This window comes from Nuphar pumila, chromosome 13, assembly GCF_984573655.1.
Source record: "Nuphar pumila chromosome 13, dmNupPumi1.hap1.1, whole genome shotgun sequence".
Taxonomy (NCBI): domain Eukaryota; kingdom Viridiplantae; phylum Streptophyta; class Magnoliopsida; order Nymphaeales; family Nymphaeaceae; genus Nuphar; species Nuphar pumila.
This window is the reverse complement of record NC_143261.1, coordinates 1,515,401-1,657,319: the sequence shown is the minus strand read 5'-3', so window position 1 is coordinate 1,657,319 and position 141,919 is coordinate 1,515,401. Positions and strand designations below refer to the sequence as shown.

Below are 141,919 nucleotides of genomic sequence, written 5' to 3'. Positions count from 1 at the left end.
ACCTTTATAAATAAGTCGATCTCTTACCTGTTCTATTAGTCCTTTAAATATTGTTAGTTTGTTATTCTCTCTAACTCATATGAGAAATCCTATATGCAAAATCAATAATGCACAAAGTCATAGACAATCAAATTCATATACACAAATGTGATCACATAATGTATTGTCATACATCAGAATGAAAAAAAAAAAACACATCTCCTTTACATGTTGGGAATACAATCTCGGTGCTAGCTCTTTAGTATGAGAATCCACAATTATTTTCTTCATTCCAATTGTATCAATACATACTTGATGATTCTCAGTCCTTTATTTCAATAAAGTATTTTAACTCTATGTGTCGACACGAAGTTGAGCTCTTGTTGTTATTTGAAAAGGACACGACTGAAACGGTGAAAGACTGCTTTCTACTTCTCCATAAGACAACACCACCCACTAGTAGAAAAATGTATCCAGTAGTAGAATTTCTACTGTCAAAACACCCTCCTAAGTCCGCATCAGAGTATCCAACGACCTCTAAGTGGTCAACTTTCCTGTAGGTTAACATATAGTCTTTCGTTCCTTGTAAATAGTGCATGGCCTTCTTAGTTTCCTTTCAGTGCACAATACTTGGATTTGACTGATATCTACCAAGCATTTCCACAACAAACGTTATATCAGGCCGAGTGCAGATTTGCGCGTACTGCAAACTCCCAACTACCAAAGCATATAGGACAACTGTTATCTGAGCCTTCACAATATCATCCTGAGGACAGTCCTTTAGGCTCAATTTTTCAGCCTGCTTGTTCCCTCCAAAATCAAAATCTTCTCTTCCTTTCCATTGGTCTCCATTCCAAAAGATTTACCTATTATAACTGCAAAGCATTCAAATTCATGAAGCTAATGAATAAATCAATATTTAATTACATGGGTGACCAAATAAGTGGACAAAAAAATAGCATGTAGCGGCAGCCAGAGGGGAAAAAAAAACTTGCCTATGATAAAAAATAAAGATGCATACACCACTGGAGATTTACAGAAAAAATCATGAGATTTCTTCTTCAAGTTACCTGCACACACGCACACACACACACACACACACACACACACACACACACACACACACACACACACACACACACACACACACACACATTACAGTTTCTAGGTGCACGCTAAAAGGATTTTGACGAGCCTTTGCCAAACCATCCATCTTATGATCAATTCTGAGATAATAAAAAAACAACCATAGATAATGGCTATAAAATGCCCGTACCCACTCACACGCACACACAGAGTTCCAGCTTCTTCACCCTCCACTCCTGCTTCTAATCCTCCTCTTGGCTATTATAACATGAATGTATGCCCAGTCACAACGTAGGTGTTTTTAAGAAAGGATGCACCCTACCTTGGAGATAGCAAACCATAAGGTACAACTCATACATGAGCCTCCTCTACCCTTATGCTATTTGTGAAATGCAAGCCAAAATGAGAAAGCTCAAGAGAAGATGTATGCATTTCACCTCAAGTTGCATGCCTTCCCATACCATTCTATGAGGTCATGTCACCATGTGTTGGTCTTTGGCGAAGTGCACATGTATGCGCTTTTTCCTTTTCCAAATCCTCAGTTGAGGATAATGAGGAATAACTTTCCTTAGCAAAATTTGTTTTACATGGATGCAATCCAATCCCGCCTCCCATCCCACCCCACCCCATCAGTCCTTGATTTCTTTCTTTGAAATTGAAATAATATGTTCGATCCAGGTTAAATCATGAATAACAACCAAAAAAATCCCATGAAGAATGAGCTCCTAGAGTCTCTTAGATTGAAGACCCTACCATGCATTGGATGAATCATTGTGAAGTATATTTTTGCAAAAGTAATGCAATTTTTTCAATAAAACATTTTAAAACAAAATTTTCAATAAAAATATTTCTGCAAACCGTACATCAAATCATAAAAAATGGCTCGCGCTAGTGATGGAGTTCGGGTCAATCTAAGAGAACAAAAAATAGTTTATATTCAAGCATACAATTTAAACTACTCTTTATTGCCAAAAATAAAAATCAATTAATCAACTAAATAAACAAGAGAGTGATGCTCGAAGGCTTAAACAAATAATTAAATGGTTTTATTACAGACCTAATTATATAAAAGAAATAAAATTCTAATCTAAAAATAAAATTAAAAAGTCTTCAATGCTTGAGGCTTTTGTAGTCTTGAGACTTGATTTGCTTCTCTTTATCTTTCCCTCTTTGTACACTTTTGTATGGTTTGATAAATCAAGAGAAGAGTAATGTCTTGAGGAATTTTTTGAAGGCACTTTTGAGGGCATGAAGGGACTTCAAATGGCACTTTCAGGGTACGAAAAGGGGCTCACCGCACGTCCAAACGCTTCCCTGCAATAAACTAAAACAAAACAAAGTACTATGAATGGAACTAAACAAAAATCTACTAACTAATGAACAAAAACATCAACAAAAATCAAGATTCAACTAACTAAACACAAACTAATAACATGAACTAACTAAGAATCAACTAATAACAATCTAACACTAAAAGACAAAATAGTAAAACAACCTCACTAACTAAAATTTAACTAATGTAACAAACTAATACTCAATTTAACTAACTAATAAAGAAACTAACTTGCTAACAAACTATTGATAATCTAAACTAAATTATCATGCATGTTGTATGGTACTTCAAAATAAACTAACTTGACAAAAAAATCTAGAGCTAATGTTATCTAAGTAATAGACTAAAGAAATTAAAATCGACTGTTGTTATTTTAACAAAACTAACTATGCAAGACCAAATAAAAAAAATATAAACAAAGCTAATTAAATAACATGAAATAGTTTTAAACTAAATAAAGAAATTACATAGAAATCATCTACACCAAAGCATGCCTAAACTAAAGTAATATCAACTATTCTAAGAAACCGATAATTAAAAAAAAGGGAAACTCTGCTAAACTATTGCATTCTAAACTAAACAATTAAAATGCTAAACTAACAAATTAATTCTAATGACACTAAATTAAATTCAAGACTATTCTAGTCATTGTAAAGCAAGTCTTAATTGGATAAAAAAATATCTAATTAAAAATCAAAAATAACAATTACACTAAACTAATTCGGCTATTTGTTAAATCTAAAAAAATGATAATCACTAACTTCCACTATTTTCCAAACTAGGTACTAAAATTAAAATTTGGAAGTAAAGTTAACATTAACTAATCTACCCTAATATTGAAAACAACCCAGCAACTATTCAAATCTACTTGGCGTCAAAACCGATTTTCAAAAAAAAAAACAAAAAAAAAACTAATTGGCTAATGAAAAATAAATTCTAATTACTTGATCTAAAAACAATAACAAATAAAAACGTGTTGCAGACTTTCCTAAACTAATCTAATCCTACACTAATCTAAAACTAATCACAAATCAAGAAAACAAAATATAAAACCTATATTAAACTAATGGTTTACCTAAATCAAGATTTTTCAATGCTTAAATCCAGAAAACGGCTAAACTACTTAAAACGAAATTTATATTTTTTTTGTCAAATGCAAGAAAACTAAACTAACTAGATTAATATGCAAATGATGTGAGGATCTAACAAAACTACATGCGATGCTATGTTTTATGTGATGCAAAACCTAAAATTATGGTGAAACGGAGGAGACAGAAGCAAACCTGACCATCCACCTCTAACGGATTGGATGAGAAGAGAAGATGGTTAATCTCAGCTGAATGCACGCCTTCTCGATGAAAAGTAAGGTTATCGACGATGGATTAGATGAGAAGAGCAGAAGAAAAAAGAAGAAGAGAGAGGGAGAGAAATCAGCAAGGATAAAAGATAAAGGAGAGAGCGAGAGAGGAGAGAGAGATGGAGCAAAGGGCATTTTCTCAAGAGGGAAAAACATCCCCTCTTTCTGAAAAAATCCAATTTATAATGAATTAATTAGGTTAAAATCAACTTTTCAAAACGAGTCCAAAGATTTTCGATAATTTTTAAAAAAAATGTCTTATGAAAAAACATGTTTTGCTAAAAATCAAAACTTTCTAAAGTAATTAAAATTAACTAATTACAATCTAATCCAACTAAACTATAATTAAAAATATTCTAAAACAAATAAAAATACTAAAAATGCAGGGCAAGCTTTGAAATACACGATTTTCTAATAATTTCAATTCTAATGTGGTTTCTCGAAAGCAATGATAAAAATAGATTTTTAAAACGATTTTATCATGGATCATGCATAACTAAAGATGAATAAAATGCAAAATATTTGCAAGATAAAAAAACATTATGAGATCCGTGGTCAATTCTAAAGGTAAGGATCTTTTCCAAAAATAAGTTGAAATATATACCTTTTGATTGAGTTCAAGCACAAGTTGGACGCACTCAATTGCCAGAGGAAGACAAACTCTACCAACCCCAAGTGCAACTACAACCATTCAACACTGCAGTAAAACACGAAGAATAGCATTAATAATTGAAACTGTGTAAAATTAAACATGATATACAACCCACATATTTGAACTTTTCAAAGAGAAATATCAAAAGTTCAAAGAGATAAAGTGACTCAAAGGAAGTACCTAATATCAACTGTTAAGGCTTTGGCATTCATCTACCTTCCCTACAGCCTCAAGAATTGAGGAATAGGTAATCAGATCATACTTGAATCTTTTGGAGTTCATCTCCTTCATTAACCTAGCAGCTTCTTCAAACATACCAGTACGACTAAGAGAACCAAGAACTGTATTATAAGAAATTGCATCTGGTTTGGTACTAAAATCTTTCATTCTTGACAGCATATCCATTGCTTGACTTGGGCCACCGGTTCTCGCCAACCCATTCAGTATAATGTTATAAGAATTTAACATCTGGATCACATCCCTTTTCTTGCATCTCTCTAAGCAAGGAACAAGCTTCATCAAACATACCCACCCTCACCATTCTAGACATGAGAGCGTTGTAGGAGAAGACATCTGGAATACACTCAAGTTGCTTCATTTCCTCCAAAAGATTCATGGCATCTTCAATATGCCTAGATTTACCAAGGTGTTTGATCATCACTGCATAAACTCTTGAGCTAGAAGACCCACAGTTTTCTTTCAACTCTTGAAACAGTTCTTTTGCTGCATCAAAACGTTTTGCTTTTCCAAGAGCATCAATTATACTACATTAAGCAGCAGGGCAAGGGGGAAAGCCTTTCTCGTCCATCTCCTTGAGTAACAATAATGCTTTTTCTAGTCTATTGGTTTTTGAAAAGCCATCAATAAGAATTAAGTATAGGGACTTGGAGTGATCCCCCTTTCCTTCATTTTCTTAAACCAATAAGTGGCTTCAAAATACAGAGGATTTTGACCAAAAAACAGCCTTTATAACACTATTACATGACACCACATTTGGCATGCATCATAAGGATTCCATTTGTGAAAAGACACTATAAACATCATTGTAACGACCTACCTCACCTAGAATATTGATTAAGTTGTTCATGAGTACAAATACTGGCTTGCACTCTGCGGCCTGCATAATGTGAAAGAATCGGTACGCCTCTTCAACTCTTCATGCTCTGCCCAGCCCTTTAATCAATTCACTATATGTACACTTGGTGTATAATTCTTGGCCTTGATATCTTAAGTAGATCAAGTGCCTTGTCTACCTTTTTCGATTTGAAAAAAAACTCATCAGAGTGGTATATATATTTGCATTGGTTTGCAACCCGTTCTCTTTCATTTCTTCAAAGAGCTGAATTGTGGAATCTTCCCGACCAAGTTTACTGAAAGCGCCAACAAGCATGCTACATGTTATAGTATCAGGCATGCAATTGCTCTCATTGCACATTTCATTGTAGAGCTCATGGACCTTCTCATAATGATGCTCTTGCATCAACATAAGCATCAGTGTATTATAAACAGAAATGTTTGGTTTGCATCTTCGAGATTTTACCACCATCTTTGCCTTCCCAAGTATCTTAATTATCTTCGATAGGTCTGACGAAGTAATCAAACAACTACTTCTCACCATTTCTTGTATCTTCCACAATTCTCCAACCAATCTCGCTTCTAAACTACGGATCAGAGCCATATATGTTGTTGTATCATGCTCAAAATTCTTTCTTTTGACAGCCCACCTGAAGAATTGAATATTCACACCGATCTCTACATATGTATTCATCACCTCACGGATGAGTCTGTGGTTCACCTTCAACATCAAAACTTCCAATGCTCTCTCTGAATCAGGACCCCACTTGAATATTTTGAGAATCTGAACAAACCGCTCATCCAATGAACGAGCAGGATTCTCACCTCTTGTGGGTTTTCGATCCATAGGCACTTTTGGGGAACCAATTCCAAGGCTTGGCATTTGGAACATTTGAACAATGTCATTGTTTGTAAAAATTTCACATATTAGAGTTTTAATCAAAGTGGGGAAATAAGGCATCTGAATAATAGAATCTCCATTTACTATGAGAGGGTATCTGGATGCACCTGCTTATCCAAAAAAGTAGGATAAGTTGTGAACTTGCTTTATTAAAAGCAACACAACTTCATGACTTACCCTAATTTTGTAGATAGTTGTGGTGCATACAACTTCCAAATGAAACAAGGAGTTAAATATTAACAAAAAAAATACACATTTAGACTCATGATCAATGCATAAGTAAGAGCCAAGAAAGTAGTGAAATATTAAAAAAAACTGCAATTTGAAAACATATGGGGGTATCAAACTCAAAGAGAAGAAGAAATGAGGGAAAAACCACTTATTGCTAAATCACAATGGAACACTATCTGGAAGATAATGATGGAAACCCAAATTGTTATCATGAACATCTTCATTAAAAAATGGGGAAAAGAAACAATAGGATCCAAAAGATCATGAAAGAGAAAAGAATATGGAAACATGAGAACTAAGGCGGGACGTGGACCTGATTGTGGAGAGCGTCGATAAAGAGCAGGCAAAGAATTGATCATCCTCCGAAACTCCAGCAATCCCAACATCTTTTTTTAAACTTTTCACCTGGAGGCAAGAAAACCAGAAGTGCAATTCAGTAGAACAACTTTGGACAATCTAAATAGAACAGTTGAAGGAAGCAAGTAACAAGCCCAATGAAACAATGAAAAGAAACTAAATCTACCAAGAAATGCACAAAAACACTATGATGTTGGTGCCAACTCCAAATATTGAACTCAATCTAATTATCATAGCTATGTAGACATGAAGTCCAAATTCACTAAAACTTTTATCTTTTCCAGACATCATCTAATATCAAAAGCATACATCTCTATTTACTAATTTTTAAATAACTTATCTTCTTTTATCAACAAAGGGTTGGCATTTCACAAACCAATAAATTTTGTGTGTATGTGTGTGTGCCCAAGCGAGAGAAAGCGAGAGAGTGACCCGATGACACAAAAACATACACTAAAAAGAAGCATAAAGAAAAACCATAACCCTAGCAAAAACAAAATTAAAGCAAAACTCTATGGCCCCGTTTGGAAGGCCAATCATTACCCAAAGTTTATTCATGAGCTACATATTTACAGATAAGAATGCATACGTGGCCATTTATTATACTAATAGCAGAAGAAATATGCGTAAAATGTAAAGAAAACCAAAGGACCTCAACTTAAAAGACTCGACCTCAGAGTGGAGCAAAGATGCATAACCCATTCAACATTCACTAAAATCACGCAAAACAATGCTATTAAGAAAGAAAAATACAAAAATTACCTCTTCAACAAAAAGAAAAAGAAAACTGAAACAGAAAAGACAATGGGCCCTACTGCTTCATCAAGGCATATTTTGCACAAAAATATCCCATAACCATCACAGTAAAATTACTGAGATCAGGGTACTCAAAATCAAAGTGTGAATTGTGCACCCTACAGCGTTGGCAATCCTGCTTGATAAATTATCAAATACAGATTTCAGATTTGAATATAGTGTTACATGTAATTCCTAAAGTTCCATACCAGATGAAAGTGCATATAGAAGTAAAGCAACCTGATTTTTGAAATTTGTCATCTGTATGGTTGTAATTCATATCATGTCTTTCAGCACCTACCTTGTATTGGCACAAGTAAAAACTATGGCACCCAACAAGATGCAAAAGCACAAAATTGTACATCAAAGAAAACTTCTGAATGGATTAACTTGTTCAGCAAGTTCTGCAACAGTTTCCAACGGTCATATCAATACATACATGCATTTGATTTGCCATGGAAATCACAGTTAACGTGGTGGGTATGTGAAAGAAGGTGCATATCTAATAGGCGCTTTGGTTATTGACCTTTACTAAAGTATCAACTTAGTTGGATCACACCTGAAATAAAGTTTTTATTTTCAGATATGAAATCAATATTTTAGCCTAATATGATAAATGCTCGTATAATCGTCAAGTGACGATTGTTGGCGTATCTTCATAATCAAACACAAAAAGCATATATGAAGACGCCATGGTGTGCGAGTGCGGGTGCTCAGCGTTCTCCTCAGCCGATCGATGCCCACGATGAGCCCAAGCCTTAGGTCGACGATGACCAAGACCTTATACCACGTAAACCTTATGTGAAATTTAGGGTAGGCTAATCATCATTTTCATGGCAGCCTACCTCTTTATATAATGGGGGAAGAGGCAGTTACGTGAATGTGGCGTAACTCCCACCCACTAACTCCCCATTATGTGGCCTACTAATGGTGTCAAACCGGGTCACGCAATGGGTTGGACTCAGATCTGTTATGTCCAATATTCTCTCACTTGAACCATTGATACCAAAAGTGCACTAAATCGAGGTTTATATTGTTATCTAGATGTAATTCTTCATGTGGGTTCACATGCTACCCTTTATCACAAGAATGAATCATGAGTCATGAAGATGAACATTTCTTTATGAAATGTCATATTTTTATGTGCTACACTATAATTCGCCTTCAGTGTTTTAGCATGTTGAAATTACCTTTATAAATAGGTTGATCTCTTACCTGTTTTATTGGTCTTTTAAATATTGTTAGTTTGTTATTCTCTCTAACCCATATGATAGATCATGTATGCAAAATCAATAATACACAAAGCCATAGACAATCAAATTCATATACACAAATGTGATCATATAATATATTGTCATACATCAGAATAAAAAAAAACACCCATCCCCTTTACATGTTGGGAATACAATCTCAATGCTAGCTCTTTAGTCAGGGAATCCGCAATCATTTTCTTCGCTCTAATTGTATCAATACATACTAGATGATTCTCAGTCATTTCTTTAACAATAAAGTATTTTAACTATATGTGTCGACACGTGGTTGAGCTCTTGTTGTTACTTGAAAAAGACATGATTGCTTCATTATCACAAAAGATCTTTAGTGGTCTCTCAATAGAGTCCACAATACCAAGACCTATAATGAAGTTTTTATCCAAATGGCTTATGTCGAAGTCTTGTATAGAGCAATAAATTATGCCTTCATAGTATGAGAAGCGGTGGTAGACTGTTTTCTACTTCTCCATGAGACAACAACACCCACTAGTAGAAAAATGTATCTAGTAGTTGATTTTCTACTGTCAATACTCCCTCCTAAGTCTGCATCAGAGTATTCAACAACCTCTAAGTGGTAAGTTTTCTTGTAGGTTAACATATAGTCTTTCGTTCCTTGTAAATAGTACATGACCTTCTTCGTTGCCTTCTAGTGCACAATGCTTGGATTTGACTGATATCTACCAAGCATTCCCATAGCAAACGCTATATCAGGCCGAGTGCAGGTTTGCGCATACTGCAAACTCCCAACTGCTGAAACATATGGGACAACTGTTATCTGCGCCTTCGCAATATTATCCTGAGGACAGTCCTTTAGGTTCAATTTATCCTCTTTCACTATGGGTGCCGAACTAGAAGAATAATTTTCTATCTCATATCTTTTAAGAACCTTAAGGCTATAGGATTTATGAGAGAGGCCAAGGACACCCTTAGTTCTATTACGGAGGATCTCGATTCTAAGGACATATATGGCCTTACCCATGTCTTTAATATCAAAATGAGATGAAAGAAAATCTTTTGTTTCATGTAATAGACTCAAGTCATTAATTGCAAGAAGAATATCATCAACATATAAAATCAAAATTATGAACTTACTCCCATTAGTCTTTATATAAATGGACTGATCAATAATGTTTTCAGTGAATCCAAAGTTCATAATTACCTTATTAAACATTTTATACCACTGGCGGGAGGCCTGTTTAAGTAAATAAATTGACTTCTTCAATTTGCAAACTAAATTATTCGAGTCGTTTATACTGAAATCAGGAGGTTGTTGCATGTATACCTCCTTGTTCAGGAAGGCAGTTTTCACATTAATCTGATATAGCTATAAATCAAAATGCGCTACAAGCGACATGATTATTCTCAATGATTTCTTAGTTGAGACAGAAGAAAAAGTCTCATTATAATCAATGCCCTCATCTGTGTGAAACCTTTTGCAGCTAGCCTAGCCTTGTACCTCTTCACATGACCTTTAGAATCTGTTTTGGTCTTATAGACTCATTTATAACCAATAGGTTGACTCCATCAAGTCGAGGTACAAGATCCCATACTTGGTTTTTTATCATAGATTCAAGCTCTTCTTTCATGACATTAATCCAATGTGTTGATCTTTCACTTTCAATGGCTTCTGCAAATGTGAAGAGATCTTGATTAATGTCTATAAAATCATTAGACTCTTGCAAATACACCACATAGTTTGGATGGATAGCATATTTCCTAATTCTCGTGGACCTCCATACAGGTGCTACAAGTGGTTCAAAATGAGCTTTTGTATTTTGTTGTTGTATATCATCAACAACTGAATCCATTTAGGATTAATGTTCATTGACCAAACTTTCTCTTACATTATATAAAGGAACAATGATAGAAAAAGTCAGGTCTTTATCCTTAGCAGGTGTGAAACATGAATCCTGCATTTCCTCAAAATCAATATTTTGAGATATATCTATCCCAACAAAACCACTTTCCAAAAATCTCGCTTTATCTTTTTCCATTATCTGTGGTGTATGAGATGGACAATAAAACCTATAGCCCTTTGAGCTTTATGGATAACCAATGAAAAATCAACTAGTCATCCTAGGGTCAAAAACTTTTATGTGGGTTATATAATTTAGCTTCAGTTGGACATCCTCATATGCGCATATATGACAAAGAAGGCTTTCTACCTGTGCATAACTCGTAAGGAGTCTTCTTAACAGTCTTCGTAGAAACCTTTTTCAAAATATACACTGCAATTCTAAGAGCTTCACTCATAAGGTCAAGAAAATGTTTGAGTGATTCAACATCGCTCGAACCATTTCTTTAAGCGTATGATTTATTCTTTCAATTACACCATTTTCGTAAGCACTACCAGGCATGGTATAGTGAGTTATAGTGACTTTCTCTTTTAGAAATTGCGCTAATGGCCCCTCCTTTTATCCTATCTCAGTGAAACGACTATAGTATTCACCATCTCTGTCAGACCTAACAACCTTAATAACTTCATCGGTTTGTTTCTTTACTTCTTTCTTGAAGTCCTTAAAAACCTGAAAGACTTCTGATTTTTTAAATAATAAGTAGAGATACATATACCATGAGTAATCGTTTATAAATGTGATAAAATACTTTCCACCTGTATAACATGGTGAAAAATGGCCTCACACATCCGTATGCACTATCTCTAACTTTTCATTGCTACGTTTGGCATCTTTCTTATATGTATTAGATTGTTTAGCCATTATGCAGTCAACACATGACTCTATATTCGTGAAATCAAGGGATCCAAGGATTCTCTCTTTCATGAATTTTTATACTCTCTCTTGTGAGATATGTCCTAACCTCTGATGTCAAAGCAGATAAGATTGATCGTCTTTTAGGTCACGTTTGTTGGCAATCGTTATGTTCTCAATGGAGTGAGATTCTCAAATTTGGAATTTGGTTCTTAATCGATACAAACCATCACACATGTAGGCAAAACCTATATTCATTGAATTTTTCATAATAATAAGCTTGGAATTTTTAAATTTAAATATAAAGTCAAACTTATCAAGTTTTAAAATTGAAATCAGGTTCCGACTATAAGTTAGAACACAGAATGTATCAACCAAATCCAATATAAATCTCGACTCTAACATAATTCGGTAGGTTCCAATGTTCTTGACATGTGAATGCATCCTATTTCTTGAGAAAATGCTTCTTTCATGCTCTATTGGTTCCCTCTTATTCAGAAATGCCTGCAAAGAGTGTATCGTGGAACCAAAATCAATCCACCAACTATGCAGTTGAACATAAATTAAATTGCACTCATGAGAAACAAATGACTCATTACCTTTATTTTTGAGTCGCTTCTTATACTTCAAACAATTCACCTTCTTATGCCCCTTCTTCTTGCTGAAGAAACACTTTATAGAAGAGCCTCTTGACCGGGATTTAGCTTTTACCTGAGAGTTTAAACTCTCCTAGTGGCTTTCTTCTGATTCTTTCTCTTAAAGGAGTTTTTCTTTGGCCCTGACCTCTGTTTATTCTTATGAGAGACCATATGTGTACTTGACACCCTCTCACCCTTCAATCTATCTTCTTTTTCAACACATTTGGCCAAGAGGTCATTAAAAGATCATTCATCATAATGTGTGTTTGTAGGAGATTTTAAAGGGTCCATACTCAGTAGGTAACAAGGTTAAGATCAGATGGACCAAGAAGGAGTCAGAAATGGCGAACTTCATATCATTCAGTTGAGTCACAATATTTCTTATTTCTAAAATGTGTTGTCGGATGTGTTTGTTGTCAATATATTTCATAGACACTAATTTGAACATGAGCGTACTGGATCTTGCCTTATTAGAAGTGACAAATTGAGCCTCAATACAAACAACAACAACAACTATGCCTTCATCCCAAAATAATTGGGGTCGGCGATATGAACCAACAAAGAAAATCATTCTGGGTCTTCCACATGAATCCTTCTCCTCCATTCATTTCTATCTAATGTCATGTCCTCGGTGAGGTTCAAAGCATTCATATCCTTTTTTATCACCTCCATCCATGTCTTCCTAGGCCTACCCCGACCTCTTTTAACTAATATATTTTCCCATTTCTCCATCCTTCTAACTGGAGCATCATTAGGCCTTTGCCGAATATGTTCAAACCACCATAAATGAATTGAGCCTCAATGACTCCCAAAAATTCCTTAATTGTCTTGCAGTGAAGAATAATGCCTCAAATATTCTTAGTCACTCTTGATTGCAGAAGCATCATGCTAAGTCTATTTAAATGCTCCCACTTCTTAGAGGCAACTTTCTTATCAATTATGCTCTGCTCTGTAAGAGCGAGAGGTTCATCAATTCTAAGGGTCAGATCTAGATCCATATAGCCCAAAGTGAATAACATAATTTCTTTCCAATAAAAAAAAATTGATTCGTCTAGAAGAGGGATATTACTAGAACCGTTGATAAGGAAGGAACCTGATACAATAAAGAACGAAAACACAAAGACATTATTATTATTGCTCAAACGAGACTCGTGATAAAAAGGTAAAAGTGAGACCCTTTATTTTTATATTTTCTGAGACACGCATAGTTGAGTCATTATTGTTCCACTTTAGTAGAAATGACAATATTCATAGTTGCTTTGTCTCTTCAATTCTCAATAAATTGACTTCAGTTGGTGAAACTAGCACATCATGTAACCAGAGGCAATTCAACACTGTACTTTTGAGTACAAACATGCTTACAAACATGCTTCATGGACTGAAATACACATCTACTATAATACCCTATGTGAATTTGGAACACAACAACCTACCTTTGGGTAGAATCATTGTTTCATAAACTCACACATAATCATAATAACGAATCTTAATATGGTCTAAAGAATTCACAATCAACACAACTCAGATCACTTTGGTGATTACATAAATTGGCCAATCAAGATCTTTTACCGAAAACATATTTGTATTATGGAGCATGCCCATGAACACATTTTAATGCATGTATATTCATGACAAAATATACTTTATATCGTCAAAATACAAGTTTATGCTTCAACTTATATGCATAAACTAATTTTGTTGATAAAATGTCATGATTTTTTTCATAATTCATGTTTAAAACATCATGCATAACTTAACCAACATGAAATACATAAATTAATATGCATAAGTCATGCTTTATTAATAATGAACACTTATAAAGCATGAAAAATAATAAAAGCAAGCTCAAATGGATAAAACCCGGGGTCCTCAAGTTGGAACTGGTCAAAAAATACACCAAACCGATCTGAAACAGCCCAGAAACGATCATCTAAGGGTATGAACCAGTTTTGAACCTAATGAACCGATGCAGAAACATGAACAAATGCTCATAAAACCCTATAACCGAATGAGAAAATCCCAGTATTTTCATAAATTCATGAAAATATGGTCTCTAAATCTCGAAACCGGTGAAAACCTGAAAGAAACTGATCAAAAATGGCTCTCAACCGGTTCCAAAAAGGACTATTTCAGTTCTTGATCTGGTTTAAGTGTAAACAGTATATTGACCTTATTACGAATCCAAATAGGATCTGAATCTAACCTGATCCAAAAACGATTATATTCCACACTAAGGACGCAAGGTGATAATATGCTCTTACGTTCAGGCCTACAAAAATAATATATTAGTAAGACTATAACCTTCAACAATCTTAGTCTACAACTACTAAATATGTAATAAACAATTACCTAAACAAATGACCAAAACCCTCTAACAGTTTTTGTACCCTTACTCACACGATAAAGTTGATTATATACATGTACGAGCATAGCAGCACCCCATGCATAGTTGTCGACTTCATCTATGTCTTTCAATAACTACAGCCACAGGTAACTTAACTTAGAACCAGACAAATCCAAAAAAATAAAGAAGGAAGTTGCGTAACTCTTGGTCAGCTATTTCAGATACACATATAGCGGATCGACCTTCCCATTTATTACAGAAAGAAGAAACATTCATCGATGTAGAATTACTTTCACCAGAAATACATTGACCCCAGTCCTCCATCGACATTCCTTGAAGGGTCGTGCACTTGTCCCTTACGTTATAGTTTAAATCCTGTGCTAGGACAATACTTTCATGGCACTTAAGACCCATAATCCGCACCACATCTTCTAGGGTCATGGTGATCTCAAAGCCATCAAACTGAAATGTGTTCGTCTTATGATTTCACTTATTGACCAGGTGGGTCATAGTGTTTCAATACATTTCAAAATAATGTTGGTCTAGAAGACCATCGAAGTGCATATTTCGTAATCGATCCTTCTGATATTCACTCAATTATCCATACAATGATAGAACTACAGGCCACTGACAGTGCCCTTTGAGCTTTTCACTTGGTGCTCTACTTCGCTTTTGACCACCATGTAACACAAAATAACATATTATTCATATCAAATCACAATTAGTCTTATGTGTACTTCTACACATTGTTGTATATATTAATTGTTATATATAATAATCATTATACACTCGCTATCACTATAATCGTATACACAATAATCAATATCAAAGTAATCACTATACGTATTAATTGTTATTACGACAATCACTATATATAATAATCGCCATCACAGTAATCACTATACATAGTAATCACTATCACAATAATTGCTATACATAGTAATAGTTATCACAATAATCGCTATATATAATAACACCTATCACAATAAATAGTTACGTAATTGTTATAAGTACTAATTGTTATTATGGTAATCGCTATACATAGGTCACAGTAATTGTTATAAATAGTAATCGCTATCACAATAATCGCTATACATAGTAATTACTATCATAGTAATCGCTATCACAATAATCGTTATACAAAATAATACCTATCATAGTAAATTATGATAGACAAGAGCAATTTATGTACCTTGGTTATACTTTTCTTCTCTTCATCCCCTCCCTCCCTCCTTTGTGTTTCTTGTATCACCATCATTCGCTCTTCTTCCTCTGCCTTTCTTGTTCCCCATTCATTCTGTCCTCCTCTTCTACCTTTCTTGTTGCTCCTTCGCTCCACTGCCTCTCTCCTCTGCTTTTCTACTTCTTGCTTCGCTTCTTCGTCTTTCTCTTCTATTTTTCTACTTCTTCCATCTTTTTCCTTTCCTTCTCTTCCTCCTACTTTTTTCTTTCCCTTTCTTTCTCTTCCTCCTACCTTTTCCTTTTCCTTTTCTTCTCTTCCTCCTCGTGCTTCTTCCTTTCCCTTTCCTTCTCTTCCTCGTCATCTTTATTCTTTCTTTACCTTTCATCATCTTCCTCATCCTCTTTCTCCTTTTTTTTGTCTTTCTTTCTCTTCCTTGTCCTCCTTCTCCTTCCTTTTGTTCCTTTGCTTTTTCATCTCTTCCTCGTCCTCCTTCTCCTTCATTTTCCTTTCCTTCTCTTCCTCGTCCTCCTTCTCCTTCATTTGCCTTTCCTTCTCTTCCTCGTCCTGATTCTTATTTTTTTGCCTTTCCTTTTTTTTCATCATTTGCCTTTCCTTCTCTTCCTCCTTTTCCTTCTTCTTCTTCAATTGCTTTTCCTTCTCTTCTTCCCTCTCATTATTCTTCCTTTGTCTTTCCCTCTCCTCTTTCTTCATTTGCCTTTTCTTCCTTTGCTTTTCATTCACTTTCTCCTTCTTCCTTTGCTTTTCATTCTTTTCATCATCCTTCTTATTCTTCTTTATCTTTAGTTCTTCCTCATCCTTATTTCTTTGTGTTTCATCTTCACTATCTGATGAATCAGGCTCATCATTATAAAATTCCAACGCTTTGTCCTTGTCTTTATCATTCTCAATCTTTATTATATTTTGGTACAATTCATAATGCTCATATATATCGGACTGGCGGATCACTTCTTCAGTAGTCATCCCCTCAAACGATGAGAGCTTTCTTGTCTTACAAATTTTAGTCATTGCTAACTTGAATAACACATAAATTTAACTGCATCATTATATGTTATAACTACCTCCCCCAAGTATATATTATTGCAAATTATCACATTCGCTACATAATCACCAACGTTACAAATCATCACAATATTTGGCCTCATAAGTAGACATCGTTGTAAGATTTAGCAAACTTAAGTACAAATCGAGGTAACTTCATAAATACACATCACTACTGCATCAAACGTATAAATCGTTGTTGCTTCAAATGTATAAATCGTTCACGCTTCAAATGTATAAATCATTGTAGAAATCACACCCTTTATAAGTACATATTGTTGTAACATTTGAGCTTCATAAGTAAACATTATTGTACGATTTAGCAAACTTAAGTACAAATCATGGTAACTTCATAAATCATAAATACACATCACTACTGCTTCAAACGTATAAATTGTTGTTGCATCGAACATACAAATTGTTACTGCATTCAAACATATAAATCATTGTAGAAATTTAGCCTTTATTAGTACACATCGTTATAATGTTTGGCATTCATAAGAACAATTCGTGCTAACTATTTTTCGATGCCCAGAAGGTGGATAATACAAACCAATTTATTTAAGTATGAAAATATGTGTTATTTATCATGAATAGTACAACCAGTTATAAGATTTAGCATTCATATTTACAAATCGAGTTGTTTACATAACAAAACCTTACACGAAACTCACCGGAATGATAGGAGTTTTGGTAATCCGACAGTGGAGGAGAAACGCCAGAAGATAGATGCAGCTAATGGTGGCAACTGTGCTTCCACTGCATAGACGATGACAAAGGGTACTCTAGCGAAAGCATACAACGACAAAGGTTGCTTCGATGGTAGCAGACGATGAAAAATGGTGCTCTAACGGTAGCAGACGACAACAAAAGGTGCTTCGGTAGTAGCAAATGATGGCAAAGGGTGTGTCGTTAAAGGGAGCTCCAGTTACAATAGATGGTTCATCGTCAAAGGGTGATCCAACGACATCATAGGAGTTTACTGCTTAGGGCAAAAATGGAACGTTTGGACTTTGAAGAGTTAAGATCATCCTCCCTTTTCTGGATAAAGAACATCTTTGTTATTTTCTCGAACTGTCGTTTCATGGCGAAAATGGCAGGAAAGGGTAGTTAAGTCTTTACAACCGCACCAGACTCTGATGCTAAGTGATGCTGACACACACAAAGATATGAGCCCCACATGCTTATATATGTGGCACTCATTCAGACCCAATACAGTATTTGGTCCAAAGCACACCTAACTTTTCTAGCAATAACCAAAAACCCACCTTCGTTTTTATAAATTTTAAAAAACACACGTAAACTTTCTCATGCTTGAGTTATCTTTCGTCTAAGTTGTAAAGGATTGCTTAGACTGGAACGTGTTTAATCAAATGCATGAAACACACACAATCACGGTGAAGAGAAACAAAGAAAAAAAGACAAGACTGAAAGGTTTTTACGTGGTTGGGCTAAGCCTACATCTGTAGTCTCCTTCTCTCACCAATACACACAAAAAGGAGTTCTTGTATAGATCAACCTATGTCTTCAACTATTAGTCCTTGATTTTATGGAGTGGAGGTTACAAGGGATAATATCAATATCTTCAAAACATGATCTTGTCAACTTTATCTTTTTATCAAACGTTGGATAATGTTGGATCATTTTTGAGTAGCCACTGGACCATTTGACGTACCATTTAGATATGCATTTGGATCTTGAGATGGATACGGATCATGCTGACGTTGTACCAAACTTAAAACGATTATTGGACCCAATTCTTTAACATGCCCCTCCAAGTTAATTTCCTTGAGATTCAGCTTGTCTCTTAAATAACTAAACCTTTGTCCGCTTAATGGCCTTGTAAGAATATCAACTAATTGTTCTTGAGATGGAATGAATTATCCACTTCTATGAATTTGGTTTTGGCATGAAAAACCTGATTGTCGGACAAGTAGGTTGACTAAGCCTTTATGATAGAATTGACAACAATTTGCTGCTTGGAGGACTTGAAGGACTTGCAGGATAATAGGTTTGAACCAAGGTAAGTTAAGTATCCATTTGTAGATCTTCGATCACCTGGGCATCTGGCCTAGTCATCAGTATATGTTGATAGCACCCAACTATTGGATATGGATATTTGAAGGCTTAGATTGATAGTACCCTTAAGATACCTTAGGATATATTTCACGAGTGACCAATGGGTATTTGTTGGATCAAGCATGAATTGGCATCCCATATTGACCGCATATGAAATGTTTGGTTTAGGAAAACTCATATATTGCAGAGCTCCTACTATACTTTTCACCTTCATATATGACTATTTGGACGTTGATTGCTATAGGTGTCAAAAGGGGCTTGCACTTTTTCTTACCTGTTCTGACAAGGAGTTCATAAATATATTTTCTTTGTGTAAGCAAAATTTATGAATTATTTTTTACAGCTTTTACACCTAAGAAAAAGTGTAAAGCTCCTAGGTCTTTTATGGAGAATTTTGTGCCAAACTCCCATATGAGTTTATGAATCACACCATGTGAGCTACCTGTAATTATTATATCATCAACATAAGCAAGTAGATATAAGGTTAGTTAATGCAAAATTTTTAAAAAAAATAACGTGTCAGCCTTAGAGTCAGTGAAGCCCAATTTTTTTACATGGTTCATCTAAGCCTACATCCACATTCTCTTTCTCTCACCAATACACAATACAGGGAGTTTCCTTTATAGATCAACCTTTTACAATATTAGGACGTCTCCAACTATCAGTCTTTAATTTTAGGTAGTGGAGGTTATAAGGGATAATGTCAATATTTCAAAAAAGTGATATTGACAACTTTATCTTCTTATCCAACGTTAAATCATTTTGATTAGTCGTTGAACCATTTGACGTTGGATCATTTTGAGTAGGCGTTGAACCATTTGATGTACCATTTGGACCTTATGATGGATACAGATCATGCTGATGTTATACCAAACCCGAAATGATTCTTGGATCTAGTTCTTTAACATAAGCTACCATCAACTATATATTAAAAATACATTTTTTGCTCTCTTTCTATCTCAATTCTTCTCCCTTTCCTTGTTACACCCACCCTGTTCTCAATTCTTTCTCTCTTGCAACTAACACCACCACTTTTTTTTTCTCTTCTTTCACAACCACCACCATCATCACCACCTCTTCTCCCTTATTTGGTAACCACCACCACTTATCTCTCTTCTTTGGCAACTACCACCAATATCATTATTCTTTTTGCCCTTCTTTGACCACTACTCCCTTCATTATTAGCCAACTTTTGTGTCCCTCAGCCACCACAACAATTGATTTTTAGGAGTGTCAGCAGGTCGGGTTTACCCAAACCAAATCCTATAGGGTCCAGGTATGATGACAAATAAGAAAACCCAATTAAGACTTGGGTTTGGACCCAAAGGTCCGATTAATACATAGACTTGGGTATAGTTTATGAAATTTTATACCAGACCCGGGCTCGACACGAGTTTCGATTAAGACCCATAAATTTTCAATATAAAAATGATAAAAAATATTATTTTACAGAGTCTGGTTCATGTAGTTCTTATCGGGTTTGGGTATGGTTTCTATTATAGTAGATCTGATACCATACCCAAAAATCTGGTCCAAGTCTAATTTCACCTAGATACAAGAAAAACTCTCATAAGAAAGAAAAATGTTGCCTATAATTCTTTTTGATATGACAATTTTCTAAAATGAAAACTTTTCACTTGTTTGGATAGCATGAGAAAAATAAAATGGAAAATCTTAAAAAAAAAATGAGAGAGAGAGAGAGAAAAGAGGGGGGGGGGGAGCTTCTTTGAAGCGTTTTTTAAGGAGGTGGGTGGTGGTGGAGCTTCTTTGAAGCGGTTTTTAAGAAAGTGGATGGTGGTGGCGGTGAAAGATTATCGTGAAGTTGGGGGGGGGGGGGGGGAGGGGTTGGAGCTTCTTTGTTGTCGTTTTTTGAGAGGTGGATGATGGTGGGTGATGGTGGTGAAGATCAATGTTAGTGATACATGACACAAGGCTTCTACACCAAATCTGATTTTTAAAATACACAATCTATACTTACATCGAAATTCCACATTTGTGTAGGAACATCATTTACTCATGCATATCTTAAGATTTCTAAATTAACATGAACATATATAAATTTCAAATAAACACATATGCTTTTTCAGATTTCTTCATTTATCAAAAATGCATATACATATATGTATTTATGAAATTCCAAATAAACACATGCATTTTCAAATTTCTAAAATTTTCAAGAATGCATGTATATGATCATATTTCAAAAATTATACATGCATCTCCCAATTTATATATACATGATCATATCTTTAAAATTACACTTACATTCACGTGCATTTTTAAATATAAAAAATTAACAAAAATGCATGTACATATTCATATTTTTAAAATTACATGTGCATTCACATGCATTTTCATATTTTTAAATCAATAAAAATGCATGAACATGATTATATTTCTAAAATTACCCATGCATTCACCTGCATTTTTAGATTTATAAAACCAACAAGAATGCATATACATGATCATATTTATAAATTACACATGCATTTCAAGATTTATAAAATTAACAAGAATGCATGAGCATGATCATATTTCTAAAATTACACATGCATTTTCCAAATTTATAAAACCAACAAGAATGCATGTAGATAATCATATTTCTAAAATTATACATGCATTCATTAGATTTATAAAATCAATAAGAATGCATGTACATGTTCATATTTCTAAAATTACATTGCATGCATATGCATAATAAAAAATAAATATGAGCATTAAATCATATTGCCTATATTTTAGAATCTCATAATTCTGATGAGAACAATATACATTCCCTACATGCATATATACATCAGGTTAGGCAAATCCCTAATCCTAAAGCATGTAAAGATTTTTATTTACATAATTTAACATTCCTATATACATATATACATCAAATTAGGTAAATCCTTAATTATAGAGCATGTAGAGATTTCAATTAACATAAATCAATATTCCTACAAGTATATATACATCAAATTAGGCAAATTCCTAATTCTAATGCATGTAGAGATACAAATTTTCATAAATGGATGGTGGTGGTGGTAATGATGAGATGGATGGTGGTGGTGAAAATGGATGGATAGAGAGGAACACAAAATTTTCTAGGAAACATTTATCTACCTCTTTTTTCGATTAATGTTTCCTATAGAAAAATGTATTTTTTAGAAAAACTCTTTCAAACACAGTTTTTCTCTCATTTGGAAGAGTTGAACAAATCATACAATGTTTTCACTTTTCCTACATCTTTTCTACATACAAAGAATAATGGGTTTAGAGAGACAGACAGCAAAACAATAAAATTAAGGTATTAACCCAACTTGAGTTAAATATAGCTTAAGTTATTTTGATGAAAACTTGTTTTGATTAACAGATAAAACTTAGTTGTATTTTTAACATTTTCAAAAGCTTAAGTGTGTTTTTTTTTATTTTAATTATTGCTAATAAGTTAGGTGTCTTGATGAAATTTTCTCTATTTCTTTGGCCAGGTCAAGTGAAAACCTTGGCAAAGTCATTCCTACCCACCAACCAAGGAATACACTCAACTTTGGCTTTTTATGGCAAGAGATAATGGTGTTAGATCCTAGTATCAGATCCAATGTGGTCATAGGGTCTAAAAAAAACTGAAACCCAAGAGCCATTGTATGGTAGGCTAATTAAGAATTATAATGAAGCTATTAAGTGAGATTAATATAAATATTAATTATAGTTTAATGACAGCATGCATAACCTACCTGATTGGTCATCAAGAAGGTTATTGACTTAATAGGATATTTTATTTTTAAGTTAGTGGTGAAATTTATCCAATTATCCATGAATCTTTATATAAGATCATAAGCATGGCAAGGAAGAGAAACAAAGTCATATGCGAGATCTTTTGTAGGATTGTGAAGGATCGTACACTTAAGAGATATCTTAGAATAATTCAATTAGATAGAGCACGCATCTGCACATAAAGGCTTAAGTTCTTTCAAACACATACCCCAATTTAATTCAGCAACCCCGTCCATACCGGATTTTTCAAAACAAATCATCGCAGGTTTAGAGAGAGAAGCTTGCCAAAGAGATGAGTATAGATATTCAGACTCATAATGAGATCTTTTTGTTTAAGGTTATCTGAAAATTGTCCCCCCCTTTTTTTTAACCAATTTGCAAAATAGTCTGTTTTTTGCCATTTGACAAACCAATCCTTGGCATTTTTCACTATTATTACAAATAGTCCTTTTGTCAACAGCTGTTGGTCAAACACTGACCATGGTTAGTTAGTTACCAAAATGCCTTTCATTAATTATGACTTTTTGCAAATTAGTTTTTATCTTATTAATATTGTGCAAATTGGTTTTACTTTAAGGGCAAAAGTGTTAATTTGTCTGCCCTTTAACAATTACCGTTAGGAAAGCTAACAGCTGTTAACCTTAATGACTGACTTGAAAGGGTTAATAGGGGTCCAAGTCTACATTCATATTTGATCTGATATATGGATGAATTGGTTAACCAATGTGGGACTACCAATTCCGTTACACTTAGTATGGAATAAATTCTATATTACTTTTTCAATTTGGGTCAAAGAAAATCTAGACAGTTGCACTTTTTTAGCTCTTTATAAATCTGACTACCCCTACGGTGGTTGCGTTCCATTCCATGTAGACCGATGTGGGAATCTGAACCATGCAACACATACAATTGAGAATGATAAAAGCACAAGCAGCACCCACCTGTAATATGTAGTGGACCCACTGGCTACATTTGTATAAAAAAGAATGACATCAGATGATTCGTACTTAGGGTTGCAAACGAAATCGGATATGGTCAAATATTAGATCTAGTCTGAGATGCTATTTCTGGATATGAATCCATTAAGTAAAACCTGAATGTGCAGTGGAATTGAATTCAAATATGTTCAATACAGATTACATTCGGATTCAGATCAGAGTTTTAAATCGGATCTGAAATTGATCTGAATTGATTGCACTTTTTACATATAAATAGCTTGTTTTTGTTAGATTTATCCTGGGTTCAGTATTACCACATGCATTTCGGATTAGGATTGAGTCTTACCTCTTTGGATATGATTCGGATCTATTGCTTACATTTTTTTTTTGGATCCGTTTCTGAAAAGATCCAGTCCGAGTTCGACCCGTTTTCACTCCTAATCGTAGGAGATTTGTGAAACGCAGTTTTACTAATATCTGTGGCGGCCTTGCTAGTTTGCTATCATTCAGGGGCTTTTCGAAAATTATTCAGTTTCGTGCAGCCGTTGAAATTTCCTGCGAAAGCGTGGTATTGGAAATTTGGAAGATTTTAGGGTGTTTTAGAAATATAAGCGAAAACAAGGGCTATTCGTGAATTTCGTTGGCGCGCACACACACACACATCTTCTCTCTCTCCCCATATATATATATATATATATATATATATATATATATATATATATATATACATATATATATATATACATATTTACGCCAAGGAGGATCCCCTGGCCCGGCCGCGTTTGGTTGAGGCGTCTGCTTGTGAGGAATCTTTCACGGTAACTCCGGAGCGATCATCTCTTTCCGCCATCTTCGATTCCCGTCTGGGAAGCGTCCTTCAACTACGATGATTTCTTTCCCTAATTTCTGATTTAATCGTTTTGGGATCGGAATAATATATATATATATATATGATTTGCCGACTCTTGAATGATTGAATCCGTGATCAATCCCTTAGCTCGATCTCCCGTTTATTCGCTCCCTCTGAGAATTTGGCACAAAAAACACTCGAAAATCTCGTTTTCCTAGCGTTTTCTCCTTCTTTTATAGGCTTGTTTGTTTTAATCGTTGCACATTCTTCATCGATTTGGTTTTTCTTGACTATTCTAGGGTTTCCTTTTCCTTTTTTCCACAGAACGGGCATGGCTTTCTCTCCGTCTGTGTAAGCCGTCTCGCGGTGAGTTGTTTATTTTCTACTGATTGATTTCAGTGGTAATGGAATCGGTTTCACTTAATTTTCGTTGAATTTCGTTCTTTTTTCTTGTTGGGCTTCAGAACCTGAAGATAGAATAAACAAATTAGGTCCACGATTTGGATGATTTGGATTCTATATTTTAGCGTGTAAGCATTAAGAATAAGCTCTGGTGAGGAAGCGACTTGAAATCATACAGTGACAGCGAAGTTGCAATTGCGCTGGGCTGGTGGAAGTAGGTTGCGCAATTGGCTTCTTCCTAGTCATTGTTGTGAGTAGTCGCAACTCACAACTCAAAAGGGTGTTGTCAAGGGACAATGACAACAGCAATTACGCTCAACGGCCCGAATCCAAACTCTGGCCTTTCATCCTGTGTTTGGTCTCCTTAGAGTTATAGAGTTACTCAGCGATTGGGGGTTTTGGTACTTCTTGGAGTCCGTTGAAAATCTCTGTTTGTCAAAGTGCTTGAGCAAGGCGCAAGATTCGGCTTACTGTAATTGCTACTTGGAAGGTCTGTTCCTTGCTTGCTTTTCTTCATCTGAAGGCTTCCTCTTGAATGGGTGCGTGCTTGCATGTTTGTGGTCGCAATCCCGTTTCAGCTTTTCTTTCAAGAAACTGAATGTAGTGCAATGTTTGAACTTTGATGGGCTGTCTGTTTCTTTTTGCTATTATAGTAAAAAAATCATGGCACATTATTTTGATGGATGCAGGTTTTTGGTTGTGCGGCTTCTTGCTGAATCCAATTCTTTCGAAGATTTCGTGTACGTGCAATCTCTTTTGAGATTCGGAACATTAGAAGATTGGGCTTATCTTGGTAATGGTCTGAGCTGAAGAGGGGGAGCGAACGTGGCTATTTTAGTTCCTAAATTTTAGATGCAGAATTTGCACCACGGATGTTGGTGGTAGGATTGTGAGTAGAAAATGTCAAAGGTAACACGATCAGGTCGAAAATTAAATGACGAGGAACCAGCCTCGAGGAGGAGGAGCAGTGGTGGCGGGAAGGAGGCAGATGCTATTTCAAAGGGATCAAGTGCATCTGTGGCCGTGACTGGTTCTCCTGGTTTAAGGCGGTCTGCCAGGGGGACATCAAGCAAGAAATTGAGTGCCGCTAGTCCTTCTAGCTTGGGAAAGTCTAAGAAAGGTGATAATGCGAAGCCTCAAGTAACTTCAGCTGTTGGTGTGAAGCGGAAATTGAGAGATGAAAAGCAAGACACTTCGCTTCCTCCAAACAAGCGCAGATCTGGGATGAATGAGAAACAAACATCACAAAACTCCCCAGCAACAAGAAGTGGTGATAGACGGGAGAAAAATGCCAAGAAACTGAAAGCACATCTTCATTCCGGTTCCAAAAAGTTCAAAAAACCCAAGAAGAAACATAAATCTGGATTAGTTAGTCCATTGGACACAAGTAAACCTGAGGGAGGTAGGACAAGTAGAGGATCGAGTGGTAAGGATATCAGAAGAGGTGAGAAACAGGAGGGCAAAATTGTTGGTGAAACTCCAAGGGCATCTGAGAAATACAAGGGTGGTGAAACTCCAAGGGCATCTGAGAAATGTGAAGGCAAGGTTGTTGGTGAAACTCCAAGGGCATCTCAGAAACGTGAAGGTAAAGTCGTTGGTGAAACTCCAAGGGCATCTGACCACAAACTACGTACCACATCAAAGAGGTTGGATGCACGGCGTTACAGAGACCTGTTCACCTCAAAGCCTAACGAACGGAAGAATGAAGAGTCAGGTAGCTCATGGTTCTTCATTATTTCTCTTTGTGCTGGTATGTGTTCTTTCTAGCTGAATGTGATTTGATTTATCCTTTCTTTTGTTGTCATTGCTCTAAATAGGAATCATGGATCATGGTGACAAACACGGAAAATGGGATAATAGCTCATCCCAAAGTGAAGGTATTTGTCAATGCACTGGTGTGAATAAGGATGATTTTAGTAGCACTATTGCTAGCCAAGGTGTTGTAAACGAAACTGATGTTGGCCTTGAGGAAAACATGGATATTGGAGATGGTTACATTAAGGTGGTTGAGCAAAGTGCAGACAAGTGCTCTCAGGAAAGAGAAAATAACCAGGGAGAAGATGTTGCACTCCCAGAAACAGAAGCTGGCATTCACAAAATTGATGTTGGCCGTGAGGAAAACATGGAGACTGAAGTTTGTTATGTTGAGGCAGTAGAGCAAAGTGGAGATGTGTGCAATGATAAAATTGCAGACCAATTCTTTCAGGAGAGAGAAAATAATATGGGAGAAGATGTTGAAGTCACAGAAGTGGAAGCTGACTTTTGTGGTGCTCAGGATGATTCACATAGAAGAGAAAGCGAGAAGAGAAGTGTGTTGGCAAAGCACCATAAAAATGCTGTATATAATTCTGAGGAAGTTCATGCATCCACCCAGAGCTTGTCTACTTCTGGAGACAAAGATTCTCGAAGTGGAAGCCTTGTTTCTGGTAATTAGATTCTGCACTGTTACTATTAGATGGTCAATTTCCCTTTCTGCTAAAATTTGTTTGTAAACATGGAAATATTGCATGTTGTTCAGACCACCAGCCACCACAAATTGATGTAAAACTCGGGGAAACAGGTAATACTGATAGTGAAAAGGGCATTCCCTGTGAGAGTGGCAAAACACAAAGCATGGATGTCATGGGAAGTCCTGATAGGGATTCAGTAGATGAGGATGTGCAGTTAGGCCAGGGTAAATATCTTGCAATAAGATATATTTTGGCTACTTTGAAATTTAGTTACTGTCTCTGATGTCTTTACTGTTGCAGTCTTCTCAAATACTTCTAGTGCAAAGAACAATGTTTCAGAAACTAATTGTTCTGGAGGGATATCCCACACTGTTGCTGCTGATCTGGGTAGTTCTCAGCTAAACCGGAACATGACAAATTCTTGCAATTCAAAAGCAAGCCAGATAATTGCTGATTGCAATAATGATACTTCTGTTGACATAAGGAAGGACTCCTGCATTTTGAAGGTTTCTAAAGACGATAAGGTGACCATTCCTCCATCTGAGAGCAAGAGAGATAGAGGCAACAGGAGATTGGAGAGCCATGACGGTGATAGCGACATTCATAGCGTTGAGAGCTCAAAGAGGTCAAGGTATTTATTACCTATTGCAATGATTGGGCACTTATTATTTATTTAATTTTTTGTTTTGTATTCTGGCTGCTAAACCTGCACTCTGTCTGAAAATATATGCATTGCTGGAAGACACTGGACTGCTAGAGTATCTGGTGTGTCTGTGCTTTTGCAGATGTCTGAACTGTGATTACAAGGTCATTCTCGCATGCTTCTGTCAATGGTTGTTGGGCTGCTTTGATGAGGTCATATATGATGTTCTTGACACATCACCTGGAATTTTATGCTCTTGAAAGTGCATGCCCTAGGAAACCTTCTTGTGAGTTGAGTTGTTTTCTGTAAGCATCATCTCTTTGACCGTCCTTGATGCATGGAGGTCGGAAATGGCTACTTGTCATCCTAGGCAAGGATGACCTTTTCCTGAATATGGTTAGCCTTATTGAGTTCTCTGTGGAAATGGAGATCTGCTTTCCTATGCCTATGTAGGAATTTCAAATAATTATCACAAAAATTTATTGGTTTATGCTTTTCCTCCAGTGAGCCCTTGTGGAAGCTGGTACTTATGGGTGCTGGTGCTGGGTGCATCTCGGTGCTGCCACACATAGATATAGTATAACACGTAGGAATATAGGATAGGTTGCATGTTTCTATATGTATCTTGTACATTCAAAAAGATATTTTATTCATTCTTCATTTTTCTTTATATTTTGCTAGTCTTATTTTGTAGTACATGTATATTATGTGGGTTGTTGTGCAATAGACGTGGCCCAGTCAGGCCCTCCGAGTCTTCTCTTGTAAAACAACTATCTCATATTTCATGCCAATTGTACTTGTGTCGTACCATGTACCAGCACCTATACCTATTCTAGGCCTGTGTTTGTTTGTCAGCTTCATCCAGATATTTGTGCCTCTAATTAGGCTGAAAACTTGGGACAAAGAAAATGGAGCACCCAACTTTTTGGGATGGCCTGAACACTTTACTTTGGTCCGGCGTGTTGTGTGGGAGCTAGATCACGGCTGTAATCTGAAGGAAAATGGAATAAAGATTCTGAAGGAAGTGTAAGATTACTCATGGCTTCCTTTGCCTTCTACAATATGTTGTGTAATTTGTCAAAGTAGTAATCAGTTAGTCACACTCAATCTTTTTAAGAATAGGAGTCTCTGAATGAGTTTCTATAGGTCAAATGGTTTATGATTCATTCATGATGCCACATGTTTCATTCATGTGAGTCCTTGCTGTAGTGCACAACTTTATGGGTTGAGAAAACACTATATTAAGCTAGCCAGGCTTTAGCAGGTTGTGAATAGGAGTTTTTGAATGGACTGCTCTATGTTAAAAAGGTTTCCAGCATGATGAAGACACCTTTTGGTTTCTTGCAAATTGCAAGTGTCCTTGCGGTAGTGCACCAACTTTGCAGTTTGCAGTAGTGCAGACAGTTCAGGAAGATGGAACCCTGATTTTTTTGGCTTGGTAAGCAATAAAAGCTGTGATCTAACTGACCATAGTATAGATTCAACAAATTCTGGTCATTAATTACTTTTTCAGATAGTTTTGTTTGTGATTCACATCTGTCAAATACAAATTGGACTACCGATGAACAACTCATAGTCATGATCTGCCCTCTAGGTTTTGAATGCATAAAAATCTGGTTGTGTGAAAAGTGGAAGAAAGATTTTGTCACCAGTCATCTGGAAATTACTCCGTCATTAGTACCATAGATTAATATTTCCTCAGTATTTATGGTAGCAAGAATATTGGAAGTTTGTTAGTCATTTGTTCCAAATAGGCAAAACTTTGGTTCATGAATGATTGACTCTGTAGAAAAGGTTATTACTACAGATGGCCTGAAAGTGAACAGTTTTAGAGCCATTGGTCTGCTTGCATGTGTATTATTTAGAAATTCATTTTTTTCCATTTTCATTCTTATTCAGCAAATTGCTCACATATTATAATGGTCTTTTTCCATTATCAGTTTATTTAGCAAGTCACGAAACTCATATCATATTTCAATATATTTATATTTGGAATCTAGAGTCAAAGATCTAATTAAATTGGATAAAAATGTAAGCTTGTATGAGTGTTATGTATCTAGATTAACTTCAAATAGCATGTGGTGTGTGGATTCATCAAATGGTGATGGATTTATCTATTTGTCTGAAAAATTAGATGTACTTTTGTACTTTGACCATTTAAATTTTAAGAACTTTGATGAAAATAAATAGTGCTCATTAATGTTTGTTGCCTATGTTTTTTGTTAGCAGGGTGGATGACAGTTCGGTTGTATCTGAGGTATTTTCTTGCATCATTAAAGTAATTGGTGGTTATTTACTTGCCTTTTTTGCCTTCTGTTTTCCTGGTTTCATTACTATACGTGTTTTTAGTTACATGTGTTTTATCTTAGTCTTGCAAACTTTATGTAATGGGCCTCTACTAATTTCATGATTCTACAACTTCAACTTGGTCTCCTCTGATATTTGTAGAAGTTTATCTTTGTGAGAAAAAAATAGTGCAGCACACATACTCAAGTTCTTACCTGTTGGCAGTTGCATGCATCCTTTAGGACTATAACATGATCATTATACAGTTTGCATGGTCATGCAAAAAATGTTATAATCAACAAAATAATTTTGTTATTCTGGAGAAATTCTTGTGTCAATGATTTTCTTCCTTGAGTGTTTATTAGAACTAGAAACCAAGGATATAGAATGTTATTTGATATGGACACTAGATGAGATCTACAATAATGTTGAAACTAAAATATATTCTTGATCAAATGAAAAATAATCTATGTTCAAGCAGGTAGATATCAAGAATTCATTCCTCAAAAAAAAAAAGATGTCAAGAATTCAAGTTGCATTGTCAAGCAAGGTTCAGGTTGCGATCGAAGAATCTGCGGTTATAGTAGAAAAGGGTTTTGTCATTTTGATCACAATACACGATCGTATTTAGGAAAAAAATTACAAACAGTGGAATCACAAAGAACAGAATGGGGAGTGTAAAAGGGATTACTCTGCTCTTACCCAATTTCCCTACTTTGCTTGTCTTCCTATCTACACCATTCATGGGCAGTCTTTCTTAGGCCACTGGGCTCATGGAGACAACTTGACCAATTGACAAAGCCTTTTTCTTCATTTGTACTTGTAAAGGTCGATCAATGAGTTTTCTCCTGCAAAGATGAATATGAAACAAGTTTATCTCTTTTGGATGCTTCAACAAATATTTGACACCTATTGTTTGTATCTCAATTTTAGTCTCTTTATACTTTTATATGCTCTAAATAGTGTTATTAAGCCCAAGTTTATGACTGCCGGAACTTCTCTTATCAGTTTTTGACAAATATGATTGTTGAAATTGTAACGACTCCAACTGATCCTCGTAAAAATAGTAGATTTTTTTAAAACAATTACGGAAACTCACCCAAGGATCCGGAGCATCACAAATTTAATATACCAAACCAGAAACCATACCGTGCATTGAATCAACTGAAGAAATAAATCAAACTTTATTTATTTATCAAATGTCAAATATTAAGACAAAAAAATCGTCTATATCTATCGAGTCATTCTGTCAGAAATCAGTAACACAACTCGTAGTCTCCAGCCAGCTAGTCAGGACATCAGTGAGCATCCATGCCTGTAAAACAGTCTTAAGAAAATGGGTAAGAACTGAAGTCCTTTGTACGAATTCCTCTAAAAATTTGAACAATAAGGAAATAACATAAACAAATTCATGTATAAATTTAAGAGGAATTCACAACCAATAACTTACCACAAATACTTTACCATCCAAGCATTCAACCAAATATCATACAGAAACAAAAAAAATATTATGCAAAGCCAAATATGCATAAAGTATGAACTAATGCTGAACAGTAAAATATGCACGATTCAATGCACATTCTTGAATAACTTATTAAGTTATTTATCAGAGTTGCTTTTGCATACATGTTCTTGTTAAATGCACACAAATTTAATTTTTACTTTTTCTTAAACTTGTGGATGCTCAAAGCGGAAACAAATTACCGAAGTCTAAGTTAAGTTCTCAATTGTAGCTTAACACACAATTTGTATTTTATTACTGGGTTCCACACTTGTTCCTTGACCGATATTATGAATCAACACCATCTTTCAAAACATTAGAAATCAACATCTAATGCCGAGACATCAGGGAAATAAACATGTACTGGCGCTACTTTCTTGATATACCAATAACTACAACTGAGTCAACAACACCACCCACATGTAAAGTGGTTGAATCTCCCTAAAACTGTGGCCGAGAGGTGAACCACTATATCGGGTTCATGAGCACACTCGCACATGCACTTTTAGTATCTTCACGGTCTTCCAAGACCGTCATCCAAGATTTTCACACTGTGGAAAAAACATCAAGAAAAAGATTAATTATACAGTTTAGACTTTTTTACCTTTTAAATAATTTCAAGTTTTTCGCACAAGAATCGTTTTGCAAATCAACATGCAAAACCAATTTCGGGTTTTGACCCTCATAATTTAACAGTGCAATTAACTTTGAAAAATCAATAAATTTTCAGAAATAAATTTTGCAATGTATAAATAAAATCAACAACAATTGGAGCAACAGACGCTCCTGGCCTACACGGCTTTCAGTGGTTTACATTTGACCACCAACACATCTCAAAAGTGATTTATGCGCACTTGCAAAATTTCAGTTAACATGCAACTTATACATGATTTTCAGACATGTTCACAATGCACATTCAAAACACACAAAATAAATGCATATTAAGCGAAGCACATACACATGCAAATACAATGCTCGCAGAACACCATTCATGATAAATTCTATGCATAATCAACCAAACATGCATATGATCACAATCACACAAACATCAGATAAATTTCAGATTCATGCGTGTGATATGCATAATTGCAACTAGTCAAATCAGGATCAGGTTTATGTATCATCTCAATATACATGACCAATTTCATTTACTCAAGACAATTATTTCGAAAATTTTAGCTTAGTTGGTCCGATTTACATGCTAATAGCTGGGGTTGATCCATGTACATGGGTCGGCTAAGCTGTAAAACACATATTTTCAGCCTGCTGGCTGATTCATGTACATGATCAAAACCATGTATATGGGTCTGCCAGATCACAATCCAACATATACCAGCTCTGCTGGAACATGGACATGGGTCAGGCAGACCTGTACAAACGTTTACATTATGCTGACTGATCAATGTACATGATTAAAATCATGTGCATGAGTCAGCCAAACCCAAAACTATGATCATAACAGTCTGGACCATGTGCTGGTTGATCCATGTACATGATTAAGATCATACACATGGGTCGGCTTGACCAAAATTATGCATATATCAGCTTACAATACGACTATAAAATCAATAAAACCGAAACATATAATTATATGAAGATGCATGAGCATATAATCCGACTAATATAAATCAAAACGATACATTAAGATGAATGAGCATATAATTGGACATATCTGAAACAATAAAACATTTGCATGCATAAACATGTCACTTGCCAAATCTGAACCAAATCAGTATGTATATAAAATCTGCAGATCTGGACCAGATGTGCATATATTTATATATTCTGCAGATCTGAACCAGATTTGCGTATCCATATATATTTGGTAGCTTTGAATATATTCAGCAGATCTGAACCAGATCTGCATATATATATATATATATATATATATATATATATATATATATATATATATATATATATATATATATATATATATATATATATATATATATATATATATATATATATATATATATATATACTCGGCAGATCTGAACTAGATCTGCCTGAGCAAATACTCGGCAGATCTGATCAAAATCTGTATGCATGCAACCAGATAATCTCTGAATCAAGATAAAATATTTTGATGCATGTATATGTATTTCAACAAATTTGAATTAGGAAAATATTTTCAAATGCATGTATATGTGAATCAACAAATCTAAAACAACAAAACATATTTAGCTGTATGGGTACGAAACTCGACAACCTGAATCAAACTAAATATAATCAGGTTTGCGAATATATATATATATATATATATATATATATATATATATATATATATATATATATATATATATATATATATATATCGACAAATCTAATTCAAATAGGTATATTCAAATGCATGAGCATGAGACTCAATAGAATCTGAATATGAACATGCAACTCGATAAGTCTGAAACACACACATATATGTCCAGCTTTATAGAAATCAACCAACCTTAAATTTATCTATATATACATATATATTCAGCTTGCGTGAGCAAGAAAGCTCTACAAACCTATATATATATATATACACACTCAGTATGCATAAGCAGGGAAATTGTTAACCTGTTTTACATGTATATTCAGTTTCAAATCAAGAAACTCAACATATATGAAATCAAATTCATGCGTATTTTCAGGATTTGATACACAAGGGAAATCGACAAACACAAAGAAATAAACATATATATATATATATTTGAATCAAATTTCCCTTTTCCCTCTAATACTTATACATAAATCGATGTATACGTATTCATGGCCTCTCAGAACTTAGAGAGAAACCCTTACCTTGATCGAAGATCGGAAATCGATGGATGTTTTGGAAAAACTATTTTTCTTTTTCTTCTTTTTTCTTTTTTCTTCTCTTTTCTCTCTTCCTTTCTTTTTTTTTCTTTCTCTCTCTACATGATTTTCCCCTCTTTGTTTTTCTCTATCTTACTCTCTCTCTAGAACACGAGTTCTAGAGAGAGGGAGGTACTAACCCTTTTTATATATATTTTTATTATATTATTTTAAGTTTTTTTAATCTAAAAGGAGGGTGATGTCTCCTAAATAATTACTTTAGAGAGTAGAGTTCTATTTTATTATTAATATCCAAAAGAATATTTCAGAGGGTGTCGCCCCCCTTTGGAAAGTTCTATGGGATATGGTTCTACCCCAGGGAGAACTCTACCTCATCCTATTTTAATTTAAAGTTGATTTTAAAGTTTTAAAATGGCTATAAATGGATATCAGATCCAAATCTGGATCCAATATCCAAATCCACATTGATCGTACTTGGACTAGATCTTAGTCAATATGGATGATGAACTGGGTCCAGATCATGGTTGCCAGTTGAGGAAGTGGGAGTGGGAAGCGATACGGGAAGCGGGAGCGGGAAGCGAGGCACTTTCAAAATTTTAGGAAGCGGGAAGCGTGAGACCACTTAGGAGCGAGTCGGGAATCCTCTCGGAAGCGACCTAGGAAGCGACCTAGGAAGCGAGGGGAAGCGAAAAAAATAAAAATAAAAAATACAAAAAAATTGAAAAAAATTGGGGAAGCGTGATGGGAAGCGCGCTTCCCATTTAAAAGTGGCGCTTCCCCGCACGCTTCGGAAGCACAATGTTTTGCGCTTCCGAAACGCTCTTCCCCTTTTACCTAGGCGCTTTCGGTAACTTTGGTTCAGATCCATATTAACTTGGATTAAACAGAGCGGATCTAGTCTGATCTAAACCAAAAAAATGTCAAAACAGAGGTCGGTCATTTTTAAAAAATGTATTTTTTGGGCCAATCGTAATTCTCGAAAAACATAGGTCGCCAACGTGATCAGTATTTTGGGGCGGATCTAATGGTGGTCATACCTGATTTTCATCTCTGATTTTTTCTTGAATTTAACCTAAATTTTGCTCGATTTTTGCTCTAATTTAAAGGTTCAAAATTGTTTTTTTTTGAAATCATAAATAACTCAAATAACTTATGTCAAAGGGCTCTGGGCCATGCCCAGACCCTGCTGACGTCACCTATATTTTAATATTTTCCCACTATTTTATCAATTAAAAAAACATATAATTTAAAAATTATATTTTTTGATTTTAAAAATCATGAAAAATACACAATATTAGAAACACGATGAGTATTCCGAGGCAGATCTAGATCTAATTATGGTCATACCTGATTTTCGCCTTCGAATTTCGCTTGAATTTAACCTGAATTTTGCTCAAATTTAAAGGTTAAAAACAAATTTTTTTGAAACAAAAAATAACTCAAATAGCTTATGTCTTAGGGCTATGGGCCATGCTCAGACCTTTCTGATGTCACCTATATTTTAATATATTTTCTCATGATTTTATCAATTTAAAAAATATATAATTTAAAAATTATATTTTTTGATTTTAAAAATCATGGAAAAATACAAGATATTACAGAAATTCCTATGGAAGTGCCAATTTCTATATTTTAATTAAACGATAGATTAATCTTCCGACACTTCTTTTGATCATCAATCAAATTAAACACTTGTCTTCTCCAATTTCTTCAGATCCATTATTCATATTCCCCAGTTTTTTTTCAACAACCACCATTCAAATCTCCCTTTTCTTTCTCCATTTCTTCTCATTTTGATCTCTATGCTCATTTATAATCTTTTGCTTGCCCTTCAAACAATCTCATACAGCTACAAATGTAATCACCTTTCTTGAATCTTTACAAGGGAGAGAGACTGCTAGGGTTTTATCTGAGAGCTCAAGAGAGGAGAGAGTAGAACTGAATAAAAAACGATCATAATTTGTGTTTGAGTAGGGTTGCATTCTTTGCTCTTCTCCACTTATAATTGTGCCTGCACATGTTTCCAGCGGAGTGAATCCAGGATTCTTGAAACTTCTTTGAAAAATGTGGATTTCTAACACACCCATTTTATTATGTAAATATAGGGGCTCTAGAAATCCTTTGATCTAAAGAACCCTAGGATTCATTGAACCCTGAAATCAGGTTTGCCATATTTGTCTTCTTGTTTGTTTTTTTTAAGAAATGTTTTTTCATCTGTTCTTTTTTGCTATCAACTGATAGCAGCTATTTGACAATTGACTATGTATTTATTGTTAAGGTAAATTTCATCATGGCATATAGATATCATTGTTTATCTAGTTCATCCTGCTTGATGCTACTTTGTTTCTCATTATCTAGAAGATTATGAACCATAAACTAAATTAACTGCAATTTCTTTCCTTAAGGTACTTTTAATTAAATTGTCTTGGTATGATGACTATCTTGAGTATGTTAGGTTAACTTATTCTTCTCTATGCTTTGAACTAGGATAGGAAGAGACTTCAGAGGATTAATGAAAGAGGTTTTGAAGCTTCCACCAGTTATTCTCCACTTCAAGACTCAAATTTGGAGCATGTGAAGAATATTGAACACAACACTTGTGAAATTTGTAAACTTGGAGGGAAGCTCTTGTAAGTAGCATCTGACAACCTTGAATTTTGTGACCTGGTTAAATTTAGTGTGTTTTACACATAGTCACAGATATTGACTATATTTTTAAAATATAGTGATATTATCACTGTCGCCGACCCAAATTGTTTTGGGATGAAGGCGTAGTTGTTGTTGTAGTGATATTATCACTGTATTTTCAGCAAACGATATTATAGGTAAAATATCACAATATTTTTAAAATATTGCCAATTTGATAATATCACGATATTCTCATGATATTATCGATTATTGTTACTGATTTTATTTATTTTCTACATCTTAAATGTGTTTTTCTTCTTTATTTTGCATTTTTTACTTATTTCTTTTATTATATATGTATTTTATTATCTAAACATGATATTTTATTACTTATTTTTGTTATATATATATATATTTTAAGCCCTAAGATTTGTCACCAAACCTATAATATCGCGAGAAATAGCCTCGCTGAGATATAGCCGATACCGATATTTGTGATTATGGTTTTACATTAGAATGACTTGCGAGTATTTTTTGGTTGGTAGTAGTTGGCCATACCTTGTTTGCAATGTTGAGGTACTAAATTGATAATTTGGATAGCATCCTCTTATGTGCTTTTGGATATAACCAATTTGTAACTAGCTACTCATAATTTTCATCCTTCTAAATACTATTTCATGCAATTATCCTTTACACACACACACACGTGTGTGTGTGTGTGTGGAGTTATTAATGCACCATGCACATTTATGTTTTGTTTGCAACTTTGCATGCATATGTGTATGGAAGGAAGTGAATACAACAAAAGTTTTAGCATCATTTCTAAACAATCTGAACTGTGAGATTGTGAGAGATAGAATGAAATGGATGGGATACCCTTCTTTCTCTGTATGTTTTTTGCCATCTATCACAGTTTTTCTGGTCTTCCAGAAATTATATGGTGATGCTCAGTTTGATTGATCTTAAGCCCCCACTATCATCCTTCATTTTCTTTGTTGAATGTTGCCACCAAACAATCACCCCACTTGTGTCTGGAAATGGATTTGTCAAGGAATTGTTGGAAACTGTCACCCAGACACTTCACTTAGCATGTGTGTCCTGTGTTGACATGTCATCACATCAGACTCAGTACTGGAGACTCCAGACACTTCATGGACACGACCGTCTCCATGTTCTTAACTTTATCTATTTCTTTTATATAACTTGATTGTTTATTTTACTTGTGTTTTTTTATTTTACTTAGATTTATTCTTTAAATCAAGGCTGTAAAAAGCATATTGTAACCCGTATCAACTGGGCTCCAAATACGATACGTATTGTATTATTGTATAGTAAAAAATCACAGAATACAAGAAAAAAAAATAAATTTAAGCAATAAGAGTAATTTAACATAGATATGTCATTAAACATCCAACTAAACATAGATGTCACAATCAACTAAATATAAATTTCGTTACACAAAAGTTGTGACAAAATATACAAAACAACATCATCAGTCATCTTCATTAATCTGCATCAAACGTGACATTTTGTTGTGGGCCTTGTAGCTCTTCATCATCTTTATCATTTGGTTGTGCAACTATTAGTCGGAAATATGCCATTGCTTCTAGCGCTTGCTTTCTTCTTCTATCATTCATTTTTCTAATTTCTTCTATATGAGCCCGTATCTCAGTTCATGCATCATCTATAGCCATTCAACATGGTGGCACTTCCTCACTTGGAAGTGCCACAATGTGTATCTTCATGCGGTGCAATCCCCCGTGAAGTACTACATGATAGAACCTATATCTCAGATTCAAATTCCCCATATGACCATCAATAACCTTGCTGTATTGCCTTTCTAGGTCATTAGCATGTGGAGAATGTCGAGCCATCTAATCACCACAATTACAATCGATTAAAACAAAATATCACTGCATACAAAATAAAAAAGATTTCCATAACTCATTACAAAGGTTATAATTATAATTTTTAGTTACAATATGCTATGCTAGGAACAAGGGCATACAAACTAGAGTTCATATATATATATATACACACACACACACATCATTTTCAGTATTATGCTTCAACCCAATGATTTTCACCATTTAATGCAGCGCCAAGTAGCTGGAGATGGTGATGGGTTGTTTTCATTTAGTGAAAAGCAATGGTCTTAAGTGATGAACCATAGGATCCTACATAAAAATACTTGCTTTCTTGTTTTATGACCTCTGGATTATATTGGTTGGATTTTGGTATAATAACTGATTTCACCACTATAATGTAACTTTCTTCATGTCTATGAATCCTTTGTGAACACTTGTGAACTCAGCTGCAAACAGTTTGCTTACTTAGTTATGCTTTGATAAAAGGTCTTTCTGTTTAGTTGGTTACACTAGGGTTTCCTAGTTTTATAATTTACTGTTTTTCAGGTGCTGTGATGGAAAAGGTTGTACTCGAACTTATCATCTATCTTGCCTTGAACCTCCTTTACAAGATGTCCCACCTGGAGCCTGGCATTGTTTGTGGTGTGTGAAGAAAAAACTTGAATTTGGTCCTCATTTGGTTTCTGAAGGAGTTGAATCCATATGGGATGTTAGAGGCAATGAAATTTCAAGTGGCAAAGGTAAAGTTCTAAAATAGCATATTGTTTGGAATTTGCTAGTGTCTTTTTGTGTTTCATTGATGGATCTTTATTCACTTCACCCTGTGTATGCTGAGTATGATCATCTCTGGGTTGTTAATCAGGTCATATGTTGGCCAAAAATGAAATAGAAAAGGAGTACTTGGTTAAGTATAGAGGCTTGGCCCATGTCCACAACCGCTGGGTTCCGGAAAGTCAGCTTCTTGCTGAAGCTCCAAAGCTTGTTACAACATTCAATAGCAGATACCAGAAAAATAAGGTTTGTTTTCTCATATTATGTTTCAGAGGGTTTTTTGTGATTCACATAGATATAAATGGTTGTTGAAATCTTCCTCCATACAATGAGAATAATATTATAATTGCTTCTTGCAAGCTCATAATTCACTTATTCTTTCCCTGTGTCCTCTAGGTCTCGAAGTGGAAACCTGAGTGGACTGAACCACAGCGCCTGCTAAAGAGAAGAACATTGATGCCCCCAAAAATGGCAGAGGCATACTTCAGTAGTCATGGCAATAAGTTGCCATATTGTAACGGTGAGTGGTTTGTAAAGTGGAGAGGACTTGGATATGAATTTGTGACATGGGAGCTGGAGAATGCCTCATTTTTGACGTCTCCTGAAGCTTTGATCCTCATGAAAGATTATGAATTTCGCCGTGAGAAGGCAAAGAAAGCATCTGATCCTTCTAGACCAGATAGGGTATGTGTAGTTTATCTTCAAAATTTTTCAGGCATTCATGAGTGTTTGACGTTTGTTTTCCATACCATCGCAGGAAGTATCAGTTCCAATTTTGTTTCAGGCATTCATTGGCATTTGGCAAACATAAAACCATCATGATTTGTACAATTTCTGAGTAATTGATGTTTGAGTATATCTTATAAAACAACATAAAACAATTGCCATTTTTGTTGGACATTAGATGCATATCTGGGGAGTTACTTGAATTTACACCAATGTTGTGAAAAGCATTGAGGCGTAGCGTAGCACTCCACCAAAAACTAAACTAGGCGTAAAGCGTAAGCCTCAAATTTTTAACTAAAGAAAACATTTAAAAATATATACAAATACAAACAAACAAAAGAAATGCTTTATTAATGAAGAAACAGCCAATAAGAAGTAGAAAATCTCAAATAAAGACCAAAACATATGAGATTAACATGTAAAAGTAACATTCATGCAACACCTTTATCTATGTATCTAAGGAATAAAATATGAACATTCAATAAAAAAAAAGTAACAGAATCACTAACAATCAAATTTCTCAATGTCGTGTCATCATCAGAAAATGCATATTAGCATTAACAACCAAATGTTAGTGTATTTGTTCAAAATTCTCCAAAATGAGAATATTATAAGTTTAGAACATTCCCAAGTGCAAATAAAGGACCCAAAAAACATAATCCTATGATATAAATTAGGGTCTAGGATTTTGTGTCTTATCATCATCAATATCAAAGCCTTCAATATCATCATTTGAAAAATTCATATAAACAGGTTCTCCTTCAATCTGATTATCTGTCTCTTCATCATTCTTTGTTTTTCCACATCCTCAATCATTGATTTCTATTTCTTTTTCCTTCAATAAAAAATCATATATAAAATACTTATTGCATATAATTTTAAAAATACATTTACATTCATAGTAAGTAAAAGGAATATAGTTTTACCTAGAGCTCTTGGTGAATTGTCTTCCTTTAACTACTTGTGAATCATGATGACTTCTTCAATAGGCACATGCTCAATGGTGTTTACATTGATGTTTGGCTCAAACCATGAATCTTCCGACTAATTGGAATTGCTAGGCAATACTAGATCTTTTTGCTCAATGACCCACTCAACATCTAAGTCTATATGATCTAGACATATAAGGTCTTTGGTAGCCATCCTCTTCATATTCCTCTCCCTTAACTTCATAATATACATGATAAAAATCAGTGCAATCATCTTCTATTGTTCAAGTCTATTCTTTCGTTTTGAATACCCCTATAATTCAAAATCATTGATAATCAATTATAAAATATTTAAACCTATAAAAATGTATTTAAAAAACAAAATACAAAGTTACATAGCGACACATACCAATTAGAAGTTTCTCCAATTTCTCTCACAGCCCGATGCACTCTATGTTGTCAAAAGCGTTAGGCGGGGCTAGTCGGTGGACCTTCGAAAAGGCCTAGGCGGCCGACTAAGCGGAGCCTAGGCGGGCAAAAAAAATTAAGAACAATGTAGAAAAAGATAAACTATAAAATATTGAGATAAATAAAGCATGTATGAAGCATAACAATTAATATTAAATGGTCAAAACATAAGAGTGAATGACATTAAATATCGAACTGGAGTCGTGACAAAAGTCTTAAAAGTAAGACATGAAGTGCATGATATTACAATTTATGTTCTTAAGACAAAAATGCTTAAAGCCTTAAACTAATCAGAATAAGAGGGAATGAAAATTCATATGAAATCCTTCAATTCTTTGCTAAGTTCTTCATCTCAAACACAAAAACTTTGACTAATTGTTTCTTCTTGAACACGGGAACTTTTGCCGATTGTCTTCATTGATTTACGTGGTGGTAGTGGTACTGGTACATCATCATCATCATCTTCAGAATCAGGGACTATATAGCTTGATGTATCATCTTGCTTTTCAGTGTCTGGGATTATATAGTTCACTGCATCATCTTGCTCTTCAGTGTCAGGGACTATATAGTTTGGTGCATTAACTTGCTCTTCAGTGTAAGGGATTATATAGTTCGCTGCATCATCTTGCTCTTCAGGGACACTCTCTAATGAAGGTGAATTTAGCTTTTCAACTACAACCCTTGTCATTGTTAAATCTAATGACAAGGGTAACAAAAAATATGTTCAATATACACACAAACAATCAAAACAAAATAGTTAATAGTTAGTGGCAAATTCACACGTATAAACACATACACACAATTTACTATTCGAAAAAGTTGTAACATTACATTCAAAAAAGCTTGTCATTAACTAGTGATGAGATGAAGAAGATGATAAACTATCATCATCATCAGAATCGGGCAATTCAATGTCAAGATCTTCTTCATCAGTATATACGGTACAATTATAAACAATATATAAACTAACAGTGTGTGTGTATATATATATATATATACAGTTCAATATATATATATATATATATATATATATATATATATACTGAACAGTGTATGTATATACTGTTCAGTATACTAAACCGTATACATATATTGAACAGTATATGTATGTGCTGAACAATATATTTATATGCTGAACAGTATATACTGAACCATATACATATACTGAACAATATGTTAAAATATGTACATATAAATATATATCTATACATATACTTATATATATATACGTATTTTCTTTTTTTCTCTTTTCTGTACACCCAAAAACCCGATAGGGGTATTTTGGTAAAATCCATGTACTTTTTATTTTTAGGTTTTTCACTTTTCTTTCTTTTTTATTTTTCATAATGTAGGACCACAAGGGGCCCCACTCTTCTAGTCGTTGGGGCCCCAACAGTCATATTTATGACCGTTGGGGCTCCCAACGACTAGAATGGAGCCCCCTTGTGGTCCCTCTTGTTTTTGATCCTCTATAAATAGAGGGCTTTCCCTCTTGTAATGAAATGGGTTTTTCACCCACTTCTCTTGTTCTTCAATAATATTTGCTTTTGCTGTTTAGCCCTTTGACCCCTTAGTAGGGTTAAGTATGCACTTTAAGTGCTTGTGTTCTTGACTCCTCGTCTAAAGTGTGCTTTGCATTGGTGGGCTTCCGCTAGTTTCATTACATGGTATCAGAGCAAGGTTGGTGATCTTGTCTTTCTTCTAGTCATTGCTTTGGGAAGCGCGCCTCTCTATTCTTTGAAGATACCAAAGGTCTTTCTTGGCATCCGTGGAGCACGAATCAAAAGTAGAGCTTTCTTTTAAGCTCAATGGATCCAATTATCTTATGTGGGCCTCCGCTATGGAAAACCACCTAAGAGGTAAGAAACATTGGGGTTTTGTTATGGGAACTACTCCCGAACCTTCTCTTGTGCTCACTAAAATTGAAAGTGGGGTTGAAAAAGCTTTAGATGGCGATGAGCGCATCAAAGCTATCAGTGATCACCAATCCAAAGTAGAGGATTGGAAAAGTAACCATGCCAAAATCTTGGCATGGTTCATGAACAATGTTGACCTCAAGAATTGTGCCAACATTGCTAAGTTTAGAAAAGCCAATGAGGCATGGTTCTTTCTTAAGGGTATGTATACAAAAAACGACCTAGCTAGACAATTTTTTTGTCAAGAAAAAATTAGGTCTACTAGACAAGCGGATATGAGTGTCCGCGATTACTTTAGTACTTTAACCCATCTTTGGGATGAACTTGCTCTTCTTGAGCCCAAGTGGGTGGCTCCGGAAGATATTGAGCTAAGAAGAGAACAAATTGAAAAATAGCATGCTTCGGCCGGAATTTGAACAAGTTAGGGCATCTCTTTTTTATAGAAGTAAAACTTTACCTATTGAAGATGCCCTTGCCGAAGTATGCCAAGAGGAAACTCGTCTTGGCATAAGTATTAAGAGTGATGAAATTTTGGCCGTTATTATGCCCTGATAAAATATAAAAACATATAGACCTCCCCATTTCTTAAAAAATAATGGGTATAGAAAGGGACTGATTTGTCACTATTGCAATGAACCGGGGCATATTAAGCCAGTTTGTCCAAAGCTCAAAGGAAAGGTGGCCGTGGTTGGAGAAAATTCTCCAAAGAAGGAAGAAGAAAATGCCAATGGAGGAGATATCAAAGAAACCCTTGGTCATATTTCCGAAATTCTCCAACATCTTCTCAAGACATCTTCACCATCAACATCGGGAGCCGCCATAGCCTATTCTTCATCACCTCCATGTATGCGGATACTAGACTCCGGTGCTTTTTTTCGAATGACATCTCATAAAAACTCTCTTTCTAATGTTTTTTTCGAACCCATATCTTTCCTATGTGTCAACGACCGATGAGACATCTTTAAAAATTGAAAGTATTGGAACACTTGATTTAAAATCCTCTAAATTTTTTTTTGTTTCCAAAGAGTTGTTCAAAAAGTTAACCTAAACCTTTTTTTCGTTTCCCAAATTACCCATCATGGATGCCAAGTCTCTTTCTCACCTAAAGATTGCAACGTGCATGATCTTCAATGAGGGAAGCTGAGTGGGCAAGGCCATAGGAGTGGCAATCTTTACTTTATGGATTTTTTGACTCTTCCATCCAAGTCATTTTGTAATCTTGTAAATGACAAAAGTATTGAAGTTTGTCTTAAGAGACTTGGCTATCTGAATTTTTTAAAGATGTCTCTTTTTCCTTTTTTGGACAATACTAATACATGACTTGTAAAGATTGCATTTTTGGAAAATCTAAAGCTATTCCATTTCCTCAAAGAAATTATGTTCCCACTCGGCCGTTTGAGCTTGTTCATTCCGATGTATGGGGACCCTCCCCTGTTGTATCCAAAGGAGGTTTTTCATATTGCGTAGTTTTTGTTGATGACTTCACTCGATTTATGTGGATTTACTTTCTAAATCGCAAATATGAGGTTTTCCCTTTTTTCAAAGAATTTCATGCAATGGTTTAAAATCAATTTCTAGGAAACCTATCCATTCTTAGATCCGATTCAGGAGGCAAATATATGTCCAATGACTTTCAAAACTACTTAAAAGAAAACAGAATTTGTCATCAACGTTCTTGTCCAAACACTCCGTAACAAAATGGTCTTGCAGAAAGAAAGCATAAACACATAATAGAGACCACAAGAACTTTATTAATTTCAAAGAACATTCCAAAATCTTTTGGGGCTGAAGCGGTTCTAACCTCAACATATCTTATCAATAGAACCCCTTCATCCTCTTTGAAAAATCTTTCTTCGTTTGAAAAACTTTACAATATGCCCCCCGATTATAAAAGACTAAGAATTTTCGGATGTAAATGTTTTGTTCTAACTCACAAAAACGATAAACTCTCTTCAAGGGCAAGGGCAATTGAATGTATTTTCTTAGGATATGGCAAAAAACAAAAAGGCTACCGATGTTTTGACCTATTCAATAACAAACTTTATATCTCAAAAGATGTTACTTTCTTAGAAGAAGAAAATGTTTTTTCGCATAACCTAAATGAAAATATTGATTATTCCTTCTTGTTTGACTTGTTACCTCAAGAAAAAGTTATAGATGATCATGTTGAACCTAATGAAACTCTCATAGAGGATCATTTTGAACCTCCAGATGATAGACAACATGACCTACATGAAAACTTAGAAGAAAATATACCAATTCACACACAAGTTTATTTTAGAAGGAATGAAAGTAATCCTCCTTGTGCCCTTGAAAAATTCTCTCAAAACGAGTCAATAGAAGAATCCTCTCAAAGAAGATCAAATCATATCTCTAAAATACCAAATAGATTTGTATCTTATGATTTTTTTCCTCTAAATTTTTGAGCCTGCTTGTTAGCTCTTCACTCATTCCATGAACCATCTCATTATAACAATGCTAAACAATATGCTCATTGGAATAAAACAATGAAACTTGAACTTAATGCACTTAAAAAGGCACAAACTTGAGAAATTATTGATCCTCCTAACGACAAGAAACCCATTGGATGTAGATGGGTTTTCAAAGTAAAAACTAAGAGTGATGGATCTTTAGAAAGATATAAGGCTCGATTAGTAGCCAAAGGATATGCCCAAGAATATAGGGTGAATTATGATGAGACCTTTGCCCCGGTTGCGCGAATGACTAGTGTTCGAGCCCTTATTGTAATAACTTCTATTAAAAAATGACCTATTTTTCAACTTGACATTAATAATGCCTTTTTAAATGGAAATATGAGTGAAGAAGTTTATATGGAACCACCTCCTAGCATGAATTTAAATGGTAAAATTTTGAAATTAAAAAAAAGCTTTATATGGTCTTAAGTAAGCTCCTAAAGCTTGGTATGACAAGTTTAGTAATGTATTAATCAATTTGGGATTTATTTCTTATTATACTGACACTGTTTTTTTTTGTTAAGAAAACAGGCGACTCTATTGTTATTTTACTTCTGTATATTGATGATATGATCATCACTGGAAGTGACAAAAATGGAGTAAATAAGGTTAAGTCCATGTTAAAGAAAACTTTTGATATGTCTGTCCTTGGATTTTTGAGATATTTTTTAGGTATTGAAGTGACATATTCTCCGCGAGGATATATTCTATCTCAAATGAAATTAGCAGCAGACATCTGTACCAAGTCAAGAGTATCTGATAAAAAGAAAGTGGAAACTCTTGAAGTTATTAATGCAAAGTTGAGATTTGAGGATGGCGTTCTACTTAAGGATCCCACCCTCTATCGTCAATTGATTGGATCCCTTACTTACTTATTCATCACACGTCTTGATATAGCTCATGCGGTTCATGCTACAAGCCAGTTTCAGCATGTGCCTACTACAATTCACATGGCGGCCGTGATGCGAATTGTGCGATACATCAAGAATACCATCTCCAAAGGGCTTTTCTTATCTTCCTCTTCATCTCTTGAATTAACTGCTTTTACTTATGCTGACTGGAGATAAAATCCCAATGATTGAATCTCAACTACTGGTTTTGCATTTTTTTAGGTGAATCTCTCATTTCGTGGAGATGTAAAAAGCAGCAAAAGGTTTCACTATCATCCACTGAAGCTGAATATTGGGCCATGACAATGACAACTATGAAAATCATATGGCTTAGAAGTCTCCTCTGTGACATGGGCGTTCTCATTACATCTTCCACCAAGATGTGTTGCGATAACAAAAGCGCGATCTACATTGCAAGCAATCATACATTTCACGAGCGGACCAAGCATATTGAGATGGATTGCCATTATGTTCCAGACGAATATCTTAGATGAACTATCACATTACCATATGTTACTTCCGAATATCAGCTGATTGACTTCTTCACCAAAGCGCTTTCAACTCTGCGTTTTTTGTTTCTTCTTAGCAAACTTTCGATCTTCTCCCCGTAAAGTTTGAAGAGGCATGTTAAAATATGTACATGTAAATATATATCTATACATATACTTATATATATACACACATATGTATATATATATATATATATATAAGTATATATATATACGTATTTTCTTTTTTTCTCTTTTCTGTACACCCAAAAACCCGATAGGGGTATTTTGATAAAATCCATGTACTTTTTATTTTTAGGTTTTTCACTTTTCTTTTTTTTATCATTTCTTCTTTTTTATTTTTCATAATGTAGGACCATAAGGGGCTCCACTCTTCTAGTCGTTGGGGCCCCAACAGTCATATTTATGACCGTTGGGGCTCCCAACGACTAGAAGAGTGGAGCCCCCTTGTGGTCCCTTTCTCTTGTTTTTGATCCTCTATAAATAGAGGGCTTTCCCTCTTTATAATGAAATGGGTTTTTCACCCACTTCTCTTCTTCTTCAATAATATTTGCTTTTGCCGTTTAGGCACTTTACCCTTTAGTGGGTTACGCATGCACTTTAAGTGCTCGTGTTCTTGGCTCCTCGTCTAAAGTGTACTTTCATTGTTTGGCTTCCACTAGTTTCATTACACAATATACCAGGAAGAAGAAGAAGAAGAAGAACGGAAGAAGAAGAGCGAAGGAAGAAGAAGGAAAGTGGAAGAAGAAGAAGAAGAAGAAGAAGAAGAAGAAGAAGAAGAAGAAGAAGAAGAAGAAGAAGAAGCTTATTGAGTTGTTGGTGTAATGAAATTAAGAGTTTAAATAATAGGCAACTTCATACAAAAGCTTATGGAGTTGCAAATCCCATCATCTGTCAATGATCTCCCAAATAGGTTTATATTTGTTTTTAATATTACCAAGATTCAAAGCAATTTTCTCTTTTGCTCTATCCATTGCCTTGTACAAAAATCCCATATCTGGCTCATTTGCATCCACTAATCTCAATACTTTCACGAGAGGTAATATAACTTTAATTGCATAAAATATAACACCAAAAAACTTATGATCATTAAGAACAATATGAGCAATGTTCTTAGTATCTGCCTTTTATAGTAATTAAATGATGTAAAATCTGAAGACAAAAACATCGACTTCAATTTTTTTTTGTAACATCCAATACTAAAATGCATGAGATATAATGTGGCAAAATGAGTGACGGCTGAACGTACAAGTTTTCTCTTCTTTGTGGACGTTCTCATCAAATTTAATACCCATGCATGACTATTGATATATGTTCTAATTTTCTTTGTCTTTTCTATTGTATCTTTAAAAATTGATATTTTTTCAATATCTTCTAACATCAGATCCAGGCAATGTGCCGCACATGGTGTCAAAAAACATGTTTTACCTGCGGTCAACATATTCCCAACTGCCACATAATTTGGTGCCTTATCTACAATAAATTTTTCCACATTCTCTTCATGAACTTTTTTAACAACTTACACAAATTTTTAGTTTTTTTTGTCATATCACTGATACAAACTAATTTTAAAAATATAATCCCTGATGAGCTATTTACAAAAAAATTAATTAAATTTCTTCCCTTTTCGTCTGTCTGCTATAATACTGCAACCAACTTTGAGCCATTCTTTTTTTAACTCTTTAATATTTCATGTGTTCGACTTCTTTGTTGCAAAGATCGAATGATAGCACATTGGCATAGAAAAACCTTCCAATAGCACGACATACATTCTCTCATCCCTTTTGAATGTCGTATTAATTGTGGTTTGTCGTGTTTCTTTGCTCACAAATTAGTCCATGGGACCAGCTTCGCATGTTTTTGCCATATTCACATTATCAGCTGTTAATAATGCCGAACCAAAATAAACACTTCTCCTAATCTCTAACTTGCTTTGTTCCTCTTATTTTCTTTCCTGCTCACCCCTTAGACGATTCTAAAAATTCTTTACCACGTCAGGTGGAGCATCATGGCATGCGCTTACACCATGTTTTGTGCTAGCTAAGTGATGTATTAGTCTTGAAATGCCACATGCAGTCTTTTTTTGGTAGAAATTGCAAATTACATGTCCAACGAGTTTGAGATCTTTAGTGGGATTTGAAAATTTAGTTCTTTGATCCCATCTTAAATCTCTTCCGATTCCCATTGTTCAACTGCAAAAAATACATATAAGAAAAGGCTAACAAAGAATCAATTACAATTTAAAGTTTGTTTTAGAGTTATAAAAACAAAAAATTGAACAATCAATTACAATTACTTACAAAAACACAAATAATGAGGTAGATAACAAAAAATAAATTAAAAATAAAAAGATCAGATTTCACAGAAAAAGTAGATGCTGAAATACAGATCATATTGCAGTATATATAATATATTGAAATACAAATTATATTGCAGAATATACAGAATTACATACCTAAAAATAAATACTTGTTCCAAAGATACTGAAATACAGATTATATTGCAGTATATATAATAAATTGTTGTAGCACTTGATCCTTTGTTCTCATGCAAGTGAAGGGAAAATGCCTAAAAATAAATTATTTATATTAAAAAACATACAAAAAGAATAGTAAACATATTTTCAAATAATAAAGTGTATAAGCTAGAAATTAACCTAAAGAGATTGTAGCACCAAACATAAAGCACCTACAATTTTGCTAAGATTACAAAAAAAAGAAAACTAGAGATGTAGATCAAGTTAACCATACTGAAGATGAAGATGAAAAGGTTCTTGTGAAAGTTGCTAAGTTCCAAGATAGATGAGGACAGTTTTTGTAAATCAGTAGCACAAAAATGAAAGCATACTCCAGGAATGATATATAGATTGAGCATTAAAGAGCTTGAAACTGTAATCAGACAAATGAAAAAAAATGCATAATCAAGGATTGATCATTGTTATGTGAAATATTGCTGATTTGACCATTAATAAAATCATGTTACTAGATATCTGTACGACCTACCTACAAGAATGAATCGGATTTACAAAATCATGCTATCAAATCATAAAACTTACTAGTCCTACATTAGGGCGAGAACAGAGTTACCAGAAGCGCGTTTCGGAAGCGCGAAACATCGTGCTTCCGAAATGCGTAGGGAAGTGTTTTCCTTTTTTGGGAAGCGCATTTCCCTTTTATGGGAAACACACTTCCCATTTATGGGAAGCACACTTCTCCCTTTTTTCCATTTTTTAATTTTTTTCTCTTTTTTCGCTTCCCCCTTGCTTCCTAGGTCGCTTCCGAGACAGTTCGTGATTCACTTCTAAGTCGTCCCACGCTTTCCGCTTCCTAAAATTTTGAAAGTGCCTCGCTTCCCGCTCCTGCTTCCTCAACTGACAACCATGGGTGAGAGAGAGAGACAAAGAGACATGAGAGAGAGAGAGAGAGAGAGAGAGAGAGAGAGAGAGAGAGAGAGAGAGAGAGAGAGAGAGAGAGAGTACCTGCCTTTCTCTTCTTTTTTCTTACAGCAGAGAGAGGAAGAGCGAGAGACAAGAGGGAGAGCGAGAGAAAGCGCACACAAGAGAGAGAGGAGGCCCCGACCCAGTGTGCTATTTGCATGTGTGTCAAGGCACAAGGCCCCTCGCCTTGGGACGAGGCACGTTTTTAATGACATTGATTTACACTATTGACTGTTCCACATTAGTTTTTCTGAAACATAGTTTAAAGTTCTCTGCAACCGAGAATTTATGAAGCGCTAAACCTAACCTTACATTTTTGAAGCACTTAATCCTCCTCCTTTTAAAGGTGCAAAATAGAAAAAAAGCTGCTTGGTGGTGATGAAGTTGATAGATCATTACATGCAACCATTACCGTCTATTCTGATTATAAAAGAGTTTCCTGTTAAATGATTGGTCCTATATGTTGGATATTTAATTTACATGCTAGGTTAGGGCTACAAAGGGTGCTGTTATCATTGTTTACAGTTGAGAGCCAGTATATGGTGAAGGGGGTATTGACAAAAACATGGATTGTTGTGGTAAAACTGCTGTAAGTTCTGTTTTATGACATGGGTTTTCAGATTTTTCTCTATGCAGATCTCTCAAGTTTCTCTATGCATTACATGTTTGTTTCCTCTATGTCAAAAGGTTAAATTTCCTTTAAGCAATATCAGAAAGAGAGTATACCCTAGTTCTTAGGTCCAAGTCATTTAGACAGATATTTTCTTTTTCCTTGCTATCCAAAAGTTACTGGATTTCAACATGTCACTTTCCTTCAAGTGACTAAAGCAGTTGATTTCAAGTGCAAGACATGGACTGACGATGTTGTAATTGTACATGTTATAGCAAATGTATCATTGACCAATTGTAATTTTGACACAAAGGCTGGTTCAAGGTGTTCGACTTTTCCATATGTGCGGAGTACTCTATTGGAAATGGAAGAAAACATAAATTATGTTGTTAAATAAATGGATAACATGAATCATCCACTGATTCTGCTTCACATGATCTGGGAATGGAGTTAGGCTAGTTACATACCCGCTAAACCGTTTTTTGAGATGAAAGAGGAAATTGGTATCTTTGCTGCCATCTGAAGTGGAACAATGTGATATACCCCAACCATGAGAATTGTAGGAATTGGGGTAATTTGGTAATACCGTAATAATGATATATGGGTCCTCATGTTAGTACGTTGGATCTTGGACCTTGAGTCACTAAAGGATGAGGCCAAGAGGTGCTATAGGGGAAATGCAATTATGGTATTAAACTATGTCACATAGGTGCGGGTGCGGATGCGGCGATTCGGCACTTTAAAAAAACTTGGGTGCGGGGGTGCGGGGAGGGTATATATATATATATAATTTTGAATGATTTTAACACTATGTGTATGTGTGTACATTTATGTATTTATATACATAATATAGATATAACTGGACTTGATTAGGGTTAATCGAATCTACTTTTGGACAAAAATGGACCTCAATGTGGTTGACTTCCCCTGACACAAAGGAAATCGTGTCCAAGTGTCGTACCCACATGGGTGCGGGTGCGACGCGGGTGCGGTGCCCTGTTAGAAGAGTCCGTGTGACATAAGTATTAAAGAATGCGTTGTGACCATGTCACATGGGTGCGGGTACGGGTGTGGAGCAATTTCAAATTTTTGGACACGGGGATACAACTATATATATATAACAATAATAAGATTATAAATTTTAAAGCAAAAATAAAAAGTAATTCTATTGAAGTAACAACACAAACTTACCAAAATATAACACATAAAGAAGCTTGTGAGTGTCATACCGTCTTGGATCCAGGCCAGGTCCGGATCTGGACCCGACCCAAGTCCAAATTAATTTTAATAAATGGACAAAAATAGACTCGGTCAAAGTTGATCGAGTCCAAAATGTGGACGGACTTGGCCCCGGTGCGTTGACCGAGTTCGACACTTAGTTGACGTGTCCGCCCCGTGTCCGAAGCTGCACCCGTGTCCACACCCGTGTCGGGGCATGTCGACGCGGGTGCATTGACCTTTTAGCCGAGTCCGTGTGACTTAGGTTGTGACAGCACTGACATGGAGGTTTCGTTTTATCAATGAGTCTTCATATGAATGAAATCATGGAGGCATCCTACCTCGAATAAGGTCTCTTTTTCTTTCACCCACTTAGTCTTCTTCCTATTTTCTGTTCTCCTTCTCCAATCAGCTTGAGACTCCCGAAAGGTTGAGTTTCACTGGTACTCTATTGCTCTTTGCTACTGCCCTAAATTAAGAGAAAGAACTAATCTAGGGCAAGGGAGAAATGGCCATTCTCAAGGGTTCTGACAATGTTTCATAAGGTTCAATGTGGTGGAAATTAGGGATATGTTGCTTAAGATGTTTTTTCTGGAATTTTGCAGGTTTCAACTTTCCAGTACCTTGTCACACAATTTCTTTTAATTTTCTTATTCCCTTTTGGAGCTTTCTTTAATCCCAGAGCAGCATTATGGATATATTTACATATTTTCTACATACTAAGAGTGAAAGGTTGTTGTTGATTTGTTCTTGATGTATATGTGCTGTTTTTACTGTTTGATTTTCTCAAGCCACCAGCAGTATTGTGTGAATCATTGTACTGTCATCTGGTTTGCTTTTTCTCTTGGAATGCTATTCTAGCCCTTGCTCCTTTTAAGCATTCAAATTGTTTCATGAATTTTAGACTACTTGTGCAGATTCAGCCAAAGGGAAATATGCATTGCACTAGGATGCAAAGATTGGCTGACGGGAACCCATGTGAACCAGGGAGCAGTCCTGTGCAATTCGTTAATAAGCTTTATGAGTATTGGCATGGTCACCGTAATGCTGTTGTAATAGATGATCAGGTATATTATCTTCACAGGAATAGATGATTAAGTATATTATCTTCAGAGCCTATCTATTTCACTACCTTTCTTTTTAATGTAGTTATGATTACTGCTCCTGGTAACTTCCCACTGAGGTCCTTATTGTGATGTCATGAACAAGTTGGGGAATTTGTTATCACTATCAGGGCCAGATTTTTTAGAGGTTCACTGGCTTTTATTGGGGCCTGGACTTTCATTTATAAAAGTGTTATGGTGGAGTTTCATCTTTGGGAATTTGTTAGTTTTTCAACAAATACAAACTGTGATAAATAAAAATGAAGCGAAGGCCTTTTGATTACATCTGTCATAATTAAAGTGTGTCGCTGATCAGTGCTTGTCTGTATGGTCTGGTCATGCATTGGATGATGAGTAGATCTTAGAGTTCTCTGCATGCATGCATACATACATACATACATATCATGATCAACATAATGAAAAAACAACATATCTGTTAACATCTATGTCACACGGACTCGGCTAGGGAGGCGCCGCACCCGAGTCGACACGCCCCGACACGGGTGCGGCTTCGGACTCGGCCCAGACTCGGTCAACGCCGAGTCGGACTCGGTCAAAGAGTCGAGGCCGAGTTCGTCCACATTTTGGACTCGGTCAACTTTGATCGAGTCCAAAAATGTCCATTTTTAAGACGAAAAACAAAAAAAATCATTTTTTTATATAATTTTTTTTAAAATATATATATATATATATATATATATATATATATATATATATATATATATATATATATATAACCAGACTGCAATGCAGTTGCACAGTCACAGTCTGTGACTTGCAGTTTATGCAACTGTGACTGTGCACAGTCTGTGACTGTGTGACTGCACAGTCACAGACTGCATTGCACAGTCTATGCAACTGCAGTCTATGCAACTCTGATCCATTTGATTGGGGATGTGTGATCTTTAAGGGGAAGCGTGATTCCTCCAGCGAAGGGTGTGCACTACCAATATCATGCTTGAGTGGGCCCTGCTTTCATGGGGCATACACTTATTAAACAGAAACATACTTTGACTGGTTCATGTAGTGCTTGTTTAATGTTTATCTGCCCCACCTCTCCCCAAAACACACCAACACACACATACACGTCTGGATGCTTCTGGTTTCTTTCTCTCCATCTATCTTAAGGGTGATTTGTTTTATATATTGTGCTTCTTTTGATACTATGCAAATTCTTCAAATGAGCGTAAATGCTTGAGCTGCCTACTAGAAAGTTGCTTCTCAGTGTTCAGGACCAATACTTAGTAGTTGTATACGCATAATTTTATATTCTTGAAATATCTTTCAATTTATCAATTTAAAGGAATATAAATACAATACAACCAGGATTTAGCCAGAGCAAAGGTAACTGAAACATGAATGTGCCCTCTTCCTGTAAGATGTATATTTTCATATGCAAGTCATATTTTCTCTACTGAAAAACTTGATATTTTTATATATTCATGTACTGATAAATGACAATGAAATTGCTAATAAATTTTTTCTGTTGCTATGTTATTGCTTCTATATATATATATATATAGCTGAGTCCCTGTGTCCAAAATTTTTGAAATTGCGCCGCACCCGCACCCGCACCCGCACCCATGTGACATAGGTTAACATCATACTGTCCAGCAAAACTTTTTGACAGTAAATATATATTTTGCTGGATATGCTTGTCTTCCATGAACTTCATTTCCTGCTGCTTATGGTATCCATGAGACCTTAAACCATAAAATTAGTTACAATTGTTCATTTCAATTTGGCAGAGGATTCTGTCACAACTCAAGATAGTTTAATGGCAATAATCCACAATGATTTAGATTTGCATCAATATGTGAAAATGGTGTTTTTTCATAGTTGCCTGGAATAACACTCTCAAGCTTGAAACACCCAATTGACATGGCTTAGTTGCTTGTTTTCTTGAATAGTATCTCTGGTTTTGTAGTTGAACTTTTGTCATCTTTGCTACTGCGTTTCTCACTTATCTGGAAATCTCAAATTTTCGCCAATTATATGCGATGAAAGTCTGTTGTTGCATGTTCTCTTTTATCAAAACATTATCTAATTTAGAGCTATTCAATTGTCTCGTTAGAGTTTCACCATGTGGGAAGCATCCCTTGTGAACAGGTCAAGCATTTTCCAGAAGAGTAGGAAGTGCTAGGAAACCATGCTTGCCCACGGCTCTGTTTGCTTCTTGTGGACCTCAAAGTCCTTTCTACCCACTTCTGTTTTCTTTGCGCTTCCTGATTCCTTTTTTCTTCATGGCAAGCATGGAAATCTACAAAAGATCTGTGTTGCTGAAACTTACCTCTTCCTTCAATAGGTTTCCAGAAAATCAATTCTGTCAAAAGCCTAAATAAGCATTTTTTGTGGTATATCACTTCAAGTTATCTTAACAGAAAATCCTTGATCTTAATCTTGAACACCTTTCATGGTGAATATTTTGTTTTTAATATAACATTAAAGTGCAACGTTTTGGATGCTAATGTCGATATGAATCTTCTCTGAATCTTACCATGCAAGCAGTAAAATTATTTCAAGCTGGAAATGTATTGGAAGAACATTCAATTCTTTTCGTGATGGTCTTTGTTTTATCATGATTATGTGACTGACTACTGATCTAGTTTGCCATTATGCCAATAATGGTGTCAGCAGATTATTTGAGGGAAAAATATGTTTTGAACCTTGAAACTATCGAAGGATAGTTTAGAATCTTTAGATTGCAATTTGTTTGATGAGAAGGATGAGATCAGCACATGATGACTGTGAATCCCATGTCTGATACTATAGATATATGATAAACTCTAGATATGTCGTTGAAAGTTGTCAAATTTATATAAGACCTGTGCATATGGAGTTGGTGGAAAATAGCTAACAGAGTCTATGTTTCTTAGGCATACTTGGAGATATTTCCAAATGTTACTTTTTAATAGGAATATGCTATGGATTTGATAACTACTTTTTACCATTGAAGTAGCACTGCATCTTCTGTTGTTCTCAGGAGAAAATATTTGCAAGGTTTCAATACACAGACACATATATACTGTGAAAATATCTCAAAAATGAGATAAAGTGTGCGATAAGCACAACACCACCAATGTGCACAAATGCACAAGAACACTTAGAACAAATGTACACAAAGGTACAATAAAGAAACTCAAATGCACAAATGCATACAAAATATAAAGAATTTTATTGAGAAGAATGGGGAACAAAAGCTCCAAGAAGTGCATTTTACACATGGTTGCCAGTTGAGGAAGCGGGAGCGGGAAGCGAGGCACTTTCAAAATTTTAGGAAGCGGGGAAGCGTGGGACCACTTAGGACCGATTCGGGAAGCGTCTCGGAAGCGACCTAGGAAGCGTCTCGGAAGCGAGGGGGAAGCGAAAAAAATAAAAATAAAAAATACAAAAAAATTGAAAAAATAGGGGAAGCGAGGGGGAAGCGCGCTTCCCATTAAAGGGAAGCACGTCCCCCATTAAAGGGAAACGCGTCCCTCATTAAAGGAAAACACAAAAGGGGACGCTTCCCCCCACTCTTCGGAAGTGCGACGTTTCGCGCTTCCGAAGCGCGCTTCGGGGAAGCGCGCTTCCCCTTTTAGCTAGGCGCTTCCGGTAACCCTGATTTTACAAAGGGGGAACTCCCCTATTTATAAGAGGAAAAGGAGCCTTGGAGGGGCTCCACTAGCTGTTGGAGCCCCTCCAACGGTTAGAATTCTAACCGTTGGAGAGGCTCAACAGCTAGTGTTGAGCCCTCCAAGTTGACTTTGAGTCAACAAACAAAAAAGACAAAAAATGAAAAGAAAAAAAGAAAAAAAGAAAAAAAGAAATAGAAGAAAAGTAAAAAATACAAAAAGAATTACAACATATTCATAATTATGAATATGCGCAAAAGAGAAATGACTAAAATACCCTTGCGGGTTTTACAAGAAAAAAGAAACATATATATTTACATATATATATAAAGATAGATACATATACATATATACATGATGTATATATGTATATGTATCTCTCTTTATATATATATATGTAAATATTTACATAAAGAGAGATACATTTTAACACCCTCCCTCAAACTTAGGGCACAATGACCGAAAGTTTGCTAAGGAGAAAGTGGAATCTTGGAGAGCAAAGCGCCTTGGTGAAGAAATCTGCCAATTGATATTCTGAAGTTACATACGGAAGATCGATGACTTTTTGCAGATATGCCTCTCGGACATAATGGCAGTCCATCTCAATATGCTTTGTCCGCTCATGAAACGTGTGATTTTTAGCAATATAGATTGCACTCTTATTATCACAACACAACTTTGTGAGTTCTTGAATTGGAATCCCCATGTCTTGCAGCAACTGATGAATCCAGACAATCTCCATAGTTGTAGACGCCATGACTCGATATTCTGCTTCGGTGGATGATAGAGACACCTTCTGCTGTTTCTTACATCTCCATGATATCAGGGATTCTCCTAAAAAAATGCAAAAGCCTGTAGTGGAGTGACGATTATTTGGGTCACCTCCCCAATCAGAGTCAGTATATGCAGTTAAATTCAACTCAGAAGATGAGGAAAGAAAAACTCCCTTGTTTAAAGTTCCCTTTAAGTATCTGACAACTCGGAGAACGGCACTCATATGAACGGATGTAGGAGCATGCTGAAATTGGCTTGCAGTATGCACAACATGAGAGATGTCCGGCCTTGTGATGCTAAGATACATTAGAGATCCCACAAGTTGCCGGTAGGGGGTAGGATCCTCCAAAGGTTTCCCATCATCGATCTTCATTTTTGATCCCACAATTTCAGGGGTCTCACAGATTTTATCATCAGTAATACCTGATCTGTCAAGAATATCACAGGCAAGTTTAGTTTGAGACAAAAAATAGCCTCTATGAGAGTAGGCTACCTCGATACCAAGAAAGTAAGTCAGATACCCCAGGTCTGACATTTCAAACCTTTCTTTTAAAGTGATTTTAATGTTTCTGATGCCCTTTATGTCACTACCTGTTATCAACATATCATCAACATACAACAGTAAAATCACAATTCCTGCATCAGACTTTTTGACGAACAGAACAGTGTCAGTGTAGCATGAGGAAAAACCATTTTGAACCATCACATCATTGAATCGATCATACCAAGCCTTAGGGGCTTGTTTTAAACCATAAAGCGCTTTTTGCAAACGAAGGACTTTCCCCTTTGGTACATTCATACCAGGAGGAGCATCCATGTAGACTTCTTCATTAAGGTCTCCATTTAGAAATGCATTTTTAACATCCATTTGGTAAATATTCCATTTTTTAATAGATGCAATAGTGATCAAACACCTTACAATAACCATTCGTGCAACAGGAGCAAAGGTTTCTTCGTAATCGATGCCGTATTCTTGACTATATCATTTTGCGACAAGACGGGCTTTATATCTTTCGAGAGTGCCATCACTCTTGGTTTTGACTTTAAAAACCCATCTACATCCTATTGTTTTCTTTCCTTCTGGAAGACATTGAAAAACCCACGTTTTGGCTTTGTTGAGGGCTCTAAGTTCGTTCTCCATGGCATCCCTCCATTTTATCATTTCCTTAGCTTCTTTAAAATTTCTAGGTTCTTGATATGAGTGAATGGCACTAAGACATGCCCTATGCTTTGGAGAAAAAGACTCATAGGATATAAATCTAGAAGGATTTTTCCTAGATCTTTCAGTTCTTCGAGAGTTGTTGGAAGATTCACTAAGGTCACTATATTTCTCTATTGCACTTCTAAAAGTGCTTTTATCTCTATGAGTATAGGTAATTGGTTCATTTATCATTTCTTCTTCATCATGAATGGTTTGAGGAATACTTTCACTTATATCCTCATTCTCATTTAATTCATCATCGCTAAAAAAATCTTCATTTCTAGATAATAGTTCAAACAAAAAAGAATAATCGGCATTATCATTATGAGTTTTGTGTTCTTCAAAACCACTTATGTTTTCTAAAAAGGTTACATTTCTTGAAACATATAGTTTATCATTCTTAATATCATAACACCTAAAACCTTTTTGGGTTTCCGAATATCCTAAAAACACACAAGAAATAGCTTTGGGAGATAATTTATCATTCTTATCGGTGAGAACAAAACATTTACAACAAAAAATTCTTAACCTATTGTAATCGGGTTCTTTTTTATACAAGATTTCATATGGAGATATTTGATTCAAGTTTTTGGATGGAAGTCGGTTGATGAGATAAACCGATGCAAGAGCCGCTTCGGCCCAAAATATTTTTGGAATTTTTTGAGAAATTAGCAAAGTTATTGTAGTTTCAATTATGTGTCTATGTTTTCGTCCGGCCAACCCATTTTGTTGGGGAGTTTTGGGATAAGACCTTTGATGAACAATCCCATTATTTTAAATATAACTTTTGAAATCATTTGAGAGATATTCTCCCCCGGAATCGGTTCTAAGAATTTGTAATTTACTATTAAATTGATTTTGTATTAACATGTGAAAAACCTTAAAAGTAGAGAAAACCTCATGTTTATGTTTGAGGAAGTATATCCAACTATACCTTAAAAAATCATCCACATAAATAACATAATACAAAAAACCTCCCTTAGACACAACGGGTGCCGGTCCCCAAACATCCGAATGCACAATTTCGAAAGGCTTAGTTGAAAACATAGTTCTTTGTCCAAAAGGTAAGCTTCTCATTTTACCAAGAATACAATCATTACAATTGAAATTGTCTTTACATAAGGTTTTAGCAAAATGTAAATACGAAAGCTTGACAATATTTGGATGCCAAAGGCGTTTATGCCAAACATTTATATCCTTATGTTGGGCAACATTACACAAAGAGGTTTTTGGAATTTGAAGAAATTCCATGAGATAAAGATCTCCCTTCCTAGAGCCTTCCCCAATCAACTTCCCGGACCGGCGATCCTGTATCCAACATTTATTTGATGAGAATTTGATATCACACCCATGATCTGATAGTTGAGAGACAGAAAGCAAATTTAAATTTAGTTTTGGTATAAATCTAACTTTTGGAATAAAAAAACATTGTCTTTCAAAATCACCAATTCCTTTTATTTCAAGAGAAGCCCCATCCGCGGTGGAGACAAAAGAGGGTGACAAATTTTTTGAGTATTTAGAAAGTGAAAAAACATTTGGAGTCATATGAAAGGATGCACCCGAGTCTAAGAGCCAAAGAGTCTTACCGGGAGGAGAGAAGGTGGTCATGGCGGCTCCGAAAACGGATCCCTTGAGGAGTGGTTGAAGAGCTTCCATGATTTGATTGAGAGACAAAGTAGCATGATTGGAAGTAGAAGGACCTTCCTCTTTGGATGATTGGAAAGTAGTAGACATAGCCACCATCTTCTTCCATTTAGGGCATACCGGTTTAATGGAGACCTTGTTCCCTGCCCCGCCCCACTGCCATCCCTAGTTGTCAAACTGGGAGGTTAAAGCAGGAAATGATACGGGAAGCAGGCTTCAGAAGCAAGGTTCTAAAGGTTTTAAAAGCGAGAAGCTAGAAATCAATTTTCCTGTGAAATCTAACAAGAATTTGAGTGGGAGTCTAATGAAAAATGAAAGAAGAATTGAATCGGAAGAGAAACAAGAAGGAAACTAGCAATAAAAATGAAACAAAATGAGAAAGAATTATGGATTTTTATTCTTAACTAGCTGAAATCTTTGAGCTTAAAGGTTAACAAACTAAATAATACATGCAATTATAGTATTGTTAACATTAACATTTGGCTTTTAAATAGCATAAAACTTATTTGATGTTATATTTCATTTTTCTCTTGATCAATGCTTTGCCAGACCTAAAATATTTAGTCATCATACTAAGTGGGCCACAATCATTCGTGAAGTTGTTAGAGTTTTATATTAAAGAACAGATCAAAAGTTAGTGGATGCCCAAAGAAGGGAAGGGAAAGAATGTAAAACCATAAATTAATTTTACTTTTATGGTTCTAACTCTTTTCAATTAAGATTGTTGTTTAACCTTTTTATAGAGCCTATTATGTATTTGTTTTAAAAACTGAAATAAAAAAGGCCTGTTCGTGAATATCATGATTTTCATCGTGAGAATTAAACTTTTTCAACATCTAGAAATTGTGGTTACTAATTTAGTGAAGCATGTGAGAAGTGTGAGAGGAAGCACGGAGAAGTGCATAGAAAGTGTGGGAGACATACGTGGGAAAGAAAGTTTTTCATCATGTTTTAGAAGCAAAACAAGGAAATACACTTTCTACATATATATTAGGTGCCTCTGGTAACGCTATTGGAAACTGTACCCTGCCAATCTGTTGGATGATACTGGTCAAACTGCCAAATAAATAGCTTTGCTTGGTCAACTCACATTGGTTTTAAAATCTGCCCATCTATTTGTACTTGGGGTATCTGCACTGGAGGAGCATAAATTCCACCAGTTTCTGGCCATGATAACACTGGCTAGAGAATGACATCCATCAAGGTTGTCAACCCCAGTGAATTTCCTTCATTGCCATCACCGGAAACCCTCATGACATACGTTCTGCATTATACACTTGAGAAGTAGAAATATAGACTGATGGAATTTGTGCTATTGAAGCCATGGTATGATGGTTGAGTTGTATTGGTAGCTTTTTCCATTTTGATAACGAGTCTCCTTTCCCAATGACTTTGCTGTTTGGAAGTGTGAATATTGATTTTGAGTCTAAATGGGAAAAATGTTTTTTTTTATTTCTATTTTTTTACATGTTCTCATCCATCTGAATCGTACATGTGAAAATTTTGCTTGTTAAAGAAGGTGCTGTGAGGTTTTACCTTATCAGATATACTGTCATATTTCCTTCTTAGCATTGGATGTGTGATAATGAAAATATAACTATATAAGTATGATTGAAGTTTACTTTTATTTGGTACTCTTATTTTATGGTCACTATCTTTTTCAGCTCAATTTTCAGTTGCAAACTCATGAGTTTTGTTTTTCAGGAACGAACATCAAGGGTGATCTTGTTCATCTTATCTATACTCTCTGATGTATCTCGCCCTTTTCTCATTATATCAACTTCATCCTTACTTGCTGCTTGGGAATCTGAGATTATGCATGTGGCACCTTCCATAGATCTTGTGGTTTACAATGGGAGCAAGGATGTCAGAAATATGATCAGAAAACTTGAATTTTATGAGGAAACTGGTTGCGTCATGTTTCAAGTTCTTTTATCAACCCCTGATGCTGTTGCTGAGGTAGCTCCGGGCAAAACTTGTATACACAATCTAGTATATGCTAAGTTGATTAGAGCATGTATTTATGATACTGGTTGTTCTCTCAGAATTATTTCCAATTTAAACCTCCACTTGGTGATGGTCATTTCTCTCTTCCATAATTTCCTGCTGTGTGTTGTAGTTGTTGAAGAGTGATATACATTATATAATATGAGTGAAAACCTATGTCACAGGGATTCGGCTAGCAGGGTGCCACACCTGCGTCGACGCGACTCGACGCGGGTGTGGGTGCGGTCAACCCGACCCTGGGTGCGTTGACCGCACCCAAAGTCATTTTTGTCCATTTTTTTGGATTAAATTTTTTTTTACCCTATGAAATGGACTGCGGAATTTAAAAAAAAATTCTTTGGGGGGGTGGGGTGCGCTGCCCCCTATAACCCCCCGCCAGGGGCGCCCCCCCTGGACCCCCGCCCGCTGACCGTGCAGCGGGACCCGCGCCGGGGGGAGCCCCCGGACCCCCCTTCCTGCGAGGGCAAAAACAATGAACCAGGCTCCACAACTCATCACTTTCATCTTTGGGGACAACCATTTAAGATAAAAAAATGGTAAAAAGCAAGTTGGTCACACATTCAGATATACATCTAAAAAAAATCAATGCCTCTGCAAACATAAAACAAAAGGCTTCTCATGAAGAGGGATCAATCTAGGAAGTTAATAAGTGTGTTGACTTCCATAGCCATCTGCAGGTGTTAACACATGACCATAAAATACACCCTTGAAGTTTAAAAATGACTTGGCGGTTCCATGCATTAATGGACACCAGTAGCTATTTTTGCAATTTTGTGTAAAAATAAGTTACACACTTATTAGCTGTGCATTCAAAATGCACAATTATTAATATGTTTTCCTAATAAAAATTACTAAAATGTCCATAATTGTGACAATTAATACACCTAATCACCATATCAATTTTTAAATTTGTTAAGGGCATAAAATTGTGGTGAACCTGCTAACATGCATAAATGTCATGGACCTTAACAGCTACCATACATTCAATACATATACACTATACATGATATATATATATATATATATATATATATATATATATATATATATATATATATATATATATATATATATATATATTTACATTTTTGCCCTGCCGCACCCCCGCACCCGGGTTTTTTGGAAGTGCCGAATCCCCGCACCTGCACCTGCACCCGCACCCGCACCCGCACCCGCACCCATGTGACATAGGTGAAAACTAAGTTTTAGTCTAGTCTATAGGCAGTTTTGTAAAATCTTTTTTTCTCCATTATGTTTCAAGTAGTTTCTTTGTGTTCAGTGTTGTGCATGGTTGTGCAGGATATGGAATCTTTAGAATGCATTGGATGGGAATCTGTAATAATTGATGAATGTCATAGCTTAAGAGTATCAAAGTATTTTGAGAAATGTAGGGCGCTGAATACTGATTTTCGTCTTCTTCTTTTCAGTGGCCAAATCAAGGTATTTTATTCTTTGAATGTTTGTTTTGAATCTTGTGGCATACTGCTGTTTCTTGTCATCTTATATGGTTGATGGGGCATATTTCAGGATAGTGTAGCAGAGTACCTTAATATACTGTCATTCCTTAATGCCAAGGATGATTACAATTGCATCAGTTCCACAAAAGATGATAGCAACAGTGAGGAGCTTGCTGTATTGAAGGAAAAGCTGTCAAATCATATCGCTTATGAGCACAAATCAGGCTCCTCAAAGTTTATGGAGTACTGGATCCCTGTTTGGCTTTCCAACGTCCAACTTGAACAGTATTGTTCTATCTTGGTTTCAAATTCCAGTTCTCTTCGTCTGAAGAATGATTTTGGAGATCTTCTGAATGTTCTTCTCTCCTTGAAGAAGGTTTGACCAACATTAACTCAAATAATCTTATGAGTGCACACACACGCACACGCACGCACGCACGCACACTGATCAATGTTTGTGAATACACAGCCATAATCTTCATGTATCATGTTTGACCTTTATGTTCTTATATGTGTGCTACATTCTTTTGCTCTTTATCATCAAGTATCATGGATGCTGAAATCTATCTTCTGATTGAATCTTAAAACTTCATTTGCAGTGTTGCGATCACCCTTATCTTGTGGACGAGTCTTTGCAGAGTTCACTTACAAAAGGTCTTCCAGAAATTGAATTTTTAGATATTGGAGTCAGAGCTAGTGGCAAGTTGCAGCTTCTTGACAAAATTCTTGCAGAGATTAAGAAGAGGGGCCTGCGAGTGCTGATTCTTTTCCAGGCAGGTGGCTTCTTTGTGCATCATCTTATGCTTTGATGTTTAATTTATTTGTGCTGCCCCAATGTAGTACTGATGGAGTGTTCAAAATTGCCTTGTGGTCCTTTCATGCTTGAAAGCCTTCTTTCTTTTGTTTAGTCATTAATATGCATGCATATTTTGAGGTGGAGAAGGAAATATCAACTCAGTAAAATGAACGGGTATGCATGTGCATTAAGGGGATCCATTGCAGAGAATACAAGTATCATATCATATGGGACAAGTATCATGTTAGACAACACATCATGCATGTTGGATGCTTGAGAATGAACTACTTTAGATGTGCAATTGTGCATGTGTGTGTGAATTTCAATCTGTGTTGTTTATGAGTTACACTTGATTTCTGTGTATTCTAAGTATAAAAATATATTGCTGCTTACGAATGTCAAAAAGGCATTTCGGAAGTCCTGTCATGAGAATATCTTATGAAAATTTTTAAGATCTTTTCTTTCTCAAAAAAATTTGTCAAATTTGAGCAGAAGAGACAAAAGAAAGTTAGTAGAAGAATTTGATAAATATTTTCTTTATGCCTATTAAAATCTGCAAAAATATTGGGAAATTTCTATGGTAATATCAAAGGTAAAATGCAATATTTCATCATAATCTCAAAAATAATTTCTTAATAGTGTCAAGATATCGAAGTCACATGTATATGCATATGGGTATGCTAAACAACACTTGTGCAGCTGATGTGTATATATGTGTGCATGTGTGTATGTGCCTGATGTCAGATTTTGAATCTCCAGGTCCTTCCACGCGTGAGAGCTGAAAAACAGAGAGAGAGATAGAGAAAGGGAGAGAGAAGTTGGGAGAAACGATGCCCACATGTCTTGGGGTCGGCTGCTGTGTATTCCTTTATATTAACATATGATTACAAAATTAGGGTACTAAAATACCCTCATTACAATAACCAATATTACATAATGCCATTAATGAAGAAGTGGATGTCACGGGTCTGGATCTTCAGATCCATGACCCGTAACCAGAGAAAACACTTCTTTTCACCCTCCCTCAAGTTGTGCATGATCTTGAATCATGAACAACTTGCCTTTTAACGTCCAAAATCTGTCTTTTGTCAATCCTTTTGTAAATATATCCGCCACTTGATATGTAGTTCGAACAAATTCAGGCTCAATCTCTTTCTCTTCTACCTTTTGTCTCACAAAATGCCGGTCTATTTCAATATGTTTGGCACGACTGTGATGGATTGGATTAAAGGACATACTAATGACACTCTGGTTGTCACACAAAAGAAGTGATCGAGATATCGATTCTCCGACTTCTGTCAGTAGATGTCTAACCCAAGTAGCCTCAGTAGTGGCAGCTGCCATTGACCTGTATTCAGCCTCTGTACTGGATCTGGTAACAACCTTTTGTTTCTTACTACTCCAAGAAACCAAATTCATCCCAACAAATACACAATATCCGGATACTGATCTGCGTTCATCTGGATCTCCCGCCCAGTCCGCATCAGAATAAATAGTGATCTCATGTGCACTTTGCCCATTTGTCTTTCGCTTATATATGAGACCACCCCCAACCGTTCCCTTCAGATATCGTAGTATCCGTTTAACTGCTTCCATATGCCCTTCACATGGTGCATGCATAAACTGAGAAACTTGATTCACCGAGTAGACTATATCAGGGCGAGTAAAAGTGAGGTATTGTAACATACCCACTATGCTACGGTACTGTGTGGGATTATCAAATGGTTCTCCGTCTTGAGATCTAAGCCTTTGATGAAGAACGCTAGAAGTGCTCAAGGGCTTGCAGTCTTTCATACCTGCTTTATTGAGAACATCAATGGTATACTTATGTTGGGTGATAGTCATTTCTTCAGAGGTACTGTCGACTTCAACTCCAAGAAAGTACCGTAGTTTGCCAAGGTCCTTCATTTTGAACCTCTGATTCAAGAGATGTTTGACTTCTTCAATGTGCTCATTGGAATTGCCAGTGATGATGATATCATCCACGTATATCAACAACAGAGTAATTGTGTCTTGGTTCTTAAATATAAATAAGGAGTGGTCAAGAAGAGATTTCTTAAAACCATATTTTTGTATTTCAAGAGAAAAGCTGTCAAACCAAGATCGAGATGCCTGTTTCAATCCATATATCGCCTTTTTTAGTCTGCAGACATATTTTGTAGGATTACCTTCTACGTAACCAGTGGGTTGTTCCATGTAAACTTCTTCTCTCAAATCTCCATGAAGAAAAGCATTCTTCACATCAAGTTGGCTAATGGTCCATTGGTGTTCAATAGCTAAATAAAATATGACTCTGATTGTCCCCATCCTCACCACTGGACTAAAAGTTTCATCATAATCCTGTCCTTGCTCCTGTGTAAAACCTTTGGCTACAAGTCTCGCCTTGTATCGCTCTATAGTCCCATCTGGTTTATACTTTATTTTGTACACCCATTTCGAACCAACAACGTTTTTGTCAGGTGGTCTTGATACGACATCCCACGTACCACATTCATGAAGAGCTTCTATCTCCTCATTCATTGCTTCAATCCATCTTCTGGAATTTGATGCTTGAGAGAACGTTGTGGGTTCATCTTCTTTATTCAAGGCTGTTAGAAAGAGTTGAAAATCTAATGAGAAATTTTCATAACTGACCCACCTTTCAATTGGATGGCGAGAACGTGTGGATCTTCTAGTATCAACGATGTTGGATGTTGAAGATGTGTCCATGTCTGAATCAACTATGGTGGGTGACTCTATTTCTCGTCGAGTGTAGACAAGGCCTTTATACCTTCCTGGATTCAAAGTTGGGTCTGTATTTTCATGATCAATCATTCCATCAGTAGACACAGGTTTCTTATCCTTTTGAGTGCAATTTGAGCAAGCATCACTAGCTCCTGAGAGAAGTTCATAATTCAACCAAGGATAATAAGCCTCAACTTTAGGTTTTGATTCTGAAGAACTAGTACATCGACAATCAAAATTCAATTCATCGAAGATGACATTTCTTGATATTTTGATGCGCTTGCTCGCCGGATCATAGCACCTGTACCCTTTATAGTCATCAGCATAACCCACAAACCTGCACTTCAAAGCCTTGTCCTGAAACTTATGTCTCCTTGAACTGTCAATATGAACATAGCATAAACAACCAAACACATGCAAATCATAGTAGTTGGGGTGTGTACCAAAAAGAGACAAGTAAGGAGACTTGTTTTCCAAAATAGTCATGTGCAATCGATTTATCACATGAACTGCAGAATGAAAAGCCTCTGTCCATAAAGTGATCGGAAGATTATTGTCATGCATCATGCTCATCGCACTCTCAACAATATGGCGATGCTTCCTTTCAGCAATCCCATTCTGCTGAGGTGTGTGTGGGCAAGACACCTTTTTTCTTATCCCGTTACTTTGAAGAAAGTTAGTAAAGTCAATGGAAGAGAATTCACCTCTTCTGTCACATTGGAAACTTAGGATGTTTTCAGAAAATTGGTTTTTGACAAAGGAATGGAAGTTACAGAACAACTTGAAAGTCTCAGATTTATGTTTCATGAAAAATATCCAAGAATAACGAGAATAACTGTCAACAAATAAAAGATAATATCTAGTTCCAGACATAGAAGCAACTGGAGCAGGCCCTCAAACATCAGAACAGATAGTCTCAAAAGGTCTTGAAGCTCTTTTATTGATAGAATGAAATGGTAAAACATGACTCTTACATAAGAGACAACTAGAACATTTGTTGTCATTGACATTTATTCCTAAACTTGACTTGGGAATGAGGTTATTTGAAACAAGCTTTTCAATGAAACTACTACTGCAGTGACCTAGACGACCATGCCAAAGGTTTGGCTTATTGATTTCAGAGACACTAAAAACGCAAGTAGGATTTTCAGAAGGCAACGATGATTGGAGCTTCAAGTTTGGGTCTACAGAGCGAATATGTGCTGAAGGATCTTCTTGAAAAACATACATATTGCCTTGCCGTTTTCCTCTAGCGAACGTCTCCTTCGTGCAGAGATCCTTAACAAGAACAGAAGAGGGAGTAAATTCAACTGAGGCTTTGATATCATCAACAAGTTTAGAAACAGAAACAATGTTTTTCTTGATATTAGGAGCATAAAGAACCTTTGAAAGATTGATGGAAGATTCGGGCAAGGGTATGATGGAGTTTCCACTATGCGAGACAGAGTGGTGTGATCCATCTCCAGTAACTATACTACTTCTACCAATGTAAGGAACAAGTTTCAGGAGCTTACCTGCATCACCAGTAACGTGAGTCGCTGCGCCAGAGTCCACATACCAAGTACCTTGCTCATTTTGTTTCAGATTCAATTCTGCTAAGGCTGACAACAACAACTATTTTACTTCTCCGTTGGTCCTTATACTGTTTGTGCATCTTTTTGCTTTAGTTTGTGTTGATTTTCCTTTATTTAGGGGATTGAACCAACAATTAGCTTTGATATGCCCCTTTTTATTACACAGAAAGCAAGTAGGAATTGGCCTCTGTCTTTGTGGGTTGGTATATGAGTTGGGTGTAGGCAATAATCCACGACCTCCATGACGACTTCTCCCTTGTGCTCCTTTTCCCTTGATATCATAGCTTCCTCGTCCTCGTGCATAAGTAACCCCTGTAGCAAGAACTTCTTGTGCCCTAGTATGCATAGATGATTCTTCAGAAAATCCCTTTAGATTCATCTCATATTGTAACAATTTTGCACGCAGATCTTCAAAGTTGGGCAGCTCAGGTAAACATAACAGGGAAGTGACAATCATATGATAGTCATGTCCCAATCCACTGAGGGTTTGCTGTACCAAATCTTTATCAGAAACTGTACTTCCAACAACTGCTAACTGATCTGTGATAACCTTCATTTTGTTCAAATATTCCATGATGGTCATGGAATCCTTTCTTAACATTTGAAATTCTCTTTTAAGAAACATAATCCTGGCCTGAGAAACCTGTGAGTATGTCTGAACAAGTCTGTTCCAAAGTTGCATGGCAGTGCAGTCATCTGGAATGGCTACAAGAACCTCTTGTGACAGTGTTGATGTAATATAAGCAACAAGCGCTTAGTCTCTTTTCATCCAAGCCACAAATTCAGGATTTCTAACATATACGGTAGTAGATTGCCCTTTGCTGTCCCTTTCTTCTCGTGATATGAACTCATGAGGAACTGGAATAGATCCATCAAGATGTCCAGAAAGATCCTGACTCCTAATGAAAGGTATGATTTGCCTCTTCCAAGTCAAGAAGTTACCATTATTTAATTTTTCAGACACGAGTTGGCTGAGGAAACTTGAAGAAAGAACTGACTGGCTAGGAAGTGAATTCATGTTTCACAGAATTAAGAATGTGTTCAGCACAATCTGTCTACGCCTGCAGTTTCTGTAACCCTTTTTTTTTTTGCAGGAACTAATTCAGATCGATGGCTATCAGATTGCAGAAACTAATTCAGATTGCTGATATGAAACAGAAATTGAATGTCAATCAGATTTCTGATTTGTATATGAAATGGAATATCGGATATGAAAATCCCAAAAATATCAATGTGAATATGAATTCCTACTATGTATTGACACAATGAGAATGTATCGGCTTGATCAGATCTGATCAAAGATGCAGCTGAATCAAAATAGGGCCCTGCGTGATTAGATCACGCTGCTATCAAGAGCGATAAACTGGGTATGTTAGTGACAGAATGAGGAAAGTGTAGGGATGAAGAAAATGTATTTTCAACTAGGGATTTGGCTCGAAAATCTGGGCAGAGTCACTCAAGAGATAGAAAGAAAACTGTGGGGAAACCAAGGTTCGGCCACCACCGAAGTAAAAGAAAAATAAAAAGGGACGGAAAGAAAACTGTGGGAAGAAGAAGTCAGATCTGATTATCGTCAGATCTGATTGATATCAGGTCTGATTGAGAAGAAAAGAATGTGGGGAAACCAAAGATGGGTCAGTCGTGAACCAAAAAAAAAATGAAATAAGGGGACTGAAGAATATTTTCTTGACTTAGAAGAGGAAATCGAGAAGGGATAGATCTATCAGACGTACCTTTGAGATTGATTCCAGTTTCAACTGAAGCGTGGCTTTGATACCATGTCAGATTTTGAATCTCCAGGTCCTTCCACGCGTGAGAGCTGAAAAACAGAGAGAGAGATAGAGAAAGGGAGAGAGAAGTTGGGAGAAACCGATGCCCACATGTCTTGGGGTCGGCTGCTGTGTATTCCTTTATATTAACATGTGATTACAAAATTAGGGTACTAAAATACCCTCATTACAATAACCAATATTACATAATACCATTAATGAAGAAGTGGATGTCACGGGTCTGGATCTTCAGATCCATGACCCGTAACCAGAGAAAACACTTCTTTTCACCTGTGAGCGATAGAAGCTCCCAACGGCTAGAATTCTAGCCGTTGGGAGCAAGTCAAAGATAGTTTGACTTGACTCCCATATATATATATATATATATATATATATATATATATATATATATATATATATATATCTTAATACTACCGTCGTGCGAATTATCAGATATTTGAAGAAATCCATAACAAAAGGACTATTCTTATCTTCTTCATCTCATAATTTAGTTGCTTATATTGACTCTGATTGATTTAGTAACCCCAATTATCGTATTTCTACTATAGTTTATTGCATTTTTCTTGGATAATCATTAATCTTTTAGAGATGTAAGAAACAACAAAAGATGTCTTTTTCTTTCATGAAAGTTGAGTATAGGGCGATGACCACAACTACAACTGAACTTGTTTGGTTAATAAGTCTGTTTAAAGATATGGACGCCATTATCTTTATTCCATCGAAGTTGTGTCGCGACAGTAAGAGTGCCATCTATATTGCTAGCAATCACACTTTCCATGAACGAACTAAGCACACCAAGATGGACTGCCATTATGTTCGAGATTAATTTTTACGGGGCACCATTCAACTACCATATGTCACTTTCGAGTATCAACTCACAATTTTTTTTACTAAAGCCTTGCCATCACCCCGTTTCTACTTTCTTCTAAGCAAACTCTCGGTGGTCTCACCGTCAGTCTGAGGGCAAATGTTAAAATATATATATATATATCTTTTGTAATACCCACTAGGGTCAATTTGGTCTTTTCATCTATTTGTAAATAGCCATGTTCGTTAGGGACATTTTTGTATTTTTATATATTTTATTTTTTCAATTTTCTTTTTGTTAATTAAAGGGGTAAAAAGGGAATTCCCTTAAGAGTCGTTGGGACTCTCCCCAACGGTCACAAATGTGACCGTTGGGGTGCTCCCAACAACTCTTTTGTGAGCTCCCCTTGCCCCCTCTTGTAGTGTATATAAAGGGGACTTCTCTCCTATTCTCCTTAACACTTTTTCATGCATTTCAATAAGAGATCCATTATTATTTCAAGTTCTCTCTTCTCTCTTGTGTGTCCATTAGAGACCTTGTGCTTATGTGATTATGCCTTCTTGTAGTCACTTTGTCACATTATTTTTTGGCACTTGTATTTCATTACAATAACCACTGGCTCCATATTTGCTGCCATTTCTTACCCATTCTCCTCACTCTTCTTGCTAAATCAATTTCAAACAGAAGCACATGAATGAAAACATCAGTCCAGATATACTTGCGTTATGTGGAAAATATGCTAAAAGAATAGGTAATTCCAGTATTAGGTGTCCATCTTCTCCAGCTGCACTGCGGTTTTGCTTGGTTAAGGCTCTGTTCTATGATACTAGCCAAGCAAAACACCCGCCCTATGCAAGAAACCCGTAATCTACAGCCTGTCTAACAGGGATGTCACATTACAGGTAAAGGCTGAATACCAAGGGTACACCAACAATCTGCTCGAACACAATATCTTTGCATAAGTTAATTAAGATGGATATCTTCTCACATTTTTTTTCTTCAAAATATATGATAACACTTCTTTTTGTGCAAATTTTACCATATGAACCTTTTGAATCATGCAATCTTGATTTTACATGCTCTCTTCTTCCTCTTGTATAAGTCACTTTGCAGAACCATGAAAACTGCTTTGTGAAAGTCTGTGTAGGAAGGCATTCTTTGCATCTAATTGCAAAGTTCATGTTTCTACCTTTTTATTCACTTGTCAAAATCAGCCTCCTGGTGATCATTTGGCCTGATTTGTTGCATAAGATAGAGGATGAATAAGAAGAAAGAATAAAGGGCAAGATAACAAAGAGAGATAGAGAGAGAGAGACTGGCTGTGTCTCACTTCATTAATGACCAATACAATATTTATAATTTAAGAAGTAAATGGCAGTACCACTAAACATATATAGTCAACGTAGAAAGGACACAAATGATCTTAAATCTGTTCCTTAACAGATATTGTTTTTTCCTTTTTTTTTTCGATTGCCTTACTACATATCTTTCCTGGCTTCCATATTTTGGTATAATTAATATTTCAATAAATGCTGCTAACGGCTTTCTGTTACAAGTAGGTCCTTCACCTTATTTTGTTGCTTTCCTTGGATAATGTCCATGTAGGTTCCTGCTCTGTTGACAAGGATGACTATCTTTTCTTGTTTCTTGGGCGTGTTCTGGATATTGTTACAGCATTTGTATGAAAGACAATTTTAATATCTTGGAAATACTTACTCATGCTAGCCACTTCTCCCAAGCATCTTTATGTTTACAGCCTGTTTGTGCACAAATATTCTGTTGTTTTTGCTTTAATCACTATATGTTGCACTTTAATATCACTTTGGTTAAATATGTTTTCTGTGACAGTTGATAGGTGGGCCTGGATCACACTCAATTGGTGATATTCTAGATGATTATCTGCGTCAAAGATTCGGAGCTGATTCCTATGAACGAATTGATAGTGGCTTAGTTTCATCAAAGAAGCAGTCTGCTCTTAATATGTTCAATAACAAGGAGAGAGGTCGCTTTGTGTTTTTGTTGGAGAACCGTGCTTGTCTTCCAAGTATTAAGCTTTCATCAGTTGACACTGTTATTATATTTGATAGTGATTGGAATCCTTCTAATGATCTGGTGAAAGCCTTGCAGAGAATAAGTATAGACTCCCAAGTTGAATGTCCAACAGTATTCCGTTTGTATTCACCATATACAATGGAGGAGAAAGTTCTAATTTTCTCTACACAAGATATGGCCATTGATAATAATTTAAAGAATGTAGGCCCTAGCATTCGTCATATGCTGCTTATGTGGGGTTCTGCTCATCTATTTAAGAAGTTTGATGAGCTTCAGGATCCCAATGTCCCCTGCTCAGGTTCAATATTATCTCATGAACAAAAATTACTAGAAGAAACTGTCCAGGAAATGGTGACTTTGTTGCCTCCTGTAACTGATATAAACTACCAGTCTAACCATTCAATCATTTCTAAAGTTGTACACAATGGGTCTTTCTATTCTAAATCCACATTGTTACTTGGTGAACCACAAGCACAGTCGAGCAACGAAGACAAACCTCATATTTATTGGAGAAAATTACTGGATGGAAGGTTTGAGTTGAGATACTCCACTGAGGTATTTCAGAGGTCACGAAGAAAGGTTCAGTATCTGGGAGGATCATCTAAGAAGCCTCTATCTGAAAATGAAGGTGACATAAAAAAACAGAAGAAAACTGTTGAAAGAAGCAATCTTGTTTCTTCTGAGCCTTGGATGCAGGTTAAGGAAAAAGTGGCCACTGGGGAGGGAGACACAAGCATAACTAGTACTGATCTGCATAAGCATGTTTCTAATGGTTCACCTTATGCTTCCCAACGAGATGCTCCTGTTCTCCCAAATAGAAATCATGCTCAAGAGGTCTCAAAAATAGATAAGGTTGAGTCGGAGGATGGAAGACATGCACGTGTTGCACAACAGAGCCTTCATGACTTGCTGAAGCCAGAGCTATCAAAACTATGGAAAGCTTTGCAACTTCCAGTTTAGTTCCACTCCTTTTGATCTACTTTATTAATTCCACCTTCTATATATGGGTGGAATATTTGCAGTTCTTTTTATTGGCCTCACTGTCTAACTGATGTCAATGCCATTTTGTGAGTTGAACACAAAAGAAGAATATATATATATATATATATATATATAGGAGAGAGAAATGGGTAGGTGCAAAATGATTGGTGCTAAATGAGTTCTTCAGGGTTTTTTCATTTTATTTTTAAATTCTGATTGTACAGATGTGATCTATGTACTTAGATTTTATAGGGTTCAGCTCTTGAAATGTTTGAGTCCAACACATGGGTGGGTTTTGTTAAGGTTAGACAAATCAACGGTCCAAAATCTTGGTAAATTTTCAAGGCTCCAAATATCATTTTTTTCACAACACATGATCCAGGTGTGAATTCCTCGTAAATCGACCATGCCAAACACATTTATGGGGTCGGAACTGCGAAAAAAAACACCGGAAGGGCTTTTAGCAGTTCCGACCCCATAAATGTGTTGGGCATGGTCGATTTAGGAGGAATCCACACCTGGATCATGTGTTTTCAATGAAAAAAATGATATTTGGAGCCTAAAAAATTTACAAAGATTTTAGACCGTTGAATTTTTAAACCTTATAAAAACCCACCCATGTGTTGGAATTGAACACTTCAAGAGTTGATCCCTATAAAATCAAGTACATAGATGTCTGGATGGTCAGAATTTAAAAAAAAATGAAAAAACCCTGAAAAACTCATTTAGCATGTATCATTTAGCCTAGTTGGGGTCGGAACTGCGACGTGGTCGATTTGCTAGGAAATGATAATTGAATTACGTTTTTACAATAAAAAACATGATTTTTTAAGTCTTGAATATTTAAATAAAATCTTAGACCGTCTGTTTTTAAACCTTATAAAACCTACCTGCGGGTTGGAATTGGACAATCCAAGAGTCAATTCTTATAAAATCAAGCATTTAGAACACATCTGCATGGTCAGATTTAGGAAAAACATGCAAAAGACCTTCAAAATCCTGGTAGGCTGGCGATAGGCCTGAAAAGTGGTAGGCAGCTACCATCTACTATATATATTTGTTTAGAAACAAGCAAGACCTCCAGTCTCCTTTGACAAAATGGATCCACTTCTGCATAGCTCTCAAAGCATATGATTGTTTAAGTTCTTTCTTATACATATATGTTTGGTAATGCGTAACCGATTTTCCTATGCCCCGCATGTTAATGTGTTCACTGATTATTGCCTATGCAGAAAGAAGTCATGGATGTTGCTGCAATCTCTCTTGAATATGTGATGAAAAATCATCAAGTCCCAAGGGAATCTGAAACCATATTGCAGGCATTCCAGATGGCCTTGGTTAGCTTTTTATGCCTTTCTTTACATCACTGAAGTATTTCTTTTTTCTCACTTACTCTTTGTTTTCTTTCCACAAAGACTAGCCTGGTTATATTCTTGGTATTAGCATTGTTTACTACTAACTTCTCTTGGATTCATTGATTGATAGCGAAAACCAGTGTTTTGTATTGACCTTGTGATACTTCTGGCAAAGATTTTAATCTTTTGAGAAAATTTAGAAAAGCTTTAAAATGTAATAATTTGGAAGGTTAAAAAGAAAAGAAAATTTGCAAAAAGGAAATAAAATACCTTGATTCGAGTCAAAGTGACATGATGACGGCAATTATTGTGAACTTTTAGCAACTATACAAAGTGGGATAATGATGGTGGTGAGAATTCTTAGGATATTATAATCATGTTGGTTGTAGAAAATTAATAAGGTAGTTTAATCTTTGTAAAACAATATAAATATAAATGCTAATATCATGATAAAATATGTATATTAATTGTAGCATAGATTGGCATATAAAAATTGCTTACATTTATGGGTTCCATGTGAAATTTTTTATGGATTACATTATAAGAACATGCTTAATTAAAAAATAAATATTTGTGAACAATGTGAATATCACTTGAAAATGAGTAGTTCTTATAGAATAACTTTTGATTGATATAGGCAGTTGAGATCCTATGGATGAAAGCATGGTTTCTATGATCCCTAATATAATATAGAAGTAACTGTGCACACTAGTACCGTACTTCAAGTGGGCAATGGGATTGCTTGTATTATGTCTGCAAAGCAGCATTTGCAAACAAGTAATTAGGTTTGATGGGGGAATGTTTATGGAGAATAAAGTTCATGCCAAAAAATGATTTGTGTAATTTTCTTTTAACTTTTTAAGTATCAAAATTGTTAGTCGTCTTCTAATGATCCTTTTGTGTTGTTGTCTTCCCCTTTTATTTGCAGTGCTGGACAGCTTCTTCCATGTTGAAGCACGATGTTGATCATGAAACATCCATTATGCTTGCAAAACAGCAATTGCAGTTCACATGCAATAAAGCAGAAGTCAAGTCTGTCTACAAGAAATTAAAATTATTTCGTCCACATCTGAAGAAGGAGATTTCATGCAGAGCAGTTGCACTGGTAGATTTCAGCAAGTCAACTTCTGTTGAGCAAAGTGGCAAAGATGATCATGGTGGTATTAGTGGCAACATAATGGCTCATGAAAAACCTCAAGAACTGGTAGGAGAGACAAGATGTGATTTGAAAAGCATGAAATATTCTGAGAGCACAGATTTCCTGGATAAAGGGCAAGCTCCTACAAGTGAACAAGTTGATTCAGATGTTAACCACTCTATTGCTTACCCCGAGGCTGGGACTGGTCAGAACAAAACAACTGTTGAAACTGCTAGCTTAATCAATAAACTCAATTCTGTGAAGAAGAAAAGAGTGAAATACATTCTTGAGAAGCAGAAAGAGGAGTTTTCTGATTTTCTGAAATTCAAGGAAATGGAAGCAACAAAGATGACCCAGGATTATGAGATGAAACGGTCTAATATTTTGATGGAGTATGCGTATGATTTGTCCATGAGAGCAGAGAAGCTGAAAATTCTACTCCAAGATTTTGCAGGTAGAAGGAGTAGCCTCAGTGAACGAATGAAGATGTGTCAGAAGGTCCTTTCGGATAGACAACTGGAATCAAGGAAAAGGGAGAATCAAACTTATTCTCATTGGCTGGGGGAGGTGAAGGCTGGAAGGTCGGTGGAACCATATTTTGCACTTCCTCTGCCAGATATACATTTCCAGAAAGAATTACTGCTGTCTGAACCTCAAAAATTAGCTGATGAAGCATCTCAAAACGATTCTGGAAACCAAGGTGTTATCTCCATGCCACTGTCAAATAGGTTAGAACATGTTCAAACAATACCACCTCAGTTGGAAGTGGCCAGTGGAAGTTCTGTTGTCTCTGCATTGATCTTGGAGCAGCAGAATGCTTCAATAGATTCAGCAGCAGTTGAAAGGATACCAGATGTTGGGTTTGCAAATACACCCCCATCAACCGAGCAGAACAATCAGGCGGATAAAGCCATGATGCCTGTAGATTCTGATATGCTTTCAGAGCCCAATGGTGTCACTGCCATGGCTTTGGAGTCAAATGTTTTGAATATGACCTTGCGTTCAGAGATGCATCCTGGTGTTGAAGAGCATGGAACAGATGATTCTTCTTTGCATCAAAGTAGTTCAAGTTCTCAAATTGCTGATAAATTGTGCTCAGAGCTTAACCATGAGCAGGTGAGTTGGATACTGAGTCTATAATCTATATATGTGAATACTTTTTGTTTCCTAAATTTTGTAAATTCTTTTGCTTGCCATTTGCAAAATAAACTCTAGGATTGTTGATTTTAAGCCATCAGACCCATGTATTAATGATCATGCGTGGTTTGAATGCTACTTTGTGTTGGTTTCAACTATTTAAGTTGCCTGAGCTTATTACTGCATGTGAATTGCATGGATATCTCACTCCAGTCACCCTCAGTTCAAGTCGTCTAACCAGATTTTAATCTTGATCTTTTGAATTACATCTTGTCTTGATTTCATGTCACATTGCTCAGAATCGAGTCCATTACTTCAATGACTTGGATGTTGGTTGAACATGTTTGGTGTATATCCTGTTTATTTGAACACTGATTTTATACTGGTGGTTGAATTGCTATGTTCAGGTATCCCCTGTGGATCCTGATGAAAGGTCTGCATCTGCAGAAGCAGCAAGAGAACTTGATCGTGAAGTTGCTGGATTGGATTCTGTTCCCCAGGCAAACGATTCAGTACAGAAACCATGTGGTGCCTTCCCTTCATCAGCTGAGCAGGTTGTTCATGTATCCTCTGCAGTTCCTAATGAAAGGTCTGCATCTGCAGAAACAGCAAGAGTACACGACCATGGAGTTCCTGGGTTGGATTCTCTTCCTCAGGATAGAGTTTCTATACAGGAATCACTTGATGCCTTTCCCTCATCAGCTGAGCAGGTTGTTCAGTGTTTCCCTCTCTTAGGGTCTGCTACACAGTCGCAGCTGCTACCCTCATCTGACATCAGCGAATTGGCTCCAGCAAATCTGAGGCATAGAACCATTCGTGCGGAGTCTGGTCTGCAAAATCCTCAGACTGCTGCTCCGAATGTCCGTATTCCCCTCATGAATTACCCAGACCCGCTTTACAATGAGATACTTAGAATGCGCAAAGAAGAGGAGCAAACCAGCAAGTTGCATGAAGAAGAGGTTTGTAGCCTAGTTTAAATTCTTCCCCTTTTCTCTTTTCTTCTTAAAATTACATGGCTTGTGAATTAATTTATCGTTTGTGATATTTCATCAGAAACTGCATCTCACTGCACAACGTGATAAAGAGATCGAGGAGGTCAAAAGAAAGTATGCAATGCTGCTCCAGGATGCAGATGCAAAATATTTGCTGACTAAAAAGACACTGGAGGCTAACATGAACAAGGTTACACTTAACCGCTTCCTTGCAGAAACTTTCAAGCTTCAGTTGGTTGATCCGAGGACATTGCATCCAACCACGCAGACAGGTGCTTGTGAACAGATTAAGATTTCACGTGCATTCCTGTGTTGCTTTATGTTTGCATTCATCTAAGATCTAATTAGTTTGCAGTTATTGTCAAAAGTGTTGGTGGCTTTTCATGTCTTGTAGGTATCTATGTTTTCTTGGTATGCATATCTGTGGGTGTGTACTTGTGCATTTATCTGCTTCTCAAGCAAGCATAGATTTGTTGGAACAAAATCATTTACGAGTAATGCAGTCTGTGCTTCCCAGTCACATGAACATCCATCTTTTCATGTTTTAATACTTTATATGATCTGGACATGATCGAAGCTCTGATAATGTTGTATTTTCTGCAGGCATTTTCTCCACACACACACTGTTCCAGCAACCTGGAACTACTCCACAGGGCTCTGTAGCTCAGCGGCCTGACATGACCTCTGGCGATCATGTTGGATCCCATTTCGGCCCCCTCCCTCCAAATACTGGTGATCCTCAGGTGCCATGGCTAAATCTGAACATGAGGAGGCCTGCAACAGCGGTGCCTGCACCCACCTCAACTGGTCTGCCATCTCAGCAATCCATTACAAACCCTACTGCTGTGCCAAGAACATCCCAGCAGGTGGAGGTGCCTTCTAGAAGCCCAGTGGCTTTTATATCTCCTCAAGCATTAACAGGATATGCTGCGTCTAGCCTTGGACTGCTTTTTGATGCCAGTAGCCGGCAACCTGCGGCACCTGGTGTGACCCAAGCCCCAGGCATCACACGGAACAGGATATCCGAGTTACCATCTCTACTTGAGCCTGATGCTTTCAGTATTAGATTGACAGGTGAACCACTTCTAAATTCTCATTCTAACGGGGTATGCACAGCACCAACAGCAGATGCGACTGTGGTATACCTATCTGATGATGATTAGTTGTGTGCGAAGGTTCTGGCTGGTGTAGTCATGGGACTTGTATGATTGCTTGCAATGGAAAGGCTGATGCTCTGTAGAAGGCTGATTTGTTTCTGCCAATGGCGTGGGGTTGGGCTGCAAGAAGGATTGCGGCACTGTACATAGTGTAATGTGTTATATGTAACACCCTTTTCGCTGTCTGCACAGTGCAATTTTGGTCCCTGGGTTCTGGGGAGTCCACCGGTTGTAAATTCTGATTTATGAAGTCTCATGAACGAGTGAATGGAAAATCAGTTTTTTTTTTATAGGTTACAAAATAATATTTCCAATTGCAGCTGTTTTTGTCGACTTTGTGATTTGCATGTGCCTATGTATTGTATGCATGATTGTAAGTTTAGGAACTGAACTATATGGCATGCCCAAACTCGACCAGATAATGCTGGATAAAGTAATGGCGATGCCGCGATCACCTTATTTCTAGCGTTACAGTGGCTGGAAATCTGTCCGGAAATGAACCCTCAAATGGGAACTCATTTTCAAAATCTTTACGTGATCCACAAAACCTTTCAATGATCCACAAGTGGAACGATGCATTTGCATTTCACAAAAACCCAAATAACTAAGATGGAATTCACTTCACCCATGATTATTCATTTCTAGAAAACAGACCATGCAAATCATACGTTGATTATTCATTTCTGGAACGCCACATTTGCGTTTCGAACTTCTTACACTATTTAAGGTACATTTATTCATTTCTAGAAAACATACCATAATTGCTTTCCGAATAACAGCAGTTTTCCTTCCTGGGTCTCAGGTTAAAATGACGTTGGGGTAGTCCCCCATCAGCCGCCTATACTCTTTAGTTTCACATTGGCTCGTTTGTCTTTGAACCTAGCTCACCTCTACTGACGCAATTTTCTCAACCAAGTTAGTCATGCCCCCCTAGGCCGGACGTTGACATGCTTGGGCAAACCAGGGACCATAAGTTGATAGGACAAGTATGGGCAGATAAACGATTGATCTCTGATGATATTAGTTTAAAATAAAAAACTTAGTGGTGCACCAAGGTAAACTTATCAAAAGCAGGTGTCACCCGACCCTCTTTCTCTCACCATCCTCTAACCATGAAACACTGAAAACATATTTTTAATATGACCGAAAAAAAAAACCCATCTGAATGGCTTTACACGAATCACGTTTCTCAACTAGATTCAAGCAACGTTTATTGAATCAGCGTTGGATAACTGTCACAAAGACAATAAGACACCTTGGTAGATGGTAAGTGGTGATTTGTGTGGACCAGCCGTGCCAACCATCCAATAAAATCTAGAGTTGTTCGAGAGAGAGAGAGAGAGAGAGCAGTAATTTACAATAAGCCGACCAACTTATCAATTAATCACAAAAAGTGCCAAACTTTGGAGTTATTACAATTAACTGTCTACTTTATCTGGATTAATTTCTAATACCCGCCTGAGATATGAAATGACATCTTTGTTCTTTTTTTATAAAACAACTCACCGTATGTCATCTTATGATTTTTGCTAAACAAAATCAATAAAAAGGGTATTATAGCTGCTTTGTTTAACTAGACAAAGGTGAAATGATCATTTTAGGATCAAGAGTATTTGAAACATAAACCATGAAAGCCGTCAGCTAAAAGTAATCAACAAAATCCTAGGATATCTTGTTAGCTGATAAATTATGTGACTATTTTGTAGATTATTCAAAAAAGAACATCAAAGAAAAGAAAGAAAGGCACATGTTCCGAACATTTTTGTTCTAAAAGAAGTTTTTTTTGGGCTCAAAGTTAGACGGTGAAGACATCACCAACAAAGTGGGGGGAAACATAAAATGTTGCTTAAAGTGGACATGACATTTCGGTGCACGCAGCGCGCGCACACTCACTCTCACACATACACACAAAGGATTTATATTTTGGTACAATACAATCTGTTTTGAATCTCATGATGCGAGTTGTTTTGACACAATCTAACCTCATAGGTATGTTCAGCATGCTCCATTTAGCAGGAATCAACTCTTTGAATCATGTTTTATCCATGAAAAAACATGTTTTTATGATCCGGAACAAAAAAAATTGATGCCTTCATATCCGCTGATTTTTGGATTGTCGGAAAAGCCTGTATACAGGTCAGGTTCCAGTGATCCAAAAGCTGGTTTCTACTAAACAAAACATGTAGATCACATCTATGGTGTTAGATGTGAGAAAAAACAAACAAACAAGGGGGTTCCGCCCCATTTGTTAGGTCGTTTGCACATACAAATTCTAACCCAACATACTCCATTCAGTAGGAATTGGCTCTTATATATATATATATATATATATATATATATATATATATATATATATATATATATATATATATATATAGTTCTAAGCGAAGGGCTTTGTTTTTCATCCCTAGAAGTTGAAGAGCAATATCAAAGTGGGTGGCACATAAAATATTGAGAGAGACAGAGAGGTGCTAACCAGCTTAATCAGATAACCATCTGAATCACCTACATAAAGTATGGGTGCAATTAAGTATTCATTTAATTTAGATTTACATATGTATTCCCAATAAGCTAGCAGAAAATGTATACTAGATTAGGCATTTGTCAAGTTCAGATTTGTGTCTAGGGATATAAAAAATCAACAAAAACAGTGGATTATGTCGCATTAAAAGTTTGTGATAAATATATAATGTTTTCCCATACGATGAGGTGTCTCACTAGATATCCACTGAAAGACCCGTTTGTCACGTTTATGCAGAAATTGAAGATCACAAAATAGCCTCCACATTTACTTCCATATATGGTAGGTAGTCTCTGCCGAATAGATAAGTTTTCAGTTTATTCATGTTCATTACGACGAAACTTGCACATTTACAGTGAGACACCAAATCGAAGGTATTACATAAATTTAATCTACACAATGGAAGTGTAAATTAACAAGAAAGAGAAGAGAAATAGTCTTGAGATCGCCGGCTTCAGGCTTTTCCCGGCGTCTCGTACATATCTTTCACGAACAAACAAAACAAACCGATCAAACTATAACTATAGAACGTGAGAAGAAAATTGAGTACATGAGTCGTGACATGAGGAAATCTCATTTAGCATATGGGCAGAGGGCAGCCATTCCATCCGTTCAAGCACTCCAACAACGGATCCACAATCTTCCACTCACCAATCGCCTTGAAAACCTTGTCGAAATCTTCTCCAGGCGACCGTGTTTTCTCTCCGACGAGGATGTCGGTGCCGAGCTCCTCCCTCACGAACCTGTACAAAGGATACGACCTGCAATCCCTGATCCTGTTTGGAACAACGGCGTTCCCGTTCTCGAGCAACCTCCTGACGTTCTCCACCTCCTTGGGCAAGTGGGCCTTCAGTTCCTCCTCGAACCCAGCAATCCTTTGGAAGATTGAAGAGCTGGCCTCCTTTTCCTTCTCCCCGTTCATCAAAGCGTGCTCCACCAGCACCTGCCTCAGCTTCTGAATGAGAGGGTACGTCTCATTGCACGAGTCATCAATGTAGGCGAAGACGTACTCCCTCTCCACCACCTTCAAGAGATCCTTCTCGCAGAACCTTGAGGGGAGGAGCTCACCATTGACCCCAACGGTGAGAGTCTTCTTAGCCGCTTGGCTCACCACCGCCTTCACCACATGCCTGAAGTTCTCCTCCGCGTGCCTTAGATCGATTGCTTGACAGATTGCGACGATGTATGTCGAGGACATGAGCTTCAGTATCTCTACTGATTCGGCCGTCTTCCTCGCAGATATTAAGCCCAGAGAGTTCACGTCCTGGTTGTGCTGCTCCGCGCTCTGCACGTGAGATGTGACCGGGTTCGCCAGGAACTGAAGCTCGGAGCAGTACGAGGCCATGGCTATCTCCGCTCCCTTGAACCCGTAGTCCAAGCTCGGGTTGGCGCCACCGCTGAGGTTCGAAGGCAGCCCGTTGTTGTAAAAGTCGTTGACGAGCTCGGAGAACTGAGCGAACATGAGCTTGCCGATGGCAGCCAAGGCAAGCCTCGTGTTGTCCATGGACACCCCGATTGGGGTCCCCTGGAAGTTGCCCCCGTGGACGCACTTGTTCCTTGACACGTCGATAAGCGGGTTGTCGTTGACGGAGTTGATCTCCCTCTGGATCGACTGGGTTGCGGCCCTGATGACCTCAATCTGTGGGCCCAGCCACTGGGGGGACGTTCTCAGCGCGTACCTGTCCTGTTTGGGCTTCTGCAGAGGGTCCATCTCGTGAAGCTTGGCTGCTTCCTTCATGTAGGAACTGCCCTCAAGGATGTGTTCCATGATGGCTGCGGCCTCGATCTGGCCAGGGTGATGCTTCAGTTTGTGGGTCAGGTGGTCTGTGAACTCAGGCTTGCCGTTCATTACCTCGCAGAAGACTGCCGAGAACACCTCTGATAGGAGTGCTAGTATGTTGGCATCAAACAGCACTGTGGAAGCCAAGCCCGACCCCACCGCAGTGCCGTTCACCAGTGCCAGCCCCTCCTTAGGCTGCAACTCGAAGAAGTCGGACGGGATTCCGGCGAGGCGGAAAGCCTCCCGGGCGTCGACCACCTCGCCGTTCGGCCCGACCGCCCTCGAATTCGGTCGGCCGGTCAGTAGGCCGGCGATGTACGACAGCGGCACAAGGTCGCCGGAGGCGGTGATCGTCCCCCGGAGCGGCAGGCACGGGGTGATGCCGTGGTTCAGGAACCCGGCGATCGCCTCGAGGATCTCGAACCGGATACCGGAGTATCCCTGGAGAAGGGTGTTGGCGCGGACGAGCATGGCGGCACGCGACGTCGACCGGGGTAGGGTGCATTCGGAATCGGTCCCGGAGCCGAAGATGCCAGCGTTGAGGAACCTGATGAGCTCCCTTTGCAGGGCACCTCCTTGCTTGGTCCGCCTGTGTGAGGTCGCACCGAAGCCGGTGGTGACACCATAACTGTCGGTTCCCCTGCTCAAGCTCTCGACTATCCAGTCGCTGCTGGACTTGACGCGGGGTCGAGCCGACTCGGAGAGCTCGACCTTCACGTCGAGCTCCTTCCTGGCGACGCTGGTGACCTGGGCAATGCTAAGGGTCTCGCCTTCGAGCCTGACCGTGGGGTTCCTGTACTCATCGATCATCTTCTTTACTTGGTCGAGGTGACTGCCCTTGAGTGACTCAGCAGCAGCACCCCAGTTCAAAGGGTCCTTCACGCACTTAACGTCATGGTGCAGCACTCCGTTGCCATTCTCATAGAGTCTCTTCTCTACAAACTCCATTTCCTGAGGAAAACAAGAGGCACCAACCAAACAAGAGAGTCTAGCTTTTGATTCAGGGGAATCAAAGACACCCCAGTTGGTGAAAAACTGAGAATTGAGTGATGAGGAGATGGGGAAAACGAAGAGGAAAGGGAAAGAGAGAGAGACGGAGGGGAAATGGGAGGTTGCTGAGAGAGAGAGAGAGAGAAGGGGGAGATTGGCAAACAATGAGGAAATTGTAGTGTGCGTGAATTTCCTGGTTTCTGCCGTCTTCCCCTGCTTGCCTAAATAGGCTCGTTGGGGAAGGGGATTGGTTGGTTGGAGATGGAGCTCGGCCGTCGGATGCGATCTCTGATTGGCCACGAATGATTGACACGTGTCAAGTTTGGACGGATCAAAACGAAGGGGGTTGGGGGAGCTTGGTGTGGGTTGGTGAGACGCGTATTGCGTGACGTCATCGGGGGATTCCTCATCGCTGTATGAACTCGAGGCCCTTTTGGTAATTTTGTGAAATTAGGAAGGTTTATGGTTGGTTCACCCCTCCTGTAAAATACGTATAGTTCTTATTATATAAAATGGGATTATTAGAGAATGTTGAGCAACCTGAATTCTTGAAGATAAAAAAAATGTTTCAATATATTTCGTGCAGTTTAAATGAGGTCCATTGTAAATTTAATTTGTTAAGGTAATTTCTTTTTTCTTTTGCTTCTTAATGAGCTTTCGAATATCTAGTACTAAGAGAGCAATGGGCCCTCAGCTTGTCTGGCAGGAGCAGCTAGTGCACGTCACCTTGTGTTGGGACGTTGCAGGTTCAAAATCCAATGGCATAGTTGTATAACTGGTCTGCCTAACCCCAGCTTGCCTTTCGAAAGAAAGAAAGAATATCTAGTACTGAGATACAGTAGAGGAGACTGGGTTAGGCAAACCCCCTCTACTGTAGCTCAGTCTCCTCTACTGTATCTAAAGCCAATTAGGTCTACACGTATATACTACACTCCCAACTTTTTTTTTTTTTGAGGAAAAAGCTTTTAATGAGAAAAAAAGGAGACCGATTGATGAACAGTAAAAACAACACAGCTAAAGAAAATGAAAAGACGAAAAGAAAGCGAGCAAACACCTGAACAAGGACAACCAGTTAACTTTCAAGGTAAAGACTAAGCACTAAAAAACGGGCTGCTTCTAATTGACATTTAACATCTGTACTTCTTTTCTCTTAGGTCTGCATGCATTTCTCCTACACAAGATTGATACGAGGGTGTAAGGTGGATGCGAAAATTTCTTTCTTTTTTTTACTTCAAAAAAATTCTGATCTCACCAATTCCTTTTTGGTTTCCTATATAATGGTTTCTTGGAAGATTTTGTTCATTATTTTCTAAATTATCTTAAATTTTAATTGGCTGATTGTTATATTTGTGTAATTTCTTCACTTATGGAAGGTTCATGATCATTTTTTTGTTTCTTCCTTCTTTCACTTAATTTTTGCGATCAGGCATCCCTTGCTCAAGTTATAAATGAAAGAACCAAAAGCACTCTTACCAGCGTATTATTATTTTTATTAGATCATATAATTAATTAAATTGATAGATAGATTAAGAAACTATATTGCAGATGGTAAATCCGCTCTTTACTCCTGCCAGGTTGACTTGATGCTATGAGTTCCAAACCGCAGTGGGCATCCTTGGCCACAAGGTCAAAGCTGGGTGTAGGCCGGGAGAGAGGGGATCTCATAAAAAGCTGGGTGAGATTGCTAATCTCACCCAGTGTTTACAACTGCAAAACCAATCCCACTGTAGTGTATCTCAGTACAAGTGGGTTTTGTGGTTGTGGGTGAGATTGCTAATCTCACCCAGCATTTTACAGGATCCGCTCTCTGGCCAAAGTGCAGTGGGTGATTTGGGGGTGGTTTTCTCTTGGCCTAGCAAAAAAAAATCCTCTCCAAAGTCTCCTTCAACTTGTCTGCTAAATCTTAGTTGATTTTGTACAATTGGCAGCATGACATGATGACAACTTGACTGTTGAGTTGTCTTCTGGGTCAACCTATCGCTGGCTCATAGGATTGAACATTCAGAGACTTGAAAGGATTTGAAGAAAAATGGGCGCATGGAAAACTAAACATAACCACCGTTTGATTACGGGAAAAAAGTGGCAGGATCACTATTGAACATGTTCAACTTGCTTTCGTTGGGTTTCTTTCTTTTAACCAAACGAAAAGAATGGCCCCACAAGGGGTCTGGGGTCTGCCGACCTGACCTGACTAAGTTGAAGAATGCCAGAGTTTAATACTTGAGGTCTCTCTTGCTGTAAAGACGAAGCGATGAGAAGACTTTCCTAGTGAGCAAGAGGGAGAGAGAGAGTGGAGAGGGGGGCAGTCAGGGGGTTTTACATTGAAGGGCAACTAGTAGAAGGCATGTTAAACGTGCACCTCTTAGACTGGCGATTTCTGGCAAATCCAGAAACCTCAATGATTTTTCTCATACAGAGGATCAGGTGCAACGTGATTGTACACTTTCAATGTGTTGTTGCACCTGATTACCTACCATTATTGAGATACACTCTGTTAATAGGAAGCAGGTGTAATCAAATTGTACAAATGCAACTTGCCACTTTACCTAATCACCCGCGATCTTCTGTTTGTACTGTTAAAAAGGAATTACCAATCCATATCACAATCTAGCTCTAAAACCGTGTCGTCCTAAGACTTCAAATGAAAAGGTTAAACACAAAAGGATTCTTGATTTTTGATAAAGTTGTTAAAACCAAAAGTTTACAACAGAGGCAATGCAAACTTGTAAAGTTAGTTTACTAAATTTTTGGCCTAAAATCAAGGGATCTAATCTTGAAGAAGGATTCCACATTCTATCTAACTGACTTTGCTAATATAGTGGAACTCACCCTCTCACGTTGAGAAGTTGAGAGAGAGAGAGAGAGGTGAAGATGTGGATGTAGGCAGTGAGCCGAACCACATAAAACTTTGGTTTCTTTATGTGCACGTGTTTTGGATCAAATTGTGTGTTTCATTTTTATTGTTGTGACAAATCCTTAGTGCTCCATAAATCCTTTCATGGTATCAGAGCTGATGGCATCCTCCTCTATGTCATCTGGATCCCTCATTCAAGGTTAGACCATTCAGTGAAATGCTTTTTCGAGCCTTATCTCTGTCAAGCTTGATCGTAATAATTACTTGCTGTGAAAATCACAAATCGAATCGGTGATGTACTTTCAGGATCTTATAAAATTTGTAGATGAATTGTCTCATGCCCCAACCCATTTCATTCAAGGTGATAATCTAACTCAAACTCAAGCTCAAAACCCTGAATTTTCTATTTGAAAGAGGGCAGATCAACTGGCCCTAAGTTGCATTAAAGCAATTGTGTTTGAACCTATGCTTTTGCAAATTATTCACATACCCACTGCTCGTGAGGCATGAGTTGCCTTAGAGTGTTCATATACATTGCGTTCGAGCCTACACATATTGCAACTCAAAAAAGATTTACAAAATATAAAAAAGAATGATAAATCGATAGTTGACTATTTAAATAAAATTAAGTTTCTTGTGAATTCCCTCAATGCATTGGATGAATAAGTTTTTGACAACGATCTTGTTAGCTATACTCTAAATGGTTTATCTTCTGAATATAAGAGTTTTGTGACGATCGTCACCACGATGATGTCTCTTCTAAGTTTTTTTGATATATATGAGATGTTGCTGAATCAAGAAAAGAGGCCGCAGATCTTAGCCCCCAAGCTTCCACAAATGATAAAAATTTCAATACAGCCTTCTTTGGCCAAAGAAGAAGAGGCCGCAAAATTTTTTACCATGGTCGTGGTCATGGCTAGAATAGAAGCTTTGGTCGTGGAAATCAAAGCTATTTTCAAAATGAAGTAAACCATCAAGATAAATTCAATGGTAAAAATCATGTTGATAATCAAGTTATCTGTTAGTTTTGTAGGAGAAAGAACTATACATCCCGACAATGTTATGATATACCAAAGGCATTTGCATCTATGACTATGAATAATATGGCCTACTCAAATTGGTATCCCGATAGTGGGGCATCTCATTACATCACTGCAGATGATACAAATTTATTCGACACACAGAACTATCATGGTATTGATGGAATAATGGTGGCAAACAATAATAACCTATCTATCTCATAAATCGACAATATGCTCTTACCTTCACAAAATAATAATTTTTACTTAAAGAATGTGTTGCATGTTCTTCATGTTATAAAAAATCTGATCGTAGTTTCTCAATTTACTAGAGATCATAATTGCTTATTTGAGTTTCATCTTCATGGTTTTCGTGTAAAGGATTGTCAGAAAGGGAAAATAGTTCAAAGCAGGCCAATTAGAGGAGGGATGTACATCTAGCCAACCCACAAACACAACACATATAAGTTGAATAATGCTTATGCAACAAAGAAGGTGACAACTTTATCACTTTGGCATGCGAGGCTTGGTCATCCGGGTTATAAGACTTTATCCTCTTTAAGACAAAACAATTATTTGAATTTTATTGACAATAATAAGAGTAGTTTATGTTATGCTTGCATGATTGGTAAAATGCTCACAATTCCTTTTGGTAAGGTTGATCACTCTTCCAAACCCTCTCTTGAGATTATTAATGTTGATTTATGGGGACCGACCCAGTCACGTCAAAAGAAAGGTATAAATATTACTTTTTGATAGTTGATGTTTTTTCAAGATTCTCATAGTTATTTCTTTAAAAAAAAAGTCAGATACTTTCAATTGTTTCAATATTTTTAAAAATATAGTTGAAAAGCAAGTGGATCACTCCATCAATATTTTTCATAGTGATGGAGGAAGTGGGTTTGTTAATAAGGACTTTAATGAATTTTTAAATCACCATGGAATAAGGAGATGATTGATATACCCACATACACCACAATAAAATGGTGTGTGGAGAGAAAACATAGACATGTGACTGAAAGTGGATTATACATGTTCTTTTATGCCTCTTTGAAACTTGTTTTCTGGGTGGATGCTTTTAGATATGTTGTTTACTTGATTAACTAACTGCTAAGTCCCAATAATGGAAAAAGAATCACATATGAGTTGTTATTTAGAACAAAATTTAGCTATAACCATATAAAAGATTTTGAAAGCACATGCTATCCGTACTTGATATCATGCAATAATTTCAAACTAAGGTTGTGTGTTTTTATTGGTGTTGTCATACAGAATTTTTGTGTTTTGATCTTGTCTTTGAAAAGATCTTTAGTTTTCGTCATGTGAAGTTTGATGAATCATATTTCTTGTATGCTGGAACCCAAGAGACCATTACTAATGAAGGGGTGTTTAAATGGCTAAGAGAAAAGTCTCAAACTCAAGCAATTTTTGATATGGTGTTAGTTGATAAGAATAAGAAATCCGATGGTAGTCAGCCGGTAGTGTTACAACCCTGATGTTTACCACCTATTCATCTTGCTTCATGAGAAATCAGAGAGCAAACTGATGATGGTGAGGACCAGCCGGTTGACTCTTCACACAATCATGTTGATAGGGATGGAGATCACGATTATGATGAGGATAATCAGAGTGTCAATGATGTTGATCGTGCTATCATAGGTGGTGACAATAATCAGTGATAAAATGACTCTCATGATAAGTTGGTTGAACATCAAGTCCAAAGTCGAGTTCATCCTATGATAACTATGTCATATGATGGATCTTTAAGAGCACATAACATTGATTCATCACCTTACTACTTTGAATTTGGGCTCCTTAGTCAATTGGTTCATGAGGACACAAAGAAGAGCCTGTTGACTACGACCAAATGCTTAAAGAACCAAAATAATACCAAGCCATGAGGAAAGAGTATGAGACTCTCATAAAGAATGATACCTGGACTCTTGTGCCACTCAAGGAAACATCCAATATAGTAGAGCGTAAGTAGGTTTACGAAATAAAAAAAACATACAGATGACACCATAGCAAGGCATAAAGCTTGGTTAGTGGCTAAGGGCTATAGCCAACAGAAAGGAATAAATTATTTTGGAAATTGGACATTAACAATGTGTTTCTACATGATTTTCTAAAAGAAGTACATATGGCTCAACCTCTTGGATTTAAAAATAATCAAACTCCTCACTATATTTGCAAGTTAAATCGTGATATCTACGGCTTAAAACAAGCCCCAAGAGCCTGATTTGAGAAACTCAGAAAAACTTGGATTTACAAGTTCTAAGACTAACACATCTTTGTTCATAAAGATTGCACATGAAGTAAATCTATATGTTTTGGTCTATATAGATGATATCATTATTATAGGAAGCTCACTGAGCAAGGTTCAACAACTTGTCAAATCATTTGGCTCAAAATTTTCTATCAAGGATCTGAGTGCTCTGTCCTTCTTCTTGAGAATAGAAGTTATTCAAAATGACTCTGGGAACTTACTCACCCAAAAGAAATACATATATGATCTCGTTAGAACATGTATGAAAAGTTGTAAGCCTTTTCTCACTCTAGCAACAACCAACATTTAAATTTATAGATGTGAAGGAGAAAAACTCAATGATCCAAATCGATACCACATTATTGTGGGAGCTTCTTAGTATTCAATATTCACAGGGCCTGATATTTTGTATATGGTAAATAAGGCATGTCAATTCATACAAGACCCAATGAATGTTCATGGGTCGTTGGTGAAACGGATTCTAAGATATCTTAAAAGTATAATTAATTTGGGTTTTGAAATATCTAAATTCAGAGAAAGTGAGCATATGCTGATTATTGGGCGAGATGTCTTGATGATCGAAGATCAATAAATGATTATTTGACATATTTGGGTCCAAATCTTTTGTCTTCAAAGTCGTCCCAAACTACAAACCGTTGCTAAGTCTAGCACAGAAACATAATACAAAGCATTGGTAGGAGGAGTTTTAGAATTTTTATGGCAATAATAGTTGATGAGTGAATTGAGAATTCAAAAATCTAAAAGACTAGTAATATGGTGTGACAATCTCAAGGCCATTTATTTGACAATCAATCTTGTGTTCATGCAAGAACCAAAACACATAGAGGTAGATTTTCATTTTGTCAGAGAAAAGGTTGCAAATCAAGAATTTGAGGTTAAATTCATTTCCTCATAAGAGCAACTAGTTATTCTTACTAAGCCATTAGGAGGATCCAGTTTCAAATATCCAAGAGACAAGCTAAATCTCAAAGATATTAGTTGGGCATGTTGAAGGAGTCACAAGTTACCAATCCAGATCACAATCAAACTCTAAAACCATGCTTGTGGTCCTAAGACTATCCAAATTGAAAGAAAGGAATGACTCTTGATTTCTGATAAAATTGTTAAAACCAAAAGTCCTACAAAAGAGGCAATGTAAACTTATAAATTTAGTTTCCTAATTTTTTGGCCTAAAATCAAGAGATCTAATCATAGAGAAGAGAGAAAGAAGATATCACATTATATTTTATTGAGTTTGCTAATATGGTGGAACTCACCCTCTCATGTTGAGAAGTTGAGAGAGAGAGAGAGAGAGAGGTGAAGTGGTGGATGTAGGCAGTGAGCCAAACCAGGTAAAACTTGGTTTCTTTGTGTGCTAATGTTTTTGGATCAAATCATGTGTTTTATCTTAATTGTTGTGACATATTCTTAGTGCTCGATAAATCTTTTCATGTTCAACCTGTCATAGTGGGGCTCAACAGTGGATGGATGGTGATTAGGTGCATTAGGATATTGCATTTGTGAAAACGTGATCCCACTCTATCTCAACACATTGTGATCAGGTTAAGATCACATTGCACTTAATTTTTCTTTTTCTTATTAAAAAAACAATAGAAAAGAATGATCAACATGCATGATTCCCTCTGAGTTTGTGGATAATTCTTATGACAAATCACAAATGAGGGCTCCACCTGGTTGGTAGGAGCTATATGTGGACGTCTCCTTGTGGTGGGGCTTTTTAGGTTCAAAATCCAATGGTACTTTAATAATAACAGGTGGGGGCCTGCCAACTGCATTTTTGACAAAATGGAGTGCCCTTCCCTTGGCTGCTTCTTAAGAAGCAAATCAACAACCATGATTGTGTATGTCAGCTTTTTTTTTTTCTTTTTTTCCTTAAGACGATTATCCCCTTGGTAGTTTTGGAAAATGACCATCAAGTCCATTAGTGCAAGTGCTGTCTAACCCTCAATGATGAATGTTGACGTATTTGTCTTGAGCAGTGACGTAGCCTACACTCATCCACACAAATGTGTGAAGGGTTTGAACATGTCCCTTCTAACATTTCAAAGTCAAACCACAAGTTAAAATAATTTGGTACACGAGAGGTTTGCACTAATCTCACCTACCTCTTGTAACATTCATCAAAGTTAAAAACTGTTGGAAACCAGGGAATTATGCCTGCCTTGGTTAATTATCTTAGTTAGAATTTTGATTAACATCTTGTTGGACTGTTGAAGAAGAAGGTGATGATAGTGACGATTATGAGAGGAAAAAAAACTATCGTGTACATCACATTTGCTCAATTGCACCAATTTGCATTAATAAATTAACAACTTTTGTTTTAAGCAAGAAATTAGTGATTCAACAGTTGATCTGATTTAGGCTTAGCGTTATCGGTACAATGAATAGCAAAAGGGACCAGTTCGTAAAGAATTACCAAGTTCATGAAATGCTGTTAACGTTTACATTATAACCTTGAAGTTCATGAACTTGGTCACCTTTCAATATTTCATGCCATGCTTATTAGCATAAACCTCTGGAAGATCTATGGTGAATATTGAAAAATCTATCATTGGTGGTAATTTTCAATGCTTCTGATGTCATCAGGCTAATCTGTATATTTCTTTCTGGCTGCTATTTCTCTTGAGAAAAGAAAAAAACAAAACCCCCGGTTTCCATGCATTCAGTGGGCGTTCATAAATGCATCATTTGCTTCTTGATGCAGCATTTTCAAAGCAATCCGGGTAATCAGCAAGACTTCGGTGACTGACTCAAAAGGAAACTTTTCCTACTAAGAAAAAGATATTAATGAATTAAGGATTCTATGATAGCTAGGAAGACAAACATAAATGAATATTTCAGACGACTCAAAAGCGTCGACCTCACGGTCTTGTTCTAGCAGCGCAGAAATCGATGACCCGAAGGAAGTAGTCTGATAGGCAGTTTCTTTTGACTGACACTGTAAAATTATCATGCTATGGATGTTTCTTAGAAGCCGATACACACTTTCATGCAAAGTTTGTCAATCTCTTCATTCAATTAATAATACCAATTAAAAAAATCTTCATTTTTCCATTAAAACGGGAGATTATATATATATATATATATATATATATATATATATATATTTGCTACCCAATATTCTCTCGCTGTATAGAGGGAAAGAGAGAAAATGGGGATTACTGTTAAGACCCTTCAATACATAAATAGTTGTAGGTAGAGGTGAGCATCTGTCCGACTGGCTGGAAAAACTCCCACGGCCTGCCTGGTAGGCTCGTGAACCTAATCAGACTGGGCCGGCCCTATATATATATATATAGGCTGAGTCGGGCCACGGGCCAGCCTGTGTTGGCTCCCGGCCTGATACCCACCTCTAGTTTTAGGCAGTGGTGCAGCCACATTGAGGCAGGCCCACCCTAAAATCTGCCCAATAGAAAAAAAGATCAGGTGCATTGTGATTGCATACTTTTAGCGTGCCACTGCACTTGATCACCCTCCATCTTGAGGAAAGGGTATGTCAGTTGTGGGGCCAATAAATGATGAAGGGTGAACCAATGCATCAGCACACTAAAAGTATGCAATCACATTGCACCTGATCCTCCCTCTCCCAATAGGGGGCTTACGCTCAGGGTGGGCAGTTTCCAACCCTAACCCAGTGATCGGGTGAGGGTGGATACCACCCCATCTGACTTCTTTTTCGTGCCACAATAATGAACAAAGAAGTTCTTCATGCCAGAATAACCATGTTAAATCCAAATCTAGATTCCACTTTATCATCTTTGATCTATTTCAGATTAGGGTTCACATTTGTTGCACAATATTCAAATCTAGACTAAGGCATAACATGGTCATCTTGTTAAAATAACCTTACTTTGGATGCCTGGCATGCTTAGCATGAACTTTAGATCTAGGGTGAAGTCCGAGTCCAAAACCCTGATATTTCTGTCTACGTTCTTGCACATTTTTATACATCTTTTATGAAAAGTAGGTTTTTAAAGAAAGAGTTTGAACTTATATGAATGTTATTTTAAATCTAATGTTTTTAGAGGATTTTGAAGCCCCACAATTTTTTTTTCTGACATGGATCTAAAAATTATGGTTGTTTATGTGAATTTTGAAGAAATGACGATAAATGCATGTTAGAGTTTATTTTGAATCACAAATATAAATATAGACAATTTTATTTTTGAAAAACTAAGCAAATGAACAAAAGAGCAAAAATAAACTCAAAAGTAAAAAGAGCATGCATTAAGTTGTTTGGATAATTTCACAATCTCGAGTAGATGGGGATTAGACGCAAGTTGAAGTGTTTGAGTTCCATTTCGAAAAAAGAGAGTGATGACTGTCATTTGGTTGGAGCATGTTGTAATTGAACCCACTTAAAAGTGAGCTGATCAAGTCTCACTGTCAAGATTTGACCAAAACATGCTTGATTAGTTTACTGCCTGACTTGATCATAGTAGCCTAGATCCAGAATGATGCAACTATTAGATCTGGTTCATATCTATTCACCAAGTCCAGAAGCAATCTTAATCCGGTTCAAATATGTGACTAATAATGATAATTTTGTCCATTGCTAAGTGGGAGGTTGGTAGCATGAAATGTAAACCTTCTACCGGGAGTGGTATTTTCATTATATTTGAAAAACTTAATTTGGTTTTCTAGAATTCAAATTGGGGAGGCTTGTCTCAATTAGCATATGTAGCGACGATGTTTGCTACAATTTAGAGTTTGATTGTTTTTTTTTATAATGACATAAAATTTTAGTTATAATTTTAAGTTTTTTTGTATTTTTAATTGCTATTAGGCATGAATTTAATTAAGAATAATGAATGCTTGACTTTTAGTAGAATATTAGGGGCTTTATTTTTTTATCAATTAACCTAAAAGCAGCAGAATTTGTGATATTTATAGGAATTAAGGTTTTGATAAGAGTTTTATGCATTTTTTTTTCAATTAGCATTAAACATGAATCGATGAATAATAAATGCTTGATTTTGGTTTGAATATTAAGGATTTTATTTTTTTTAACATTTAGGATAGATTAGACTTCCATGATTTTTATCAATTGCTATTTTTTAATGAATTAGCAATGAATCACTTATAAATAGTTTTTTAAATATTGAAAATCAGTGTTGTCAATTTTAAAAGGTACACTTTAGATAACTATTTAAAATTTTTAAACATAGTATTAGTATAGTTTAATAATAATAAATTTTTTTTACTGTATATTTGTGTTCACCCAGTTTAGAGTCTTATCTCTGCCATTGGTTTTATCATAGATCTGAAAATGAGCAAAAGAAGTGCATTACTTAATAGAGTAGCCCGCCATTGGTTTTATCCTAGATCTGAAAATGAGCAGAACAAGTGCATTTACTTAATAGAGTAGCTCTTGTTTTGCCCCTTAGAACCCTTCAAAAAAATTATAGTTTTTGGTATTTTTTCTCACATCTCACCAGAATCTGGTGATCCAAAATCAATGGTTACAAAGGCCACAATTTCTCCTGGCTCATAAAGATACATTTTTCATCAAAAAACATGATACAAGAGTAGATTACCACTAAATCAAGCATGCTAAGCTAATATGTTCGGCTCTCTCTCTCTCTCTCTCATATATATATATATATATATATATATATATATATATAAGAGAGAGAGAGAGAGAGAGAGAGAGATTAGGCCTCATTTTTTTGTTTTGCCCCATAGTTTTGAAGGGTTTTATGATTGATTTGAACTGTTAGATGTGGATCATGTTTTTTCAACAAAAAAATATGTTTTTATGAGCCAGAAAAAAACTTGTACCTTCATAGCCATTGATTTTGGATCACCGAAAAAACCTGTATAAATGTCAGATTCGGATGATCCAAAAGCCATTTCCCACTAAACAAAACCTATAGATAGTGCAGATGTGAAAAAATACCAAAAAATGACATTTTGAGGGGGTAGAATGGGCAGAACGATAAAGTGGGCAGAACCAGTGCATTGCTCTCTCTCTCTCTCGATCGATTGCTCTCTCTCTCTCTCTCGATCGATCGAGAGATCGAGAGAGAGAGAGAGAGAGAGAGAGAGAGAGAGAGTTCCTTGGGCCCCTTTTTAGTTAGGTCTTGTTAGACCTCATCAAAAATCATAGTTTTAAGTATTTTTTCTCACATCTAACACCGTAGATGTGATCTATAGATTTTATTTAGTGAGAATAGCTTTTGGATAGCCGGTGTCTGACCTGTATATGGTTTTTTCTGGTGATCCAAAATCAATAGCTATGAAGGTACCAGCTTTTTTTCATGAAAAAAAACATGATTCAAGAGTCTATTCTCACTAAATTGAGCATGCTAAACACATCTAATGGTTCAGATCTATCATAAAACACCTAAAACCTATGGTGCAGAACGAAAAATAGGGCTTAATATGTTCAATTGACACACACACACACACACATATATATATATATATATATATATATATATATACCCACACACGTTGCGAAGGAGAAGTGAAACTCTGAGAAATTCCAGCACAAGTCCTATAAAAGAACAAATAATAATAAAAAATACGAAAAGAAAAGTTAGTATTGTTGACCTAACACATATCGTGGTCATGCCACCAACCACCATCAGGGGTAGGTGGTGGGACGTGAGCAATGCAGTCCACCAACCCTTGTAAGGTTTTTATTTTAAATGGGATATCCCTTGGTAGGGTAGGAAAAGATAGAGGACAGATTACACGCTCGGTGCCCCACCAAACCCTTGAGTTTGGTAATGAACGTCTTTCACCAACCAACTCAAAAACTAAAAGACAAGCTTACCTTTCTTTTCAATTATATTTGTGTCTACAAGTTGGGAAGTGATGTATATGTCGTGGTAGTTTGCAATTGAAAATATTCTGAGGTAGAAATTTAACGAGAGTGGATGAGGTTATTGCTTGTACACTATGTCACATGGATACGGCTACCGATACGGGGACACGACAATTTTTATGAAGTTCTCAATATGACTAGTATTATATAAGCAACAAAATATGGGAGCTAAAAATGAAGTATTCATGACACAAGCAGATTGGCTTGGCTAGGGCTGGTAATTGGTTAGTCCATATCTATATATAGACATGGATTTCATCGGTCCCAAACTTTGACTGCCAATATATATTGCCGACCGCTATCACCTGTGAACAGGTCAGGTCATATTGTATATATCAGAACATAGGGGTATATTCAATCCCCACAGCACATCACCCCAAGAGTGGGGCCCACAATATATCTCCATCGTGTGAGGTGTATGGTGGGGATTAAATATGACCAGTAAATGAGCTATATACACTATGACACGATCTACTTGGCAGCTTATACTATAAATTTTAGAGAAGCATTTGGACCAGGTGCAATTGAAATTCAACCGTATAGACCTGGTTCCAATAGTAGGTCAAATGGGGTAACACAAACCACTAGGATGCGATTGGTAGTGTGCACCCCTTAACAAGATAAAAAGAAGTGTGAGCCACCCAATAGCATATGATATCTTGATTTGACCTTGTCCAACTACAAAAAGTTGGTGTACCTCCCAACAGTACCTCATATCCCATAGAATTTCAAGGCATGCTAGAGGGTTCTTTACTGAGATCCATTGAGTTCCAAGTGAGAAGACTGAAATGTGTCTTTGGCTTGTGTAGCAATGGACAAGGAAATCCTTGAAAATCTGGTTTGGATGAAAAGACTGATAAAAAGGATGCTTTTTGTATCATTTATATATACAGAAGAATGAATAAAAGCTATATGCTTGTATCCTATCCAATTTATGAAACAGGGTTTCTCTCCCTCAATGTGGAAAGAAAGAACACAAGCCTAAACAATAACACAATGAGAATGTCCTAAAAAAATGACATGCATTTTAGTAAACCAGCACAAGGAAAACCCATCTCCTTGACCCAATTGTTGACTGGTGCAAGGCTATTAACAGCATCAGATTTTGTCAGGCATTGGGTAGAAGAACACCATATTACCATAAAGCACACCAGATTTTGTGGATAGGGCGAGAATAGCAATTAAACGTGACAATATCTTGATGACCTAGTGGTTGTTTAATTTTATCATATCATTAATGCACAGAAGTGAATTAACAGAAAAGAAAGATACTAACTCTAGTGCCATAAAAACATCTATCTCCAATATATAATGTGAACACTATTGGAAATACCCTTTTTTTATGTTAAAATAATTGTACTTTCTTTAAAAAAAAAGTGTCTACTATAAAAACCTATATATAGCAAAGGCTTTAATTTGAACCTGGATTTGGGACCCGACTCGACTCAAGCTCCATCAGATGCTAACCCGTTAATTTGAACCCCAAGACTCACTCAAATCCTCCACGTGAAACCAAGATCCAACAATTTTGTCATTGTGGTTGGTGGACCTACTCCTATTGATGGTTGGTGATGACCACAAAAACGTGCTCGGTCAACAATGTTCACCTTTTTATGTTCCCCTGCTTGTTCTTTTTTGGAGTTGTGTTGGAACCATCTTTAATTAAGTTAAGCTTCACCTAATGCCCCATGTTAATGGAATACTAAACGTTTATGGAAAACGAAGACTTTTTAATTAAGAGGGTCTTTGTATAAAATCCCTAAGATTATAATTTCACTAAAATGTCGGTTTGTTTCATTTTCATGAAAGGCCTGCCTTTTCATGGGAAAGAGCAAGGATTTAAAAAAAAAAAATCTCCCAGCTTAGCTTTAAAATGATTTACACGAAAAGTGGTAGGTGGTGGGATAAGCCAGGAATCCGAACAAGGATAGGCACAAACTCTAGGGCTGGAAAACGAGATGAATAGCTCACCGTTTGGCTTGGCTTGGCTCGACTCAGAAATTGAGCTCAGTGAGCCAAGCTATTAGCTAGCTCATTTAGGTAAATGAGCCGAGCACGAACATAACAAGTTCGATTGGCTTGATTCGTGTAGGTCATTTTAAGTATTATATATTTATACATATATTATATACATAAAATGCAAATTGTATATGTTTTGTACATGAATTAAATATATATTTATATGTATTATACATATATTTTATATATTATCGACCTATCTAAAACACTTAAAAACATTTTTTTAGAAGACAAATCAGCTCTTGATTGGCTCACAAAAAGTAGGAGTTTAGCCCTAACGAGCCAAGCTCAAACAGTCCAAGGTCGGCTCATTTACCCGCCCTAGCAAACCCCTCCATTGAAGAGATTTTTGGGTTAAGATAGAGGAACATAAATGATCAGGATGGGTACTGCCACCAAGTCTTCTTTCATTGGGTAAGGGGTGGGTGTCTACCAATGTGGCTCGGCTGGCCACTGGTGGGGACATATGGAAGGAAAAGTGCTTTCCTAAAGGTACGTACAAACTCATTTTGACGAGGAAACTGTCTTGTCACATTTATTATGTAACAATCATACGAGACCTAAGTGGTCTTGAAAGTTTGATTTACCTTTAAACATTGGCTCGACCTCGTTCGGTAAGACCCACAACACTCTTCATATTCCAGTTATCCTGAACATTGGCCTGACCTCGTTCGGCGAGTCCACAAAATGATATTCACAACCTAGTCGTCCTTAAACTAATATCTCATTCAGTCTAGACAATCTAGTTCACCTTGACTCTAACAGTCATACGAGACGGATCTAGTTTCATTATTATGAAAAGCATAATCTTAAAATATCATTAAAGGTCAAAGATCTTATACCAAAACAAATCTAGCTCTTTTCAAAACATTCTCTTAAGTCCCTCCACCTGAGAGTCTACCACATGAGACAACCAAGTCTTAGAAAAATATAGAAAAGTGACACAATGAGGCTAATATAACTTAATGTAATAATTCTAGCCCATGAGTCTATAAGGATGAATTATAGGAGCTTGAGATCATGATTGATGCATGAGTGTCAAGCCTATGAAACCCACCTAGGCAACCAACTCTTCAAGAAAAAAGGTTAGGTGCTAAATCCCTTCAATGCTAATAGCTTCATAAGTTGGCCTCCAGAGGAGCCTTTTCCTTTGATCTTAAGGGGGGAAAATATTGAAAGAGAGAAAAAGTTCAATTCTTACCTTTAAATCTATGACATGGTGGTAGGCTCTAGTCGTACGATTGACTCAGAAGTAGATGAAAAAAATGAGAGTCAGGAGAAAGTCAATACTTACTTCTAGACTTAGGGCAAGGTGGCAGACTCTGATCATATGGCCTTTGGAAGTAGAGGTTGGATAGCTCAGAGCATCCCTCTTGGACCGAAAAGCCATGAGACTTATGGTTGCCAGACATAAGGTCAAAGGATGAAAAAAGTGAGAAATAAAACTCCTTTAAGCTAATGATAAAGACTCTAGAGAATTCACCCAAGGGAAAAATGTGCACTTGAATGCATTCTCATCAAGCTCTAATCCTTTAGAGTTTAAGCCTTAATGAAGATCATCAAATCTAACATGAATGCCTTGAGACTTAATCTTATATCTCTATAACTAGTCAATTAAAAATTAAGGCAAAATTAGAAGAGAAAATACCAGTGAAGCTGAGTGTTACTATCTTATACCAACCTGAGTGGGGTAAAGTTTGAAGTGTAGGAATCTCAAGTACAGGAATCAACTTGTCAAGAAGGTTTTAATATTGGAGAAATGAGAAAAAAAATAAAAATCCCTCACCTTATCAATCATTTATGCCTGCTACAAATGTATAAGTCTCACTGCATATCATAAAAGTTTATTGCATGTATCATAATGAATTAAAGAATCTAGTCATAGGAATCATGAGTCTGAAGAGTACACAAAAAGATTTGCCCTCTTCTCGGTGCTACCTAACCAAAGTATGACTTACTCTCCTTATTGAGGTCGTAAGTCTTACATATAAATTTATCATCTTAGGAAAGATATCTTCACCATAAGGCCTTACCGGGGCAACTCCACCCTATTGATGAACCCACAAGAGATATAGGACTCTTAATGTTTCTCCTTACAAATTCTAAAAAAGAAAATCATAAAAAAATATCAAAAATCAAAACAGGCCTAAAAGGTATAAAATACAACCACATTTCTCTTATGCTACCCTTACCTGAAGCCCGAAATTTATCGTGATTGGTCTTGTCGATCGAGGTCGGTGCCAGCATCCAAAGGAGAGAGTTGGACTATCGAGACTGTTATGAGTCTCACCTAGCGAGATCAAATTAGTTCGAAGATAACTAAATTGCCAAGACCGTTTTGGTGGTCTTGCTGAGTGAGGTTGGTGCTAGTGGAGGGACAACTGGATTGCCAAGGCTATTTTGTAGTCTTGCCAAATGAGGTTGGTGCCAATATTTGAAAATCATTTTAATAGAGATCTTGGTCTAGTTATGGCTTAAAACCTCCCCATGATGCAATTCTAAAAATATTTTTTTTTTAAAAGTATGACATTCTATTACGATCTCCAAAAACTGTTGATAAAAATATTTGAATGTTGAAAAAAATGTGACTTAATCGAATTCGTAAAATCCTTTTTGAAATCATAGGGGACCCCATTGCAAGCTCCGACAGTCCTTCACCTAATAGGAAGGTAAAGATGAGGCAAGTCTCTCAATCTTTGTAGCTTGAATCGCGTCGCTACCGATTCTAATATGCAAATAAAAGATAAAAACGTATATAAATACCTAATCAAAAGATTATATAAAATTAGAATAAACAGATTAGGGATCTGAGAAATTACCTTTTTCAGACTCGAAGATCTGTTTTATCGTTCAAGCTTTTTTTTGTTTGTTAGCTCTTCACGTATATATGAGTGCTTTTCAATGACGCCGAGATAACGTACTGGCAAGACATGGGTAGATGTGTTCTTGTAGGGCCAGCCTAGTTTTCAGATTTTTTGAGTTTTTTCAAATGTTCAATGTATAGGAGAGATCCTCTATTTATAGAGTTCAACATGAGATATAGATTACTCATCCAAGAGAGTCTTCTCATATGAAAACTCATCCAAAGAGAGTCCTCTCACCCTAGAAGAAGTGCAGGACGGGATGAGATATAGATAAGCCTTAAAGCTTACTCACATATTGAGTACAACAGACGGTGAAAAGACTGTGTCATCGAGTAGCAGATGACATTTCATTTTCTGTCATCCTGCGATGAACGATATTCCCGTTCTGCCGTCTAGTAATGAACAGTGGTCTATTTTGCCATCTCGTGACGTACAATGATTCATTTTGTCATTCGTGTGAGGGTGTCCAATTTTTATTGGGTACCTGCAAACACTTGTCTTCAAAAAATGTTAACAATTGTGTATCATGAAATTTTGGTGTCTACATTGTGCAATCATATTGCACTTACTCCATCAAAGCTTGAGATGAAAAGCATCATTTTAAATGCAAAATTGTGCTTTTACCTTTTTTCATTTTTTGATAGGCAAGCTCGAGTTGGGCATAAAGAAAAGGAAAATACGAACAGAGACAAATGCAAAAGGTGTTTTACATGGTTCGGTCAAGGAGACCTAAGTTCATGATCATAAAAGCTCTTTGCTCTCTTATTTTATTCAATAGCATGTTTCTTTTCTTTTATATGTAGAAAATGTACTGAGTATAAATAGACCAAGCAACTTACATATGCAACATAATTCAAACATATCGTATAATCTAAAAAAGTTTGAATATTCTTGTTTATTCTATCTTTGTTAATGCCTTCACACATCTTCTCTACTTCTTTAGAGAAGATTCACACGCCTTCTTTGTTTTCTTATTTAAAGAGAATCCTCTATTTTGAGAAGGATTGAAATCCGCAACGTTGGCAATGAGATTGGATTTAACGTGGTTGTATCCCTGCATGCTAAATTTGCCTAATCTAGTGTTATAAAAAATGCGCCTCGCCTTGAGGCACGACACTCTGTGCCTCAAGGCACAAAAAACTGTTTTTTTTTTTACAAAAAGATTTCTGAGACATAATCAACATGATTTTTGTAAATTAATCTCATATATTTTTTAGTTATTTCAGTTATGTAATCAGTTTCTTAGTATATTTTTACTTTTTTTGGTTAATCTTATATATTTTCCAGTTATGTAATCAATTTTTAGTTACTTGTATTTGTTGATCTCATATTTTTTAGAATAATCTCATATATTTTAACTTTTATAGATTAATCTCATATATTTTTCATTTATTTCAATTATGTAATCAGTTTCTTAGTATATTTTAACTTTTGTTGGTTAATCTCATATATTTTTCGGTTATGTAATCAATTTTTTAGTTACGTATGTATGTTAATCTCATATTTTTTAAAATAATCTCATATATTTTAACTTTTGTAGGTTAATCTCATATATTTTCCAGTTATGTAATCAATTTTTAGTTACTTTTATATATTAATTTCATATTTTTTAGTACTTATTTGAGATTTTTTTATTTCTTATTGGTTGTTATTTCATCAATAAAGCATTTTTTTATTTGTATTTTTAGACATTTTTTATAAATTTTTTAAAATTTTCAAAAAAAAATTGAGGCTCACGCTTTACGCCCCGCCTCAGTTTTTGGTGGAGCGCCTCGCTACACCTCAATGCTTTTCACAACACTGGTCTAATTTTTTTAAGTTGATACTCTTTCTCTTTCTGGTTTTGATTTTCATTCGGGGAGTTTACCAAAATCGATTTATCCTGCATACTGTTGATGGTTCTTTCCAAAGTTGACTTTATTGGAAAATAAAGTGTCCCTTCGTATGTGTCTCTTCCCATGCATCATACCTTTTGGTATGATGCATGGTGACCTTTCGGAGGTATCCCTTGGATACCTATATATACCACATGATGGGCAGTGGTATAAGTGTGGAATTTGAAGGCTTACAAAGATCAGTCCCTACTCACCCACTGCTTAAAGGCCGGTACTCATCAACAGGAGCAGTTCGATTGAGGAGATCATCCATCTCTCACATCAGCGCAATGACAGGGACATGTATGCGGCCCTATCCCTTTATATATGTGTTACACAATGTGTATGCTCCTTCGATTCACTACATTGTGGTATCAGAGCCATGATTTTCCATACAATTTTCTCCACTGACCCTGTTTTTTCCCTCTTTGTATTTTTGTTAAAATAGAAATAGGGAAAAACAGGAATTGTCATGCCCATTGTGGTCCATTTCTGGAACCAGTTCTGACTTGAATCCTTTTGGATCTGAGTCGGATCCAGTTGGACCTGACCTGAACAGAGACCCGGTTCTATTGAACCAAGTTGAATGACTCATCTTGGGAAACAAACCATTTCGGTTCAAGACCTGAGTCAGCAACTTGGCTCAGATCTTTTCCCTTTCCCCTATCCCAGCCGACAGCATCTGCTGTCGGTCATTGTCGGGATACTGCATTTATAAAAAAAAAAATTATAGAGAGGAGAAGGGCTTTACGGGGGTGGGAGGGGTTTCGTCGAATTGTCGGTGATGTGCGACAACCTTGTTTTGCATAAACCCTTTGTTTTCTTCAGTCGTCGGGCTGAGGTTTCGAACGATGGCCATCATCGGGGAGTCGAAAGCCTTGATTGTCACCGTGAAACGGCTGGTTGTCGGTGTCTATCACCATGATGCGATGTGGGTCACCACTGACTGACAACATGGATCATCGTGGGGTGAGAAGGATGGTCGCCGACCCATGACATCACCGAAAATGTTTGCTGACGAGCAGCAGCCATGGCTCAATGGTGCCTTGTCGGAGGTCGCCGACTTCGGTGAGGTTCTTCAGCTACTCTCCCCCTGTCAAAGACGTTGGTCGCCGGAGGTTCCCCCGCCGCCCCGCCGCTTTTGGTCGATTTCCTGACTCTCTCTCTCTCAGAAGTTTCGAGAAGGAGAAAGAAAACCTTAACGAGTTTTTGTTTAACACTCTGGATCAGGTCTGGAGTTTTCAGACCCGATCTGGGGATCCTGACCTGACCCGTGGTGGGGTCTGGGCCTTGGACCTGTAACCTGGATCCATTTCTGTTTTAGATTCGGGTCTACTTCATGTTCCGAGAACTGGACCTGCCACTTGGATCCATTAAGTTTTCTGGATCCGGGTCTGCCACTATGACCGACTTGGCATAACGACCCAAATCCATTAAGTTTATGGATTTCGGGTCGGCGGAGCGCTCAGAGACCCAAATCCAAGATCAAGATCCATTTGGATTTTGGATCCCAGGTATTGTTTTTTGTTGAACCCAAATCGACCCAGTTCCTGTTCTGAAACAGTGTGTTCTCTGTTGTTCGAAACAAGACGTTCTTCTGTCCAGAACTGGACAAATTAGTTCCAGAATCGGTTCATCAGGTTCTGACCGGTTCTATCTGTTTCAGTCCAGTTCGGGTGGTACTTAACCAGTTCAAGGCGTTTAAGGGCCGGTTCAGTATTTTTTGGGACCGGTTCTGTCTGTTCCAGTCCGATTTGTTTTTTTTAGATCGTTTAATTGCTTTTCTGATCGGTTCAGAGGCCATTTTCACCAGTTCATAATGTTTTTGAATACCTTTTATGAATAAAATGATCGATTTTGATGGTTTTGGTGTCAATTCAATGTTTTTTTTGGGCTTTCTTGGACCGTTTTGGAGTATCATTGTGATTGATTCATTCAGTTTTAGAATCAATTAAGGAGTTTTAAGCACATTCTATGTATAACATTTAGTTTATTTCATACACATTATGTCATGATACATGATGTTTTATTTATGTTTTAGAAATATGTATTTTTGTGCATCATATAGATAATATTGATATAAAGTATGATATTTGAATTTTGATTAAGATGCATTTGTAATCACCAAAGTGGTTAAATATATGCTTAATTAAGTTATTTTGTATCAATAATGAAATGAGTCAATATTAGAATTTTGCCAGATTTAATAAAATGATGGACTGCCCAAAGGCAGTGATGTCATGTTCAAAGTTTAGCAAGATAAAATGAAAAGAGTGTATCTCAGGACATGAAGCATGTAGCACTCAAAGGTGCTATGTCGACTTGTCTCTGGCTACATGTCTTTTTTATTTTATCAAATAGTGGGAGAAGAAGTGCATTTGTGTGTTATGGGTACTCACCAAAGTGGGACCATAATGACCCCTGACACTTGCCTAAAAAAGTGTAAATGATAAAGTGGTCTTATTATTGTATTTACCTTTTCAAATCTTGAATATCCTTTTGTCATTACAATGTCCAATTCTGTGGTTCATGATGGTCCAAGTAATATCCATTTTCTAGATGAAACAAATTTTAGTGATTGGAAGGAAACTGTACAATTTACATTAGGTTATATGGATTTAGATTTAGCCATGCACAAGCCTAAGCCTGCACCGTTAACTCACAATAACACAACTGAACAAAAAATTGATTTTGATAAGTGGGAGTGCTCAAATAGACTTAGCCTACTGCTTCTGCAATCTCGTGTGACTAAGAATATTAGGAGTGTCATACCCACATGTAGAACAATAAAAGAATTTTTAAAAGCTATAAAAGCACAGTTTGTCAGCTCACATAAAGGAAGGGCTAGCACCTTGATGACAAGGTTAATATCTATGAAATATATCGGTGGGAGAACATTCAACAATACATTCTAGAAATGAGAAATATAGCAATTCAATTGAATGACATGAATGTCAGCATATATGATTCCTTCCTGGTCTACTTAATAATGACTTCTCTGCCTAGTGAATATGGACCCTTCAAGATCTCTTACAATACACATAATGACGAATAGACATTCAATGACTTGATGTCAAAGTATGTTGACGAAGAAAAGAGACTGAAAGGAGAGAAGATACATAGTGCTCACGTATCTTCTCATAAAGGTCACAAAAGGCATGGACCAAAGAAGAATGTCATTAAGAAAAAAACAAAGAGGAACTCAGATGCATCTGTGTCCAACGGGTCAGGCGCCAAGTCCCATGAAAAATCTTCTATCAAGTGCTTCTTTTACAAGAAGAAAAAACATTTAAAGGCAGACTGTATGAGGCACAAGAACTGACTGACAAAGAAATATAATTTGGCATTCGTTCCTCATGAATATAATTTAATCAACATTCCAACTAATAGCTAGTGGATTGATTCAGGTGCCACTGTCTATATTGCCAACACCTTGCAAGTCTTCCTGAACAAAAGAGATCCAACAGATCATGAAAGGAGCATCTTCTCAGGAAACAAGATGCGCTCACATGTTAAGGTCATTGAAACTTGCAGAGTGATTTTAAGAAATGGTTTTATTTTGGACTTATTTGATACATTTTATGTACCAACATACAGCACAAACCTCATTTCTGTATCAAAACTGAATTTTATTGGATATTGTTTTAAATTTAAAAATTCAAGAATGACTATCTATAAGAATTTAGTTCTTATTGGTTTCGCGAATGTATGTGATGGATTGTATTGTTTGAAGACTAATGTTCAAATTTATGAAACCCTTTCCTCAAAAAATGTGTTGATTGACAATAGACATGGCTTATAGATGAACAATCCTATATACTTTGGCATTGTCGTCTAGGTCATATCTCTAAAGATAGGATCCAATGACTTGTGAAAGAAGGGATTCTTAAATTCATTGATTTCACAGTTAAGGAACCGTGTTTGGATTGCATAAAGGCCAAGCAAACCAACACATACAAGAAAGGTGCCAAAAGGAGCAACCACAAGTTAGAAATTATTCATACGGATGTATGTGAACCCTTCTCTCCTTGCCATACAGGAGAAAGGTATTTCATCACCTTCATTGATGATTACTCATGGTACATGTATCTCTACTTGTTATTTGAAAAATCTAAAGCCTATAATGTTTTTAAAGACTTCAAAAAATAAGTAGAGAAACAAATATGAGACGTAATAAAAATAGTAAGATCAAATCAAAGTGACAAGTACTATAGGTGTTTCACTGAGATGGGACAACGGGAAGGACCATTAGCGTGATTTCTTAGGGAAGAAGGAATAGTCCCTCAGTACACCATGCCAAGAAGTTCATACCAGAATGATGTAGCTGAAATAAGAAACCGTACTCTTAAAGAAATGGTAAGTATAATATTGAACTACTCAACCCTTTCCATCACCCTGTGGGGTGAAGCTCTGCGAACAACTGTACATATCTTAAACAAGGTTCCTACTAAGGTTGTCTTAACAACAACTTATGAGTTGTGGAAAGGTAGGAAACCATGTCTAAGTTACATGCACAAATGGAGTTGTTCTGCATAAGCAAAATTATATAATTCTCATATTAAGGCTTTTAACCCCAGAACAATCAGTGGTTTCTTCATTGATTATCCAGAAAGGTCAAAAAGTTTCAGGTTTTATTGCTCATCTCATACACCATAAATAGTAGAAACGAATAAAGCAAGCTTTTTAGAAGATGGTTCAGTTGGTATAAATGCATTGCAAAATCTGTCTTTTAAGAAAATTCAGGATAAAGTTACTCCACCTGAAAATTTAAAACTTTTTTTCATTATTCATTCAAATGATGAAACAAAAGTTGATCCGGTTTAGTGATGCACCAACTCAAGAAGAATCATTTGTGGATCATGTTGAAGAGCATCCACAGGTTGATCACGTTAGTTTACCTGTCAGGATATCCACAATAATTAAAAGATCAATTATCCATCTAGATTATGTGGTGTATCTACAGAAGCCCAATGATTTCATAAATATTGAGGATCCATCTTCTTTTAAGAAAGCTGTTGAGTGTGAGCAATCATCATCTTAGATAGAGGCCATGAAAGAAGAGCTAGACTCTATGACCAAAAACCAAGTATAGAACCTTGTCGAATTGCTTAGAGGAGTCAAGCCTATAGGGTGCAAGTGGGTCGTCAAGACCAAAAGAGACTCTAAAGGCAATATCAAAAAGTATAAGGTAAGGCTGATTGCTAAAGATTTCACTCAAATAGATGGCATTGACTAGAATGAGACATTTTCTCCTATCTTGACTAAGGAAATCAATAAGGATTATTTTTGCCCTAGTAGCTCATTTTAATCTAGAGCTACACCAAATAGATGTAAAAACAACTTTCTTAAAAGTTGAATTAAGTGAAGAGATATATATGGATCAACCTCTAGGTTTCTATAAAGATAAGTCAAACAGTTTGGTTTTCAAGTTGAAAAAGTCAATATATGGACTTAAACAGGCTTCTCGTCAATGGTATACGAAGTTCACCAAAGTCATTTTGACTTTTAGATTCACATAGAACATCATTGATCAATGTGTATTCCTCGAGACAAGTAGGAGTAAGTTCATAATTCTGATACTTTATGTGGATGACATTTTACTTACCACTAACAATAATGATATGTTGACAAAAACCAAGCAATTTGTATCCTTTTATTTTGAAATGAAAGACCTAAGAGAGGTTGCCTATGTTCTCGGTATTGAGATCCGTCGAGACAGGTCTAAAGGTGTACTCGGTCTCTCTCAAAAAGCTTATATTAATAAAGTTCTCAAGAGATATAGGATGGAGCATTGTGCTCCTACTATGACACCCATATTAAAAGGCGATAAATTGAACCTTAAGGACTGCCCACAGACTGAAGAAGAAAAATGACAGATGACCATGATACCATATGCATCAGTAGTCGGTAGCTTGCAGTACGCTCAGACATGCACTCACTCTGACATATCATTTGCAATTAGGGTTCTTGGCAGATTTCAGTTGAATCCTGGTCTAGCTCACTAAAAGGTTGCTAAGAAAGTCATGTGCTATCCACAAGGAAAAAATGACTATATGTTAACTTACATAAAGTCACACCCCCTTGAGGTTATCGGCTATTCAGATGCAGATCTGGGAGATTGTTCTGACAGTAGAAAGTCTACCACATACATATTTCTACTAGCTGGTGGTGCGATTTCTTGGAGGAGTAGGAAGCAGTCGACTAGTGTTGCCCACACCATGGAGGCTGAGTTCATAGCTCTATTCGAGACAACTTTATAGGCCATTTGGTTGCAGAACTTCATCTTAGGACTTCAGGTGGTTGAATCCATTGAGAGACCATTGAAAGTATTTTGTGATAATGAAGCCGTTGTATCCTTCTCCAATAACAACAAAAGTACTATGTCTTGTAAGCATATGGAGTTGAAGTATTTTGTTGTAAAGTAGATAACAAAAAATCTTTTGGTGTATATTGATAACATAGGGCCTAAAAAAATGATAGTTGATCCTCTTACAAAGGGTTTGTCCTCGAGATTATATGCCAAACATGTTAAGAGGATGGGCTTGTTTGAAACCATGTAATCATGTACACTGACTTTTATGTGATCACATTTTGGTAATAAAGATATGATCCTTTTTTTCTATCTTTTGTTGGTTATGCATCAAGTTACTCATAAAGTTTAAGAGTTTAGCATAACAACAAATTTGGACTGATAAAGTGGACTTAAAGACTCATCCACATGAACTTTCATATACTCGGGTCAAGTGGAAGAATGTTGAAAAATAAAGTGTCCCTTTGTATGTGTCTCTTCCCATGTATCATACCTTTTGGTATGATGCATGGTAACTTTTCAGAGGTATCCCTTAGATACCTATATATACCACATGATGAGTAATAGTGTAAGTGTGGAATTTGAAGGCTTACAAAGATCGGTGCTTGCTCACCCACGGCTTAAAAAGCTGATACTCATCAACATGAGCAGTTCGGCTGAGGAGATCGTCTGTCTCTCACATCAGTGCAATGGCAGAGACAAGTATGCGGCCCTATCCCTTTATATATGTGTTACACAATATGTATGCTCCTTTTCGATGATTAGATTTGGTTAGATTGATCCAGGTTCACACTTACCTGTTGCATAATTGCTTTGGCAAGCTTTATTCTTGCCTTGCTTAGTATTCAACACTGGCTGGTTCTTGTTTATTCCAGCAGGCACAATCCTAACCTGCTTGGCAATATTTTTTCCTTCTTCATTCTTGGCAAGCTCATTCATGGCTTGCTTTGAATTTGAACCTCCTTGCCGTTCTTCTGGTTTATTCTTCGCAGGCTCAATCTTAGCCCACTGGGAAATATTCTTTCCTTCTTCATTCTTTGCAAGCTCAATCTTGACTTGCTTTGAATTTGAACCTCCTTGACGTTCTCGGTCTGAATTTGGATTAATCTTATCAGGGGAGACCTCCAGCAATTATACAATCATACCATTGAGATTTGAACTTGCAGCGTCCTAGCACAAGGTGATGTGCTCCGCATTGGGTCGGGTAGCAAGGGGAAAAATGTGACAATTGATGGATATTAATTTTTTTACTTGCAGACCAAGTCAGTGTATATAATTGATTCATCTGTTATACTCAATCTCCACCACACATCTGACTAGATGGAGATGTACGTGGGCCACACTCATTTCCGAAGGTAGAGGATGATGATTGCTTATATACAGTCGCACCTGATATGCCCTTCATCTTACTATCTTGGAAGAATGAGTTCTCTGATCCAAATGAGAGAATGATCCTTGTGTGCTCAGTTCTCTTGTGGGAAAAACAAATGTGAGAAAAGGGAGCGTGAGAAAAAGACTCTCATTAGCAATGCAAGTCATTTTCTTGTTTGCATGATAAATAACGTTCCAAAGGGGGCCCTTTGTGATACCGAATCACATCATTCCAATTCACGCTCTGGTGAGGTAAATCAAATCTATTAGTTTTTCAAATGTAAAGTCAAGTCAAGATTTTAAATAAGAATGTAGCAACTTCTACAAAGACTTGGCAAGCAAGCAACTTGTTAGCAGAGGTCTTATTGACGTAGATGCCACTAACTGTTGCCACAATACTGGAATTGGCCTCAAATTAGAAAATATGACACACCTACTTAATTTACTTTTTTCTTAATAGGATGAAACCACATTCCTAGTGGTCCTATCATGGTGCCTCATTTTCGATCCAGGCACCTGATTTTTCAACCAAAAAACTTAGATGGCACCTGCTTTTTAAGGCGAGAAACTTAGAAAACTGGTTTTAACCAAGGCACCTAATTTTTCAAGGGAGAAAAGTAGCAAACACATCAAGAAAAAAGCCGATTGATTGGATTTGTCATATTTTCTAGTTTGCAGCCAATCTCGGTATTGTGCCCAAAAGCTAGTGCCAAACTACGTCAATTTTTCTATTATACATAACCAACGAATGGTTATATTCAATCTCCATGGCACATCTAACTTGTGAACGATGCATCTCGTTTAAGATAGGTGAGACTAGGTCCATGCACACCCAATCACGGTGGGGATTGAATATAACCAATGAATTGGTTTTTTTTTTTCATGTTTTCGGAGGTTAATCAAAACAGTCGTCGAAGAAGCCTATTTAAGTAAACTGAGTAGGCGGCCAAGACCAGGAAATTCACGCAGACCGCAATTTCCTCACTCCTTTCTCTCTGCAACACCTCTCTCTCTCTCTCTCACACACACACACACAGATACCTTTCTTCCATTCCATTTCCTCACCTCCCCATCGCTCATTCCCAACCGGGGAGCTAATCTTTGATCACTCTGAAACAAAGCTAGCTAGAAAAGAGACGAATTCACAACACCCTCCTCAGATTTCCTTGTTTGGTAGGTGTGTCTTGTTTTCTTCAGGAAATGGAGTTTGTAGAGAAGAGGATATCTGAGAGTGGCAATGGAGTGCTGCTCCACCACGTTAATTTTGTGGAGGACCCTTTGAACTGGGATGCTGCTGCGGAGTCCCTCAAGGGCAGCCACCTCGACCAAGTGAAGAGGATGATCGATGAGTACAGGAACCCCACTGTCAGGCTCGAAGGCGAGACCCTCACCATTGCCCAGGTCACCAGCGTCGCCAGGAAGGAGCTCGATGTGAAGGTCGAGCTCTTCGAGTCGGCTCGACCACGCGTCAAGTCCAGCTGCGACTGGTTGGTCGAGAACTTGAACAGCGGAATTGCTATCTACGGCGTGACCACCGGCGTCGGTGCAAACACCCACGGGCGGACCAAGCAAGGGGCAGCCCTGCAGAAGGAGATCATCAGGTGCCTCAATGCTGGCATCTTCGGCACCGGGCCGGTTTCCGAGTGCACCCTCCCCCGGTCGACATCCCGGGCGGCCATGCTCGTCCGGACCAACACCCTTCTCCAGGGATACTCTGGCATCCGGTTTGAGATTCTTGAGGTGATCGCCGGATTCCTGAATCATGGCATCACGCCGTGCCTGCCTCTCCGGGGGACTGTCACCGCGTCCGGCGACCTCGTGCCACTGTCCTATATTGCCGGCTTATTGACGGGCCGGCCTAATTCGATGGCAGTCGGGCCGAACGGTGAGGTGGTAGATGCCGGAGAGGCGTTCCGGCTCGCCAGAATCCCGATTGGAGTCTTTGAATTGCAGCCTAAGGAGGGGGTGGCACTGGTAAATGGCACTGCAGTAGGCTCAGGCTTGGCTTCCATAGTGCTGTTTGATGCCAACATGTTAGCACTCGTATCAGAGGTGCTGTCTGCAGTCTTCTGCGAGGTGATGAACGGCAAGCCTGAGTTCACAGACCACCTGACCCACAAACTAAAGCACCACCCTGGCCAGATCGAGGCCGCAGCCATCATGGAACACATCCTTGAGGGCAGTTCCTACATGAAGGAAGCAGCCAAGCTCCACGAGATGGACCCCCTGCAGAAGCCCAAACAGGACAGGTACGCGCTGAGAACGTCCCCCCAGTGGCTGGGGCCACAGATTGAGGTCATCAGGGCCGCAACCCAGTCGATCCAGAGGGAGATCAACTCCGTCAACGACAATCCACTTATCGACGTGTCAAGGAACAAGTGCGTCCACGGGGGCAACTTCCAGGGAACCCCAATCGGGGTGTCCATGGACAACACGAGGCTTGCCTTGGCTGCCATCGGCAAGCTCATGTTCGCTCAGTTCTCCGAGCTCGTCAACGACTTTTACAACAACGGGCTGCCTTCGAACCTCAGTGGTGGCGCCAACCCGAGCTTGGACTACGGGTTTAAGGGATCGGAGATAGCCATGGCCTCATACTGCTCCGAGCTTCAGTTCCTGGCGAACCCGGTCACATCTCACGTGCAGAGCGCGGAGCAGCACAACCAGGACGTGAACTCCCTGGGCTTGATATCTGCGAGGAAGACGGCCGAAGCAGTAGAGATACTAAAGCTCATGTCCTCGACCTACATCGTTGCACTCTGCCAAGCGATCGATCTAAGGCATGCGGAGGAGAACTTCAGGCATGTTGTGGGCAAAGCGGTGGGCCAAGCGGCTAAGAGGAGTACCCTTGCGATTGGCGAGCTCTGCGAGAAGGAGCTTCTGAAGGTGGTGGAGAGGGAGCACGTCTTCGCGTACATAGACGATCCGTGCAGTGCGACGTACCCTCTCATGCAGAAGCTGAGGCAGGTTCTGGTGGAGCACGCTTTGATGAACGGGGAGAGGGAGAAGGAGGCCAACTCTTCAATCTTCCAAAGGATTGCTGGGTTCGAGGAGGAATTGAAGACCCACTTGCCCATGGAGGTGGAGAACGTGAGGAGGTTGCTTGAGAGCGGGAGCGCGGTAGTTCCAAACAGGATCAGGGATTGCAGGTCGTATCCTTTGTATAGGTTCGTGAGGGAGGAGCTCAGCACCGACATCCTCGTCGGAGAGAAAACACGGTCTCCAGGCGAAGATTTCGACAAGGTTTTCAGGGCGATTGGTGAGTGGAAGATTGTGGATTCGTTGCTGGAGTGCTTGAAGGGATGGGATGGCTGCTCTCTACCCATATGCTGATGGAGATCCTCACGACACGGAATATACTTATTTTCTTTTTCACATTCTACAGTATGGTTTTGTCTGTTTGTTTTGATTCTTCGTGAAAATTGTGTATGTCACCCAGGGAGCAGCGTCATGAGTTTTACTCTTCTCTTTGTTGTTAGTTTACAGTTCGAAATGTGGACTAAATTTATGTAAATGTGCAAGTTTCTGTTGGAGCTTGCGCAAAAGGAGAGACTAAAAATGCCTGAAGCGACCATGTTCGTCTGATAGCTTCAGGCATTTTTCTTCTGATAATGGATAATTAGTGAACCCAATGTGTATCGACTCTGTCTCTCTGAGATGCTTGTCTCCTCAGCTGATCGCAGCCCTTGATGAGCGCTGGCCCTCCAGCGACGGTGAGCAAGATTCAAATCCCAGAGCAATCAACTATATTGATTATTTTTCTATTTTCTGCACGGTATGGGATCTCTCATCAATACTCTTTTTATAGCAATAACCTTTATTAGGAAACAGTTAAGATAACTGTTCCTTCCAAATGGTAAGGTTTATCCGATAGGAACACCTCTAGTAGAGTCTTTATACGTGAGTGACTCCAATATTCTCCCACTTGTTTCCAGCGATAAACCCTTAACCGAATACATTATGAGAATGACTTGATGAATAGATTGATCTTTAAAATCTATTCTACAGATCCTTAGTTGAATCTCTAATCCTTATGAGATTAACAAAACAACTATAATGAAAATCAAAACTGTATGTGATCACTTTATTCATATGCATATGTCAAAAAGAGTTTAATAAGGTCATCCTCAATACATGTTTGAAATATAATCTCAGTGCTAGCCCTTTAGTAAGAGAATCAACATCATCTCTTTTGTACCAATATTAACAATATGCACTAGATGGTTCTCTTTCCTTTCTTTAACAATAAAGTACTTTAATTTCACATGCTTACATGACATAGTACTTTTATTGTTATTCGAAGAGGACACCGCAACTTTATTATTACAGTAAACCTTCATTGGCTTCTTGATGAAATCAACCATATTTAATTGTGATATGAAGTTCTTCAACACTATGGCCTGCGAAGTAGTCTCGCACAATGTTATAAACTCTGCCTCCATGGTGTGAACAACAACGGTCGCCTGCTTCCCACTTCTCTAAGAGATCGCGCCTCCATCAAGTAGAAAGACATACCCAGTAGTAGACTTTCTACTATCAAGGAACCCTTCTAAGTCTACATCTGAGTAGCCAATGACCTCGTGGTGATCAACCTTATGATACGTCAATATATAGTCTTTTGTCCCTTGTAAATACCACATGACTTTCTTAGCAGCTTTTCAATGAGGTATGCTTGGGTTAGACTGAAATCTATCAAGCATCTCTACTACGAAAGAAATATTTGGACGTGAACAAGTTTGCACGTATTGCAAGTTGTCAACAACTGATGCATATGGATAAACACTCATCTGTGCTTTGTCAATATCGTTCTGTGGATAATCCTTTAGACTCAGTTTATCACCTTTTGATATGGGTGACGTACCAAGAGAATAATTCTTTATCCCATATTGCTTTAATATCTTATCTTTGAGAGAGACCTAGAAAACCTTTTGCTCTGTCTCGGCGAATCTCTATGCCAAGTACATAAGAAGTCTCACCCATATCTTTCATATCAAAATGTGATGTAAGAAACTGTTTTGTCTCTGCAAATAACTTTATATCGTTGGTTGCAAGTAGTATATCATATACATATAATATCAATATGATGAACTTACTCCCACTTTCCTTAAGGTATATACATCGATCAATGATATTTTTTGTAAACTCGAAAGTCACGGTGACTTAGGAAAATTTAATATACCACTATCGGGAGGCCCGTTTAAGTCCATATATTGATTTATTAAGCTTGCAAACCAAATGATCATCTTCAGAGAAACCAAGAGGTTGTTCCATGTATACCTCTTCATTCAGATCTCTGTTGAGAAACGTTGTTCTCACATCCATCTGATGTAGCTCTAACTCATAATGAGCTACGATGGCCAAAATTATCCTCATTGACACTTTAGTTGAGACAAGAGGGAATGTCTCATTATAGTCAATGCCCTCAATTTGGGTGAATTCTTTAACAGCCAATCTTGCCTTATGTCTCTCTATGTCACCTTTAGAGTCCCTTTTGGTCTTAAATACCCATTTACACCCTATGAGTTTTACTTCTTTAGGTTGCTTGATAAGATCCCGCACTTCATTCTTAGCCATAGAGTTCAACTCTTCTTTCATGGCTTTTATCTACTGCGAAGATTGTTTGCTTTCAACAACTTCCATAAAAGTCAACGTGTCATCATCTATATCTATGAAATCATCAAGCTCCTGAAGGTACACCACATAATCAGGATGTATGGCAGATTTCCTAACTCTTATAGATCTCCAAACAGGTCGATCTACAGGTTCAGATTGAACCTGTTCATCCTGTTTGTGTTCTTCTGCATTATCCATAATAGGTTCAATTTGGATTTGTGCATCAACAATTGGGTGATCAACCACATCGTTATTAGGGATAACAATATGACATCTCTCACTATTTTTCTGGATCTTGTATTTCCTCAAAACCAAGATTTTGAAGCACACTTAATCCGATTGAACCATCTTCAAGAAATTTAGCCTTATCTGTTTCAACAATCTGTGGTGAATGAGATGGGCAATAAAACATGTATCTTTTTTATCTCTCTGGATAATCAATGAAATATCCGTTGGTTGTTCTTAGATTAAAGACTTTAATGTGAGAGTTATACAACTTATCCTCTGCAGGACATCCCCATATGTGCATATATGACAACGATGGTTTTCTACTTGTTCACAACTCATAGGGAGTTTTAGGTATAGATTTCGTAGGAACCTTATTCAAAATATGCGCAGTTGTCCTTAAGGCTTCACCCCACAACTTAATAGAAAGAGTTGAATAATTTAACATGGCTCTGATCACTTCTTTAAGCGTACGATTTCTTCTTTCAGCTACACCATTCTAGTAGGCACTATCAGACATGGTATATTAAGGCACAATATCTTCCTCTTTAAGAAATCACACTAATGATTATTCCCTTTGCCCCATCTCAGTAAACCAACCATAATATTTGCCACCTCTATCAGACTTAACTATTTTAATAACTTTATCAGTTTGTTTCTCTACTTTTTTCTTAAATTCTTTAAATATTTGAAAAACATCATATTTTTCATAAATCAAGTAGTGATACATGTACTGAGAATAGTCATCAATAAATGTGACAAAATATTTTTTGCCTGTATAACAAAGGTTAAATGGTCAACATACATCCGTATGGACTTTTTTCAATATCTCACTACTATTTTTGACACCCTCTTTATATGTGTTTGTTCGCTTAGCCTTTATGCAATCAACACACGAGTCATTGTCAGTAAAATCTAGAAATTTCAAGATCTCTTCATTTATAAGTCTTTTTATTCTCTTTTCAGAGATATGACCCAACCCTCGATGCCAAATCATATAGGATTTATCATTAATCATGCTATATTTATTCTCAACTAACGCGTATTCAGAGGTCAAAGACTCTTGAGTTAAGATCTTCATGTTTAATTTATACAAATCATTATAAACAAATGCAGAACCAATTCCAATTGAATTTTTATATATGAATAACTTAGAGTTTTCAAATTTAAAACAATATCCAAATTTATCCAACATTGAAATTGAAATTAAATTTCTACTATATAATGGAATATAAAAAATATTATGAAGATCCAAATCTATGCTGGTATCTAAAGTGATCTTGCAAGTCTCAACACCCTTCACATGCGAACGCATCTTGTTTCCTGAATATATGCTTTTCTCATGCATTGTTGGTTCTCTTCTGTTTAGGAACAACTATAAAAAGTTGGTAATATGAATAGTAGCACCAGAGTTAATCCACCAACTATTTTTAAGAATATATAATATATTATATTTATGAGAAACAAATGATAAATTACCTTTTTTTTCTAACCATTTCTTGTACTTATGCAATCTGCCTTCCTATGTCCCTTCTTCTTGCAAAAGAAGCACTTCATGGGAGCAAAATCGGGTTGTTTTCTTTGAAATGTCTTATCTCCTGCTGACTTCTTCCTAGTACTTTTCTTAAATGCATTTTTCTTTGGTCCTACCTTGGATCCATGAGAAGTCATATGTGCACTTTGCACCTTCTCTCCTTTCAGTCTCTCTTCTTCCTCAAGACACTTGAACATAAGTTCATTGAATGTCCATTCATCATTATGTGTGTTGTAAGAGATCTTAAAATGTTCATATTCCAAAGGTAAGGATGCCAAAATCAAATGCATTAAGAATGCGTCAGAAATGGTCAGCTTCATGTCATTCAGCTGGGACGCTATGTTTCTCATTTACAAAATATACTGATGAATATTACCTCTTCCAGAATACTTCATAGATATGAGTTTTGACATTAGGGTACTAGTCATGATCTTATTTGAACTGACAAATTGTGCCTTAATGACAAACGATATGTATAAAAAAGAGGCTTATACGAGACAAACCTGATAAAAAAATTAATAAATAAAAGACCTTTGATATGCTTATTTTCGGGCGAGTGTAGGGGGTTATTGAAGTCCTGCTTTGGTAAGAGCTTCAACATGCATAATCACTATGCCTACCGACCATAGTTGGTAAAACTAAAGCTCATGTGAAGCTTGACCATCAACACATGGCACCACCCTACTTAAATTTTAAACATGATGAAACTTCCTTTGAGTCGCTTCATCGTTTCATGAATTTAAGTACAATATTAATATTGGATAAAATTGTATGATAGAATACCATTGACAACATACATGCATGCAATTACTTTGGTAACAAAAATTCACTAAGTTATCTAACTATCCTTGATTCTAATATCAGTCATACATAATGCATGCATAATCACAAATAGAATGCATGAAAAATAACAAAAATCAAGCTCAAATGGGTAAAACCCGGGGTCTTCAAGCAGGAATCAGTCTGAAAACACCCTGAACCGGTCTGAAACAGCCCCGAACCGGTCATCCAAGGTTCTGAATCTGTTCTGAACCTTATGAACAAGTTCCAAGTATGAACAAAAGTTCATAAAACCTATACTTGTATGCCAAAATCTCTGTATCTTTATATATTTATGAAAATAGTGTCTTAGCATCTCGAAACTGGTGAAAGATTAGAAAGAACCGGTCAAAAATGGCTCTGAACCGGTCTAAAAAAGGGCGATATCAGTTCTTGATCCAGTTCAGGTCAAATAGTGTCTTGCCCTGCATGGATCCAATCTGGTTCAAATAAGATCTGGGTCTGACCTGATATAAACTAGATTCGGGTCTGACCCGATACATACTGGGTCTGGGTCTGACTCGATACTAACCAGATCTGGGTCTGACCCTGTATAAACTGGATTTGGGTCTGACCCGACACAAATCGGATCTGGGTTTGACCCAACGCAAACCAGATCTGGGTCTCACCTAGTACAAACGAGATCCGGGTTTGACCCGATATACAATCATAACCTGGTTTGAACCCGATCTTTTTGAATTAGACCCAGACCCAAAACCATTATGGGTCTTGGTCCGATCCAAACGGTAACCGACAAACCCGAACCACCCAAAATGGGTTTGGATCGGGCCTGTCATCGCGTCAGTAAACCCGGTCCAACCTGGGTTACCCAACAACATAAAGAGGCCCGTTTGGTTTCTGAGAAACCTTAGAAACTAAACAACACGACACCCTCCCATCGGTGACCCACGTTGCCTGCCGACGACCCATGTCGCCTGTCGGTAGCCAGAGGTCACCAGCATCGGTGACCTGCCGAAAAAGCTGTCGGTGATGGTGATTCATATTGTCTTGGAGGCTCGTCGGTGACTGCGACTCCCACCCTGCCCGATAGTAGAGGGGAACTCAGAAAAGGGCTGGTTAGCTTTACGAATGCCCCATGGCGATAGTTACAGAAAAATGCCAACAGGCCTGCGCAACAGAAAAGTGTGGTGTGAACCCATAACCCAATGTTGGAGCCTGCGCAAAAAGAGAGACGAAAAATACCTGAAGCGGTTATGTTCGTTTGATAATGGCCAATTAGCAAACCCAATGTGTATCATCTCTGAGATGCTCGTCTCCTCAGTCGATCGCAGCCCTTGATGAGCGTAGGCCCTTCAACGATGGTGAGCAGGATCCAAATCGCAGAACAATCAACTGTGTTGATTATTTTTCTGTTTTCTGCACCGTATGAGGTCTCTCACAAATAACTCTTTTATAACAATAACCTTCATTAGGAAACAGTTAAGATAACAATTCCCTCTAAATGGTAAGGTTTATTCGATAAAGATACCTCTAAGAGAGTCCTTATACGTGGGTGACTTCAACAGTTTGTGATCATTGCAAAATTTTTCCTCTTTTCCTTTCAAGCCTCCATTCCTTTTTTGAAAGGGAATAAAAGATAGAAAAAGAAGAGAGAAGATGAAAGAAAGAAAAAAGAGATGAACTCTTTTGCAAAGGTCTCACTTGACCTTTATTTGAAAATATTTTGAAAATTACTTGCCTCCATTTTTGAAAATTTGTGGGAAAATAGAGAGATGGGATTCACTCATCGATAGGAGGTTCAACCGTTCTTGGCGTCTTTACTAAGGGTAATTGAACCAAAGATCGAATAAATGCATTTTGCTTTGCCTAAATATTTGTCTAAATAATTATTCTAAGTCTAAAATGCACAAAGAATCATGCTTGTGCAAATGCAAATGCGAAGATGCATGCTTTTGAGAAGAATGATTCAAATTTTTTGAGATTTTTCAAGTGATTTTGAAATAAGTTTGAAAACATTTTGAAGAAAATGGTTTACAAAGTTGAAATCAATTTGGAAAAGTTAAACTTTGAATCTAGACTTCAGACTTGAAACATATTTGAAAGAAGCGACTTGAAGTTCTAAGTCTTGGAATAATTAGAGTTTGGAAAATGGGTTAGGAATTGAATTGAAGAAGAAAAACTGGGTTTATGACTTGGAACTGATAAATTGAGAGAAAATATTAACTTTGAGATTTCAGACTTGGAGTCTGAATGAAATCTGATTCTGGAGTTCAAAATCGATTTCTGATTTTGAAATAGAGATTAGGCCTTTGAATTTTGATATTTGAACTCATACTTTGGATTTTGGGAATTGAATTGGAAATTCAAATTGGAACTTTGAATTTGATTTTGAAATTAAGTTTTGATCTAGAGATGAGAAATGGATTTGGGAATTGGATTTGGAGTTGAAAATCAAGATGGGATATAGAAATGGAATTGGATTCTGGAATTGGAAATAGAATTTGATTTTGGAATTGGATTTGAAGAATCATGATGGATTTTAAAAATGGAATTAGATTTGAGAATCCTGAATTGATCTTGAAATCTGCTTTGAATTTAGAGAAAACTAAATTTCAAGATTCAGAATCAATCTCAAAACTTTTATTTTGGATAAATGAATTGGATTGAGAATCAAGACTCAATCTTAGATAGAACTTGGAGATTTTGGAATTTGAAAATAGAGAACAAACTTGATTTTAAACTTGAATTTTGAAATCAGTAGATGAATCTGGGATTTCAAAGTTGAATTGAACTTTGAAATTTGATTTGGAATATTGAATTGATTTTGAAATCGGATTTTGAACCTGGAAATGAATTCGGAATTTCAAAGTTGAATTGAACTTTGAAATTTGATTTGAGTTGATTTCGAATTTTAATTTTGAACTTGGAAATGAATTTGGAATTTCAAAGTTAAATTGAACTCTAAAGTTTGATCTGGTTTGGAAATTGAATTTTGAATTTAGAGATGAACTTGAAATTTCAAAGTTGAATTGAACTTTGAAATTGGAATGTTGAAGTTTGAATTTTGAAATAAGATAGAATTGAGAATAGGAAGATAAATTTAAATTTATAAATAAGACTTGAAGATTGATTTAAGAAATGAGGAAAATATTTGAAAATTTATCTCAAAATCACTTGGATTTTGAAGATAACTTGAAATGACTTAAAAAAATGATGTAATTCTATCCTAAATGATGAATGAGTTGAAAGAATTTTGAAAATTGGATTTGAAAAGTATATTTTATTCTTTAGGAGAATCAAAATAAGATTAAAGTTATAATACATTCATGACTATGGCCACAGATGTATTATAAATAATCTTTATTTAAATTTAGATAAAGAATAAAATACATTTTTGGTGCCTTTATAAGGTTTTGAAATGAAATTAACTCTCAATATATCCTGACTATGGCCATGAATATATATTTTGAGCTAATTTACAGATCTAACTCTGATAAAGGAGGAAAATTTCAGAAGAAATGATGATTTTCAAAAAAGATCCTAGTGTGGATCCAAATGTTATTCCATAAAAGATAAAAATTCTAAGCATTGTTCACATTTTGACTATGACCATCAATGTGAATCATTTGCTTAGGATTAATTACCTTTTATTAGAATGGTGCACGTGCCATTCATGTTTCACCAATGTGGATTTTCAAAAATAAAAGAAAATAATATGAAATAGGTAATTCATGATATTTACATGCTCATACATTCTAATCTAATACTGGAAAGTAAAATTCTCATTAGTATCTAAGTGATTACAATCTTTGAAGTTTGAAATTCGAAGTTAAAATCCCTAATCTAAGAAGAAGATCAACATTTTACATGTATTTCCTGCAAAAGATTGAGTTAGCCACAAAGCAAAATATCCAACATAAATAAAAAAAATGTTAAATTTGAACTAAAATGGATGTGTTGATGAAAAAAGGCATATTTGATAGGCTAATCAAATGAGAAAAATGAGTTTAAAATGCATATGAGATGTATTGGGTTAATGAGAAAATGCATGTTGCAAAGCATATATGATGCCTAAATGATATTATGACAGATATATATAGAATTGATGACTGAATCAGACATATAAAGATTGCTAATGAAGATACCTTGTCAATTCAAAGACAGATGGAATGATATGACTACTTTGCCACCAAGGGAATCCATATTGCTAAGCACAATCACGTGATCCTTGATCAACTCTAAAGGAAATAATGTTGAAATCCAAGGAACCAAGTAAACAAATTGAAACTAATGGGACAACCGCCCCAACTGATGCCATGTAGGTAGTAATAGGGGAGGATACAACAGGTGGCATGCAGAAATTCTGTTCATGCAAACATACTCAGTTGTTGTGGAAGTGTTTGAAGTTCACTAGAGCTGGATGAGTGATGATGGACAGTAGGTGAATGTTGAGGGGAATGAAGAAGTGTAACAAGTGGTGGATAGTAGGGAATAGTTAAAAAAAAATGATGTTATGACAAATGAAGTGGGGTGTTGCTGCAATGTGGTGACAATGGTGATATGCAAGAGTGATGGCATATAGCAGATGTTGATGCTATGCAATATCTGATGCCAGTGAGTGGTGGAAGTACAACAATGCAAAAACATGCACCTGCTACTGCAAATGGGACTGTAGCAGCAGGTGCACAAGTGTTGGGTGTGTTGGAGTGATAAGTGTTGCATATGTGTGAGCATAAGTCACAAAGGCTGAAGGTCACAATGCAGATAAGTGGGTGGCAATTACAGCAGGAAAGATGAATGTATTGGTGATGGCTGAAAGGGTGTATTGGATGTAATTGTAGCAATAAAAGATGTATTGTAGTGAAATGGCAGTGAATATTATGCTGGGGCTGGAAGCTACAGTGAGTAAGTGTGTGACAGGTTGTGAAGGTGTCTGTGCAACTGTGTGTGAAGTTGGAAGTGGTGGCAGTAAGGTAAGTGAGGTGCTGACAATGAATGAAGGCGGGTGATGACATACCGTGAACCTGAACCTAGCTGAACTAAACTAATGTAGAGGGGACCTTCACAGCTGGATGAGATCAATGGGTCGAACTCACAGGTTTAATGAGATGCTGGACTTACACACCACTGAATTTACACAAATTTAGAATATAGTGGGCACAAGCTTTCAACAAGTCTAATTAACAGTTAGTATATAGATGAAAGGGGCAATGCATGAAGCAAGTGTAGGAGATTGACAAGCGTGTATAGTGCCATTTGCAAGTGATGATTGTAAGTGGCTGTGGTGGATGTTGGTGCAATTGATGGAATTGCAGTGAGGTAAGTAAATGAACAGTGCCATTAGCATGTGGCTACTGTAATGGGATGGGCAACAGGAATATGCTGCAGCAGGGCAACAAGTATGTGGTTGTTGGTGGTATAATAGTGGAGAAGGCAGGGAGGTGTTGTGGAGGCATTAATGTGTAGCAAATTACAAGTGTAGTGAAGTGCTTGTAGTAAGTGTACAACATGTGGGAATGTTGTGTCATGAGTGTGGACAACTACTATGTTGTGAAAAATGATAACACATATACTCTGGAAGTGGTGCTATGGTAATGAAAAAAGAAAGAAAGTAGAAGTGCACAGTAGGTAGTGGTGATGAAGGGGTGTATGGTGTAAAATGCAGGGGAGTTAAGAAACATGAAAGGCAGATAGAGATGAGTGTCTGTTAACTGTACACAAGAGTGATGTTATGAATTAAAATGGCATGGTGAAAAAATGGCATGGTGGAAAATACAATGAAAATGGTATCAAAATGACCGAGCAGATCCAGTGATTGACCCAGATTCAAACACATCTGTTTACTCGATTCTGGAGTCCCGGAACTGGATAGAATCCAAGCGGATACTATCACATTTCTTCAGAATCCAACCAACCTTTTGGTATATGCCACGTGGATATGACAAAATTATCTGAACCAGGTTCAGATCTTAGACAGGTCTGAGCCATTTGGATTACTACCTTTTTGTTTTCTTGTTTGGGAAACTTTCGGTTGCAATTTCCAATGAAGGCAATCCTGAGTCAGAAACTAATCATTAATTACAAAACAGAGTTAATGGATTACTAAAATGGTCCAGGCTACTAATAAACATCAAACAAGAGCAGATAAGACTAATGAAAATGCAGAACTCGATCATCTAACGATCAAGACGATAAAGCAAGAAAGGAGGAGAGGAAGCCATAGAAAAAGAGAGGCAGCTTGCCTTGACATCGGTAGGCTGACGGTATATGAAGAAGAAGTAGCCGGCAAGCAGGCCGATCGGGATTCCGATTCCGAAGCCAAGGGCGCCGAACAGGGTGCTCCAGAAACCCATCAAGACGATTATGCATGGGAAACTCTTCCCTTCCAAACAGAGGAAACGAGAGAAAAAAAAACCCGAGAAAAGAACAGGACGAGAAGCAGATGAGAAGAGAAGAAAAACAAGGGTGACGACAATACGAAACCTGTTAAGAAATAGAAAATAAAACGAATAGAAACGGATTCTTGAGTTGCGCGATAAGAAACGGGAGGACGCATACACAGTGAGTTGTGAAACCCACCAAGAATACATAACAAGAAACGTTCAGATCCAGGAACTCCTGTAAAATGACAATGTTCCCCCTAACTAACTTCCACTATCACGCAAATGCTTGAATCCGATTCGAGCTCGGAAAACCGGACTCGATCCCAAATTGACATGAATCGGGTTTTACTTTGCTAGGATTCGAAATATTAGAAATGGCCTACTTTCTAAATGACGACACATTTTGGACTGGACCTGACTCCTGGGTCCAGTTAAAATTCGCTCTGATCAGGTCTAACAGATTCAGTTTTTTCAGTTCAAATCGGTTATACCAACCCAGTCACATCCTTACTAGTTGCCCTCCTCCCAAATCCATGGTTACTACAATCCACTGCAAGTTCAGATGTTCTCAATTCCTTAGTGGTCAGTACAGATGTAGGGTTAGATCCATATTGACTCATATCCATATATACATTGCACATTCTTATATGTTTGTAAACGGACTGGACTTGGGTTGGATCTAGGCATTACCAAGTCCGTAATCAAATCTGGCATAATTGGGTCTGAATTTGGATTTAGAGTTAGATAGGGATCAGCCAAAACCAAATTCTAATCTGACATTTACTTGTCGGACTTTAGTCAAAGTCTGGTTTTTCTTGGATTCAGACTTGGGTTCAGACGCAAACTTGATGCTGAATCTGGATCCGACTTTGGTTACAAAAACCAACTAATTGGATTCGGATTAAGTAAAAGTTCGATCTTCATTTTCCCTTTGTATTATCCACAATCGCAAATTGTTTGCTTGCATGTGGTTTCGACAGAAAGGTACTTCAGTGTAAAACCTGTAAATTTTTAATAGAAAATAAATAAAGAAATTTCCTTATTTCGAGTTAAAAATGTGTTTTTTATCTTTTATTGTAAATTTTATGTGTTTTATGCGCTTAATTCTATTATTCTAACAAAGAAGGGTAAAATGGTCATTTTAATCATTGTCGTAATTAAAATATTATTAAAATATTCAGTTTAATCATTTTAATGAGTCACAAAACCATTTAGGCATTTTTGAGGTGTTTCGATCTTAACAAGATACATTTTAATGGTTTCAGAATAATTTCGCAAAAAGGATATTTTATTCATGAAAGTTATTTTCAAAAATATTGTAATTTAATAGAATATCAACTTTAAAATCAAAATTTTGTTTAAAATAGGATTATTAACCTTCAATTAAATTAAATCTTTTATTATCGTATTTATACACGACCCATTTCATCATGAAAATCCTAGTTTAAATTTTAAATGATTTTTTGTTCGCTTTTTTTAATTTTAATTTTTGTTTTTCTTGTGTTTCTCGGTTCGGGTCCGAACTGGACCCGATGATACACCCGATAAATCCCTAAATCGCCTTTCTTATTCTCCCTCTTCTTTTACTGTTCGTAGCCCCTTCTCATTTCTTTTTCACCTCTCTTTTCGTCTCCTACAAAACCCTTAGCCGACCCCTCTCCTGATCTTCTTCTCTTTCCCTTTCGTCCGAACGTCGGCCAACAACCGACCACAACCTTCTCTTCCTCTTTTCCACATTCTCCCTGTGCCTTTGCCGTGAACTACCGTTTGGGCACCAACCGAAAATCATCGTCGCTAATCGCCGTCGCTGTCGTCGGGATTCCCCTTAGTCCTTCTTCTTTTCCCCTTTTCTTTCTTGTTGTCGTTCCCGCATTTCCCCTCCATCCGAGCATCGACCAGAGGCTGCCACCACCCGTTTCTACCGGTCGTCCGTCCCGCAGCTACTCTTTGCGTTACCTTCCACCGCAATTCTCGTCGGATCTCCGGTCCTCATCTCGATGCCGATAGGGTAATCCCCCTGCTCTTCCTATTACTTTGTTTGTTCGTTTTCTGTTTTTGGGTTGGGATTACTCGGGTTGTAACTCTGGGTGCTGAGGCGTTGAACCTGAAGTTGTAATGTTGTTTTTTCTTTAAAGGTATTCGCTTTTGTTCTGATAGAGTTAGGTGCTTGGGGGTTTTCGACATTTTGTTACGATTATGTGGGATTTCTTTTGTTCGTTCGGTTGAAGCCAGGGTTTGGTATTCAACCTTTGCTTTTATTACTGTAATCTCTATCATTTTTTTGGTGATTCGGGTTTTGTGGGCCTTACGGGTGGGCTCGATGTGTTAAAGTTGTGTCAGATGCCATTGTTCAGATCTGTACAATTAGCATATGGTATTACCTTCATTTTTTTATAAACTTTGAATTAGGAAGAGAATTGTTGTCGGTACTGCTGTTTAGTTTCTTTAAACCTCGCTGATTCTCAGCATTGGGAATCGTGCAGGGTTGCTGTTACGGGACAACAGGTGTCCCCTGTGTATGCTAGTATTCTTTGCATGTATATTCTTTTCATGCAAAAGGGGACACCTGTTACTGGACAACAGGTGTCCCCTTTTGCAAGAAGATATAAATTTTACCTTGATCTTTCTGCCATCATTGGGGTGATGCATGGGGGCAGTGTGCAATGTGCTGGCCATGATGTCCAAACTTATTTTGGGACTTGTTAGTGTGTCGCTTCGATGTTTTCGCAAATCGGGTTATCGAATGTCGTGTGGATTTTTATCGAAGATATAAATTTTACCTCGATCTTTCTGCCATCATTCGGGTGATGCATGGAGCAGTGTGCAATGTGCTGGCCGTGGTATGCTGTCTAAACTTATTTTGGGACTTGTTAGTGTGTCGCTTCGAGGTTTTCGCAAATCGGGTTACCGAATGTCGTGTGGATTTTTATCGCTCGTGAGCGAAAGCGTATTTAGAATTTATCATTTGTGTGTGCAGCGGTAGCGCTCTCTCTTTGTGAGAGGGACAAGTAGACCGTGTTGTGTGGCAGTTACACTGAACTTTCTGGATTCGAAGTTTCGTTTTACTTTTCGTCGTATCAAAAAGGTAGAATTCATAAACTAAAATTTTAGAATGTAATTCATGTTATATGATAAAAATCTAAAAGTTAGTTTGCACGTACAGTGAATTCGTAGCACAGCCACATTGCTAGAAAATGTTAGAGTTGTAGTGTATTGTTTATATAAATGTGTATTGGAGGTGCGTAACTGAGCTAATTGTGCGATGCTTAATGCTAAGCATCTCATGCGACTAAAAATGTCATGCAAAAAGAAAAAGAAAAAAAAAAAGAAAAAAAAATGCAATTGCAAAAGCATGTAAATCGGGTAAATACCCGTGATAAATTAGTGGTGCAAGCGCACCACAGGTTAATTACTTCCTTGAATGCAACACTCTCCTGCTCACACACACTTAGTTGTAGATATCTAGGACTGTTGACAATTGTAGTTCGGAGACCATGCTGGACATGGTTGTAGTTAGCGAAATATTGGATCTTTATTTCTCCATAAAAACAAGGCTAAGAGTACCTTCTCCACTACAAATTCTCCATACAAATTCTCCATAACCACTTTTCCAAGAGAGCTTTATTGAATCTTTAAAATTAATCTTTTTTTCATAGTTTTTTGGGATCTTAGGACTTGTACAAATGAATGGCTAAGCAAGAGATGTTGAACCACACTAGGCCTATTCTACCGGGAGGCACATGATTGAATCTTCTAAGTAATTCTATCCTCAACCACACTCCAATGATGCAACTTAGACTGCCCCAAGTGTAATGGAAGACCAAGTATTTTCATTGGGAGGCTACCCACTTCACAATTAAAAATAGAAAAAGCCAAGTTTTGAGATCTTCCACTAGAATTGTTAAGCATTGTAACTTAATATATTCTTTCATTTATGCGTAGGTCTGAGATTTATGAAAAACATTTAAGGATGAATCATAAGTTCCACATGTTAGATTATGATGTCTTGCTAAAGATTAATAGATCATTCGCAAAGAGGAGGTGCGAAATTAAGACCGAATCTGACACCATGCAACCTTTGAATAAGTCAGCCCTCTCTGTATTGACAATCATAATCAACAATGCTTCCATGGAAAAAATGAAGAGAAGAAAGAAGATGAGATCACCTTGCCTCAAACTCTTTTTTGTTTTAAAGAACTCACCTATTTCACCATTAATAGACGTTGCAATCGAGGTAGCTATCAGCAACCTTTCAATCTATTACAACAACTTGTCCTCAAAACCCATGCATTGCAAACAACTCACCAAGAACCTCCAGTCAAGAGAGTCAAAAGCATTTTCAAGATCGATCTTTAAGATAAATGATTGTGTGCCTTGAAGATTGATAGAGTGATGGTCTCATGAGCGATGACACATGCATCATGAAGTCTTCTTTCCGAAATAAATGCACTTTGTGATTTCGATATGAGCCGCTCAATAATACTCTTCATTCTTGAAGCTAATACTTTTGAAATAAGCTTGAAAAGGGTGCCCAAGAAAGAGATTGGTCTAAACTTAAGTCCTTTGGATGTGGTTCCTTAAAGATGAGAACCACTAAAGATTTACCCATGAACATAGAAATTTTCTCATTCATGTAAAAGTCCATCATCATTTGAAGCAACTCACTTTTTAAGGTGTCCTTAGTATGCTTGTAGAATTTGATGTAAAAGCCATCAAGACCCGGAGTTTTATCATTCCAAAGAGACCAAATAGCTTTTTTAACTTCTTTCAAGAAGACACAAGAGATTCCCGCCCTCTACGATTCATTTAAAGAATTGAAAGTTAAGAGGGACAAATCATATTCCCCAACCATCACATTCAAAAATCGATCTTTGAAGTATAGGGTAATACACGGAAGCATATGTGCTCTATCAACCCTCATCCCATCAATGATTAGAGAGGCAACATCATTCACTCTCTTTCTTGAAGAGGTGAATTGGTGAAAATAATGAGAACTCATTTCTTTCGACTTTAGCCAATGAGCCTTAACTAGTTGCTTCCATCATATACATTAACGGATTCTCTACTCACCAATAAGGTTTACGAGATTTTTTCTTTCCATTTTCAAATTATTTTCCTCCTCTACTTCAATAGGTGACTCTTCAAGGAATTGCAAGTATTGCAATCTAACTTTTCACTTTCGAGATCCTTAAATATCGCAAGACATTTGGATTTATTTCATTGAACGAGATTCTTCCTCATGAAACTTAATTTTGCAAGAATTCTTTGAGCGGTCCAACCACTTAGTAAAGGGGTTGAATTTCACCATTCACAAAGGAAATCAATGAAACCGGCTTTCCGGAACTACCACATTTTCAACTTAAACCCATGGCTTTTGCGAAAGCGACCCTAATAAAGTTCAATTTGTAGACCATTCGGTCAGGATGGCCGAGTGGTCTACCAATTGAACTTTATTCACAGATGGGAGTTTTATAATTCTTCAAGTTAATGTTTTTTTCTGTCTTCTAATTGATTGTTTCAAGAGATGATATGCTTTCCAAGTGAACCTTCATTTGGTAAGTTGTGTAGGTCAAATCTATGTCCAGAAAGCAGTGACGTTTTGTGCTATATCCATATATGGCCTATCCAAGCTTTGTTGGTTTGGACAGAAGACCTTCTGCTTAAGAAACAGAGCTCCACATTGTTTCAAGATCATGAAGGCAGAAAATCACCTTGAATTTTTAGAGGTTATGAAGGTGCCCCGATAGCACCCTAGATTGAGAGTTTGAAGTAGAACTTGTTAATTTATGGGCGAACTGTTTTTTCTTTTTATTCTATTACTACTCTTAGATGGATTGTGAACAGCCAATTAACCATCTGTATTCCTTGTAGTAGGTTTAGCTAGGGGAATTTTCTCTTAGGATAACCATCGAGGTTGTATCCCATGTGGTAAGTGGGGGTCCTGTGTCAAGATGATGGCCCAGGATCCAATCCCTCTGCCACATGGGGCGGCTGTTGTTCTGGTAGGGGTCCGCCTAACCCCAGCTTGCCTTTCAAAAAAAAATCTCTTAGGATAAGCATTTATTTCTTTATTTATTATCACTGAAGGATATATTATATAGTATGAGGCACGTAGCCTCGTACAAGCACCACGGACATTAAAAGCAGTATGTAGCTGCCGCATTTTGGTTCAGTAAACGGGGTTGATCTTCCAGAGCTGGTTGTCCTGCCTGTTCCAGGTCCACAGTACGCAAGCGTTCCCATCCTTGATTCCACCGTGAATGACGTCACCCTGGAAGACGTCAAGGTTGAGCTGGATATTGTGAGCCATCCTTACGGTCTTGAATCCCCCTCCCATGTCCTCACTTTGCGACCACATCACTGATTCAGCGTAGGACCCAGGCTCGTAATTTGTCAATAGGACCTACACAGTAATGAAATTTACTATTAGAAAAGTTTGTATATATATGAATATGTGCCTATGGGTGCATCACGCACATGCATAGTTAAACAATCTCTTGTTATCTGTAAATTACACACACAGACACGGGCTACATGCTACATGCATGTAATACTTCTAAGACAAAATGGACTGGGCATTCTCGTCCTTCTTGTTTCTTCTTTTCACATAATGAACACAATCAATAAAAGTAGTGGGAAATTGAAGAAAACATGATCAACATCATTCAGGAAATCATGAACCTGAGTAATTCCTTCCCTACCAAATGAGTCCAATTTAGTCATGTTAATTACCGGTTGGTATGCCCCTGGTCCATGACGAAGTGCTTTCCCTGTAGCCTTGTTAACGAGGCAGAAGGCTGGGTGGCCAACCGAGTCCCTCACACTTGTGCACCATGACTCATCTTTGATCCATTGCTGCACGATCAGCGCACTCATTTGTCAGCATAAGGTTGAGAATTAAACTAAATATGATGCATGTAATCACAAATAATCGGTAGCCATAAGCTCATATATATATATATATATATATTCAATTGGTGTGAATTTGGCACCAAGCAGGACCAACCCTACGTACGTTTGGTATCATGCAATGCAGACTCTGGGAGGATGCATGCATAAAATAAGTGCCATACTGGGGGGCATCAACAAGAGCTTAAGAAGGCAGTCCAAGTATGCTAGGTTTATTGCCTTATTGCCAAACTGCACATACTTGCACCAAAGAGTGTAGATTAGTGGGATGGTACTAATAAAAGTACCTGAGTGAGATCATTGGGGTCATAGTACACCATGACCACCCTGTTGTCCCTAACACCCAATGCATAGTCAGTGTTGCTCTTGCATGTCAGCTTCACAGTGCGGCCCTGAGGAAGCACTGGAGCATGGGGTGGCATCAGTTGGGGCTCGTCTTGACAGCCATCATAGTTCTGAACCTCATGTTTGTGAGAGCAAGGATTAGACCTGGATTGAGGGACACGGTATGCCATGGATTAACTGGCCTGCTTTGTGGGGGTTTAGCAGTAGTAGAGGTCTTGTGAAGGTTGCGGCAGCTCTGGCTTGAGGAAGAGACTTTCATGGGTTTATATAGAGAGTGAGGAATGAGAAAAGAAGTGGAGAAAGCCTGGGGTGGAATATTATGATGTCATGAACGATAAAGAAGAATATTTATCTTCTCATAAAGTTGTCAGTCGATATCCAGAAGGAAATACTAAAAAAGCTTAATGAAAGTTGGCACTTATTCTCTTGTTTTGTTTTTTTGTGAACTTTTTTCAATGGTTTTGTACTATATGCTAATAAAAACTTTATCTATGAGAAGTATATATATTGTGTTTGTCTTGTAGCTTTCTATATTCCTCGGCCCATTAGAGGATGTCGAGTTAAACAGGGAGAAAAATCCATCAGCTTGACACAGGATAAGACGGGATATGACAATCATTTTACATAGAGAAAATATTTGATACTAATGAAGGTAAAGAACTAATGAGCTGGAAATCATAGGTGCAAGTTGTATTGACTCAATTCAACCACATAGTTGTATTCAGCATGGTTTGTTTGCAAAGGATCAAGCCTTGGATCGTGCTTTTCTGATGTAAAAATGTGATATTTTGAGTTATGAAATTTTGGCATATTGTGGGCCGTTGATTTTCGAACCCCTTTAAAAACTTAATTTTTTGTCATAATCACATGATTCAAAACAAGTTTTCTTATAAACAAACCATGTAGGTCACATCCGTAACGTTTGATCTGAAGAAAAGAATGATATGTAATCATTAGTTCCTTACCTTCATTAGTAGATGCTTACTCTATATAAACATAATTAATTTAATAACTTTTTTACCAAAGGACCTCTTTGCACTAACGTCAGATATGGTAGGGGGCGCTTTTACAAATAGAGATAAGGTAGAGTTTTTCCCCCTTAATATGGCCGGGCTTTAAAAGTAAAGTTTATTTGAAAACTTTATTATGATAATAATAAAGTTAATAAATATATGAAAGTTTCTTCAAATAAAATAAATTGATTTTTCTTAAAAACATGTACGGGAAAAGATATTAATTATATCAAACAACTACCTTTTTATACCACTTATAATTGAATGTGAAAACGTGTCAAATGTTTCACAGTTACGTCATAAACATGCAGGGAGAGTGCAGCACGTGTGCAGGTTTGAGATGTAAGTTCAATTTTAAAGAAAAAAACATGACACATTTTTTTTTTATCAATAAACTACTATTTTTTTATTTTTTAATATTTAGAATGCATAAATTTCCGCATTATAATTTCATAAAAGGAAAAAAAAAAGCATGCTCTTCCAATCCCATGCATAAGTTTTTCTTTTTGACCCATGAAAAAGGAGATAGAACAGCGATTTGTGGAGATATTTGAGTTAGTGAGTGAGACAGAGAGGTGATTACATACTTTTTGTGGTTTTATTATGACAATTAAGAGAGAGCGAGGTGGTTACATGTGGTTTTAAAATGAAAATTAAAAGCCCCATGGGGTTTGGTGCTGTGTTCCGAACTTTGTTTGTTACCGGCAAGATGTGGTGTGCCATGGTGTGCACATCATGGTAGTGCCTATGGTGAAAAGCTCATGCTGATGACTACGGCATGCAGTGGCGGCATGAGGCAACACAACACGCTCATAGTTAGGGGTGGCAAAACCTGACACGACCTGCCAACCCGCCTCTTAGGCGGGTTCGGGTTGGGCTTAAGCCAACCCGTTTATTAAACGGGTCGGGTTTGGGGTATGTCAACCCGCCAACTCGGCTGACCCATTTAATAAACGGGTTAGGCGGGCGGGTCAACCCGCCGACCCGACCCGCCAACCCGTTTTCCCGACCCAACCCATTTATTAAACGGGTTGGCGGGTCATGTCGGGTTACCCGTTTATTAAATGGGTTGGGTTAGTGTTTGCCACAGCCGACCCGTTTAATAAACGGGTCGGATTCGGGTTGAGGTATGCTGACACGCCAACCCGACCCGATTGCCACCCCTACTCATAGTGACTCGGCAAGCAAGCATTAGTGTGCATCTTCTATCTCAATTGCATATGATCAACTCTATGCTCCATAACTTCGGGGCTTCTTCGGCCACCCGAGGCCTTGTGCAATGCTTTGGGGGCATCTTATTAGGCATCTTAGGGCCTGACTCAACTTCACGTCCACAATTGGAGGCCTTTCATGCAGAATTTGTTACACATTATTTGATATTCTTCTACTCAATCATATATGGGAAACACATTCGCGAATTCAGAACATGAAAATGAGCAACTTCACCCATGGGCCAGCCGCAAACTTCGGGTCTGCTTTCCTCCATGAACATTGAATATTTATTACTGGAGATCGAAAACTCACCGACACATTTATATATAAGGAAGACCATGTGGTTGGTTTGGCAAAATACGATACTTCATTCGTTAGCACTTTCAAGAATTTGACCAAGTAAAAAGTTATGGTTCTCCAAGTGTTCTTTGTGTTCCTCTTTGTAGTGGGGGGTCAGATTCTAAAACATCTATATAGGGACCATTTCCCTTAGCTTGCATTTGTATGCCAACAATGCGGCCTTAATGAGGTAATTCCTATATCTCATGAGTATGCAAATTCCTCTCTTGTGCATCGAAAACATATGTTGGGTCCCGCTATTGCTCTTCTTGCCCAACCTCACACCCTTGCAAGAGGCTCAATGTGTACATGTTGAGCGACGATGATTCCTCTTGACTAGAGAGTTTCACTAAGTCTGGCTCAGACTAGAGGTCACAAGACTTTCTCTACCACAACGTGAGGTCTCTCATGAGACCAGCTATATATACCCCGCGGGGCTCACAAGTCCTAAGACTCTATGTACGCCCTGTTTGGTGCCTCTTTGAAACTTAATGCTTTCTAATGTCTGTAATACTTGTTTGGACACATTGTTGGCTATTCGATCCTCGATAGATCACGTGTTCATCACAAGAAGGTGACACACACACACACCCCTCATTGGCTTGGTTGCTTTTACGCCAAAGGCATTGACATTGCTATGCTTTCGACCCACTCAGATTGGCTTGTCAAGAATTCTGTTGTGCAAAGCATGCATGGGATATGCTAGGCTCTGAATTCGCTTCTGCATTCTTTAAAGCTTACGTTCACCCCCAAAGCTTCTGCACTTCTAAGGAGAGTTGCGTACCAATCATGGTGCAAAAAGTCTACTAAGCACCCTCTCTATGCAATGAAACGAAGAGTAACTTTTTGCCCGTGACAAGTGGTCAGTGTTCCATTCCCATAACCCCTTGCATTAGTTAGAGCAAGGGATAAAAGTCGATAATCCCTTCCTAGCCGAAGCTGGGCAACTCCCTGAGGGTTAGGGGTGTGCCATAAGTTTATATTGGTTAGGAAAGTGGCCATAAGTACGGCAAGCTTAGCCAGTGTGACTAGGCCTCTGATTTCCAATACAAAAAAATGACAATTAAAAGCGGAAGGGAGAGATATGATTGGTAAGGTTTAAAGTATGCCATGTTAGTAACACTTTTTTTTTTGTTTTGTTTGAAAACCTATATAAAGATGGACAAACAAATTTTTAATTACACTATTTTTTTTTTAAATTACACTATCAAAACACATGACAAGAACGTAAAAAATAATGAAGCATCTAATTTTTTTCACCTATTGCCCCGCTTCTGCTTTTATAATAGTAAGGAATGAGAAGAAAGCACCGTTGTGGTACAGATGTCTCGTTACCGGGTCTATAGGTGCCTAGTTGATCGTGGTTGTCTTTCAGTGTCTGCTGTGTAAAGCTCTATATATGATTTCTTCCCCTCCCACCAGGGATAGTTTTCTTTTTGCTTTAACCTTACTGTGTAAGGGACATCAAATTCACGATGTCAAAGTGTGTGTGGGCAACCTTTGGAGCATTTGGTCCAAGTATTTTAGTTACTCTGTTTTTGTTATCTTACATTATTATGTGACCAGATACGCGCAGAAGTAAGGGAATCAGTTTCATAAATATGAAAATGGATTTTGGAAGCATTTGGTAGTGATCGAGGGCAACTAGGGTTGGGAGAATCAGTTTCTTAGATTCTTGCTTGATAATGCACATTGGTCCCACCGACCATCCTCTGTGAAGCCAGCCATTTGGCAAATTTATACCCGTATGATGGTCTAAATGGCATGCTCATTGAGAGCAACTTCTGTGTCTTGAATATATATATATATATTTTTTTTGACAGAGAAAGCTAGGGTTAGGCAGACCCCCTACCAGTTACACAACCATACCATTTGGGCTTCGAACTTGCAACGTCCCAACACAAGGCCTGCCATACAAGCAGAGCCCCCGGTTGGTGAGACTTGGACTTTTTATGGAAGCGTAAGTCTAAGAGAAACCAAATTTGCTGCTTGTTTTCTTCATAGGTATAATATTCTCTCCCCATCTTCACCTCAATGCCCTCCTCATACACCCTTCACTGACCACACGGGCAAACGCCCGTGGTGGTTAATTAAGCTACTTGAGTTGCCTGTGATTTTTTTTTTTTGAAAGTCCAGCTAGGGTTAGGCAGACCTTTACCAGTTATACAACTATGCCATTGGGTTTTGAACCTGAAACGTCCCAACACGAGGTAAAGTGCACTAGCTTCTCTTACCAGACAAGCGGACCTATGCTTTTTGTGTCATAATTTCTTCCAAAATCTTTGGCCTTATCAAATTACTGCCCACTTGAGATAAAGTTTGTCATTGAGCCATGAAAATTGTTTCTTGATTATAACCAACTCATCTCTCCAAAGCTTCATGGGCTATGCCAACGTCTGCGTTTTCACTTTTCACGTATTAGACACAATGAGTGTCCGCCAGAAAGACCAGGATCTGACTAAGACGTGTTGGCACTTAGTCCGAACCCAGGTCCAACCTGCTCTTCCATAGGGAAAACTACATCTGGTCTTTGAGAGAATCTTAACAAAATATCAACATATGATGTTCGAATGAGGTAACGGCATGGTAAAATTGTGCTTTTACAACTGAGGGGTCTTCGGTTTGAATCTCACCGAGGTTATCTCCTAGCTTGTCTATAAAAAAAACAACATATATAAAAAATATAAATAAAAAATATGTACAACCATAAAGAAAATAAAAAAGAGGGCAATACCTAGTGTTGTGCTGAGCCAGTAATTAAACGAGCCAAAAGAACCAAACATGAAGTGTTCAAGTCAAGTTGAGCTTAAGATTGAGCTAAACTAGCATAGTTAAATTATTAACTCAGCACACAACATTCTCGATAACAATGTAATGTGGTTCGACTCACAAGAGTCTACGTCCACGATCACATCTTTTCTCTCTCAATCTCTATTTTTTGTCTATAGAGATGAGAGGTTCCATTGAATATAAGAATAGGGATCTATTTTCCCTAATTAACATTCTCCTTGAATATAGGAACAACTTTATATTTGGGTTACATTTCCAAGTATATCAATTTCCAAGATCAGCTTTGCCTTTACTCGATTCAGTTGATCTGATCTTATCTAGATTGAGTTTTTCTTTAGCGTTGGCTGAGTCTATCCCAACATCCTCATGTGATGGTTTCATGCTGGCCTTATCTGAATCTAAACTACGATCTGCATTATCCTCAATAATCCCTCTCATCCTCAATGATCTTGGAAGGGTATTGAGGTTGTTTTGAAGTACTGTAAAACAGGTAGTAGACATAGGTTTGGTGAGGAGATCTGTGATCTGATCATTAGTAGAAATATATTGTACTTGTAAATGTTTCTTGGCAATATGATGTTGAACGAAATGCACATTGATTTCAATGTGCTTGGTATGGTTGTGAAAGACAGGATT

The 141,919-nt window shown here is 37.1% G+C and overlaps 4 protein-coding genes and 1 pseudogene across 8 annotated transcripts; 2 read left to right on the top strand and 3 right to left on the bottom strand.

The window, feature by feature from the left end:
- Positions 1–4,593: 4,593 nt before the first annotated feature.
- Positions 4,594–6,328, bottom strand: LOC149817460 (pentatricopeptide repeat-containing protein At3g16010-like; annotated as a pseudogene).
- Positions 6,329–24,495: 18,167 nt separating this feature from the next.
- On the top strand, positions 24,496–81,712 carry LOC149817459 (uncharacterized). 5 transcript variants are annotated; one of them, XM_089984328.1, is made up of 22 exons: positions 24,508–24,559; positions 24,916–24,957; positions 25,683–26,707; positions 26,811–27,419; positions 27,512–27,667; positions 27,744–28,074; positions 30,313–30,343; positions 37,163–37,305; positions 39,718–39,911; positions 40,034–40,188; positions 40,339–40,626; positions 54,036–54,185; positions 63,159–63,413; positions 64,761–64,901; positions 64,989–65,294; positions 65,518–65,691; positions 74,459–75,616; positions 76,876–76,980; positions 77,927–79,252; positions 79,681–80,232; positions 80,327–80,537; positions 80,869–81,712. In XM_089984328.1, the coding sequence occupies exons 3-22, from the start codon at positions 25,894–25,896 to the stop codon at positions 81,426–81,428; spliced, it is 7,659 nt and encodes a 2,552-aa protein (XP_089840454.1). In that variant the 5' UTR covers positions 24,508–24,559; positions 24,916–24,957; positions 25,683–25,893; the 3' UTR covers positions 81,429–81,712. The 5 variants fall into 5 exon arrangements, with proteins under 5 accessions (XP_089840455.1, XP_089840454.1, XP_089840456.1 ...); XM_089984330.1 differs by lacking the exon at positions 24,508–24,559 and adding an exon at positions 25,056–25,532 and having other exon boundaries at positions 24,582–24,957; positions 30,316–30,343; XM_089984326.1 differs by lacking the exon at positions 24,508–24,559 and adding an exon at positions 25,056–25,532 and having other exon boundaries at positions 24,582–24,957.
- Positions 81,713–84,244: 2,532 nt separating this feature from the next.
- On the bottom strand, positions 84,245–86,906 carry LOC149817458 (phenylalanine ammonia-lyase-like). Its single transcript, XM_089984022.1, has one exon. It carries the CDS (start codon positions 86,669–86,671, stop codon positions 84,521–84,523), a length of 2,151 nt encoding a protein of 716 aa, XP_089840148.1. The 5' UTR covers positions 86,672–86,906; the 3' UTR covers positions 84,245–84,520.
- Positions 86,907–115,015: 28,109 nt separating this feature from the next.
- Positions 115,016–117,474, top strand: LOC149817457 (phenylalanine ammonia-lyase 1-like). The gene has a single exon (XM_089984858.1). The coding sequence runs from the start codon at positions 115,344–115,346 to the stop codon at positions 117,471–117,473; it is 2,130 nt and encodes a 709-aa protein (XP_089840984.1). The 5' UTR covers positions 115,016–115,343; the 3' UTR covers position 117,474.
- A 17,246-nt stretch (positions 117,475–134,720) lies between these two features.
- On the bottom strand, positions 134,721–136,153 carry LOC149817456 (ricin B-like lectin R40G3). The gene is made up of 3 exons (XM_089985386.1): positions 135,872–136,153; positions 135,408–135,530; positions 134,721–135,078 (listed from the first exon to the last, which is right to left on the bottom strand). The coding sequence occupies exons 1-3, from the start codon at positions 136,097–136,099 to the stop codon at positions 134,845–134,847; spliced, it is 585 nt and encodes a 194-aa protein (XP_089841512.1). The 5' UTR covers positions 136,100–136,153; the 3' UTR covers positions 134,721–134,844.
- Between the last annotated feature and the right edge of the window lie 5,766 nt (positions 136,154–141,919).

Coding starts and splice junctions, on each gene's coding strand:
- LOC149817457 (XM_089984858.1), top strand. CDS start 115,344: ATGGAGTTTGTAGAGAAGAGGATATCTGAGAGTGGCAATGGAGTGCTG.
- LOC149817458 (XM_089984022.1), bottom strand. CDS start 86,671: ATGGAGTTTGTAGAGAAGAGACTCTATGAGAATGGCAACGGAGTGCTG.
- LOC149817459 (XM_089984329.1), top strand. CDS start 25,894: ATGTCAAAGGTAACACGATCAGGTCGAAAATTAAATGACGAGGAACCA. Junction 27,420..27,511: donor AAGTGGAAGCCTTGTTTCTG/GTAATTAGATTC, acceptor CATGTTGTTCAG/ACCACCAGCCACCACAAATT. Junction 30,344..37,162: donor ACAGTTCGGTTGTATCTGAG/GTATTTTCTTGC, acceptor GCTTTGAACTAG/GATAGGAAGAGACTTCAGAG.
- LOC149817456 (XM_089985386.1), bottom strand. CDS start 136,099: ATGGCATACCGTGTCCCTCAATCCAGGTCTAATCCTTGCTCTCACAAA. Junction 135,531..135,871: donor ACCCCAATGATCTCACTCAG/GTACTTTTATTA, acceptor CTGATCGTGCAG/CAATGGATCAAAGATGAGTC. Junction 135,079..135,407: donor GACCAGGGGCATACCAACCG/GTAATTAACATG, acceptor ATTACTGTGTAG/GTCCTATTGACAAATTACGA.